Source organism: Platalea leucorodia (assembly GCF_965183815.1).
Source record: "Platalea leucorodia genome assembly, chromosome: Z".
Taxonomy (NCBI): Eukaryota; Metazoa; Chordata; class Aves; order Pelecaniformes; family Threskiornithidae; genus Platalea; species Platalea leucorodia.
In genome coordinates, this window is record NC_138858.1 from 6,801,507 (window position 1) to 6,945,685 (window position 144,179).

General features: G+C 38.8%; 1 protein-coding gene across 8 annotated transcripts; it reads right to left on the minus strand.

Moving 5' to 3' along the window:
* Positions 1-17,743: 17,743 nt before the first annotated feature.
* PIK3C3 (phosphatidylinositol 3-kinase catalytic subunit type 3) lies at positions 17,744-95,300 on the minus strand. Of its 8 annotated transcripts, none has more exons than XR_014230686.1 (27): positions 95,162-95,300; positions 93,110-93,298; positions 92,449-92,592; positions 90,095-90,224; positions 84,507-84,593; positions 82,955-83,050; positions 77,535-77,606; positions 77,015-77,104; positions 76,327-76,431; positions 75,786-75,878; positions 73,837-74,022; positions 72,382-72,536; positions 70,988-71,075; positions 69,726-69,793; positions 66,531-66,636; positions 65,568-65,684; positions 63,874-64,005; positions 60,965-61,093; positions 60,571-60,640; positions 59,846-59,910; positions 57,006-57,090; positions 55,829-55,903; positions 44,945-45,113; positions 39,711-39,801; positions 32,037-32,073; positions 25,102-25,227; positions 17,744-20,188 (listed from the first exon to the last, which is right to left on the minus strand). XR_014230686.1 is itself a non-coding variant. In XM_082336369.1 (26 exons), the coding sequence occupies exons 1-26, from the start codon at positions 95,227-95,229 to the stop codon at positions 20,174-20,176; spliced, it is 2,751 nt and encodes a 916-aa protein (XP_082192495.1). In that variant the 5' UTR covers positions 95,230-95,300; the 3' UTR covers positions 17,745-20,173. The 8 variants fall into 8 exon arrangements, 5 of the variants coding, with proteins under 5 accessions (XP_082192495.1, XP_082192494.1, XP_082192493.1 ...); XR_014230687.1 differs by lacking the exons at positions 17,744-20,188; positions 32,037-32,073 and adding exons at positions 21,273-23,814; positions 24,208-24,456; XM_082336369.1 differs by lacking the exon at positions 32,037-32,073 and having other exon boundaries at positions 17,745-20,188.
* Positions 95,301-144,179: the final 48,879 nt, after the last annotated feature.

The window sequence follows — 144,179 nt, forward strand, 5'->3', positions numbered from 1 at the left end:
GCCAAATTCCATGGGAAACTCAGATCTGACACCATTTTCACATCATTGTTATGTTACGTCAGTAACAACAAGCAGTAAAATAGCTTAATATGCACAAAGCGAACACTCAGGCTGCAAACAGCTGAAAATTATAGTAGGTAGTCCCATGGACTGCAAACAAATTCTCCAGGCAGTTGTTACAACATCCTACAGCAATAGTACCCTGATGCAGCAAAACTTTCAGGTGGCTAAATTTATTTGATTAGAAACAGATGGCACCCCTGGGTCAGGACGTATCTCACTTTAAGTTGGCAAGTCTAAAATTGAGACATCTTATCTACATTAGGGGTTTTGGTCCCCATTTGTAATCAAAAGAGAAGGAAAGAGAGCCACAGACTGCTGCTCCATGTGTCTCAAGTTGGCACCGGAGGCGGAAAGAGTCCAGCGTTTAGTGTGCCCAGCTCTCCGCATCCACCATGGACACAGGTCTGTACTCCAGCAGCACCTCAGAGCAGCCTTCAGGCTGGCTTACACATGGAGGAATGTAACCTCAAAACAGGGGCATAAGGAACACTTTAGAAACCTGCCTCTATCAGAAAGGCAGGACCATTATTACTGGCTGTCTTCTCATGAAAGATTTCAGCTGGGGGTGACGGGGATTGTAGAGCACACCTCCTTGGGCATCCCCAGTCCTTCGCGCCCCTCCCAGACTGCATGCCTGGGCGCTGCTAGAAGGAAGTTGCTTGCAAATGCTGCGACCGAGAACCTGCCATAGCAGCATCAACAGCATCAGGGAGCCTCAGTGAGGCTTTTCTGCACATCATCATGGGATTTTCATCAAATCCTAGTGACAGCCCCAAAGCCCTGCACTAAGCTACACGCTGTGCACTTTTTTCAGCGCTATTCCCCCTCCTTGCCTGTACCAAACTCCTTAATTTAATTATTCCTTTCTTTTGCTTTTTCTCCCTCCCAAGCCTCCTGCCTCCCCTGTCAAAGCCTCGTCTCGCCTTCGCTTTCTGATCTAATTAGTTCTCACAGAACACCTGGGTTCTGCGTGCTGGACTGACATCTTTTGTGGTGCACCAATCTTTTGCTTGCTTGCCTCAATTAGCTTCCATTGTACACCTGGGTACGGCATTAATGTGACATCTGTACAGTTCAGGGAACGTCTGCTCCATTATGGAGCTTTTCCATCACTTCTCAGAGAAAAAGAGATTATTGTACCCTTAACTGTATCTCTGCCTTAGCCAGAGGGATCATTCTCTGTCTCCTTGTCTCACATACAGCCACTCAGCCTCTCTGCAGATGTTGAAGCTTGGAAAAAATAGGTCCTGTGTGAGAGACGTGAAATCACAAACCATCAAGGCTTTGGAAATAGTAATTTATTGGAATGCTTGGAGCCAGAATTGCAAAGCTGGGTAGAGCTGTTATAACTGTTGCACCTTGACTGAACTCTGCTGTAATCCCAGCAAAGTGTAGCTCTTTGCCCTGTTTCGGCTATAAAGTTGAGAGTCTCCTCAAGCTGCATAGCAGGACTTTAAAACCTTCATTCGGCTCAGACTACTAGAGTTGCTTGCAATAAATTGCAGATCAGGATGTTCGGGGGATAGGTCCAGACTTTATCACAGATATTTTACATTTGCATCCATGGAACTGCTGGCCAAATTTGCCCCATGCTTTTCAAAAGGACATTGAAGGACAGTGGAAAGGGCATCCTCAGAAGGTTAAACTGCACATGATGTTGATTATTTTAAATTTAACACTAACAATAATAAAAGGTGTAACAAAATAGTTTGTTCAGTGCAGGCGAGGAGCAGTGAGGGCTAATGCTTCCCAGCAAAGATGAAGGCTTTCTCCCTGGATCCAAAATGATAAAACAGCATTTTTTAACAGGTCGCCATGTTGGGTTCATAAATTAAGTTTTTGTAACATCCAAGCTCCTAATAGGCCTTATTTTGGGGACTGGTAGGGAATAAATTAGCTAGTATAATTCTATTTGACAGATGTCAAAGGTAAGAACATTTTTGGTGCTATTGTGCTGAAGCTCGAAGGTTTAATATTATCACTTTTCATTCATCTGTTCATTCTTTACAGTATAACAACTGCTGAAGCTGATGGACAGGTTCAACTTTATGTGGTGGACCAGGGAGGTTTCAAAGAAATTATATGAATATATGTTTCATGGAAATGAATCTTTAATCAAGATGGGAGACCTTATTAATTTCTCTGCTGATTAAAACAGCTGTAGTGTGAGAGCAAGAATCATTAAACAGAGAAGCTTCACCAGAAATTTCTCTGAAATCCCTAGCTTTAGGAAAAAACAACAACAACAACAACAAAAAAACAACAAAAACCCCACTGTCAGTATTTGCACTTTAGCAAGCACAAGCAAATTCAGCTGAGTAAGAAAGCAAAGGGGTGATGGGTGGTCATTGTGTTGCATTAAACACATTTGTCCCAGACTATCCATCTACCCAGTCTATGATGAGACATCATAGAAATTGCCATGAATTGTATGTCTCAGGACCTCAGCAACAGATTGAACAAGAATCAGCAGTATACATGCTGTCACCCAGTTTCTGAATGGCGACCTGTTTTAGATGTAGCCAAATTTTGAGGTCATGTGAAATGTCCTAGGCATATTTTCTCCTATTCTTAGGAGAAAAAGATGATGATGCTAGAATAAAACTTCAGGTTTACTGTTGTTGATTATGTCTTCTTGTTGTTGCCATTTTCTTCTATTGTGGATGTTTTGTTGCCTCTAATTCACACAAAGAACACATCAAGTCTCTTCTACCACAAAGCAGAAATTGAGTTGCTTATACAAAACAGGCCTCTTGAGGCCAGAATTTAACCCAAGAGCTCTCTTTGGGTTCTTTGGGTTGCTCTTTTTCTGTCTTTTTTCTCCTTTTGTGACTGATTCTGTGGTATTTTGCTTACCTTTCTTAACATGTCCATGTCTCCTAGAAAACAGCTTTAGTTCACCAAATTCAAACTCCAGAGCAGTCTCCTATAACTTTGCTGGCACGCCTGAGGCAAATAGAGAAGCCTAATGGCTTTTAACGGCTATTAAACCCCTTCTTTCCAAGAAGTTTTATCCATCTCATTAAAGGTCTTTGAGTTATCCCACTGGATTATTTGATTATTAAAATTAAATGACTAAGTGTCAAGCTGAATGGGAGGCAATCTTCTAAACCACTTTCAGCCCATGATGAAATTTCTGCAAAGCATTTTAGCTACTGCCAGAAAGCCCTTAGAAGGCAGCAGGATAATGGAGAAAGGAATGGACCTATTTGGAAAGGGACAACTCAGCTGTCTTTAGAGAAGGGAAGCACCACATTGCTGTATTCAATTACGTCTGCACTAACGTGGAGAACTCAAGCAATGGTGCTCTTCAGGCACTGGTCACAATGGACAGCAGATGCTTGCAGGCTGCTGTATGGCAAGAGCAGACACATCCTTATTATTGCTAAGAAGCAATGTGTGACCAGGAATAGCCACATGCTTCCAAAGCAGAGAGAGATTCTCCAAGGGCTGGGGAAGGAGGAGCTTTGGGGTCTCTCTTTCCTCCCATAGTACTCCTTAGTGGGTACCTGCATTCCTTGTCACATAGGGAGCCTTCTCCACTAGTATCACAGCTTATTTGGGGCTCTAAGCAGTGCGCAGGAATTGATTTATGTGTATTTAAATGCCAACAAGGCATATCTTCCTTTCGACTGTAACTACTTTAACTATGTTCTTCGCCTCTCCTAGTTAAAATCTTCTCTCATCCCATTTCTTTATCAATTTTCCTGTCACCATTTCTTAATTTGGAAAAGTCCGGGATTTTTCTTGTGCTTTGTCTTAATTCAGATGATTTCATCACACACAATCTAACAGTGGCTTAGCTGAAGGGGCAGCACAGTATCACACACAGGCGAGAATGAGCCCTTGGGACAATGGAAAGAAAAGGCTAAACTGGTTTTCTTGCTAAAGAAAACATCACGTGGAAAGTCACTATGAGAAAGATTTGAAATAGGTTTTCTAAGCCACAACACAGGTGTCCTCTCCTCATCTTTTAGGAGGAAACAGAAATAAATAAGCCCTTTTTCTTTGGCCCCTGTGCTGAGCCAGTAAATCATTCCCCCTGGAAGTAGTGCATCATTTTTCATGTCTCTCGGACCGTGTGACCTGCAGACAGTAATTTCCTTTTGACAGGGGTCTCTTTTACATACTGAGAAACCACAGCATGTGACTATAGTGGAATCCCAGAATCTACTGTCTTCAGGGGGAAACTATTCCTTCCAAGGTAGCCTTTCATGTACCGCTGTGTCACTCTGGGTTCTTTCCTGTAGCATATAATATTTCGACATACTATAGTTAATCTGCTGAACAGGACAGCTTCACCAGTTGAAAGCATTGTTCTGAAAACAAACCTGAACTAAATATACATGTACAAATATATCTATAGTTTTGACTTCTTTTGGAAAAGGTAGAAAACCCTAAGACCCTCAATTCCATTTGTCAGCATGGCCAGGTTTGCTTTCATAGCAAGTCACTCCATGGAAGAATGATTAAAAAGAAGAAAATCACTATATGTTGAGTTTTAGAAAAGTCTTTCCAAACTGTATGAGAGGCAATTGACTCACTGGAATGTAGGCTTGACTTGACTGTTATGGACTAAAAGTGGTTTTTCAAAGCTCTTTCTTTGTGTTATGCTATCTATAACATCTTTCATGGTGCCTTTTCTGCAATGTACAATAATGCGAGCTCACACACAGTGAATAATTAGCATCCAATGGACTAAGAATAATAGATATGGAAGCAGTTTCCAAGAGGAGATTTATCCTCTTTTCTCTCTCGTCTTTTCAGGTGAGTATTTCAATAGTCAGAGACAGGAAGGATTATATGCTTAAGGTAATTAAGGTCAATCAGTCATCAAAACTAGCTGCTTTTGTGAGCTCTAATTGCCAAGGAGTCTGACAGCTTGGTGGAGCATGCCACATGGGGCCTGTCCTTGCTCTAGCCCCTGGAGTAATGGTGGACTTTCACTTAGTCATCCTGTAGAGAGTTCTCTGAGGGAAATCACAGAACAGCCTATGAAAACAAGCAGTGCTCAGGGAAAGGACTTCAGCCCCTGGCTTGCAGCCTGGAAGCCAGGAAGGACACGGCCTTTGGCCCTCCTTGCTCTTGGAAAAGTTTTATCAGTAGCAGACAACTGCTGTGATGTGGCTGGTGTGACTCTGTGTGATGTCCAAGTTTCCTGAAGGGCACATTTTGTATTTCCTTGGACTAAATCCATCAGTTTGAGCCAGTCACAAACTGAGACGGTCACCTGCTCTGAGAGTCTTGACTTAAGTTTTGGTGTTGTTTAAACTTAGAAAAACAGACATAATATTGTGCTCATCCTGAGGCACAATCTTTAAGGTCAAAGAGAGCAATTAAGAGAGTTGTCAGTGTCCTGCCTGACTCAGTGGGTGGTGTAAGCACCACAAACACTTAAAATGGGCATTAAAGCCATTTTAAGCACTCAGGTTTCTCCTTTTAAGTGTCTTTTAAGCACTCAGTTCCCCCTAACTAAGATCTCACTCTTTAAATAAAAGCATTTTTTCCTGCATCCAGCACTGCTCCTTCATGTTTCTTTTGTGTCTGATGCTTTAAATGTTCTTTAATTGTCATCACACATGATGCAAGAATATTATCAAAGCAATCAAACTATAGACAAAGGTACTTAGAACATTTACAGCTGCGTTCAGCTCTCCAGATGAAGCTCATGACAGCTTGAAGGCACAGCAAGCACCAGGCTCAGCTGCCAGCCACAGCAGGTCAGTACTCACCCAGGGCAGACGGGGGCGGGGGGGGGGAAGGGAAAAAAAAAAAAAGCTAGACTATCCTAAATGATCTTAGAGGAAGAAATAGATGTGATATTCCATGGAGCTTTTCCCACCCAAACAAAACTAACAGCCTTTCCAGGTTAGTAACCTGGAGTTCCTCCTTTTTGCCATCTCATACCAAAGGCTTGCAATGCAGGCAACAGCAAGAAAAAAGCAGTCTTAAACCAACACCGACATATAATTGATCTAGGTTCCTAATCACCGCTCCACAGGGACCGGCAGCGCTTTAAAAACAAGATGTATTTAATCACAGCGTCCCACTGACATCAGTTCAAAGGCAGCTTCAGCTGCTCTCATCTTCAAGAGAGAACTTTCTTGCCCAGGCTTCAATTAATCCACACGCTGTCTAATTTTTCAACATTTTCAACCTTGTACAGATTCTTTGCACAAAATCCTGTCACTTCCACTTGTTCTTTCTTCTCAGTTTGAATATACAGGTCTTCAGCCAAAAAGAAAATAAAAAAAATCCCTCTCTTATCCAGACTTTTCCTTCCCTGCACTGCAAGTCAAGACCATAGCTGCTTTTTGACTTACTTTATTTGTCATAATCAAAACCAAAAATAACCCCCAGGACTCAGTCTCCTCAATTTTAGTCCATTACAGGGATTGTCAGTTTTTTGGCTTGTGCAAATCAAGTTCTTCACTATTTTGCCTAAGAATTACTTATAATGAACAATTTCTTCAGCATATGCTCCACATTTTCCTAAAACTGTATAATTTGCTTTTTAGATATGGGAAAATCTTCAGTCTCCTAATTACAGCTATACTCCTGTGTTTTGCAAAAGGAATAGATTTCCTCATTCCCATTTGACTCTAAGTCATTTAAGTAATTTTATTTATACTTTTATACCTCAGAATTACACAAAGCCTCTGAAAAGCATATTAATTTTTCACTTGTTCTTGAATAGCTTTCAGTATTATATATTGATAAAAAAAAAAGTCTTAAAATACAGTATTCATCAAAAGAAGACATACGAATGGAACTTTCTTGATCAAAAAATCTGCCCTCTATGCAAATAATTTCTCTGTCCAAGGCATATTTTCTTTTTCTAAGATAGTCACCCATTTCTCTTTTATGATCTTTTCACTGAGCATTTGCAATGAAATGGATCACAAAGTGCACATGTATTATACTTCTAAACATACGACCAACTATGCAAGGATAGCTGTATTGTGTCATGTCTTCAACTGTGACCAGTAAGAAAAGTCAAAAGAGTGGGGAGAAGGGTGAGAATATATTAATATTTCTCTGTTGTATTCTCTCAGTTTCCGATGACGGTGTAGGTTCAGGAAATTCAATAACTGTGGGTAATACTGTGTTTAACTGACCCTGATGAATATTTCCTCCATGTATTTATCTAATTGCTACTTAGCATCCACAAAACACTATGATAAGGAGCTCCATAGTTCAATTATGTACTGTGTAAAAAGCACTTCCTTTTATTTGTTTCAAACCTTTCTCTTGCTAATTTCCTTTTGATACCATCTGTTTGTTAAGAAAGAGAGAAAAACAATCCTTTCTTGTTCACTTTTTTCCATATTACTCAGGATTTTCCACAGGATAGCTTAGGATAGAAGGGGACTCATGAGACCACCTAGTCCAACCCTCCTGCTCAAGCAGGGTCACCTAGAGCAGGTGTTGTCCAGTTGGGTTTTGTACATTTCCACGGATGGAGACTTTAAAGCTTCTCTTGGCAACCCGTCTCCAAATTTGACTACCTTCACAGTAAAAAAAAAGAAACAAAATGAACAAAAAAAAGTTTTCTTGTGTTCAGATTGAATTTCCTGTGTTTCAGTTTGTGCCCATTGTCTCTTGTGCTGTCATTGGGCACCACTGAGAAGAGCCTGACATCACCTTCTTCATTCCCTGACCCCAAGTATTCATACACATTGATAAGTTCCCCCCACAGCCTTCTCTTCTCCAAGCTGAACAGTCCCAGCTCTCTCAGCCTCTCCTCACAGGAAAGATGGACCAGTCATTTAATCATTTTTGTGGCCCTTTGCGGACTTGCTTCAATAAGTCTGTTTCTTTCTTGTACTGGGGAGCCCAGAATTGGACACAGTACTGCAGATTTTAAACACCTCTGTCACATCCTTCTTTAGCCATCTCTTCTCTGTACTGAAGCTTCCTGGTCCAGCTATTCATTAGGAGTAATTTTGTTCCTTTGCTTATCATTTTTACTCATCTTCATATTCTCTAGATCCAATATATCCATTTTGGGATGGGACATACACAGCTTTGCTTGCATTCAGTGTGTGGATGTACATGCACACACACAGTGGCATGAGGATGTTTTCTGTACATTCTCTATTCCTTTTCTAACAACTCCTAATGTTCAATTGGTCTTTGACTGCTACTGAGCATGAAAAGGTATTTTCCTAAACATACATATTAGAACTCTGAGATCTCTTTCCTCAATAAGCCTTTTAACAGATGGGGTTGTATAATGCCAGTTTTTCCTTATGGTATTATTGTTATTATTAGAATCACTTTCAAATGCTTCCCCCTATTCATTCCTCCTTCAGTTTTTGCTTTGCTTTCTTAAACAAAAACTGAAAAAATGAATTTATTTTGTGTTAGCTTTTTTGCCCCCTTTCAATTATTTTCCTATGGCAAAACAGAAAAGTGAATGAAAGGGGGAAAAAAAAGAGGGATAAAGAGGGTAGAAATGTATGTGTAAAGATGGAACATTGAAGTAATGTATTGATCCTACAAGTGATTTTCTTTGTGAGATGGTTACAGCACAGCTTATGGGAATGCATTCTATACTCACATGCTGGTCTATGTGGTGACAGAGGAATTCAGACACCTCTATCAACATTGTGGGCACAATTTTAGACATATCTAAAGTAAGCAGTCCAAGGGCTGAAGACTTCTGGCTTGTGAAACGGAGAAGGAATCAGAACAGTCATGCTTTCACTACCTACTTCTGCTTTGTAACTTGCTTTTCAAAGCCTGATTGGCTACCATGACCTGTGACTAGATTCTTGAAGGGGTCTGAAGTAGCTGGATCTCCTTGTACAAGACAGACATACATAGAGACCGCTTTATTGTAAATATTTGCATCATTTTCTTCTTTTCACATTTCCAATAAAGTCTTGTTTAACTTCTGACAAGGAGATTATTAGATGCAAAACCCCATGGGATTTGATCAGAAACAGCTGTTTGTTCAGGGGCAGAAGAGGTGTGTCATGCTATAAACGAGGCAGGAGTATTTGATGAGAAGCACTCAAAATGCACTCAGAGCCAGAGGCACAACTGTTTTGTGATCAGAGGGCTGGAACACCTCTCATATGAAGAAAGGCTGAAAGAGTTAGGGTTGCTCAGCCTGGAGAAGAGAATGCTGTGGGGAGACCTTTTTAGTAGGGCCTGTAGCAATACAAGGGGTAATGCTTTTAAACTAAAAGATGATTGGTTCAGGCTAGATATAAAGAAGAAATTTTTTACGGTGAGGGTGATGAAACACAGGCACAGGTTGCCCAGAGAAGTTGTGGATGCCCCATCCCTGGAAACATTCAAGGTCAGGCTGGACAGGGCTCTCAGCAACCTGATCTAGTTGAAGTTTATCTAGTTGATGTCCTTGCTCACTGCAGGGGGGTTGGACTAGATGACCTTTAAAGGTCCCTTCCAACCCAAACCATTCTATGAATCTCTGATTTTGTCACAGACAAAGCCTGGCTGTCTATTTTTTCAGTCCAACACATGGCTTCATGGTGTGGAGTCAGAAATTCACAGGGATGCATTACTGCCACCTTAACATTTTTCTGATTGAAGTTTTAGCTGAGACATTTCTTTCCAGCTCTATCCTACGTAATGGTAAGCTATCTGAATCTATTAACTGTTTTATTCTCCACCGTAACTTATTTGGCGTAGTCTAGTAGGCTGACTTGAAGGACTTCATTGTGTGCTTATACAATTTGGTTTAACAACAATGGTTGACAGTTTTTCTCACTTCGATTTAGAAAACATACCCCTCATTTTTTTCTGATATTTTCAGGTTGACTACAGTGAAAATGGTGTGAGTTGAATTATTTCTAGCAGAAGGTATATATTTCCTTCAGAGGGCTTCTCCTGTCTTCTCTGCAGCTATCTAGTGTCCCTTCTCATTTTACAGTTAATTTAACTATCAAGATCCAGCTATGTTATTTACATGTGCCTTTTCATTTGGGCTTGGATTGCTCATTTCTTCCATAATTATTTGTATTCTAGGAATGCTCAGAGATTCTAGACCTATGGTGAGAATCACTATGCAAACGTAATCATATGATCCTTGCTCAGAAGAGCTTACAAATTTAAAAGGTCAAGAGAAGACAACACAGATGGATGCAATGGATGAAATAAGAACCACTTGGATCCCTGATGACAGATATACAGAATTTAAAGGAGACTGGATAAACTGGTCATACATATGAAATGGCAAACAGCTGGCATGATATCTATGGAGCACTGGGATCAAGGCTGTCCTTTTTGTGGCAGCAGAAATTCACTGTAATGATTTCAAATTGAAGTAAAGCTCCTTTCTTAAATTATTTAGATTGAAAATAAATAAATAAATAAAAAGAAAATGAAAGTAGCCTCCTTCCCACCCTCGATCATGCTGGATTTTATGGAATTAAATAAAATAGGAGGGGAATAATCAATAAAATCCTCAAGAGACATTTGAAAACTGCAGTATCAGTACAAATTCATGTTTAACTTCAGGTAATTCATGCAAAGCTCTGCTTTACAAAAGTTAGTAATTTATGCCTCACCTGGCATCTTTCCACTACCAGGACCTGAACACATTTGTTATTTTAAGCTGCACAAAACACCTGAAAGCAGGTATAAAATAGAGATCAGAGCAAGCACATCTGAAGCCTAGCTACCATGGCAATTGGATGCTACATGAAGATTTAGAGCCCAAAGCGGGGCATAACGGAACAGCTAGTTGATTTCCTAGGGCAATGTAATTATCTACTCTGTGATTTAAGCTTGGCTGATGTGCCTAGTTATGTGAAATACATTTGACTCTGCTCCAGCTTCTGAGGAGATGGCATTTGCAGAAAGCTGGTACTCTCTGCTGCAACATCATCCACTAATAAATTTAGGTAAAAGCAATCTCTCTTCTTGGGACACCACCATCTCCTCTGCTTCTGGGCGGAGACCTCTCATTCTAGTTAAGTTTATGAGCATTTGAATGTGGGAAAAGTATCTCTCTCTTAGAGAAGGAGATGACCTAGTACCTTGAACCTCTCCTGTGCCAACTAGTAGGACCTCAGTCTCCCTTAAAATATCCAAACTTCCCATGACTGGGAGATGCAGTTAGGGATGCCCTCTGCTTCTTGCAAGGAACATGCCAGTCCTGGAAAACAGAACTGCCATATGTGTATTTCAGCTTCATATAAACAGCTGCATCTAAATTTGCAGCATGGTCCATGGAAATCTACTCAGTACAGTCAAATCTAGTAATTTCAGAGTCACCTCATCCTAAAGCAGACACATAAGCCTTGATTCAATTTGGCTAAAACTAAGCACACAGTGCCATTTGAAATGGCTTGGGGTAGCTGAGACCACCATGAAAGAAAGGCTGGCAAATATAACATGGAAAATATGGGTAACCCATGCTCTTCTAGAGCAATAGCTAGAGTCCAGGAGGGATATTGGTTAGATCTGGGACCTACCTTAAATAAACTTCCTTTAGAAATCCTAAACTGTGATCCAAATGTCACCATATAAAGCTAAGGCTAATGATCCTTACCTGCTTGCCTGGCAAGACAAATGGGAAAGAAGAGATTATTCAGTACTGATCCAAGGGCAGCAAAGAACTGAACAGGATCCTGTAGATACTGTAATCTACAGGATTAGAACATGTGTACACCTAACATCTTTAATCTAGCAGGATTAATTGCTCCTAATCTGTGTCTGTATGGCACCAGCTGCAATGGTGCCAGATTCCTTTTTCATGCTTCTGTATTACAGTACAGTACCTTGTGTAAACTGTAGTCAACTATTTGAGCAGTGATTGCATCTTCAGAGACATTCTAGTTCAAGGTCAACACTCTGCAGTCACAAAAATTAGGACAGCTGGTAACCCTGCCACCACACCTGTGCTTGCCTTTGCACTAGTACCAATACCATGGCTGAAAAATGGCAAGCTACAATAGTAATGCACTAGAACTCAATATGCAAAAAACTGAGTAACAAAAAGAACAAACTTTATGACTGAACAAAAGGCTCAACACTAAAACTGCTATTAAGGAGCAGTAGTAGGTACATGACCAGGGATATTAACAGGGGCAACAAAATAATGAAATGGTGGAAAAACATAGGCTAAGCAAGCCTTTTGTATACATACATAATGGAGATGTAAGACTGAACTGTGGGTGTCCTGATTTATGCTAATTTACAAGTCTTAAATGAGTTGGTCTTCTTCCTTGTTATATAGATCTACCTGTACATGAGAAAATAATCCTTGGAACTCGTAATTCTCAGTTGTTCTTGTACACACCCATTTACAGTCCATATGATGTTAAACTAGAAAAAATGTACAGCTTTTAGCTATCCTTCTGGCTATATCTCTTCATTGAATAAAATAATTTATCTTTTGCAGCATATTAAATTAGGATCAGGTACCCATTAAGCTGGATGACACGGATGCAGAAAACATAGACCCTGATAAAAAGGTCTGAGAAGGTGTCTTGTGGCTATTGCTTGCTTAAGCTGAAAAACTGATCTTCTTACTTTTCTGTACTTCAGTTAAGCTTTCTTTTTGTGTGTACAGAAACTTAGGATTAGTTAATGGAAGGAAAGAAACATTTTCATGCTCCCTATTTTTATTACAGCTTTCTAAGACAGAAGGATGGAGAGAACAGCCAGAACAGTGTCTGACAGGAACAGGAGTTCCAGCAAGTACATTTCTTCAGGCATCTTTCGACTCTAACGTACGGAATACAAGCCAACAAACCAAGGCTGAATGCAAAATGCAATCAAAACGCATTGCTAGTTGGCAGATTACAATGGCACTTCCCAGATCCATCTGAAATTAAAGCCCCAAGCTATGGCACTTCTTGTGTGAGACAAGTTAAAAACGGGTCCCGCGCCACTGAGTTTACAGAGCTGGGAGGAAAATGGAAGTTCAAAAACTGAAAAATATTCAAGGCCAATGGACAACGAAAGCCACAGCCAGGACTGTAATACAGAGTCTCTCAGCTACTATTTCAAAAGTAGCATCTGTCAAGTTAGAAACAGAATGGAAGTTAAGACCTGTCATCTCCTTGTTTGCAGGGTAAGATTCCACTCAGAACCTTGTTACTGGCATGTTGCTGCAATTTGTTAAAGATAAATGCAATATGGCCCAATATCCTTGAAAAGATACCACCTACAGGTTTTAGTAAATTCTGTGGCCTAACCACACAATACACCTCCGAACTACATAACCACATTTTTTCTCCCCATTCAGGGTTTCAACAAGTACAGCTCTTGTGGTAGCCAGCTCTCTACTATGTATTTCATTTTTAAAACGACCTCATTTCTTATCCCAAGGTCTGTTGCTCTGCTTTCCCTTGGAAAAGAAATTGAATTAACTTCCAGTGTAATGCTGCCTTGGCAGAACCTGGTCAGAGACCTCAGCTGAATTACTCCTTTAAAGAAAGAGCTTCCTGCCATGCATGCTGCTGTCCCCACCCCTGAGGTTGGTGAATGAATCAGATAATCATTACAACATCAACCACCTCCCCTTCACCTTTGCTGGGTCAGAAAACTTAGTATCTGAGTCAGTCACCACATGATCAGACCTGAGCATCAGAAGCGATGCAGTTATCCTCATAAGAATGGCTCCCAGCAGTGACAGCCAAAGGGAAAAAAAGCCCAAGTTTAAGCTGAAATGGAAGCTGCCTACCTCAGGGAATAGACACCGCTACTAGACCTGTTGTGCTTTCATCAGAAATCTCTCCCCATTACGTCAGCTGACGATGATACACCATTAGAAAGGTGACAGACAGCTGACTGGACTCAATGAGTACAGCTGACAACACCAGATATGGGGGGAAAAAAACAATCCAGTACTTACTGGAAGAGAAAAAAAGCTCTGTCCCTGTCCTAGGGACACAGTGCCCCTGTCACAGGGCGCTTCAACACCAGCTAGGCAAGATAAGTAGGCACCTCTCTATACCTGCAAGTAGACATGGAGCTTGTTATTCTACCTAAAGTTCAAAGGGAAGTAGTTTGAGAATGGTTTGTTAAAAGCAGATATTTTCCCCAATTACTTTCCATCTCCTCAGCTGGAAAATCGTTTAAATGTGACTGTGCCAGAAAAGAAATGTATTAAAAAAAAAAAGCCATTTTTCTTTCACAATATGGGTTCTTCAGTCTCTAATCAGCAAGAGATGTTACATTAAACAGACATGGGAGAGAAAAGCCTTTGGTTACAATTAACTTCACAATTTGATTCCCAGTGAAAGAAGACACACTGGAGCAAGGACTGCACAAAAAGACTTCCTATTTTACAGATCAAGGACAGATGAAGCAGTTTGTTCGACACTGTGGAATGTGTATTCATATGATTTACTTATTACATATTCCAATTAATGCCAAAGCACCTAGCGAGATGGGGAAAGGGCCATTATCTGACTGTCGCTGTGAGTACTACAGGCTGGAGCAAACCGAATGGCTCACCCATGGAAGAACTGACCCCAGAGCTCACCAGAGTCCCCACATTGGCTCAGCCCTCCCTTCACATAGCTTTACTTTCTGTGCAGTGTAATTTATAAATTGAACATCCTCCTCAGAGCAAGTCTGTAAAATTGCCATCTTCTGATCCCTCACCATTGATGAGGGGAATGAGGAAAAAATTAGGACAAACACATTTCTGTCAAAGGGAAGGAATTCAAAGTGGCTCTGTTAGATTTTGCACAACATCTAACTGTGGAGAGATTTTACTCAGAATTTAAGTACCTCCCTGTGGTATAGCTTAATCCACTTTGGAAAGGACCATCCTGCACACAGCTTAACTGATTAATGCCTGTGTGTAGATGAGCTACGAATTCCTCTCCAAGCAACGTTCCTGCTGTTTCAGCTTTGAACCCATGCAGGTGAACTGCTTCCCTGCTTAATACTCTAGAAGCAACCAGAGTTAGGTATTTTACCCTCCAAAGTGAAATTTCTTTCCCCCTTGCAGAGTTCCTTCTAAATCACGGATGCTTGGAAGAACAGGACACCAATACCACACTTCAAGTAGCTTCACTATTACAAAGAATCATCACATCAGCTGAAGAGGTTAAAAAAACCTATTTTAACACAATCCACCTGCAATCTGTTTTCAATGACTCCCTTAAGACTCCTTAAATGTATGCGCTTCAGATACCTCATAACAACCATGGTATTTTACCATCCACTGATGATACTGGGTCTTGTGAGTAAAACCTTTGCTGACTACAAAAGGAAGGCCATTTAGCCGTACTACCTCTCTTTGCTGCTACTCCACTCTGTGTGGAGGTGTTCAGATTACCATTCTCTGTTCCTCCTTCCCTTTTCCAGAGCCATTATTCCCCCAAAGCCTTGCAAAAAGTGCTTTTTATTTTAGATTGCACACAAGAATAAAGCCAGGTAACTGTCTATAAGAACAGGGACATTTCTTGCCAAAAGGGTATATGCCTTTGTTGTGGTTTAATTCCAGCCAGCAACTAAGCACCACCCAGTCACTCACTCACTCCTCCCTGCCCCCCCCCCCCGCCCCGTGGGATGGCGATGACAATCAGAAGAGTAAAAGGGAGAAAACTCGTGCATTGAGATGTATCCTTTGATACAATACACAGGTATCATTCCCTCAGTCTACGGACCACCCCTGTGAAATGTCTGTAAAATGTCCATAAACATCCACAAATGTCCACATAATGTATTGAGTTCATTTAGTCCATGACTTTGGGCTCCACCTGTGATGGTGGTCACTCAGGACAGGAGAGGTGGTGTGTTGCGTGGAGTTACTGGGCACCAAAGCCAGCTCAGGTCGGGTCACTGCTGTGCTTGCGCTGCTTCTTGTAAGGCTTCTCCTCCATTGGCTCAGGTGGTTCCTGCTATGGTAATTCCTATAACATGCAACTCAGATCATGGGTTACAACAACTTAAAGGTATTTCCATTACAATCTCCACCCTGGCCCCTTTGGACCAGACCATTGGGTTTAACACTGAGGTGGACTCCTCCCCTTGCCCCTGCTCCAGCCTGGACTTATCCAGAGACTGCAGTCCTTTAGGGGGGTTTACCTGCTCCAAGTGGAGCCTTATCCATGAGCCACAGTCTCTCCAGGGGTGTACCTGCTGCGGCATAGACTTATCCACAGCCGCAGTCGCTTAGAGGTGCACCTGTTCCAGCATGGCCTTCTCCATGGGCCACAATGCCTTCAGAGATAGACCTGCTCCAGCGTGGCCTTGCCAACAGCCACAACCTCTTCAGAAGTAAACTTGCTCCAACACAGCCTTACCCATGGCCACACACTTTGAGGCGCTCCAGCGTGAGCTTGTGCACAGCCGCTGATGTTTCAAGGTGTACCTGCTACAACATGGACTCATCCACAGCCACAGATGCTTCGAGGTGTACCTTCTCCAGCACGGACATATCCTTGGGCCACAACCCCTTCAGAGGTATACCTGCTGCGGCACAGACATAACCATGGCCACAGATGCTTCGAGACATACCTGCTCTGGCATGGGCTTATCCATGGCCACAGATGCTTCGGGGTGTCCTGCTCCTGCATGGACTCATCCATAGCTATATCCACAAATGTTAAAGCCAAGAGCCCATCCTTCTCTAGCCCACCCCACTTCCCCCCACCCCCAATACTATTTTGGCAATTACTGCTTCTTCCCCAAAAAAGAAAAAAAGGTGACTGTGCTATTTTCTGCTTCTGAAGCACTGGCACTTGAAAACAACCAATGAGAATGTATAGGTAAGGAAGAAAAAGAACAATTTCTTTTGCTTCCCTCATCCTCAATCCCAACAGAAAGACCTCCAGAGATTCCAGAAGAAAATAAAATCAGAATGAAACCAGGACAGATGTTGAAAGGCAAATAAAAGCACCCACAAGCTGGCTTTATAGTACTTCTTATCTCTAGTTACACAAAATATAACTACTGGGTAAAACAAGCCCAAGGCAAAATTATTTTTTTGACTGTTCTGTTTCTTTTTCTCTGCAATGCTTCCTGGAAAGACTTAACAAGATGACTTCTGACAAGTTATTCTGCAACACGACTGGTACAGCTTGGTCTCCGACCAACTACTGCATCATGCTTTGATACACGTAATGGAGCTCACAGACTCACTCCGTGTAGAATTGTGTGTGTGTATGCACCCCCTGCATACGCATACACACAAATACATGTGCAGGGTGTAACTGCTGCCTGACATTCCCTGGGCACCCTCCTCTGACTGGGGATCTACCTTTATGAAACATGTAGGAATTTCACCTTTAAGATTTGTACCCTTCAAGTCAAAACTGGTAGTAGTTATTCAAGGGATTCAGAAATTGTTAAGAGACAGACACATACTCACAGTATTGACTGCATAGAGATATCGAGCTGTGATAGATAACCTATTAAATTAAACATTCTTACTCCAGTTTGTCAAAGCTATAGACCAACATATAAAAAAGAAACCCCTTAATTCAAAACAAAATAGCTTCTTCCCACAGTTTTGTTTTGGTTTTTTGTTTTACTTTAAATAGATGATGCTGCACAAAGTGCTAAGACCCATTAGATTTTACAAAATAAAGTCAGAACTTATTTTGTATACCACAATTTAAAAAAAACCCCAAACACGTTATTGGTATGTGGACTTCTAAGAACCATTTTCAACAGTAATTTTTATTTAGAAGACAAGACTTAAAGTAATGAATTTACTGACATCTAGTATGTTGTAGCAGTCCCAGTGCTGTCCTATTCTTCACCCTGTAAGTGTTCATAGGAGCTGGCAACAGAATATGCAGATTATCCCCAAAACAGTCCCTAGGTCAATCAGAAACATATACAGGCAGTTTGTCAGCATTCAGCTGGTACGTGTTCTACAAAATTCTTTGGAAAATACACTGAAAAAATATGCAAGGTCACTCAACAAGCAGTAACACAGATGAATACACTGGTTAGATTATGTTCCACTCACTCAGGCAAGCTTTTCCTTTTCTGTGCCAGAGGTTCTCCATTTATAAAGTAGTCAGTAATTTACAGTAAAGCCAAGGTCTTCCCAAGCCTTATGTATTACACTCAGATTCCATTTGGGTTCACATGCTAACATTTAGAACTGACTTAGTGTATAGTTTTAATAGACTGTTGCATATTGCAGCATACAAACAGGTTATTATATTCATTTTAAACCACAAGACATAGTGAACAACTATGCATTCATTCGTAATGTATTTATAAAAGTTACATTTAACACTTTATAAGTCTCTTCGCAAAGTGGAATGTGCTGTAGCATGAGGTTGATGTCTTTTGGGTTTTAACAAGGAGTCATCCTTGGCTTGTCTGGTCAACTGGTGCAGAGTGGCTCATGCCCATACTCTTCATATTTAGTCCTGGGCAAGGGGAAGAGGAAGTTTTATTCAAAAGAAGAGTTTTCTTCAAAAAAATGGAGGAAAAGTCCTAGAATATATACAGTGGAAGGCACTGGGGATCAGGACTCAAGAACTCAGCCAAATTAAGCGTGGCTACATCATACAAATCAACAAGTTGTGTGAGTACGTAGGATGTCCCTTCAGAACAAATTTAAAACCACTTTTTTTTTGTAGAATTTTCTTTGAATGTCTGGAAATTCCAAGCTCTCAAAAATATCCTTGTAAGATAATGCAAAGTACTGTATGGAGAATGAGTTCATGGGAAATGGAGGCAGTAGACAAATATGTATTTTTGCCAGATGAAGCAAGACCAAAAAAAAAATCCACAAGAAAATGATAATTACTACTTCTCCAAAGAAGAGTCGACTAAAGATAAGAGGTACTACTGTAGTTCCTCTGTGGCATTGTGTTTTGTCAGCTAACACAAGCACTAAGTAACTCGGGTAACATAATTCCTCGAAATCACACATAGAGGGGAAAAAGAGGGACTGAACCAATGTTGTGCTTAACTAGCAAATTTGGGAAATACGCTGAGATAACTAAGGGCCTATCACAGCCCTAGTGGATTTTTCTCCATCAAAGCTCTTCTGGTGTTTGCTAGCAAAACAAGCACAAAGCAAGACTGACTCACAAATATCAGTCAGATTCAGATTCAAATCAGTCCTTCTTATCTTTATAATTGGGAGGGATTTCCTCCTGACTTAAGTTATTATTAAAAAAATACAATAGTATAAGAGCACCCTTTGAAGAGATCCATACACTTATGAAGAGCTAATTACATTGTTGATCATTCAAAACAGATTCATTATGAACTCAACATGTGGCACAAAAGTCATTTTATGAGTGGCCTTATTACTGCACCAAGTGAACTGAGGAGTGAAAATCCTTGCAAAAAGCCAAGAGTTATGAACATAATCCTCTAGTATGTCATGTCTCAGCAGGTAACATTAAAAAGACAAAACAGAACACCTCAAGACTGCAACAACAAAGAGTTTATTAGTGTCGAGAATATATAATCACTGTACAGAAAACATTCGGAGTTAAAGTGTGAAATACTGAACCGCTCACTGTGCATTCCAGTTGCTGAGCCTGTTAGTGATGATTTAATTGGCTGCCTACAGCTGGCTAACTTATCAGCACTTAAAAACATTTTTGTAAGCAGGAAAGAAATGATTGTCCTTTCTAAACGGTAACATCACCCAAGGTGGGAAATAAAGGATCATACGAATTACATTTAAAACTTACTCTAGGAACAAAGTTGGTGGGAAGGGAACAGAGGAGATTGCCATAGTTTTTTTCTGCACCAAGCAACTGTAGCCTCACTGCTGTAACTTTGTACATCTCGTGTTCGGTACAGCAATGATTTCTATTTTTAAATAAGAAAATATATTAACAGATACAAGAATTTACCACCAAATCCAGCCTCTTCCAGTTATCTTTGGCTTGAGAGGAAGTTACTTACTTCAACCTTTGAGGGTCAAATGTTTTCACTGGAAACACATGCCATAGCATCTGAGCCCCAAGGACAGTATAAAAAACCATTTTCCATTAAAAAAATGGTTGTTTTTAAACCTTCAGTGAACGGAGACTCATGAAGTTTCTCTACCTCCAGAGCTCTCAATTCTCCATGCTACCAAACCTGCAGCTTTTGCCTTCCAAAACTGGTTGGTGAAGTCCACAAGGGTTTGAGAAAGTCTCTTTCTTGAGCATTTGGTTGTTTCCACCACAAGTAGGCAAAAGGCTTATTTTCTCCAATACTAAAAGCAAACAAAAAACACATAGCACAGCATTTATTTAACTTGGTTTACTCTCAAAGAACAAAAGTTATGCGTAAATTGAACTCTGTGTTTAAAAACATGGTGAAATGCCTAAAGGCAAGCAATTTTCACAACCCTTCAGGAGAACAAACAGCATGGAAACCAACTCTATCTGCCCCTTGACAAATGGCTTCATCCAATCTACACAATCCTGCTGGTAGATGTTCCTTATTTTATTTTGGCATCCAATAGGAGGAAAACAGAAGCCCTGTCCTGAGGGAAAGGAACTAAAGCTGCATTCTGGGATGCAGCAGCACTGGGACCACAGCTTAGAGATATCCTAAAGCCACTTAACATATACAGCTTAAATTGAGTTCATTCCTAAACTGAGAGCAGCCAACCATTAGTACAACCCCAAATTATACACTTACATTTTAGGGGAGACAGCCCTTATCCCCCAAGCTTTCACTTTTTTAATCACTGCTTAACGTGCCCTGAATGCAGCTGACTTGACTTGTAAATTTATGAGGAAAATAAAATGTGAAATTAGTCACTTCAACTGGAGATTGTTTCCTTCCTCTACAGAAATAAATAATGCTGCTAAAATGAAAATGACTCTCCAGGGAGAAATGGCTATCCAGTCTTCATTAGTATCAACTAAAATTAGTCTGCACTTTTTCTCCTCTTGAGCACTATTGTACAACACCATTAACTTACTCTAAATGTTACATTTATTTACTTTTGAGACAAGTTTTTTGATAACTATTAAGAAGGAGACAAGTACTACATAAAAAGGTCTGTAAAGTATCTGATAATAGATTAGAGATGCATTTGAAACTAAACTGAAGGCTTCATAACACAGCTTTGAAAGGAACACAGTTTACAATATTGTTACAAAAGAACAATACCAAACTGATGCCAAAATATCTAGATTGCTTTATCCTAGAGCTTTACTTACTACAGAGTGACATATAGAACGCTGATACACAACAGTTACTATAATAACCAACCTTATTAAAATGCTCTTAACTGCTGCAGTAGACAGCACAGATTCCTTGTAGGCCTATTGTGGAGGCACTAAAAGCATAAATATGTATCGATAAACAAGAAAACATGCTGAAGGGCATTTCAAATGAAAGATTGTGTGGCATTAGGCCAAAATCTGCTGTTTAAGCATGTGTCATACCTGTGCAGTGTTTTATTTTTTTTTGGACAACTTTATTATTATTAAGAGCAAGGCCATTGGAAATTCAATGCAGCATTATACATGAACAAATTGAAAGCTTCAATTGGCCATTGTGTAAGACGACCCCTTTACAGCAAATTCAATGACGCATTAATTGTTCATTTGTTCAACGATTTACAGACTCTGTGAAGAGCAAATTCTTAAGACAGCCTCAGACAAAAAGGAAAGATAATGATTTTGACTAATGAAGTACTAAATATCACTAAAAAGTGTCCTATTTCATTTGTAATATAAAGAGAATAGACATTAACTACACTTTATTTTGATGGATTTTTTTCTAAGTTTTATTTTGAAGGATCTTTTGGTAAGTTTTTTAAAAAAATACATAAATAGAGCTCAGATTCTTAAGACTCGTCAACTGTTGGTTAATTTGTGACTATTCTTTTTGTATCCTTCTTACACTTATAAGCAGCCAGTATTCTTGCAGGGGGAAGCCTGCAAGTGTAATTCTTTATAGAACAGGAATGGAGGCAATAATCTCAACTCCAAAACTAGAAGAATAATCCTACATCACATAGAGCCAAGAGATGCCTTAAGCACTTACAAAGCAACATGATTGTTTTCATTTTAGGCACCCAATCTCAAAAGTAGAAAGGAAAGCTAAAAGCACATAGGTAGCAAACTCTGCAGCAGCACAGGAGGAGGGTTCAGGGCCTCAGGAAAAACAGCTCAAAAGTCTGCATGCTGGAACCCAGCATCAGCCAGCTGGAGAGGTAAAAACCAACTGGATCAGGCCTGCATTAGTGGCTTATTTGGTATCCAAAGGGCAATACGCACTGTGGGATTGCTTTTAACTCCCAAAATATGAATGGAAGATGCAATCGATGCTGCTGCTCTATGTATCAGCCTGTTGCTTAGACCACCATTCCTGGGAGCTGGAAGCCTGGGTTTCAAATTCTTGGGTACTTTTAAATATTCTGAACAAATCTGTCCTGTGATTTTAAAAGTGGTTCTAAGTGCTGAAGAAAGGTCAAGGAAGAACAAGTCTCAATGAAAAAAGAAAAGGTCACCTAAATCAAACCTGTAAACTCTTTCTAATACAGCTTCAGAAATACAATAGCAATTATCTGGGAGAGTCTGGCAGTGACCTAAAACCAATGAAGTAAAAAGACATGTCTTAAAAAAGTGACTGTCAGTATGTGACTAAAAAAAAGTCTACGAACATATTGGAGGCACTTAAAATTTTATCTTGAATCTTTGTAATGGCTTTTTAAAAAATTTTTTTTGAACCCCAAGGCAGATGGTAGGCATTTTTCACTTTGTCTTATGAAATTACCGTCCTCCATCCTATGATCAAAGTAATCTATAATGAATGACAACAAGTTTTGCAACATTTTCATATAATTACACTCCTTTTTCATATCATGTAACAGATCACCTTTATTAAATAAATATGCAGATGGAAAAGACATTTTTGCTTGTTAGCCTGCACTACAGTGCAATTCTTCAAAATAAAAATTAAGTTTGCAGCAACCAACAGTTTAGTTGGAAGACCTTTAGCAAAATGGATAGCCATAAGAACAGTGCTCCTCAGTTTCTAGCAGAATTTGATTGGTCTTTTGAAAAAAGAATTGGTAAAAAAACTGGGATAATGACTGGCTTTTCAGATCAGTTTTATTTTTCCTGTCAATTCCATTTCTTGTCATGAATCTAATACTTAAGGCAAACTGTAAAATCTTAAATTCCTGGTAAACACAAATTAAATATGTCAGATGGCTTTGAGGAAAAAACATTGTAAATTCAAAGAAGAAATGCTTTTGTGAATACAGTTTTATTCAACATGAGAATAAAACATTTTATTGTCTTACTGTGGCTCGTAGTAACACAGCACATATACGTGTGTTTAAACATTTCATTCTCCATACTAGAGCAAGGGTAAATTTTAATAATAAAAATAGTGGAGACAATAATCTACTGCTACCCCAGATCATGAGCAAGAACCAGCTTATGTGTGAGGGTGGGTGGGACCTCTGGAGATCATTTAGTCTCACCCCCTTGCTCAAGGATCATCTCCCTCCACCTGCCAGCAACACTCTGCCTAATGTGGTCAGCGAAAATGGCGGCCCTTCTTCGCCACAAGATCACATTGTTGCGTCATGTGCAACTTGTCCACCAGAACCTTCAGGGCTTTCTCTGAAAAGCTGCTTCCCACCTCATCACCTGCCCCCCTTGCCCATGTTTGTGCACGGGGTTAGTCCGCACCAGGTGTGGTACTTGGCACTTCCCTTTGGTGAACTTCATGAGGTTCCTGCGTGGTCACTTCTCCATCCTGACAAGGTCCCTCTGAATGGCAGCACATGCTTCTGGTGTATCACCTACTCCTCCCAGTTTTGCATTGTCTGCAAACTTGCTGAGGGTGCAGTTCATCCCATCATCCAGGCTATTAATGAAGACGTTAAACAATTTTGGCCTCAGTATCAACCCTTGGAGTACACCATTAGTTACTGGCCTCCAGATGCAGTTTGTGCCACTGATCACAACCTTCTAATCCCAGCACACCGGCCAGTTTCCAATCCATGTCCGTGTCCGTTTCTCTAGTCTATACTGCTCCACTTGGTTTATGAGGATATTATGGAAGACAGTGTCAAAGCCTTGTGAAAGTCAATATAGGGAATACCTATAGCTCTCACCCAGTCCACTCAGCTAGCAATTTTATCTTAGGTGGCTATCAGGCTGGCCAGGCATGATTTCCCTTTTGTAAATTCATGCTGACTCCCAATCACCTTGAACTTATTCTGCAGGTGCAGATCTGCAGGTAGAGCAGAAGCCATACCTCCTAATTCCAGAAGTCTCAAGGTTCCAGCTGTCACCATCCTGGGAGTCTGTATTTCCTAACTCAATGAGCACAACATGTTCATACTCCTCCTTCAATGCAGCTGGAGGTTCAGGCTCTTCTGCCTCCAAGGTCTTACGAAAGATCTGGTCAATCTTCTTCTTGTCAGCCCTGATACTGTGCAGTTTGCTGACCTCCTCCCACGGCTCCTTTACTTGGTGATGTAGACATGCCACCGCTGCACACCTTCTGCAAGCAAGTAGCCCAATTCCCACTGCCCCCAGCAAGAGGTCTCAGCCGCCCCCTATAGCCCCAAATCTGAGAAACTGCATTCCCCTCGGGAACTCCATCTGTGTTGAGGCCTTTGACATAGGGGATAGCTGCTAACGTAGCTGCTGCGGAACGTGTTCTGGGGTACACTGTCAACACTGCAGAGGATGTGGATGCTGTTATGAGCAGAGTTCCTGGCCCCTTCTGTGCACCCTGCTGTGCAAGCTGCTGTGCCTGTGACCAAAATAACCACCTGGAACTCACAGTTCGGGAAGTCTAGTAAGGGTAGGAAAAAAAGGAAGTTTATCCTCACCCACTTACTTTGGGAATGAAAGCTAAGGAAGTTCTGGATCCTTCCCTTAGAACTCCAGCTTTCCAATTTGCAGTTCTTACCCCTGGTAATACAATCAGTTACACCCCACTTAGCATGTTTGCTAAGGTGCTTTAAAGAATTTTCTAGAACCACTAAGAGCTTGCTCTCCAGTCCTGGCAGCAAGAACACCCTTCTAATGTGTTGGAAAAAGAACTAAAACATCATAAACAATGAAGTTAAATCTTGAATTTACCACTTGCAACCTCTCACCTTAGCTTTCACAGAGATCACCAACTGAAAAGATCTCTCACCTGTGCAAACTTGTGTATCTGCTCCACCACAGCTGCAAAGAGGGCATGGACACTTTCATCAATTAGACTCTGCATATAATGGACAGCTTCTTCATCAGACAGGTCCAAGCGAAACTTGTCCTGCACCTGGAATGGGGGCAGAGATCGCCAAAATTAATTCAATTCAATAGTTAAAACATATACTATTCTATCTGAACTATACTGCAGCAGACATAGTGATTTCAGTTATGGAGGTTTAGTAGAGAATCTCTCTTTCATTTCTAAGTTACAGCAGATAGTTGGAAATTTACAACATTAAGTAAAATGACTATTAACTGTTTCATAAAAAAGAATATTTAAATAAGCTAGAAACAGCCCCTTACACCTCATCCCCCCAACTAGTAATTTTAAAGTCAAGAGAAGTACCTGGACATAAGAGTTTAAACAGAACTAAAATGCTATGAGAAAAAGAGAAAATACTCAACAGTCACTAAACAAGAATGAAATGCCACTTGAGAAAACAGATGGCAACATCTCACAGGCACCGTTACCACAGACATTCCTTTGGTAATACTTAAAAAACCTCTGTACCTAGAACTGGCAAGAGCTTAAACAGATCCTTAGGGGGTAAAAAAGAAAACAAAACAAAACAAAAGATTTTGCTTTACAGGAGCCAAATAAATTTTGCAGACATGCCTTATCTCTCACAACATTTATGAGAGGCAGTTGCATCAATAAGCATTTTGGATGAGTTCAAATAATCTGATGCATGGATCTGAGGAAGTGCTACAGATATCAAAACATCATTTTCTAAGTTTTCTGAAGTGCTGGCTGTGCAGCAAGGTTTGCATACAGGAATAGCAAGTGTTCAGATTCTTTCAAAAAAAACCCCAAAAAACAACAACAAACAAACCACCACATTTTTTGGATAACAATACTATCTTCAAGTGCTCAATTTGGAAAACGATTTCTGCTGTTTAAGACCTCCTCACGAGTCCATTATCTCAGAATTAAGGAGTCTAAGATCCCAGCATCCTCTAATTAATCCTATCCCTAAAGTTTAAAACTACTAGTCACCTTGCAAAGTAGTGCTGATCACAATATGAAAATTGCCCAGCAAATTCACATTACTTACAGAAAATTAATTGCTGTCACCTAATCACATGCTTTATTCTCATGAAGATAAATTTCAAATGATGAGAGTTCCTGTGGAGACCATCATATTCATCTACTTCAGTCTCTTGCATAATGAGCTAGGTAAAATTGTATCAAACAATTTTTGCATCAAGTATGTAACTTCTAGTTTATCTGTGATAATCTATTTTATGGAGTCTTTATACTGTGACAGAATGCTTCACATCCTAGGTAAATTGTTTCAATGATTAATTGCCCTATTTAACAGTTGTGACTTATTTGCTATCTGAATTTGTCCAATTTCCATCTCAAACAGTTGAGCTCATTAAAACTTTTTACATTAATGAACTGTCCATCAGAAGTCTTTCTCATGTAGACAAATATCAAATGATTTAAGTTGCTTCTTAACCTTCTCCTGGATGTGACTAAGGAGGCTGACTGTAAGACAGAATCAAGTCTTTCCTGAACGTTTTCCATGCATTCAGATTTTTTTAAGCATTCACAAAAATGTGAGCCAAATTATTTCAACAATGTTCTTAACAAGGTCGTATTTGTGAGATGATGCTACCTTCTCTTCCCATTTTGTATTCCTTCTATGCACCAAGAATACTGCATATGCAACCACCCTCTTTATGATAACAAAATACTCTGAGATTTCAGTTTAGTATTACTCTGCATTCTTTTCAAAGGCAATATATTCCAGAATAGTGCCCTTCAGCACTACAATAAAAACCATAAGTTAGTCTGTCAACTATGGAAAGATAACACTGCTTCACTCAAAATACTGTTAGAATTCTGCTGCTGATATGTTTGAAGTAAGCATAAATTGAGGTTTTTTTTCCTCAACATACCCTCAAAAAGAAGTCTGATCAACATGAAAGAATAGATTAAGCCGAAAAAGTTCAACCTCTCAAGGAAGCAAGTACCAGGGAGAGATTTAGAAGATATTTCAGGCTAATACTACAGAACTTTTATCTTTGTAACAAATATGATGAGAAAGAAGTTTATTATTATCTCCAACAGATGTATTAGAAGTTTGACAGCCAATGAAGCACACAACAGAATCCAACTGAGTTTAATGGACTATTCACATGCTTGCAATTATGCACAAGCTTAAATACCTCCTGAAATTAGAGCACAGACTTCTATTAGATCTATTTTCACGCTCATAGAAAAGGTGATGTAATGAGAATTCAGCAAAATTGCTAACTGCAGTTTCAAAAAAAAAAAAAGTATCACTAACACTCTTCTACACAACTCTAGTAATCAAGCACTTCAGAGATCTTCTAATTTGTTCACAGAAGAACTTCTCAGAAAGTCTTGCAGTTAATGATGTTAAGATGCAGCTTCATTCTATGGAATTAATGACTATTTAAACCCACTTCCCACCTTCCCCAGGAACAGACTGGCACACGGATGTATGTGGAAAGAAATTTATCCACAGTTAGACCTTAAAATCAGTTTGCAATTAACAGCAGGATCAAATGCTGCCAAGCACTAGATCTTTGCATGAAAGTTTTTCAGCACTGCAATTAAAACTGACTGCTGCAACCTAGCTGAGAAGAAACACGGCAAGATGACAAATTACCTCTTGAGCTGCAACAGCAGCAACAAGATTAATATACCTTGACTTATGGTTCTTGTAACAAAACCAATAGTAATTCTTATTTGAAATCTCTGAGCTCCAAAGTAAACCATGTATTCTGAAAGCCAATGGTTTCTCACACAGGTGGTGAAATTAGGAAGAGATTCTGCATGGCGTAAAAAAAAGTGAATTTGGGGGGCAGGGGTCACATTATGATGAACACACTCATTCGACACACTTAAGAATAATGGCCACCATGAAGGCACCAAACACGTCCCACCTGAATTATTTACTTAAAGTTCTCACTTTGACATTTAAATTAAGTGCATCTTGTTAGTTTAATCATTAGTATTTGTCAAAGAGAAAAGAAATAAATTTGATGAATCTGGTTAAACTTCTGCTTTGTTTCCAAAAAGGAAAGTTTTAAAACCCACACCGTATACACACATTGATTTTAAACATCAGGTCTCAACAGCAGAATTTGAATGTTTAAGGATGAAAAAGTTAAAGAACTAGAGAGTCCATGAAGATACTGACATTCAACTTTAAGGTTTCAAGTTGTCCACTTCCTATCCCCCTGCACAGCAGACAGTTTAGTAATAAAGCATAAAAGAACAACAATGCATAGTTATATGAATCGGCATGACTAGAAATTTTATTATATGTCAGTTAAATTTGAAGTGTCCTGTAAGAAAGCTACTGTCAGTTATGACAGAGCTTAGTTTTCAAAGAAAAATAAAAATCAAAAGGAAACAGGGAAGAGGCCATAAAGATAAACCGCGAGGGACAGTTCAGAAGAAAATATGTGGGGGGTGGGGGGGAAGGGAGAAGCATTTAAGTATAAATTACTTGGAGCTGAACAGATGATGAGAATAGAAAATAAAGCTGATCATCACTTGCTGCAGAATCACACAGAGGATGGGAACTTAGTGAGGTAACCAGCCAAAAAAGGAAAAAAAAAAATATGTATTTTGCAGTAATACCATCAAGAAATACTACTTTGCATCACGATTATCCCATCTAAAATTACAGGTTTATCAACTACAGTTGAAACAAACTCAAGAGAAAAGCATACAAGAGGAGGAACTGGATACTTAGTAGCTCCCTCACCTTCCAGCACTGTGCAAAAACAGTATAATAACAGATACAGTGGTTTTTGGTGTTTTTTTTGTTTGTTTGTTTTCCTGTAACTGATATATATCAAAGGTCTTCACACATTCCATTACTGCTGCCCCGTGCAATGAATTTCTCAGTATCTGGAGAGACTGCAGATTAAAGCATTAAATAAAAGATCTTCCTTTATTAATGCAAAGATGAACTTATACAGCATGTATTTTTAGTATGGTCTAAAGCTGCATTTACACATTTTATTTACAATCAGGTCACAGTTTGCGGATACATTTTTATGCTTTCCAGAACAGTTTAAATATAAGGATTAATGTGGTAAGATATGGGAGGGTTGGGGTGAAATGACAAAAACATACATCAGTTTTGACTACACTTTTGCTGAAAACAAACAAAACCACCAAAACCCCCCAAAAACCCAAAACACAAACACCCTGAGAGACCCCAGTTAAAATCAGAATTAAATTCCTCTACCTGCCAAAACCGTACAAAACACCTCAACCCAAAATCAAGTGGTCACTTCATCCATCTATTGTAAAAAAACCCAGGATCCTATGATGACACAGACTGACCACAGCAAACACCAACTAGAATCCTACATCTTAAATTCTGGGGTAAGTAAAGGAAGTCCCACACCACTAATGTTGTTATGGGGAAGCAGAACATCATAAGGGATAAGACTGCAGTAGAAATTAAACTATCTCATGGAAAACACTGGTATTTCCCACAAAAAAACAAAAAACCAACAAAAACCAAAAAAAACCCAAACCTGAACACCAAACCCCCTGTTTTAAAGACACGAAATTTCAAAACCTGTAAACTTAATGTATATTTACATCTCATTAGAAAAAGGGAAGTTGTGCAGTTAACTGAGAGGGAAAGAGCATAACATCTACAAGAATCATGGGCAGTGTTAATGGCTGGTAAACTCGCACTTCATTTTCGCTTGAAGTGACTCCAAGGAGAACTAAAAATACTGTCATTTTCAAATGGTATCAAGCAAGTTGTATGAAGCTGATTTCACAGAGAACTTCCAGTCAGGCCCACAGAGCTACATACAGTATAAAAATCAGGATGGCAATAAAGAAGAGATGAAATACTCAAGAAAACCCTAATCATCATATTAAAAATTGCGGTTAAAGGTCTGAGATAACAGCAGGCCTGTGTCTTCAGTCAGTTGAATGCATCTCCAGTTTTACCCTTCTGCCTTTTGGTATTTTGTATTCTTGGAAGCGTGACAGGCTTAGGATTGAGAGATCCTACACAAACCCAGTTGGGAATACTGCTAGTGCAGGTAAGTGCACTTCATTGCAAGGTTCCAAGATTTTCACTTACGCTTTTTGCTCCTTAACCACAAGATTGCCCTTTCTCTCTCACCAAAGAGCAGATTTGTATGGATTTTTTTTTTTGTCCTCAAGTTTGACCTACCGTACAGCACAAGCCATAGTTATTGTTGTATTAAACTCAGGCATTTTCCTTTTTTACTACCAAGCATCTTCTCACTGCTAAAACATTACCTAAAATGGATTACGTACTTAAGGCTCAAGGTTAAGATAAACTTTTTAGAAATTCTTAAGAAGCTTTTATAAGCTTCAGGGCAGTATCCAAATCCACTCTTCATGAACATTTGTAGCTGTGTTTCTCATAATTACTGAGGATGGTAGCAATACATTTTGAGGTAACGTATCACATATACATATGAGAACCCTTTCTCAGTCTTACTTACTTTTCAGATTATTTGCAAGTCAGCCATTCTGAAGACTGCCGCTGCTCTAGTATTTATTCTTCCAGCAACATTAAGCAGCACTGCTTGTGTTTTCTCTGACTACTAGCTACATAATTTTATCACTCCAATATGGGATTGCTCATTGCAAAGTCAGCTACTTATATTTAAGAAAAACTTCAATGTCCTTTTTCATTGGGTCATAATATGCATTAGATGCAAGCACCCTGACTACTATTAAAAGCTCAGATAAAAATCAATTGATAGCCAAAAAAGAAAACAACAGTATTTAGTAGGGTCTTCATTATTATTTTTACTATTTTGCCTTGTAAGTGTTACCAACAGTCAGCATTCAATGTTCATGTAGCAGAAACTGGCATTAAATTCTTGGCTTAATCCTTATCACATTTCATCTTTTTCACAAAAGACTTTCTTGCTTTCCCTGTTGCTTGCAGACCAAACAACTCACTGTACAAACTATTCAGATGCTCTATTTGCATAACAATTTTATCTGAAAGACTACTCCCAACAACAGCTTCTGTTTTCAAGGCTTTGATTTGAACAAACTGCAGTTTCTAAAAAAGCCTGTGTAGCTTCTCTAATTTTTTTTTTTTTTTTTTTAAATAGAAGCCAGTAGAGATGTTGGTGAACATCTCTAACTTGAACTTCCATGAAAATGAGTGTTTCAGCTGCTGTGGTATGCTAAGATGATACTGTTCCAGCTCAGAATTTTAGCATATTTGCCAAAAACTTCTAATCAAATAGACTGCATGATATAAAGCTACAAAAGTGTTCTTACACTCTGTTCCTGTTGTGATATTTATTCCATCCTTTTTTTTATTTTGAAATGAATTAATACACATGCAAAGTCAAGAGCCTAGAAACAGAAAAGCTGGGTGTGCAGCTGCAGCATCATTACCCAAATGGACAGAAAGACAAACGTCTGCCTAGGCAAAATAAGCTCCACGTCAATGTGACACTTTTATAAAGAATAAACCTCCCCAGAGCAGTAAGCAAATATAAATACTGAAACAAACAGACTGTGAGCAAGGAAAACTGAGTTTATTTCTCCTATAAAAGTAAACTTCCTCTTGGCATTAATAGATCTCAGAAATGTTTCCTAGCTCCACCTTTTAACAAATACTTGCATTTTCAGTCAAGTGAAAAGGGGCAGATATCCACTGCCTAAAAAGGTACGTCAAGCATCAAATTAGAAGCCCTTTCCCTTTCACTAACTTGTGAACTCAGCTCTCAGTTATCCACTGACTGACTCTTGGGGAGGACAGAGGAGGGGGGAAGAGCACAGGGAATTTTACTACAAACCAGATGAAGAAACTGGCAAAATCAGCTCACTCTTAGAAAAACCTATCTCAGACTCTCTTTCAGTACCTCCAGTTGCATCGTATCTCTGCTTCGGCTTTTCTACCTGTAGAACAAGACGTTTTTACTTTAACATGTTTAATGTAAAAGGAACAAAACATGTCCGCTCCCTGTTCGTCCTAGTTTCCAAACATTTATACTTTTTCTTTTCGAGGGGGATGAGACCTAGTCAATGTTTGCACAGACTTGGAAACACGGAGGGTGCTCTAAGTGTTATACTCTGCAAGAAGAAAATTCTCCACTCTGCTGAATGGTTTGAAATCAGCCTTGTCCTGGGTATACCCAAAGGTGCTATCAAAACTGAATGGGGCTACTTTCACAAACAGCAGTTACCTACTGCTTGCTGGAAGACAGGTATTTGTGCCATCTATGTTCACAATAACCTTGCCTGTAAATGAAACAGTTGCAGCATCTTTGCAGCACCTTCTTTAATCAATGGGCATCTGAAACACAGCTCAGTCAATTAGGACACTGTCCTTTAATGCCTGCTGAGTTCTTTGTGTGACAATGAATCACTGGTCTCTGATGTTTTCTAATTTAAAGGTCAAATTTGCTACGAAGGACAGATAGAAACCATCTGGCTTTCCTGTAGAAAAATCAAAAGCTTTTTTTTGTTAGGAGGTGACAATGCTGAATACATTAGCTACATCTGAAGAGTGATGGTCTACCTCTTCCTTACACAAAACTGGCTATATAATTGACTCCAGATTTTAGTCATTACTACTTAAAATTTATAGCACTGGCTAATTTAAAAAAGTCCAACAATTAGCAATTAGTGTTACAGCTGTACTGGAAATAAAAAAGCAAGTAGCACTGGCAGAAAAAAAAAAGTGTGTGTATGGGAAATCTTCATTTTGTTATCAGTTATGCATTGACAAGTCAACATAAAGAGATTTCAGCCCAGCCCTTTTCCTGAAAACTAAGATGTGAAAAAGAATAAGTGAAGAGTGGAAAATTTAAAGACAATTACCTCAAAAGCCACAGAAAGGGAGAGGCAAACTGGGGAGAATCTTCTGCTACTTTTCAATTTAATTTCCTTTTGTGACATTTTTGAGCCAAAGCAGGTTTTCAGAAAAGCCTTAAATCAGAGGGTGGCAGTAGGAGATAGTGTCATGAACCATGAGGTGAAGCACACGAGACTGACAGTTTTCTTTATAAATAGTATGGAGAGGACAAAAGGAGATGAAAGGATCAAAAAGACAACTAATTTCAAGCCCTGCAGCTACTTTTTCTTTGTCAAAAATTGGCAAACGTTTTACTGTTAAACAAAACACCAAGAATTTGAAGTGAGTGTCTATGGTTTTGTGGATGGGGACAATTTTGTGTAGTTGGTAATAACTATTTTCTAGGTTCTTCTATGGGGAAAAGTAGTGATCAAAACCAGAGTGAGGGAAGTCAGTCACTAAAACAAGCTTTTCTTACAATTAAAAGGTACTAGCCAATTTATCTAGTAATATTGTCTAGACATGCTGAAAGTGGATAGCTGGTTGAAGAAACATTTTTCCACACACTCTCAAAGAACAGTTGTGAAACTTCAAACAGAGCTTTTTTTGTTTTCAGGCCAATGCTGACTAACTCATTTTGAGTTCAATTTTAGATGTGAGAATGCATCATTAAGGTCAGCACTGATTTAATTTCTGAAAACAAATGTTACACAAAGCAAATAAGAAGGTGCTGTCAAATTGTGCTATGCTCTAAATCCGCATTGCTCAATGAAGTCATTGGGAGTTTCTGGTTCTTCTCACACTATCAGGAAAAAAATATCCACATTGTAGTCTTTCTCCGATAAGTAAAATCAGCTTGTGTAGAGCTTGTTCTCTTTTGCACACGAAGAATGTGAAAGTACCTTCATAGATGACAGGAACAGAGCACCCAGCTCTGCTTATGCCATCCTGCACCATAAACCATGTCAAAAAAGTGTAATCCATACTTATTTTTACAGAAAGTTGTACATGACAAACTGCTGTTTCAATATTGCCTTGACTCGATCCATATTTCTCCCAAGACATGTCACAACTATTGGACAGAAATGACACCCAGACAATATGCTTTCAGTTAGATTTTAAGCTTGATTATACAATTATATTCTGCCAGTTAGCTCCTTGGGATGTAACACTGTTACTGGAAGGCAGATATATTTTGGCAAAAAAAGTCTCCAACTATAAAGATCCTGCCTTCCCTTTCATTCCTCAGGTTAGTAATAATATTCCTTAAGAGTGCTTTCTGCACTCAGATTTTTCGAAAAAGTCTCATTTAACATATCAGTCTGAAATTCTTAAACAAACAAACAAAACCCCAAAACAGCAAAAATCACAATTCAGATCATCCAATGCATCACTGAAGAGGACTTGTTCCACATAATACTTTCTTTCATGATCTTACTTTGTTTCCTGACTTGTCTGAACTTAAGAAAGTCCAAGGACAGACTGAAAAAATGGTTGGAAGTCACCAAACTAGTGAGCATCCTGATATAATACACATATATATCACAGGAAGTGACAAAAGAGAGCACAAGAAATCAAGCCATACAAAGTGACAGTAGTAGTCTTTATTTCAATTTATTTTACTCTAACCATCACTATCATACACTATGTGCAATTTTTTTTTATTTAGAGTATGTATGATTACAAAAATTAAACCCTCATTCTGGCTCTAAAAACTCAGTAGATTACTTTCTGAAAGTTTAGAAAAGGGGAACACCAATAATATTTCCAAAGGAGGCTTTACTCGCTAGCATGTTTTTACATCTTCCAGTATTTCTCACCAGCAGGAAGATATTTCCTGCAACATAAAGCACCTCCCTGGCTATCAGAAGTGAGGAGGATGCATTATGTCACTTTGTGAAGCTAAAGATTAGACTGGAACCTGAGCTATCATCGAACATTGCAATGCTTTCACTTTGAGGAATCAAAACTGTGACCATTAAGGAAAAATCTTTCTTTCGAAATAATCTTTAGAATAATTCATGCGTACTTGGTAACAGCAGTGTAGCTGCACCTACTGAAAAACTCCAGTATCAGAGATCTCTCTGCCAAACGAATTGTTTGCCAAAATAAGTATAATACTCCCTTCAGTAAGCATTCCTGTGTTTAAAAACAAGAAAATTCTTTTTTTTCCCCTACTGTATAATTATCCTCATAGTTTAATCATAAACTAGTATTCTGATTTATCACGATATTTAGATAAAGGTAACCTTACTAGTTACCTCTGTGAGACCAGAGCCTCACTGGCTCACCAGCCCCCTAAAGCAAAAATGAGGGCTCTACAGAACAGAGAGTGAGTATTACTACAGCACCGGTAAGGAAAATGCTGGCTATGAACTTCCACCTACACTATTAAGGAGGACACCTTCTCAGAGACAGAAACATTTGTGTATCTCCACCTTTGTCTTCCATGAAAGTGATATCACACTTGAAATAGCTATTGACTTGACTCACACATCAAAGGTAATTTAATTTTACAGGTCAGTCCAAAATGGATGTTTAGCTAATTTGACTCTGTTGAAATATATATGGATTTTTTGTTTAAAGCTTTAAGAAAAAAATAAAAAATCAATTGAGGTGCTGAAAGCATTTATTCAATTTTCCTACAAGGTACAGTATTATCTTGTTAAATGACTGAACAAACTTGCCACTCAGCCCAAGAGATGCAAGGCACCTTGTTCATTTTTTTATTAGTACTAACAAAGCTCATAACTCATTTGAGACAGGCTAGTGGGCATTTAATATCCAAAACAAGTTTTCTAGCACATTTACAAAAAAACAGTGACCTATTCACCATTCTATAATGGGTTAAGATGATTCTGATCCTAGTCCATTTACAGCTGATTTGCTAACTTTTTTTTAAAGCAAAAAAGTAAACCGAAAAATTCAGAACTAAAGAAAATAATTACTGTCATAGGAGCTTTGAACATGGTTGTGTGCATCCAGTAGATCATAATGTCAACAACTGCTTTATAGAAGGGTCCTCTGTTCACCCACTCTTTAGAGATCCCATTATGATGTATTATTTTTACACAAATTCCAGGAGTATATTGAAAGGACAATTTTTGAACCAAAAGGACCAAATCTGAACCGTTAACAAGAGTTAAAAACAGCTGAGCTGTCAGAAAAAAATGAAAGTTTATATAAAATAACAATACTTGGGGGACAGCTGAAACATCTATGAATTACAAAGAAAATATTTATGAACAAGCTAAACAATTCAGTTATCTTTCTAATAATACCTTACTGTGTGGGTATTGTTTTGTTTTTTAAAGGAACAAGCACACTGTGAACAAACTTACAGAACTTGGGAAAGTAAAATCTTTTCCTCTCAAAACATTTGAAAATGTGAAAGTGATTTGCATTCCTTATTAGAAATACTTGCCTTACTGGTTAATTTCTAGCTCTTTTCGCATTTTAAAGACTCTGTGAATAGACAGACTTGAACCTACCATGAAGGTAAAAGTCACAATTCAGCAGGCGACAGCATTGTCAGAGCTCAGTATCCCAAAAACTAATTGCTGCATCTGATCCAACAGTGATCTGTCACGTAACAACTAAGCTTATGTTCTTTTCATGCAAAGAAGGCACTATTATTTATACTTGGTAAGGGAATTGAGAAGTAACCACATTGATCTAATTCATAGCTCTTAGAACTTCCTTTTAGATTTTGCTTCTTTCCATGATCTCCAATTGGATACAAGACATTCATGCTCTACAAAATCTTGATTTTTAACTACTGCACATCAGTGAACTGTAACATAGCAGCTGTAGAAAAGACTTGTTGGATCTCAACTCTGTATCTTGATTTGTTATTTCAGTAAAATTACATGGGAAATTTACATAGGAGTAAGAGTTTTAGAAGTGTCAGAAATACTCAAATGTTGCTACATGAAAACAATCCTTTAAAAATATTTTATAGAATCTGACATCCTATTATCATTAATTACAGAAAGCAATATACCCTTGGACAGTGCTTCTACAGAGTTTACCAACAGAAAATACGATGCCAAGATACTAATATGAAACAAGGATACTGTATGTTAATTGGCAGTGAACACTGGGAGACTCAGTTCGATAAAAAAATGTCAGAGCTCATGAGAGAGCATTCAAGGCAAGAATGAACACTACCACATCAAGCAACAGTGAACTCTGGACAGAGATGAGTAAGACTAAAATACGCAGCAAGTCTCAAACTTTTTGTTGCAAACATGAAAGAACCAGCGCTTCTGGAATTCAAGGAAACCATCAGTTTGATCTCCTGATGACTATTTCAGTCAACAACAAACTTCTCAAAATTAGTCCCTACGCTACCTGTAGATACATACTTCAATTTCTCCCAGGATTTATTGTGCATTTATTTGTAGACTTTGGGAAACAAATACTTCTCCCCATTTTTCCAACAGGTAGCAAGAACCAAACATGTCATCTTTATAAAGATGAAATTCATAGACATGTGTTGCAATCACAGTGTTAGAACCAGAGATACATTTAGGTTGGAAAAGACCTTTAAGATCATTGAGACCAACCATAAACCTAACACTAGTCCACCACTAAACCATGCCACTTCCACTTTAAATACCTACTTTAAATTGGGAGAAGAGACCAACCCCCCACGTTGCTACAACCTCCTTTCAGGTAGTTGCAGAGAATGATAAGGTCTCCCCTCAGCCTCCTTTTCTTCAGGCTAAACCCCAGTTTCCTCAACCACTTCTCGTAAGACTTGTGCTCTAGACCCTTCACCAGCTTCGTTGCCCTTCTCTGGACAGGCTCCAGCACCTCAATGTCCTTCTTGGAGGGAGGGGCCCAAAACTGAACACAGTACTCAAGGTGCGGCCTCACCAGTGCCAAGCACAGGGGGATGACCACTTCCTTAGTCCTGCTGGCCACACTATTCCTGATACAAGCCAGGATGCTGTTGGCCTTCTTGGCCACCTGGGCACGCTGCTGGCTCATGTTCAGGCAGTGGTCAACCAACACCCCCAGGTCCTCTTCTGCCAGGCAGCTCTCCAGCCACACTTCCCCAAGCCTGCAGTGTTGTATGGTGGTGTTGTGACCCAAGCGCAGGACTTGGCACTTGGCTTTGCTGAACCTCATACAGTTGGCCTCGGCCCATCGATCCAGCCTGTCCAGACTCCTCCATAGCGCCTTCCTACCCTCCAGCAGATCAATGCTTCCACCCAACTTGGTGTCACCTTTAAACTTACACTTGATCCCACTGTCTACGTCACTGATGAATATATTATACGGTACTGGTCTCAAATGGGCCCCTGAGGGACACCACTCGTTGCTGATCTCCAGCTGGACATTGAGTTGTTGACCACTACCCTCTGGATGCAACCAATTCCTCATCCACCGAACAGTCCATCCATCAAATCCATACCTCTCCAATTTAGAGAGAAGGATGTTGTGGCAGACAGTGTAAAAGGCCTTACAGAAGTCCAGATAGATGACATCCATAGCTCTTCCCTTGTCCACTGATGTAGTTACTCCATCATAACTTGGTAGGTATTGAACTGTTTTGGTTTTCTACTTTAAGCCTCTATCTCCTATGTTCTACAGCAGTAACCTATTCAGTCTTCACAGGGCATTTAGGGACAGAGGTGAGGTTCAAATATTGATATGGAAAAAGAATTAGCTGTCAAGTTTCTCAGAAAACAACGAAGTGGAGGGAGTGCTGTCATCTTTACCACAAAATACAGCACTTCTGGCTAGCCCACCTTTCCTGGAAATGAAACTGAATAGCTACATGAACTCTTTGTATCAATTTGAAACCAAGAAACTCTAAACAGAAATGCTCGAATTCTTGCAGCAAAAGGAAAGATTTGGTTGGAGTGACAATTTAGTTTTCTTTAGGGGAATTGTATTAGAACATGAAATATTCAAGATTCTGAATTTCTGCTTTCCTAGCTTACCGAAAACACTGAAGAACAGCTTATTTTAGAGGAAATCCACTGCTCGAGTAAAAATTACATTGAACTGATTTCCATTTGACAAACAGGCTCCACAAAGTCTTTTGTGGAATTAAAACAGATAGCCCTTCACTATAAATCAGGTTACAAAAAAGCCAACATTTGCCTAAAATGTAAGCGTAATGAAATCTATATGAACATTTATCCAGTATTTTTAATGTCAACTGTTCTTGAAACATCAAACGGAAAAGAATGATTCAGACTGGTGCAAAGGGACAAAGTCAGAATTATGGGACATGGGTTTGTTTTCATAATACACAAAAATTTCTTGGTGATAAAGATATACCAGTCTACTGGTTTTAAATCTTCAACAGACTGGTGTTATATCTACCAGTAGACTGGTTTTATAAAAAACATCCATGACTTATAGGATTCTAGACTAGATGGAACAATCTCTCATGATATAGTCACTTATCAAAAGTTTCATAAGGTGGGATCACTGTTCTTAGCAGAATGCCAAAATACCACTTGGAACAGAGCACTAGAGTAGACTGTGCACTACTGCATGGACGATAAAGAGCAATTCTGTATTTATGGGCACATGTGCTAAGTGATCTCAAAAGTGTATTTTCCTATCTTTAACTTCAATGATTCTAGAAATTGCTCAAAACTTATATAATAGGAGCAAGTATTTTCAGGTCAGTTCCAATTAAGTCACCACAAGTGACCGAAAGTTTCATTACACAATGACTTGGGTTACTGAAAGAAAAGGAAAGCTTTCCAGTTACCTTTTTCACAGTCTTGTCAGGTTCAAGAGCAATATCTGGAATGTTGGCATCCACCATGAGGGAAAATAAGTTCAAGATCAAGTTGGAATACCTACGCAGAAGAGCAAATTAGGTAAAACACCTCATAAACTGTAAAAAGACATTTTGTAAACAACTTCATTTAAGAACACATCGTCACCTTTGTATGAATTGGTAATGCTTCAGAGGAGATGCATTCATAACACTTTAGTTGAACATATTTATGTTAAAAACATAAGGTACCTGACATTAGCAGTGAAAGTTTAACCCTCAGACTGTCTCAAACTGCCAAAACTGAACAGCTCTGGTTTTGTTACAATTTTCTAAAATTTGTCAGAACATTTATTCAGAGACACATCAAATATAAACTGTGATTTCATATATTGTAAGATTTAATGCCATTTTCTACCTCTAGTAGGAAAAACATATGCTAGAATATTGATTCAAAGGTTATTTTTTATTAAAAATGGTATCAGTGATACAGCAGTATTATATAAATTAGCATTCGAACAGCTGAAGTCTTCACAATTATAAGAAATGATTTTTCAAGTTGCTGCAAGGGCTTTTGACATAAGAAGTTGAATATAAGTGATTTAAGCAGATCCAAGTCTGCAGTTGCTCAGTTAAGCTGCAATAACATTGGTAGGCATGCTACACTTATGAAGTACAAGTGTCATTTATAACCATTAAAAAAGACAGGACAGAGTATAGTTTTGAGTGTTAATGTGGTGTTGGAAATACTTGCGAATCTTTTAAAGAACACTATTTTGCCCTTGCAGGAAATTAGCTGTAGTGTTGCTTTTTGAAAGGATAATTTTCAAGCTGTTCAACATAAACTGAAACTTCCCTTCTGTAAAGAGATCTAGTCCCCTTTCAGGGACAAAGTACATAACTGACTTCAAAATCTGAAATACTACTTTGCTAAGAGCACTAGGAGCTTCATAGATGACAGAAAATGAATTCTTAGCAGCAAAACTTGTTTATTAGCAAGCTGCTGAATATATATAAGCTGACAATTGCAACGAGTACGAAGTATTTTAACTACACAAAAGGACTGCTTCATAGCCATATTTTACAAAGTAAATACTGCTCAACAAAAAATGTCTCTAGAAAAGCATTATTCCATCAAATACTCTTGACCGTTCATTATTATCTGGAACTAGCACTACCTAACCATTCCCATATAAGTTTTAACTCTTTATAACACAAACATTTAAAATAAACTGTTTTTTTAGAAAACAGGGCAGAAATCTTCAGTATCTGATTTGTTTCAGCTGTTCTGCTTCCCTTTCCCAGGGCAAAGGGCTGGAATCAGGAAAATTAATTTTATCACAGATTAAAAGAAAGAAAGGTTACACTACCATTTATTTCAGATCTAGCTAAGAAATCTGGCAGTCAAGTTGCTTTGATGCCAGGAACAGACACCACAGGTTTTAAAGAAAATTTTTCTACTTGCCTGAAACAAGCAAATCTCACTTTAAACATGCTTAAATCTTACAGCTACATTCTCTCAAGTCTCTTCCTAGGTCATTGGTAGCTCTCCCTTCGAACTGACCCAGGAGTCCAGAGACTCAGAGTCCCTTTTGCTCTTGAATGACATAGAGGATAAGAGCTTATGAGCACTACATGTTACTGGGGTTATTTAAGTGATGGAGGCTTGTAAAAGATATTTCAAACGTCTAGGCATCATTGCTATATGCCAGTTAAGACCTAGTTCTGTTTCACACAATTAAGTCTTTTGGTTCTTGGTGCTTAAAGTAACAGCACCAGAAGCATAAGGTCACCTGAAGAATCTCATTTAAAAAAAAAAAAAAAAAATCAAGAAAAGGTAATGCTGGGGGGAGTATGGAGTGGGATAAGACAAAAATTAGGAAAGAGCTGCTCACTATACTATCTGCAGGTCTCTCCCCCTCACCCCAACACCTCTTTAACTCAGTAACAACTACATGGCAGTCTAAGGATGAAAAAGAGCTTAAGTAAATTTGTTAGCTGGCTCTAGGACCCTTCTCACATTTCACAGTTTTTTAGAAAATTCATTCAAAAACCAGGTCTTGACAAGAGAAGTAAGAGCTTCCCAGTTTATAGACAGTTGGCTGTCATCCTTCCCATAGGCAAAATCCTTGGCAAATAGGCCAAGATGTTCACAACTGGTCAACTGACAGCCCAAATTCATCCTAAAACTAGACATTTTGCTGAAACACCCAAGTTAGGAACCTAACCTCTAAAAAACAAACACCTTTGACAGGCAAGTCATATCACTCCTCTTTGACATCTACATTATAAAGGCCTCTGGAATGGCTGACCTCCATCCACAGCCAGAACACAGTTTTTCTAGGCTTAAGGAGCTTCAAATAAGCACCTAAACTTGACCCTGAATCCTCCTCACATAAATACATTCTTTGTTTTCCTCAAAGCCCCATACAAATTCATTTACAAAATAAATGAGCATGCAGCTGCACTGGAGGTTAGTTGATTAAACTTATAGTTTGAACATGAAGTGCTAAAAATATGGAGTTTCTGTAAAAGTTTAAGAAATCCAATAAAATAATTATTCCTACATAGAAGTGGCCTCATATATACCAAGAAACCCACATCAGGTAGAAGTTCAAATTCTTGCTGCCACCTTTTCTGAGAACAGCATCTTTTGTTTTTAAGTGCTTAATATCTCATCAAATATGTTTTTGATTCTAAGCACTTCTTGATATAGTTTTCTAACATTTACTGGCCACTGTGCATATAGATATCTTAAACCAACTGAGCAATTAGGCAGTCGACATTTCAGTACTTTATTAGAAGCCACAAACTTCCCTTACAAAGATAGGACAGGAAAGTATAGTTATCTGCAGTCCCAGACTAAAGGCCTGTTTACCTGGTCTAACTCAAAAACTCCTAAATTTAAAGTCGAATTGCCTTCTCTGCAATATAACTTGGGCTCCCCCAGGACTCATTTCTTCTCTTCAAGACATATGTATACTCCTCAATTACTATCATGTCCCGAACAGCTATAATGAACTATAGCACTTACTCTTCCAAAAGCATTTCCTCGCAGCCCAGACTGAAGCAAAACTGAACTGATCCCAACCAGTTTCATTTTTGCTCTTCCTTCTTCACCATTTACCCCCAGCTTTTAGAAGACTATCTAGGCCCTGCACTGCCTAACTACAACCATTCCAAACAACCAGCACTTCCCAAGGCCATCACAGCTTTCCACTTGTTGCCTATAGTTTTTTCATTCAGATCTATATGGTCTCCTCTGTCCACTATACCACTGAGAATAGACTGGGGAAAAAAAAAAACAAAACACTCTGGTCCAGCCAGCTGGATATCCCCATCCATACAGAGAAAGTATCTCAGCCCAAACTACAGCTTCTGTCTCCTGTTACTTCCCAATCCTTTGTCCCTACCTATGCCGACTAACTCAAACTGAACATCAAACTTCTCACATGACTAAACACAGAGGAAACCCTTACAGTCAGTCTAGAACCTCACTCTGGGAAAAGCTTTCAAGTGTTGATGCTGGATTCTACTCTGCTGGATCCTGCTGAGGACATGTAAACTGGGAATTCTCAGAGGAAGGGAAATGCTGACACATAACAGGACTTGAACATCTTTAAATAGGCTCAACATGTATAATGGTGTAAAGGGCTGCTACAGCCCAAGTGAGGATACAAGATCTGCTGTCAGCCACAATTTGCCCTGCAACACCTTCAGAATGCAGAGGCTGCTCCTTCATTACAGCACTGCTGACAAACACACACGCCTGATTACTGTTGCTCAAAAAAAGGGGAAAGCACCTCCTGCTTAAAGTAATAGTTATAGTAATACTAATATTATCCTATGCTATCTTTGTTGAAAGCCTTAAAAGATATTTATCCAGAACCATTTAAAAATACTTTCCTATTAATTTGAACAAATATTGGAGAGACTAGAATTACAACTACAATTCCACACATTAAAAATGAAACCATCTTGATTTACAGTTTAGTTTTATACCCACATTACTGCTATACTTCACACTTAATGATGATCTTTGTAGCAAATCATTACATAAATTAATGCAATGGATAATCCTTCACTGACACAACGGATCTTTCCATTGAAAAAGCTAGGTTTAAACAATAAAAACAACTCAAGTATTTCACAAATAAGAAATACAGTATTACAAAACAGTTTTAAACAAAATTTGGAATATACCTTAGCCTTCCTGATTGTTCTCTGAAGTCATGAATATTGTTTGCTGACAACATGCTGTTGTTTTTTCATGCTGTTGAATTGCTGTTAACCCAGTAATAATGTCAGTTCATAAACCAACTCCTTACTCTTTCTCCTTTTAACAAGGAGAGAACACATAGCATTTTTATTTCAGATCATTGACTGCCTACACTTTTCATACTACATGTATTTTTCACATATGCTTTTCATATTACTAATTTTTTTCCACATATTTGGAGGCTTACATTATGTGATCTTGATATCAAAGTGAAATTCTTTCATCTCCATGTAAGATGTACTAAATCAATCACTGGACAGACCAAAAATGCTTAACTGCATTCTGTTCAAACAGAACAAAGCTGAGCTACTTGGCTCCGAAAGTTGACAGTAAAGGATATAGTCACTGCAAAATAATGAAGCTGATTCCAAGTCTAAAGGAGAGATCTGATCTAAAGAGGTTTTAGCTGTCACAGTTCTGAGTATCCACAGAAACTGTTAACATACTTGATTGTCACAACAAGTAGCTGATTTTTGTCCCGCAGGACCTGAACCCAACTTATGCATGCCATCTTCAAGGCAAAAAATTTGATCATCACTAATCTAAACTGGATGAGGATAAAGCAGCAAATGAGTAATGACTCAGAGTTAAAAGGAGAGATAACTGATCATCAATAATCAGAGAAAAAGTTTCTTAAGGGCAAAAACATATCCAAAAAGCAAGATATAAATTAATATCCCACAGGATTTATGAAAAAAGCTATTTAGGTTATTAAACAAGTGAAACTGGGGACCTTAACATGAAGGACAATTACATTCAAGCCCCACATTACACTAATGCTGTGACGTTTTCATTCCATTGTTTCGTACAAGTTCTTGTGTCTATGTTCAGACTTCAAATAAGCTTTGAATTTTCAACAGAAATATTTTCTCCGATTCATTTACTCCTCTCCTCTCCTGCTTTATGGTGGCTCTAATAAATTTTAGCATCAAAATAGTGTTGTTACCTGCGGAGATGGAGAAAGGCTGTGTAGCACTGCTTACGGAACTCCTGGTACTGTTCACTCTGCGTGCCTCCCATACCTTCCACCATCTCCTTATTCAGCTTCATTGGAGGAGGTAGAGGCTTAGGGTCCCGACCCAAAATATAACCAAAGTCAATGTGAAATAGTTTACCTGTAGAAGAAAGGGGAAACATAATTACTTATTTCAACACTTCATATAGTATCAAATCTTGATGCAAAACATGGGAAAAAAAAAAATCTTGAAGTGCAATCTCCAGAAATGCTAAGCAGCTCTCAAAAAAATACACTTCACTGTTTTCTATAAGGCTTATAACCGTGTATTTTATACCTTCAGCTACTAATTTGGAAATATGGGTTTAAAAAAGTAAAGCTGATTTCAAATTTATTAGGAGTACTAACAAACATGATGAGGTTTTTTTTTTGGTTTTTTTTTTTAAACATATGGATTATATTCTCAAAGGCTGAATCAATGTTGCAACTGGTCAGTAGATATTAAGTGCACAGTTATATAACAGATAGTACTAATTTTGTGCCTTCTTTAAAATTTGTTAGCAAATTAAGATATTAATACACACATTACATCGCTTTTAGTATCCTATTTAGTTGCTGTGGCATCAGATATGTTATTTTAGTTGTATGCTAAATTTACCAAAAGGAAAATAAGACTCATGATCCTAAGAACGACCTTTTGAAGCCACTAAATACTGAAGAAGATTTCAAAGCTGTTTCAAAATTCCTGGAGTTGTTTGAGTAAGGTTAAAACTTATCAAGTTTTCAAATATACTGAAGAAACATCACCGCAATTCTGCATCTGAAATTGTATTTCAGATGTGCCAAAGTCTGTCTTTCACTTCTTCAGTACTAAAATGCAAGAGTTACATCACCTGATGACTACCTTTCCCTCCTCAGATCAACTGACTACCTTTACAATGTTTCTGCAGCATTAACTTGACAAAAACTATATACATCTTTTGCTTCAAATGCACAAGGCGACTTCCCTTCCTATCAAGAGCTTGTGCGCAGCCATGCTGGTTATAATATCGCCCAGATCTTTATTGTGGAGTATTCACTGTACTCCCTTTCAATAGTACTGAACCACGTGAGATGCACTAGATAGCAAAACGAACAACTGAAACATCGGCAACTTCAAAAAACTCTACTAAAACATTTAGGTAATCTAAAGATTAAATATTATATAGATATGCAAACAAAAATGTTGTCAACAGAAATCAAAATAGTACAATTCATAATTCTTAAAAAGCCAATTTCTAGGAACATTCTTGACACACTTAAATGGAAAATACTGATATTTGAAATGCAAAAAAAAAAGTTTTTGAAAGTGTTCTGCAAACGAATTTTCAGTTTGAAATGCGTAATTTAAACAATGACTTGGGTCATACCAGACCTGCATTACAAAAAGATGGTAAGAATTCAGATATGCCAAGAAACATTTATGTAAAAAAATAAAAATATATATAAATGAAATCTGATTAGTGATTTCCTTAGGACAAAGAGAACCATCTTCCTGAACTCTGCAGTAATGAGGAATCAGAAAGTAAATTAAGAAGTACAAAAAGGTGATGTGTGTTTGAACCGTAAGGTAAGTTTTGCATCCAAAGCAAAGCTACCCAGTGACATAAATAAAGTCTTATATGACTAATTTAGAGAAAATAATGAAATGTACATACAAGATGGAAAATCTTTTAAACAAGAAGGTAGAAAATTATTAGAATGATTGTTATCTAGACAGTCACAAATAGCACAGAACATACACAGAGTCTTGCTTCAGAATTATGGAACTGAACAGCTTTATGAACAGATCTGTTTGCCAAGGGTTATTTTAACCTGCAGCATTTGTATGCATTTTAATAATTTCATAAGCTTAGGTGCTCAGCACTCTTGAAAAAAATGGAACAGCCAGTATTTTTCAATTAGTAACCCCTCTTTGACCATTTCATTGAATAATAATGTTCTATCATCAGAGAAGGCTGCTTGAGATCTGTCATAAGCACTCTTCAACCCAAGAAACAAATCCTATCACAGTCAATTTTCTAAGGGAGATCACAAGGATGCTTAATAAGCAGGCAAAGTATTTGCTAGTTGATAAATGCCACAACCATTACATTTTGCATACCTAATTGTGCTAAAAAACCCAACTCCCATCAATAGTTTTTTCAAGCTGTTACAGGAGTTAAGTTTTAGAGCTCATTTTTGTACGGTAAGTTTTTGAAGTAGACACTCTGATATATACACCACCACCATCATTAAATTACAAAAAATGTTTAATTAAAAAGTTTGGCGGTTCTGTTTTCTGCTCACTTATTCAAACCTGTCACCTTGAAGAGTCAAGAGACAATATTTTGCATAAAACAATAACTCTTGTGGCAGTAATTAAATCTTTTTTTTAGTTTGCTCTGGATATAGGGAATAAGAAGCAATAACTAATAATTTAAATCAGTAACAAAGATGCATCTAAAACATTCAAAAACATTTACAGCTGACTGATATAAGTTCATATAAATTAGTTAGATATTGAATAGTTTACTTACTCACTTTTAGGAATGAGATATAAAAGAAAGTACATGATGAGGCCATCCTGCATTAACATTATAGCTTCCCTAGCTGTACTTCAAAATGTAGCAGATTTTTAGGCTGACTCAAAATGTATGTCAAAAGCTTTCATTTAAATACATCAAATATATTTAATATTTTTCAAATCCATGTACTAAACACAGACTTAACACATTTGCATTTGTGCAGCTCCTCCAAGATCAATTAAGCCAGCATACCGTATTACTAAACATGGACCGAAGGCTCCCCTTGGTGCCTGCCTGAAGCTGCTACACCAGTAAAGAACAACCAGCAAGCTTGAGGCAGTACTGCTGTTTTAGAGCTTTCTGCAAAGAAGCCTGACTTATGCTCTCCTCAAGGACTTAAATGCAATTGGAATAAACGAAGAACAAGTCTACTTTGGACAAATGAACTTGCTTGTATATTTAATACTGAAAATTAGGTGAAGCCCATCTTATTATGTTAATAAATAATAAATTTATCAAGTTAATAGATGTGGTGATTTGAAATCTTTTAACACTAAGAAAAAAGGTTGCAAGTATCTCAAGTGATCATCCCAAGTGTGTACCCTCTGTTAGGGTACAACACTGAACATGCCACTTTCATGATATTAATGAATGCTATCACTAGACTATCACTCAGTGTAAGGTCTATTACAAGAACAAGACCAGAGAAAGTGTCTGGTACCTATTTGAGAAGGTGTAGTGCCACAAAATACTAGATAGTAGCAGAAAAAGCAGGATAAATCCAGGAAATTGAACACTCCAGCTCTATACAAAGCAACTGTTGTAGATTATATGACTTCAAAAAACAAAATATCACTTTGATCTAGAAATTACTGAAGACTTAATCTTTATTCAACCAGAATTTTTATTCTGCAAGAATTGACTTTCACTGTGAATAGCATATTGTCTCCTAACATAGCCATCACTATCTGATTTACATCTGTAAGGACAGAGGCAAAAGTTGCCAGTAACAACTCATTAATTTTTTTTGGTCAACTTAAACATGTTTTTTCTTCAAGTGCACAGCTCCTCAAAACCCTACTCATTTGAAATTTGTGAGCCTCAGGTATGACAATACTTAAACCTTGTCTAGTAATCACAGCTGAAGAAGTCTACTAGAGAATCAGCATCTTATTTGGGAAGGTGTTAAGTGTTTTAGTTCTGGAGTGTCACAAAGTTTGTGCAGTTTGTATTTGAAAGTTCCTGAAAATTACGTGATTTTGTTGATAAGAAGCATAGCTTCTCAACTGAATTTAGACGATGACTCTTAAATCTTTATTTCACAGAATCACAGAATGGTTGAGGCAGGAAGGGACCTCTGGCAGACATCTGGTCCAACCTCCTGGTTGAGCAGGGCCACCTAGAACTGGCTGCCTTGCCCAGGACCATGTCCAGGCAGTTTCTGGATATTTCCAAGGATGGAGACTCCATGACCTCTCTGGGCAACCTGTGCCAGTGCTCTGTCACCCTTACTATGAGTAATAATTCATACTCATAGCATGGTATTTATATACAATTATTCTCTATCCTCCCAGTAAATCAGACTGCCTGTGAACTTTGTGTAACACTACTTTTTGTAAAGGCTTTGAACTTCCACATTTTGTAAAACAATTACATTTCCTTCCTTCAATATACAGTGTCAGTGCCACAATACATGCACTTCAATCTCTTAGACCATCATGTTTTTAACCTCAGCTTCTAATTCATCTTCTTCAGATTTATTATATCTTAATTTAAAGGGCTCTTAATTATTAGATCTGCTTATAAATTAAAGACAAAACTGGACTTTTCATTTTGGTTTATTACTGTTCCTGAATGACTGCTAAATCATATGGGTGAGGGTTTTTTGTTTCAGTCATGTCAAACTAAAAATGAAGTTACTGAAGACATGTGAAACATATCATCCTCTGAGCCTCTTACGTTCTTGTAAGGCTAGATATATAGGCCTTGGATTTCTAATATTTAGACAGTGAAACCTTTAGACACCTACTTAGAAATCTGACTTCCTTATAAAAACGGGGGATTTTAGGCATATGAGAAAACAAAACATAATTTAGGAAACACCTCAGGACCACAGACAAGTATACATGAACCTCTTGTCCTATTTCGAGCCTAGGAGAAGGACTATATGCAGGTACCTACATATAGTTCAAGATACACAGCTCTGGACAAACACTTCTGATGTTGAAGGTGGCTCACTCCTCAAAGTCTAAAAAATCACATTAGCCCTGTTTCAGGAAGCAGGAAAAATCTGTGCTGGGAAGACTTCAAATAGAGTCTCTGACCTTAAAAAACAGTGCCCTAATAATCACTCTCCACTCCCTATTTAAGCTATTTTACTGTAGAAAAAGCAAGACACAAAGCATTTACTGACTGAAAGAGGATGAGATGTTTCCAGGAATATGCAATAATGCAGCATGCACACACAAAATGATTTTCAAAACCTAAAAGCTAATACTGTTAGGTACTTACAAGCTTTTTTTTTTTTTTTTACATTTTATGAGGTTGACTACATTTTTCTACTGAACACTTGGTTTTCTAACATGAAATAAAGAGGACAGGCCCTTGGAGACTTCAGGGAAATGGCATCAAACATGGAAAGTTTCCCTGACTAGCAGCTAAGGCATGAGGAATTTGAAAGTCCATCTGAGTTCCTTTCAGCCTTGAGAGTGAAGTGATCTTTGATTAAGTGAAGCATGGACTTGTGGAGATCAAAAATTGGTATCTGGTGCTTGCAACGGCCAATAACATCTGACTGCAGCCAGAGAGGCTGATTTGTGTATCACTTTTACTGCTATTACCTAGATTTTAGTACAGGAGAAAGTTCCCATACAGCAGCACAGAAATTGTTTTATTGCTGCAGAGGACTGTTAGGAAAAGCTACTGAAAACCTGCACAGAACTCTGGAATCCTTAAACGAAACATGGAAGACAAAGCAAGTTAGATGCAATTACTAAAATAAGTCTGGTGGCAATTGTCTTTTAACAGGTAAGAAAACCTTACAAATTATTCTGAACTTATCTATTCCCACTTTGGGAAGAGGGGAAAAAGAAACCCAACCCATATACAAAAACTCTGAAGCTCTGAATTTCAATATATTTTCTGTAAACTGCAACTGCCACTATTATTTTAACCTGGCTCGTACAGAAAAAGTACAATTTAGTGACTATTTTAACTGAACTCCTATTTTAAATTTGAAGCAATAGGATAAAAGCTCTTCTGATGAAAGTGTGTGGATGGATAGATGGATGGGGTGGTTTCGTGGCTTTCCCAGCAACTTCTGATGCTACCATCGAAAATTTTTCCTTTGCTAACAGAGCACTGCCATGGTGAAAAAAGTCAGAATCCCTAATTTATTGTCATCATTGTCATCAGCTACATATTGTAACTTTTCTAAGACTATACAAAAATGGAACAAAGTAGTATGAATTGTTAAGGACTTACTCAGGATACAGATTTTAAACTCAGTATGCAGCAACAGCTGGAGGTAAGTTTATAATCGTCATCCATATAATGGATAAGGGCCCAGCTTGTGCTAAGCATTGTAATTTACCCCCCTCACACCTCAAGCTGTCCATTCTCAAAATACACTCCATGCAGGCATATATACAAGAAAAAGACGTCAGACATGTATTGTTAAATGAGAAATACTGTTCAAGATACCGATAAGAGAAAATGTTTTAGCAGACCAACAGCTAAAAGTTTATATTCTCTTTGGTAGGCATGACAGAAATTGGAGTTGCAGAGACAAATCTAAAGGATAACAGTATATGTTAGTTTGGGCTTTTTTTTAAAAAAAAAGGATGTTCCTCTATCAAGACATTTAAAAACATATCTAAAAATTCCACTGCATTTTACATACTATAGAAGTTTGCAACATTAATAAATGTGTTTATCAATGTACTTATCTAAGCACCAATACAGAAAGGAGGGCTTGAATCCTATAGTTTTTCCATTTTTATCATCTTCAAACCTGCTTTGGGATAGATGGTTTTAACTGAAAAGCACTGAAAGTACAAACACATGGTGTCATCTTACATAAGGAACTGTTCAGACCTTTGCTGTCTTACCCGGCAACCCTTTCCAAGGCTAAAGAATAAATCAGACTTCAATTGGTGCACTTCATACTGAAGACAGACCACAGCCCTACTTCTAAGCATTAAACGAGAAGGTAGTCCAATTCTTTCACCTCTCTACACATTATGCTAACAGCAAACGTAGTTTTAAAGTTGAGCCCTCAGGTTAGTAATATCTGAGGGCTGGTCAAAGACTAATTTTATCCACGTAGCAATTTGCTCTACTGCTACAGAGCAATTTCAGGTGTTGAGTTCAGATCAAAGTGCCTGTATTTAGGGAACCTCTAATGGGAATTTGGATTTACATGTAGGTTCCTAAAGGTTATTGAAAGATTAAGGTGGCCAGTCACTAGGGTGAGAATTAGTTGCTCAGACACACACATGCAGTGCTACTCAAGAATGCCATTTGAATGTCTCAGGATATCTATACACAGCCTGCAAATATGACAGGACATTTGTGAAACCTCTGTCTATATAGCAAGTTGATGTTCTTAAGATATCTCAAATGGGACAGGAGATTTCACTTGTCTGCCATAGCTGAAACACTATGTAAACTCTAATGATAACTGTCTTAAGACTTTAAAAGGCTTAGGAAACATGAAGACATCCATATGTAGGTGTTACATCAGTAGCTAGCTCCCAACTCTACAACCAAAAACAGAGTGTAGAACAAATCCAGAAAAAGTATGTTCAAGGGAAGGCATGACATAACTGAAACATACTAGCATAATGCACATTACATGAAGGTTAACTGAACTTGCTACATCTCGTTATCACAATCCAGATTCACAACCATCCAGCTCTTCTTTCCAAGGCAAGAAAGACCACATTAGCTGGTAAGTCAGATACTGGCATTAATATATAAAGCAGTCTGTAATCCTACAACAAGGTACTGATGTTACTTAAAGCTGGGTATTCAGCTGCAAAACGATGTCTTGTTATTTACAAATCACAGTAATATCTGCTGTTATAGATCTGGAAACAAGAAATTAAAACATACAGCAATTGATAACATATTTTAGCTCCAGGAGAAGCAGGAAGTGGAAAGTTCTCAGAGAAAATAAATATTCTTGTAACACAATACTGACTACATAATGTGACATTCAGCTTACAAGCTAAGGCACATTTGTGAAACTGATGCAAGTATTCTTGTAATTTTTAACATTACTGATAGATGAGGATGTTTTGACTGAAGGTTCCCTGTATCTCTTTCCAAACAAACTTCTACAGCTGCCCTTGAAATATAATGGTACAGCATTTAAAGATCTGAAAATCTGAATTTCTTGTTTAAGACTACTTAAAAGTCACCTATTTCTAGAATTAGAGACATAAAACTGTCATGAAAAACTGCAGAAATTATTTCACGCAGACAAGACATTCTTATCCTACAGTGCAAAAAAATACATTTCTAACACTGAGTGGGAAACGATTTTTTATGAACTTCAGTATCTATTGCTTAATATTTAAATTATATAATATCTATTATAAGTATGGATGTCTGTATGTTAGAAGATGATGTAACAGCTCTATTTGAGGGAGTCCAACACAGACATCACTACATTCATGAAACTAAGAGGTAGAGCTGAAAAAGGTAGCCATATATATTGCCATATAAATCCAAGAAAAGTAAGTGAACGCATAGCTGGTACTCAGCGCCCTTTACCCTACTGGAAAGCTTTAATTCATTAAATAAATATCATCAAGAAAGGATGACCATATATGGTCAAACAATTTTGAAGAAAGGTAGTTATAGCTTCCATTCTTCCCGAGGACAATGAAGTTAGCTTTTCCCAACTGAAGTCAGTTGGGAGCTCAGGAGTCAGCTCAGGAGGAAGAAACAAACCTTTGTAGCAAGCCTTTGTTTCATTTGGAACATAAGAATTTCTCTGGATAGCTCAAAAAACCTCTCTCAGCATGTGACAGAGCATAGGTAGCAGATAAAAACAATTTCAGACTCAGAATGTACCGTGGATGTGCACTGCCCTCTGCTGTACTGCTTGAATTCTTCCACTAAGCCAAACAGCCATTGTGCTGTTACTTTTAACCATAGACAGGTAAGATCCACTTTACTCCAAATCAAAATACTAAAATATTACTACTCTGAGCATGCAAGCAGTGCCTGCTATGAAAAGCTTTATACCCATCTCCTTAGACAAATGATAGAGACCTCTCAAAACAGATTTTTAAATGCGCATTTGTACATTTCCAAGCAGATAAGGAAAAATGCACTTGCTTTAGTTGTTCCCCCATGTGCTTAGAGCAAGACCTTTTACCCTAATCAAGGCCCAATGGTTAATTTTCTACTCTTTCATACAAAGCATGCTGATTCAAAGTAATATATACTTCAGCCTTATCTGTAAACTAACAAGCCTTCCAGATGGATGTGCCTCTTTTCCCCAAATAACATTTTTTATTTACATGTTTCTCATTCAATATAGATTTCACTTTATTATAAACACTTAACCACAACTCCTAACTCTTCAGCACTATGCAATGAAGGTATTCAAGGTATCAGAACTCCTACTGGAAACTATAGTTCAAAAGTAAGCAAGAAAAAAAATCCAAACAAACAAAATAACTCCAAAAAATTTTTTCCCCTACAAGGAATGTTTTTATTAAAACTTTGTGAAGTTCATGCAGCTACACACATACTCATTTTTCAACTAAACCACTTGAATTTCCCTCCAGCCCAAGGCATTGATTGTTATAGTTGGATCCACTTAAGTTTCAAATCTTTCATTTCCTCTAGTAGAGAAATCTTTTATTTATTTAGAATCACTAGAATTGTTCACTCTACCTGGTCTGTTATTAAACCATATAGATAGCAACAAAGAATGACATTAAAAAAGTTAAAGCAAGTTAGGGAGAATTAAAATGCATATCTGCTATTTTGAACTTTTAAGATACACAGGTTTTGCTGCAAACAAAAGGATATATTTGATTAAACAGTAACTTCTACTACTTTCCCTCCCCCAGATGTGAATTTGTAATGAGCAGGACACTACTGAGTCTATTGCCTTCTTTGTTTTTAGAGAACACTTAAAAAATATATATAATCTCAACTGGAGCTGAATGGTCCAGCCAGCTCAGTCCAGCTGATGATGAAACACTTGGATTTTTACTATACAGTGGTTTGGTTCCATCAAGAACACAAGATTCACAGGGAACAGAAAATGCTGAAGTGAATCCTGAATTCCAGACTTGGAAAGCTCACAGAACCACTTTCTTTAAAAGAAAGTAAAATCTGAGACAAGAATTTGCATGGACCTCTCAGTGAAGTCATCAAGATTATACCTAATTCCATATGACTACTGATAATACTTCTCTAAACATCTACTGTATTTGAAATAGCATACATAAAAAAAGAAGAATTACTTGACAACTATTAAAATGCAACCGGCATCCAACAAATAGGTCTTGAATTTGCTTTCTGATAGCATGTTAAAAAAGCTACTAACAGGAATGTAACAATTTAATGAAAAATTAAATGGGTTGATAACAAACAATTAGAATACTTGGGGCTGAAGTCACTTTACAAATATTTTTTAATGCATCCTTTTTTTCAGCTTTGGACCAAGAGTTCTGAACAAAACAACATAATTATGATTTTAGCCAAGTTTAAGGTAACAGTGAAATGTTTCTTGGTCTTAGGTAAAGGCAGTCAAATTTTACCATATACTGTGTCCATACTACTTTCAGAAAGGTACCATCACTCAAGAAAATTCTTGTGTTTAATAAAAAAACAACTTACAGGTCCACCTTTCAGTGTAAAAAATGTGACAGTAGAAAACAGGACTGTAAAATAAGCCAACTGAAAGCCACACAAAAACCCCAGTGTTTATAAACATGTCTGTGTTTAGGTGAAGTTAGACTTCCATTACCTACAGATGTATAGATGGCTCTTAAACTGACACCAAAACCACATACCAGATACCCATTGTATCTTGCCTGCTAATGGGTTTAAAGAGCAATTAATCTATTTACTTTCTTACTCTTCAACTGCCACTTCACACTACTAATAGTTTAAACCTAAACTTTGATTCACTGGATAAAATGTTACCTTAGATGAGACAATGTAACTCTACACTTAAAAATATATTCTAAGCTACAATACTCAGTGGGCTATACTCAAAAGGAAAACGAAGCAAAACAGTACCAACATATTAGAAATTAAACAACTGGTGTTATAAAATTATACTGCTGAAAAGAATTACCTGTTTTTGTTAGTAAAAGATTATCCAGATGTCTATCTCCAACTCCAAGGATGTATGTAATTACACAATAACCAGCTGTAACAAGTAAATTGTAAACATCAATATAAGTACCTTTCTAGGAAAGCAACAAGTTCCATGCAACAGCATATGACATCTTAGTTCTTGTTCACAAGTAATAAATATACCATAGAGACTGTGGGCAGGGGTTGTGCTGGGGAAGAATAATCACGATTATCAGCACTGTGAAGAACATTTGAAGTAATAAATTAAAACTCTAAATCAGTACTGCCTAGATTTTAATTTCTTACTACGCAATTATATGCCTAAAACTAAAGGCCTAAATTCATTCAATATTGGGATTAAGATACTTCAAAGGAAGATGAAGTATTTCAAGCACAATGAATGTATAGATTTTGAACTTAAGATATTTTAGGACAACTGTAAACAAGCATTAGACATTGATATGAATCTGAATGTATACATCAGCAGTATTTACAAGCTAAGCAGTAAGCCAGGCAGTGATAATAAATTAGAACTAACACAAATTGTTTTAATTCTTACTTTCACCCCCTAACCAGCCTGAAGCAGTTCTAAATACTGCGCTATCACAAAGAGAAGGGAAAGATACTGTGGAGTAACAACTAAATTCCTCTTTTTTTTTTGTAGAATGAAGTTGCTTTTAATTTAATGGACAACAAATGTGGTATTTTAACACTGCTATCAGTTTATTGAACAAGTGTTTACTGAACTATCACTTTTTCTTGTCATCCAAATGGCACAAGAAGTTGAATGTAGCCTCACCCCCAAAAAACCCTGATGTTTTAAAAATAAATTGAAATTTTCTACCTCAAATACAGATGATTTATTATTATATAAATGCTTTACATCTCCCTGAATTATAAAGACCCCAACTCATGATGCGGTGGGGGCAGAGGTAAGATTATTGCTAGAAAGCAAAGAGTATTTAACTTCTAGTCTCCTTTAAGGAGAGCAAAAAGAGGGCTGAGGAGAGGAATTGTGTGACATGTCAGGCTCAAAACTATTCTTTTCACAGGGATGTGAAGTACATGCATAGTGCCCTATCCACAGTCATCTAAACTGAAATGTCTTAATATCTCGTCTACCCTGTCCTTCATACTTCAGATATGAAGTTATCAGCTATAAGACTGTAACTTACCACAGCTCTTAACATATGTGTCCATCACCTCTGCACTTATTCCATGAGGGCCAGTCTCACTAGGTGCATGTTTTCTGAAGAAGTTCTGGAGGGGAAGTCATCAACATATTTAGTTATTCCACATGATCTGAAACAAGATCTTTAGAACTAGTAGAAAAAAAGATTTAAATCAAGGCCACAAATGGCCATTATTACGATCTGCTAAAATAACAATCACTGCCAAAAAACGTAGTAAGATCTAATTTAATTTTGTATCGCTTTATTTTGTCTTAATCATCATATTTTTATACTCAATAGAAAGAGATGTGAAGTTCAAATTGAAAAGCAGCTTTCTTCATTAACGGCTTCAGAAAATTAACAATACATTGAAAAGTTACTAATTAATAACTATGAGTGCAAAATACTTCCACAGGAAGCTGTTTATGCCAGATCAGCAAAAACTAGAACAGGACTAACAGTTCAGATTTGTAACTACATTTGGCACACACACTCTTACAAGGTTTATTATTATGTGTCTCCATATTCCTCGATACATCCAACTGCTACTGAGTTTAAAAGAAAAATCTAATTCATCAAATGGAAATTTCACATTCCCTGTGAAACACGGACTGGGCCAAAATAGTCCTTCCCACTACTCAGAAGAAAACTGGGGTTTTCTTGACTGGGACAAAAGAGGGGTAAATTATATCCAAGCCCAAGTACAAGTTTCTTCCAGTAAGCAAAGGTAAGCAAGCACTGGAAGAGAAGCTTCGTAGGCATCTGGATGATGTAAGTGACTAAAATACTAATGAAAAAATGAAGGGAATCTTACAAAAGGAAAAGACGTACCGAAGGAAAGTACCTGAAGGCTATTTAAGAAAGTTTTGCTTGAAAAGCAGTCCTGTTACAACATGTAGCAGAGTTTTAAGGACTCTGCTGACAGAGGAACATGCCCTTCTGAGGTACGTTAAAAAAGCTTACAATATAAAGAGTCTGTTAAATGAAATCCCTAAGCAAAATGTGGAAGGAAATTTTTAACGGTTAACAGGGTACTAGAGAGATCCACTTTCAGTGCTCCAAAATTTTACATATGTATGTAAAAAACAAACAAAACCCACAAAAAAAACACAACCAAAAACCAAAATAACAAACGCAAACAGGCTTCAGATCATCCAAAAGCTAAACTCTAGAGTGTAGAACAGAAATATCTCCAAAACATGAACTGTAATTTCACAGTTGTTGATAGAAGGTAAGTAACATTCAAACATCAAAACATCTTTTCTTTCCTGCAGATTTGCATTGCCAGCCAGTATTAGATTACTTGCTTTAAATCTTTTCAGAAGTTAAACATTTTTTAATATTTAGATACAGTGCCCATCTTTATTAAAATAGCTGTGACACCCAAAATGAACATTTACAAAAAGAATAAATCAAACTCTCACAACAGCTAAAAATGTTTCTTTAGTTTTTATTTCCTTGGCCTACAATGCTCAGCTATTTTATCATGCTTTGGCACAGGAAATCTGGGCTCTATTATGTATTTTGCCATTGATCTGTGAAGTAATATTAGATTACATTCTTTTGGCATCTTGTCTATTTAGATTAGCAATTCTTCACAGGAAGAATTGCTTCTTACGTCTGCACAGCAACTAAAACAGCGGAGCACCTATTTTAGATTGGAATATGATGTTACGAGTAATTGCAAAATGACATTTCACAAGCATTTCTAAATATATTATTTTATAAAAACATATAATGGACTAGAATATGAATAGTACAATTCCAAGATTACAAAGGATTGCCAAAAACCCACTTTATAAACTGCATGATTATTGAATGCGTAGATGTAGCTTATCACAATCTTTACGAAACAGAAAGCTCAAAAAAAACATATGCCATTTGATGCAGGTAATTGTCTGATTAATGATAAGCATTTTTTTATAAACGGTAAGCATTCGATACCTTTATTTGTTAAGGAAATGGTAATGACAAATGATAAGCATTGTTCAATCTCTGTGTTTTTAATATATGTAGTTTATAGGAGCTGGGAACTATTTGCTTTAGCTCCCAGTTACTGAGCTATGAACAAAAGCAAACTTCTGTATCAGCTACAAAAAAAGGGAAAAAAGGTACTGTGACAAATTGAATCCAACATAAACATGCTGTGTTTTCATTAAAAAACTTATTAGCTATATATCTCATATGGCAATTTGGCATGTTTTTAACTGTATTTATCTCAACCAGCTGAGCTCTGCTACCTAGATTGTGTGCTGTGCTTGAAATTAGCATGTAGTTTGAGAGCCACTATTCAATTGTGCTCCTACTCAATTCCACCACAGTTACAGAAAGCTTAAAAGCCAAAAAAAAAAAAAAAAAAATCACACAGTATCTATACATGCACCATGGCAGGGAAACAGACTTCAGAAATTACATGGACAAACTATTTAGTTGTTCCAAAGAAGAAAAAAAAAAGGAATTATTAAAACATACTTTGACAATGTGTCAAGCCAGAACTACTACATGAATGACAGAAACACTTTAAAACAAAACAGTACAGAAAAGTGTCATGCATCTTCAATTCATCATTACAGCAAAGCCAGAATTTCAATATCACAATTAAATTACACTTCAGTTATTTAAATGGTATTACTTTAGGACATAAGATATTCACGTGGTGATTTAAGTATTTTTTTTTAAAGCAAAACATCTGCTGTAAATACCCTTATGTTTCAACCTTTAATTTGTCTTCTAACAACAGGTATAAAAATCAGTTGAGAGACTAAAAACTTGTGCATGAGATCAAAGCCTGCAATTTATACAGTTTTATCAGAAGATGACTTAAAAATTCCCCCATCACGTACCTGTATACTTTCCTCAGTAGCAAGAACTTCTGCAACTGGTACTGACTGAATAAACTGCATAAAGCCTGTGACAGAAAAGCAAAAAAAAAAGTCTCCAATGCATGGAACTTTCAAGCTCCACTATAACGCATGTTTATTAAAGGGCATCGCTAATACACACTTTGATTCAACTGCTTCTCATTGGGAACAAAACATGTTTTGTTCCCATTTTCTGCCTTTTAAAACAACTAGTTGTTAACAGCAAATTAGCTTTCAAAAGGTCTGTTGTTCCAAGTTTTCCTGAGAAGAGAAGGATAAATCAATGGCTTTCTAAATATTTATCCAGAATGTATCTAAAAGCATAGCCAAGTTTGATTTGTTTTGTCTTGTTCTTTTTCCTCCACTTCATGCAAAGATCTATAAATAGGATTGTTAAAAATGATTTGTCCAAGATCACACAGCAAGCCAGTACCAAAGATAACACTACTGATTGTCACATACTCCAAAATCCAGACCAGGCTTCTTTTATGAAGATATTTGAGTCACCTATGGAATACTGGGGTCACTCAGGTTGTTTACTTCCTTGACTTACATTGCAACAAGATTTTCTTAACACATTTGAACTCCCTTTTAGAATGCTGTACTAAACAAAACATCTCATGAAAATAGTGTGTCACAACAGCCTATGAACAGAGGGAGAAGATTCCTCCCAATACTGTATTTTTAGGAAATAAAAGTATTCATACCATGTTTTGTACTAGTTGCCAGTACTTTATAGGGTGTCAGTTTCAAATCCAGATTCTCTTTTCTTAACAGCTGGAAAAAGTCAACACAAAAAAAGCAAAGATGAATACAACAGAAAGCAGCTTCTATTTCTAAAAGGAATGTGCATTGGACATTGATCTCCACTGTTCTTCACTGAAATTAGTAATAAGTGAAAACCTGTTTGCTAATTTTTTTTTTCCCCCCAAATCTACACAGGATCCTTCCCCATCTACAAAGAAAAAAAAGCCACCTAAGATCTGAAAACCCTGGAATGTATTGGTAACATACGCTGCATTAACAGTTTTCAACACTCTTGCTCTCGACAAGTGGAATAAAGAACATAGAAGGACAAGGATGCGGATTAATAATTCTCACCTTATCCATGAGCGAAATAATCTGAAGAATAAGTTGATCTTGACGTAAATCATCACCATGCTTAAAAATTACAGGATATTTGCCTCCGTCTTCTGTCTTGAAGAATAACTGAGCAGGCATTAATGCACTCTGGAAAAGAAAACTTATTCTACTAAGCTGGTACACAGTGATGTTCATGTTAACATGTTGCTGCAGTGGAGTTCTAAAATATAAATCCTTGTTTACCACACTGTAAATCGGAAGTGAATTAAGCAAGTATCAGGTCATAGGATTCAAGTATCAAATTCAGTTAGAAAAAGGTTTAGAATAGTCCCATTTGAATACCAACAGCATGGCAGTGAGCACCAGAAGTCTCTTCACGTTCCTCAAGTTTGGTAGAAAAGAAGAAATTCTAAAGCTTCTAAAAGTTCACTCTGTCTAGGACTCAACAGTTAGAACATACCATTTCCACTTACCAAAAATGGGATATAGGCATGTTTTTTAAAAAAAATATCTTAAGGCTATCCTTCTTTTTTAGCAAGGAACGTGAAGGATACATTCCTCCCCTGTGTGTCCCCCACCAGAAGAGGAAAGGACAGAAGGATTAAAATTTTGTTTGTAAGCATGTAATGCCAATCAACATAGAAACACCATGCAAAAGGTCGCAACAAAACAAATTTAAACTGACCAGATCAAAAGAAGACACATTTATAGGAAAACATGAAAGAAATGCTAGGGGCAAGACATCTTAAACAGTTAATTGCTTCCTTAATCTATTTAGTAAAAGCGAAAATGCCTTTTTACATTGTTGTTTGAGAAAACCAATTTAATTGTTTGCAATTTCTCTGCTATGAGGAAAGGCTGAAAGAGCTGGAGTTGTTCAGCTTCGAGAAGAGAAGGCTGTGGGGAAACCTTATTGCAGCCTTTCAATACTTAAACAGGGCTTGTAAGAAAGATGGGGACAGACTTTTTAGTAGGGCTTGTAGCAATACAACAAGGGGTAATGGTGTTAAACAGAAAGAGGGGAGATTCAGACTAGATATAAGGAAGAAATTTTTTACAGTGAGGGTGGTGAAACACTGGCACGGGTTGCCCAGAGAGGTGGTAGATGCCCCATCCTTGGAAACATTCAAGGCCAGGCTGGATGGGGCTCTGAGCAACCTGATCTGGTTGTAGATGTCCCTGCCCATTGCAGGGGGGATGGACTAGATGACTTTTAAAGGTCCCTTCCATCCCAAAGCATTCTATGATTCTCTGCATAAAATGGGTTGAAGGCGATCAATTACCCACATGAATGATTTCATCTATTGCAACTGACCAAGTCACTTCCCTCAAAAACAAAAAAAAAATAAAAAAGATAGAGTTAAATATTTGAGCAGTGACATTAGATTTGCACATGCAATGAACGTTTCAGAATTATTAAGCTCCATAAATGAAGGAAAAATGATTCTTTAAATAGTCCTACAAAATCTGCCATGTGATGTCCAAGAGCACCAAAAATTAGTCATTCTTTCCTGTTCGGATTTGTTTGGGTTTTATCCCACAGTACAGAATGAGAGATTAAATGGAAATCTGTAACCTTTCAGAATCAGGAGGATCAAAACCATCTCTGATTTTGAAACAAATTACATCTCATATTTTTGGTCCTAACTTTTCTACATTGCTACAGAAGACCAATATGTAAGAAGGCTATCTAGCTTGAGTTTGTCCTGATCAAGTTAAGCTATTATTCTTGATAGGAAATATTTAGTTGCTGTTCCAGCAGGCTTTTTGTCCACATTCTTCCCCCGCCTCTTAAATCATGTTCACACTACAAGCTGACTGAAGTTTGCAAAACCTTGTTTTCATGAACAGATCTTTCCAGTGTTGCCTCCAACCTGAGGTGCAAGAGCATGGAACTGGAGAAGCGTACTCTTCAAGGAGACTAACTGCTATATAAAGAAGCAAGCCAAAGCTGGGAAACTGAGAGATGGTATGGTAGAAAACTATGCAAAATGTTCATCTCCGATTTTAAGTATAGACAAATTATATCACAGTTAACAAGCAGCCTGTCAAAGTTTGAAACTACTGGGTATAACAAATTTGTGACCTGGTAGAGATGATGGATCAACACGAGTTGCCACAGCAGCTTGAACACTTTTTTAATTGGCAGAGAATGCCTCCTGGACATAGGTCTGACTGGTAAAGCTCATTTTGATCATCTTAAAATTAGATCACAGTCACCTATGAGTTGAAAGTGAATTTATAAAGAGGTTCTACATCTGTGGACAGGTTATAGCTTACATTCCAGGCAATAACTTACATTCCAAGTAGTACAGGAAGGAAAATAACCCCAGCCATTTCAACAGCACATTGACTGTTTATTATTAACTAGATAAGGGCTGGCCATATGATGACAAGCAACTGCTACGGATTGGTTTAAGGACTTACCAACCACAGGGATACAGGATCTACCTGTCAGTCTACTGCAACTGCATGAAATGTACCACCTTATTCCTTTCCAGTCTCTACCAATTTAAGTTTTATTTTGCAATGGGATAGACACATAGATCTAGCTGAGATGCAGCACACCTGACTTGATTATGATTTTGATCATAAGTGGTATTCCTGTTGAACACAGTCTAACTAAAGTTCAGAGAAATTCTGAACTAGGAAGCATGCCTTCAGCTTGGGGACTTATGAACTTTATAAACTGTATCAGTATCATAAAAGCTGCTTTGAAGTTTGCACATTACCCCCCCCCCCCCCCCAAATAATTTCATCAAGAAAATTGAGAAAACAAAAAAGAGTTGTTTAACCACATTAAGAGTACATTACAGTTACATTTTGCCTTGACTATGCCAGCCCCTTTAAATCTTTCAACTGATGTTTCTAAGCGTAGTGCTCCTAAGATTTGTTTGTATTTCAGCTATTCAGAAGATTTCATTTACCTTGAAAAGTGTGGCTTTTTCAGGGATTATCCCTTTAATTTTCACCTGAGGTTCCAGAGGAAGTGGAATAAGTTCCATATCTGCTAAATTCATCTTTTCGTTATCTCCTAACAATGCTTGAAGCCTCTCATTCTAAAACAATAAAAGAATAAAAACTTGTTTTAAAAAAACAATCATAAAACACATACTAGGTATACAGGAACAGTAAAAAAGTCTTTTAACAAAGGATATATTATTAGTAAATATCCAATTTATTAAATTCTGTACTCTTCCAAAGAATCATGGTTTCACTCTTAAAACCCAGTCAAATAAAATAAGAAAGCAGATATTCCATCTAGTCTGAGTATAGTCAAGCAATTTTATAAGTGCCAGGTATAATAGTCTTACAAAAATTTATTTCTAAATTGCCTATACAAGTAGCAGGATGATTTATTTTCTATACCAGTATCGCATGTTAGTTCTGTTTCAGAAACTTGATTCAGGTCTTCAGCTCTAATCCATTAAATCCCTGAACCGAAGGAGATTCTCTACCACCAATGAACCGAATATCCAACAGCTTGCACAGATCTTATTTCAGAGCTTGGTCTACATTCCTACATCTGTAGTTATCAGAAATACAACACTAGTCAGTTTTCAAGTTCTTTACGCTTGGTGTATAATATAATAAAGGTTGAATATATAAAAGTCTCTAGTCTTTTCCCGTATCAAATATAACAGGCATAAACACAGACACACCGCAAGGCAGCCCACTACTGTCGGGAATGCTTCTATTGGTTAATTGCTGCTAGCTAGATTTTAATCCAAAAAAGCCATGCATTTCTTAGTTTTACAGAAATATCATGGCAATTATTGAAGAACATTTGCCAGAACGCTATCAGTGTATTGCAGAAGCAGGAAATACATTCTTATGAACTGAAAAATCCTCCTTCTCTTTTAGCGATTACACCTTTATTACTGATACATAGCATATTCACAAAATTTCATAAAAATGATGCAACACCTGTTTCATTTTCCCAAATACACACCACAGATTTAAAGAAAGAAGGCAAAAAAATATTACTACATACTTAAAAATACTGATGTGTGTCAGAGGAAAAGAAAATACATAAATAGAAATTCCTTTGGCATTCCTGCTTCCTCCTCATACCTATCTGTCAAGTTCACTTGAAATATTTTAACTAAGAAGGACAAGGCTTCTTAAAATGCACCTATGATAGAAATTCTTCTCGTCAAGATGCAACAGATAACTTTCAGAGAAGGGAAAGTTCTGCTAAACACACATATTATATAAGAATAGTTTTGTTGCTCTTGGAATAAATGAAACCGTGCTGCTAGTCAAATTTCATTACCTATCCCAGCGTAATTCTCACACCACAATAACCTCTGCTCCCCTCCCACGTCTCCACAACTTGTTCACTGTTATATCATCAACTATTCAATTATTCCCATATCTTCCTTTTACCAAAATATCCCGAGATTTTTCTCAAGGGCTTCTTTTTCATCCACAAACTTTCAGAACACTTTTGAACCTTGACTCATCTAAACCTCTCCTAAGCTTGTTTAAAGTTTGCTAAAATTACTACAGGACAGGCAGACATCTGTTACAAATCTCAGTGCTAAGCATTTTTAGTGAAAAGCTAACATTCCTGCTGTCAAATTCTAGCCAGAGATAAGTTTTGCAATCCTTTACTTACCTTTTTTTTACGATTCCCACTTTCACGCTGCACTGCTTTCATTACATGAACCAGCCGATCTACAAACGTCTGCTGGGCTGCCAACAACGAACGCATAACTCTGACAGACTTATCACCCTAAGTGAATTAAAAGAAACAAAAATTAGTTCTTTGTTCTATAATTATTTTGTCTAGAAATTATTCCTTTATTCTTAGACCTTTGGGCTTTTAAGGGGTAAGTGAATAAAGATCAACTTCCTGTCAATTCGAAAGGTATTTTCTGTAAAACACAATCAGAATCACTGTAGCTGGCAATCAATTATCTGACCTACCAGTGCACTTCAATTTCATTAACAATTTCAGTGGTGAACAGTCATGCATGACAAACCTATTCACACAGCCAAAATAAGTTAGTAAGGATAAGCTCAGAGAACATCCTTATGAAGCGTAAGAATCAGATTTGAATAACATCTCCAAAATGGGAACTAATATGAAGTGAGATACACTAAAATCAGGAAAGACTGCACATCTGCTATAAATTAGAGACTGCAATTCACAAAACTGTTTTTTTGTTTATGTTTTTTTTCCCCACTGGTCCAGCACCCTCTGCTGCTGATACACAGAACACCACCATGAATTCAAAAGACAGGTCTCTTGTCTCAATTTGCACTGCAAGGACAAGTGCTTCCAATAAAGAAACAGTAAATAAAATAGACTGATTACGCAAGGCAGAGGATTTTAGAACCAGCATGTTACTAACAGGAACAAGCAATAAAACAGAGGAAAAAGTTCTCAATACTTGTTCTTTTGTTTTTAAGTAGTTTCTTTGGTTTACCACAAACTCAAAATCTGAGCAAAAGTGGAAGCTTTTTTTAAAATTTCGATACATATGACATGAAAAACTGTCCTCCTTCTAGACACCTGTGCCTTTTTAAAGAATGGCTATCCCAAAACACTATGTATTTCCTTTCACAGAGGCATTACCTTCAGCAAAGCCTGACTAAATCTTCTCATCACATTTAAGTACATTTCGTGAGTCTTTGGGTCCCTCTGCTGAGTGTCTTGGTCTTCACACTCCACTATTACATACCTGCAGCATAAAAACAACTCAAGTTATGCTGTACTCCGGTGTTAAACGATTTGAGTGAAATACAGCAGCCGTGTATTACAGGCCTGGAACTCAAAGTTGATCTTTGAGTGAGTTATCAACCAATAGGTGAACTCTTCAAAACTTCATAGTCAAATTTCCACTTGGATCAAGAGAGTCTGTCAAAGTTTCTGAGGTCTTTCACTTACAGTGAAGTGGCATCACTCAAACAGGACAAGTCAGAAGTCCAAATCATATGAACACTCCAACCGAGCAGTACACAAGGGAAGAGTGGGCATTCAACTGTGCTACTACCCTCTACATAATGTAGTGGCTGCAAACTTGCTATTCAAGTATACCTGAAAAAACAAGAAGAATCTCACCCTACCTTTTCCCTATTTTAGTTAGTAATGGTGGAAGAGACAGTATCGGTCCTGAAGCAGCTCTTCAAAATCTACATTCCAAAATGAGTTTTCATTTTGAAAATTATGGTTCGAGTACAAGATTTAAACAGTACAATTTGGAATAGTTATACTGAAAACAATTTGTTATGGTAAACAGTTGTTTGGAAAGCTTTTGTGCTTATTTCTATTCACAGCACTGACAAGTAAAAAGTAGCTATGCACAGAAGGTATTCTTTCTGTTGACCAATATATCTCCTAGTATTACCCAGTAAAAAACATATAACCCCACTATTAAAAAAGAAATTAGCAAGTCACTTGATTTTCAAACTCTGCATTTGAATTCAAAAGTGACTCTACACATTCAACAAACACGCTTGAACTTTACGTTTACAGCTAGAATTACGCATTCCTTATGCACTTGTACAGAATCTCTTTGCAACTGAATGATTATGGGACAAGATTAGAGGTCTGTCATTTGCAGCTGACCAGATTTGACTAGTCTTATTTATAAATACACAACATATTATATAAATTAAAATAAAGCATATGTAACTTATTCCATGAATATTACCTCAATGAAACCAATAACTAGAGATTACTCCTAGAGCTTTGCAAATATATTGTTCTACACTGCTCCCTCACTGAAATGACAAAATGAGATTGCAGTAATATGTGTATAAAAATAAGCCCATGTTTATAAAGTCTGTGCACCAAAATTTCAAGGAAAACAGGAAGTAAAGAACTGAAACTGCCATTTTCATCTTCATTTGAAAAGTCCTAGACAGTTTCTCAAAGCTATCTTGAAACAAGGAGTAAGAGTAATGCTTCATACTTGGATAGCTGTCTCATACGTCCGAAGAAGAGACAGAAAAAAGCAGTAGCACTGACTTCTGTAGCTGCTGTTGAAGTATAAGGATAGGATAGCTTTACAATGACAAGTGACTGAACAGGGAGGTTTGATTTTCAAGGGTTATTGTAGTTTTTCCATTGATTATTTTAGGTGCATGCTGTGTCTGGATAGTTGAAACAAGCAATTGATCAGCAGCCAAGAGGATTTATGGCTATGTCAGCTCAAACAGTGGCTGCAACATTTGTATTTTGTCACTGAGAAATTGAGATGCCTGGAAAGAAAACAAAAGACTAAATTGACTAGGTTTTTTTTTTGTTGTTTGGTGTTTCGGTTTTTGTTTTGTTTTGTTTTTTGTTTTGTTTTTTGGTTTTTTTTTTTTTAGTTTTAAGACAAACTTCAGAGTGCTGGATGCTTTGAACTTTCTGTAGACTGAACCTCTGAGATATTGCTGAAATTTAAGTGCAGAGTTTCTATCAATGTGATAGAAACAAGCTAATCTACTAACACTTATCTTAAATGAAGAATATTTGACTAGGTCAAGCATTTGGCTTCTACCCACATCAATTAGGCCTGCAATTATTTTAATTATTTAAATTCAATAGCACCTTTTTCTGAAGCCAAACATTATCTTTGGCCACTGCAATAGAAGTATGTACACTAAGGAACTGCAGTTAAGTTACGCACTTATATATCTTAAATTCAAGCTACTGAAAAAGCAATGGAATAATAAAACTTAAAAAGACATTTACAAATGGAGTCATTCTCAGGGTAGATTAGGATTCTTGTAAGAATTTTATACGAACAGTTTACAAGGTTTACATCACATATCACACTGTTCCTAATTCCTGGCTTATCTGTGGTTGAATATTCATAGCACATTAACATATGATAATATGTATTAGTATTTTTAATTATTAGATACCTCTACAAAGGATATAAATAAGAATCCTTTGACTTCAGTTTACCCATGTAAAAGGCATCTAAGCTCTCTATTTTAAAGTACGTGTGTATATACAACTAAATAGCTGTATGTGTTGTGTATATGCATATACATATATATACATTACTATATACACATATACTTTCACAGAGCACAGCTCTATTCACCTCAGCTTTCTTCAAATGAGATAATTCTATCTGCAAATGCTTACTCGGAAGGCATGCAGATGACTAGTTTAGGCATCTAATTTAATTCTTAAACCACTGAAGTGAGACAAGATCCTCAGGTGAGTAATCTTACCTCTCACTATCTAGATAATCTATTCAAAACTAAAATTCTCTCTTAATAGAGCACACACCTGCAATGACATCTTGTTTGTGCTCATAGCATAACCACAAATGGAATCTAAAAAATAAGTCACGTTAGCACAGAAAAATTAGTGCTTTATGAACCTTCATAAAGTACACTCCTGATTAATACTAAAGTGGATAACCTTAATATTCTAGCTAACACTGTCAAAAGCTATAAACACAGACCAAACAGAAAAGCAGAGCAGAAGATGAACTTTATCTCCCTCCCACCACCATAAACAAATGGAATGACAACTTATAAACTATAGTTAGGCTTTTTTTTTTTTAAACACTGTACTTAATGCCCTACAAACACCTTCCTTTGTCTAACAGTAAAGCACATTTGGGTATTTTAAAACCAGCACCCTCCTTTTACTAATTAATCTGTTCAAGTGCATATTGTTTTAAATCTACTACTTCATCCTGACAGAAACTGAGATTCTCAAGTTCTCAAGACAGGTCATCTTTTGCTGTGCATACTTCTGGGCATTGGAGCTTTGATTCCAATTAGACATTGATACAGTATGAATAAATAGTTTCTAACATACCAGTATAAGTAGTTTGCCAACGTAGAATTTTTGCATGCTCGTGAAATCAAGAAAGTGCAAAGGTCTTGCTGGAAGGGATTTAAGAAAAATAAAATTAAGTTATAAAGAAGTCTAAGCACTTTAGAGGGAGAAGATGTTAAGAAAAAACCCCAAATAATTACAGGGAGTTTTGAGAGATACATTCCCTTCTAAAATCTCAATCCAATCCAACCTAATATTTAAATCGCATTAGTTTTAATATTACTGCAAATCCAGGAACAACACTACAAGTAAAAATAAATCTGTTACTACAGTAATGTATTTACCAACATGTCAAAAGTACATGATGTTCTCCAACAACAAACCTTTAATGTAAAGTTTCTATTTACAATATATTACACTTTACTCCTATGCAATTATCTCTTGCTGTAAAATTCAACCCTGAAAGGGATTTGCTACCCTGTCTTGCATGCAGATCTAAATACCATTAAGACGTTGTACATTTTAACATAAAGAAAAAAAATCTGTAGAGGATACACAGCATTTAGGTGCTTTTTCAAGGTTTAATATTCCAACTAATAGGAAATCCATGTATCTTTACTGATATGCTCAATTTGAGGCTTATTTTCTCTGCAGTACTGAGACCCAAAAAGGAAGATTTGCAACAGGGAATGGCTCTAGTTCAAAGATCAATTAACTGCACATCAGGTTAAAATCAGGCTCCCTCAAACTGCCTTTACCTTTTATCTTTCCCTCCCTCCAATCCCATTTTTATTACTGTTCTACTTGTGGTATAAATTGAGTATAATCCTTGGTAGATGTAAATCAACACAGTGCCTCACTTAGGGCCAAAAAGATGACACCCATGGCAAAGAACACAGCTACAGAAAGAACAGACTGCAGAGATTAAAACATTTGGATAACTGTTTTCCATTAAAAAACTTGCTTTAAAACACCTCAAACACATGCAATTGTCAGTATCTAATCAGCATGTGATAGCCTTTGCAGTAATTTTCTCCTTTAAACAGAGTACTTTCGTTTTATGAAGAATTCAATGCCCAGTCCCCCAGTTTTGGACAGTGTGACCATGTACGTAAATAGATGGCCTGTAAAAAAAAAATATTCAGTTAAGCTATTGCTATTTTCTTAGCATTTAGCTGTTTGAGCACTTTAAGTATTCAGCAACATACAGCAGAAAGATTCAAATATTCACAAACAAAAACTAAACACAGCACTAGGTCACTAAAAAGCCTCAAAAATACAAGGTAAAGTATTTGACTTACATCAAGGTTTTCATTGTCTGCAAGCTCCTTTGTCTTAGAAGTAAGAGGTGGTGAGGAAACAGGTGGAATAGGACTCATGATCTGGGAACTACATAAAGGAAAGCATGTAACTGGCATGATTCAAAGTTCGCCCTTGGGGGGCAGGGGGCATGAATGGAAATAGCAATGCATTTCACTTCCACGGCATAATCAATTCAGAAAACTGGAAAAGAAGTATCTTTTGAAGATAGTATCTCAACCTGGTTTCAGAACAAACTGCACGAACAGCAACTTTGACAGCTACAGTTCCTGAAATGGCAAAAATCTATGCCTGGATAGCTACACAGTTTATGGCTGTGAAGGACATTAACTTACATCAAACTTAGCATTTTGTTTCATCTTACATAAAAAATAAGCATAGATAGGAATTTAGCATAGCCACATTTTCAGGATAAGCTTTTTTTTAAATGTTCTTAAGATGAAATTGCTAATACACAACACCTGCAAGCACTTGTCTCTGGAATGTAATTACACATAATAGAGCAGACAAACCCAATGCTTGCAAAGCAAAATTATCAGACAGTAAATTTACCTGAAAGGAAGTAATCAAACAGCTCTACTAATGTCTAAGTGTCACCGCAGCCTCAAAATACGCCATACATCCCAGGATACCCACTCTACAGCTTAGCAGCAAGATCAATGAAAAGCAGTATTCTTGTAATATGAAAAGTATACCCTAGTGACACAAGTGATTAGACATTGAAGCTTCAGACTAAAAATCCTCAAAATTTGTATTAAATAGTCACAGAAGACTTCAGTTAACCAAGTTTGTTTGCACCTTGCTTAATACCATATTAATTAGGTATTTCAGCCTTTCTTTTAGATTCCTGCAAGAGTAAGAAGTGTGCTCCTCCAGCTCCTTTACATTCACAGGATTCTCCCTATACCCTCTTTTGCAGGAGCAGGAAGAAATTTCTCTCCATTTCAGACTGATTAGACTTTTAGATCTATATTCTTTGATGAAAGTGGCAAGCAGAGCCTCACACCACATTGAAGACATCCTAACTTTTGCAAGTACAAAAGGAAGCAATGCCAGTGTTTTTCCTGCTCTCCAGAAGTTGTCTTTTCATGCAGTAAGGTCAAAGCCCACAACTTCAATATCAAGAATGTTTGCTCTGTAAAATATCTGTAGTCAGGAAATACATTCTGTGAAACCTCAGGGTTTTGTTGGGTTTTTTCTGTTTGTTTGTTTTTTTTGGATGGTTTGTTTGTTTGTTTGTTTGTTTTTTAACATCACTGCTTCAGATTGTAGAATAGGATGTTGAATAAGCAATGGTCCCTAAAAAGGAGAAAGAATTTCAGGACTTACAATGTTATGCGTTTCTGCTTTTCTACTGGAAATCTAAGCTTCTTACCTGTCTATTTCTGCACCATTGCTTCCAGATGTTGTCATGTTTTCTGACATTGAACCTTGACTGTCCCTCTTGCTAGGTTCCAGTCCATTCTTTATGTCATCGAAGTTTTCATATTTCAATGCCTGGACTAACTGTAGCAGGTACATCAGTAAGTCCTGATGGAGGAAAACATGCAAATGAATTGAGAGGGTCAGTGAAAAGCTGACTAGGACTCTATGTGTTTTCAAAATTCTAATTTGTAGAAAAACTTAGTCAGGATATAGTGACCTATAAAGAAATGGAAATTGGGGTCTCCCTAGCAAGCAATGTACAGCAGAAAAACTGGTGCAGGATGGAATTTGACTCCCAAAAGATACTGAGTTATAACACTACTAATTTTTTGTTACCAAAAGGTAGTAAGTGCTAATTAAGTATATACTAAAGTTCTCTTCAGTTAAGCTGCCCTACTTGCTTCCAGCATCCACAAAATAAACCTTGCAGTTTGTGGCTTCCAAGAAGAAAATTCAAGCATAAAATCTGGACCACGGTACCAGGAATTCAGATTCTTTCCTCTCTTATGCACTATTTTTTTTTATCCTTTGTGTAGCTGGGAATCAAAAAAAAAAAAAAACCTCACACATCTGATCTACTTTAGATTGAAGAATAGAATTTTAATTACTTGCTGTTTATAATGAATTTGTTCCCTCTGCTATTCAACTTGCTCTATTTAGCTGCCTTCAAATGTTTCGAAAAATGTACATTTTTAAAGTCAAAGCAGTATGACCTTGGTTATTGAAGTGGGCTTGTGAAAATTTGATATATTTATGCTCCCTATTTTAAACTCTATTGATTCCCAAGGATTCAAGAGTTATGGTAATACATTCAAAGTATTTTTTTTACTGTCAAAATAAAATAAAATATATAAGTTATTTAAATTTAAATTACCTAACAGATTAGCATCTATTAAGTGGGCTCTACTCACAAATCGCAGCTTATCATATTCTAATCAGTATCCAATTAGAAACACCGCATTTCCACAGATGCTTTTCTACTCACTTTCTTTAGCAAAGGAGTATGACAATATATGGCTTCAATTTACCAGGTGGATTTGTTGGAAATCTTTTAGTAGACTATTTTAACTTCAGAGCATTTCTATGCAGGTTAACACTCACAATTTATCACTGGTTTCTGGGGAGAACACATGGTTATTGCACCTTGTTTGACAAAAACAGCTATCACTGGCTGTTCATACTGAGACAATTATCAGCGAGTGCTGCTTAATAACGTACAGACCTTGCTCCATAAAGAGCTTAAAGTAAATAGCATCACAGGGAATTTCTTTTTTTTTTTTTTTAGTTTTCCATCACTATTATTCACTTAAATGCCTTAAAAAGTAGCAAACATTTCAAGTACTTAATCACACTAAAAATCCTGAGACAAGATGACTTTCACATGTACCCACAGACCAATGAATACCTCATCATCAGCCTGCTGAAGCCTGGCGACAGCATAGCGCCGAACTGTTGGGTTGGTGAAGTGAGATGACAGAAGTTCTAGAGAGTCTTCCACATCCATGGGCTTCCACTTGCCCAGTAGCTCCAGTGCTTGCTTTGCCTCTTGTGGAAGGTCCCAGTTGACACATTTTAAGAATTTTGTCAAGGCCTAAATAGAAAGAGATTGGACAATTCATAAGTGAAAACCCAGGCTAAACAAATTATTTAGAATACAATAGAACATAGACTATTTCAGTTGGAAGGGACCTACAATGATCATCTAGTCCAAATGCCTGACCAATTCAGGGCTGATCGCTAAGTTAAAGCACACTGTTAAGGACATTCTCCAAATGCCTCTTAAACAGTGACAGGCTTGGGGCATCAACTACCTCTCTAGGAAGCCTGCTCCAGCATTTGACCACCCTCTCAGTAAAGAGATGCTTCCTAATGTGCAGTCTAAACCTCCCTCAGCTTTGAATCATCCCCACGAGTCCTATCACTGGGTACCAGGGAGAAGAGATCAGCACCTCCCTGTCCACTTCCCTTCCTCAGGAAGCTGTAGAGAGCAATGGGGTCACCCCTCAGACTCCTTTTCTCCCAACCTGACTAACCCAAAGTCCTTAGCCGCTCCTCATAGGACATGCCTTCCAGCCCTTTCACCAGTTTTGTTGCCCTCCTCTGGACACATTCAAGGACCTTCACATCTTTCTCGAATTGTGGGGCCCAGAACTGCACACAGTATTCAAGGTGAGGTCACACCAACGCTGAATACAGTGGGATAATCACCTCTTTTGACCGGCTGGCTATGCTGTGTTTGATGCACCCCAGGATGCGGTTTGCCCTCTTGGCTGCCAGGGCACACTGCTGACTCCTATTGAGCCTGCTGTCGACCAGCACCCCCAGATCGCTTTCTGCAGGGCTGCTCCCCAGCCACTCCTCTCCCAATTTATAGTCTGGCATTACTCCATCCTAGGTGCAGAATGTGGCATTCAGACTTGTTAAATTTCATCCCATTAATCATTGTCTAATGCTCCAATCCATCTAGATCCCCCTGCAAGGCCTCTTGTCCCTCAAAAGAGTCAACAGCACCTCCCAGTTTGGTATCATCAGCAAACTTGCTAATGGTGCATTCAACTCCTGCATCCAAGGTTGCCGAAAAATACATTGAACAGAACAGGCCCTAGAATTGAACCCTGAAGAACACCACTGGCAATCAGTCACCAGACAGATGTAACCTCATTTACTACAACACTTTAAGCTCCACCCTTCAGCCAGTTCTTCACCCAGCACACCATGAACCCACTCATCTCACAGTTGGACAACTTGTCCAGAAGGATGCTGTGAAATTAATGTTTCACATTAAGGTAGAAATAGATTCAGACTATATTTATATAAGCACAGACCTGAAGAACCTTACTGATATAAGTGAAAATATAATATTGGATTGTTTTAATATGTCCCAAAAAACTGCAGCTGGGTTATCTTCTAAGTGTAAAGTCAATGGTTACTGCTTTACCACAATTACCACTACATAAAAATTATTCACTGCTGGGAGATTTAGTTATTTAATTTACTCTGGGTTTTTGGTGTGCTACTACTTATTCTGGTAATGCTAACCCTTGTCTAAAATGCATGAAGAAGCTCCTCTTTAATAATTTTTCCTTGTTGAAGACAAAATAGGCAACACTGGTATTTTAAGCTGACAGTCAGTGTAGAAAGACTGCTGTAGTAATAGTCAGTTCATATGACTTAAGAGGGAAAATTACAGTCACCAATTTTTAAATCAGTAACATTGTAGAAAAAGTTAAAATAATCTTGACTAGCTTCTAAGACACTGAAGCTCTCCATCTCTGCAAGAACAGAACATTGTAGAATGAGTGCCAGATGAAGCACCTCTTACATTAATAAGTCCTCTCAAATCATTCAACTTACCTTCTCCTGATTGGTAAGGTAGTATCTGAATTTCCAAACTAGATCCTGTTCCTCGTACGTTAGCTGCTTTGTCGGTGGATAACTCACTATGATCTATTAGATACATAGGCAGAACATGAGTTTAAAAACACGAACAGGCACAATCAACAAGTTAACAGACTAACACTGTGACAAAGCATAACCCTGACAACACACAAAAATAGCTCAGAAAAAAAGCTTTCAACAACACAAAGTTCTCATGCTATCATGGTGATGCTCCTCAGTTATATGGTTGACTGAACTGGCAGCACAGGCAAACATCCACAGTTACTTTAAGACTACCATTAACACCCACGATATGTGCACAATATGCATTCTTATCCCCCCTAAACTTCTGCTGCTTTCTGAGTTGGACTCATCTAACTAACCACTTGTAAGAAACACTTAACATTTCTTCGTTACTTTCTTTACACTGAAGTGAACTGTATTTTCCTTAAATTGTCATCACATCAATCCAAACTACCTAATAAAATTGAATTTAGCCATCATATGACTGACTTACATTAAGCTGATCTCGTGTAGCTGCATTAGGCTTCAGATCATGATCAGAAGGTCCGCTTCTTAAACTTCGAGCAAGCTTGTGATGTTTGCTTTCTACTAAGTTCTCCTAAATGCAGAACATGTCAGTATTTACAAATATTTAAACTCCAAAGAAAACTACTGCTGAAATGAAACCATCTAGCAAAGACTCACCAGTATCTTGAATAAGGCATGACAATTAAAATTCACATCTAAAACTACAGTGTCTTCTGGATTTTTTTTTTTTGGTTGTTGTTGTTGTTTTAGAAGAAACTCCTTCAATAATATGTGAAGGGCTGTTGGGGATTTTGAGGTTTTGGTTTGGGTGTTTTTACTTCACACAATTTACAAACCCTATCTTGCCTTTTGGTGAATTGCTGCAAAATGCAAATGCTTCAGTCAACACATCTGTGATTCAGACAGCACTCAAACGTGCTAGCCACTTTATAAACATTTTTAGGATGCTTGCAGTATAAAGCTTTGTATGCAAGAAAAACTTCTCAAAAAGTTTTCCCACTGTTAATACCATGTTAGCAACAGTAGGAGCCACAATAGGAGCCACAGTGTCAATGAGATTTCAGCAGCCAAGGCAGTTTTCAGCATTGTCAGACTTGCTCTTGCAGTGTTAGATTACAGTGCTCAAACAGTGTTGCCAGTAGAAGCCCACTTACATTAAGGTTCCCAAAGCTGCCAATACCAGTCCCACTGAATTGGCATCCACAATAATGGAAATCTTTTCTAGAACTGTACTTAGGCACTGTCTACATGAAAGACAACATACAAGAGAGTGTAGGGAGAAAATATTTTAACAAAGTGACCAAGAGTTAATGCACCTTCCGCTAAACTTCTATTCTTCAGCTCCCTCTTACCTTATATTCCCACCCTCTGACCTCTTTTGCCAACAATCCCCCTTCTCTACCTTCCTACACCTCAGAAGCAAGCACATTAGGTACGGAAAGGAGGAGATAAACATAAGCATTAAACCAATTCTTGTATTTTAATCTAGCAGCAGCAAAAAAAAAAAATTACAAAAAGTCAAATCCACCGATATTTCTCAGCTGGTCAAATACATCTTTCCGCTGCAATTTTAAAATACTGAAGACAGCAATATATGCAAGCTTTCATCTCCATTTATGAAAACTTCAACAAATATACTATAATACAGATTGTATTATACGGAGCATTGCTTACCATAGACATCTGGGGATCTGGAATCTTGACAATTTCAGAACTTGTTAAAATTGGAGACGACTCATCACCATCCTGAATGACAAGAAGTTAAAAGCACATTTAACATCTCAATTTTTAGGAAAAAAACAACATCTCATATTAACGTATTGTGAATTATACTACAGTGAAAGAATGATGCAAATGCATCTTGCTGACTTTTGATAGTCATAAAGGGGAAAACAGAAAATAAGAAATAGATCCTTTTTCTTGTTCGTTTTTGCTAGATGATAAACAAGGGGGCAAGAGAGATGAATGTTCATCTGAGGAGACACAGCTTGGCAACTCACTACCATGCTGGCACACAGGTGAGTGGAGAAACTTGCATTATCACTACATGTGTCCTCTGGAAGCACAAAACCAAATGAAATCAGGGTCCATATTTCCACTGAAAACAAATAATTTCCAAGAAATAACAGCCATGTTGCAGAAAATATCTCCTAACTGTTCAACATACAGGCTCCCTGAAAAACAGACAAATTTAGGAAGATATAGGTGTGTCTGTCTATCACAGGTTCCACATGCAGCATGATAGTCTCTTCTAGAAGATCGTGCTGTGGAGCAGTATGAGAGGAGCCTGTTAGTTTTCCTTAGGGGAGTCTAACCTGTTGCTGTATAAATAAGGGAGAACCGAACTGAGTCAGAGCCACACTGGCAGATCAGAATCCACATTGTACTAAAACCTTTCTCATCTCAGGCAGAACTTTCAGATCATGTTATATTAGTTTTACAAAGTCAAATTACATAAAAAACAATGAAATTTTTTGGGGGGGAAATCATTCTGAAAACAAACACATCTGATGACGAGAGATAACAAATAGATTTCTATCTACTGATTGGTTATCTTCCTAACCAAAACCATAATAAGGCTGCAATCTGACTTGACCTTTATAAAACAACAAAGGATTATCAATGCCCCAGAAAACAAGTTTCCACTCTGTTTAGACTCTTCACATGAAAGTGCTGTAGGAAAAACCTGACACAGGAGTGGATTCACTAGCAACTAACAGATGTTCAGACTCCTACTGAAGCATTTATAACATCCATATCCCATGTGGATTCTCTAAGGATAAGCAGTAATAACACCCATGCTACTACATCTTTCTCTCAGTGAAAACATTCAGATAAAATAGCTGTAAAAGAAAAGTCAGATAAAGCTTTTAGGCTGTTAAAAATGGAGCACACACCCCACAATCAAAAGGCTATGACAGCTATTACCAACTCAGAACTTACTGGGATGAGAGTGACAAAAGCACAACTGCCTAAAATTGCTTACTTACAGAACTAAATTAAAAAAATGCACAAAGCCTTCCAGTGACTAATGCCAAAATGTTTAGAACACAATTTAAAACCAAGATTGGGGATTTTTTCCAAAACTAGTGTTAAAAGAATGATTTCTAAACTAATTGCTGACATGTGTCTTTTTATAACCTTTTGAATTAATATTATAATGACTGGTCTTCAAACTCCTCTTCTCAAATGCAGCTAGATTATGCTGAAGAGCCAAGCTGAAAAGCTCTGGTTACTCATCCAAAGCACTAAGAAAACTTTGTTCCCATTGCATTTTAGAACAAAACCTTAAGCTTCAACAACACTTGCTATGAAACCAAGTTTTGCCAAAGCATTCATGGGACAAGTTACTGTGACAGGACTTTACATTTTCAGAACAAACTATTTTATGAAATCCTCAAGAAGGCACAATGCCATTAGTTTGTCTGTGAAAGATGTCAGGTGCTTAACTTTGCCTTCCAATTAGATTAACACACAGCTCTAATTCTCTCTCATATTTGGAGAGCATCACATGGGTCACTGTGACCCTGACCATACAAACTTACTGAACTGTACCAATGCCTGAGGCTCAACTCTAAATCAGCATTTGAACTTGGTCAGGTGCATGCTTTTGAAATGTCTCTCCTGATCACCCCCACGTGGCAAACTTTGGTTCATATCATGTAGGTTTTAGAAATAGGTGATATCCTCCAACTGCCAACAGTCATTCAGCCCACAGGACCTGATTAAAACCGGTCCCAAGCATAAGCACACAGTGCAGACACTGGGCCTTCAGCAACCTCTTCACTCTGTAAATCTGCTCCTCTTGGCTGCATTACTTGCTAGGGCAGCCAGAACCTAAGATGACCTGCTATTTTGCCACTGCGAAACAAAAGCAACATCAATACTAAACAGCATTAACTTGCTTTAAACTACTACGTTACAGAGCTTTAGAGGTACTTTACTACATTAAGGTCTGTGTGTGACCTTATATAAATATTAGAGTCTATTTAAGAGAGTCATCAAAATTTGCAGAATTTTCTAAACCAGCAAGGCTCTTCTGCTCTTCCCTGAAAATGAGTTTTACAACATCAGTAAATGAGGAGGTTCTATTTATCTTATTCTTTAGTGAAAAAATCATTTTGAGTAACACTAACGGGATTCAACTTCTCCCAAACAAAAGGTAAACGGACACCCAATGCTATAGACACTACTTCTTTCTTTCAAGCCATGAAAAAGGCTCTGATCATCAGACTACTTTTTAAAATAAACTGGATGCAGCAGTGCAATCAATTTATTTATTCAAACAAAGGTTTCACTTGAAACCTGCACAAAAATACATTAATGATAAATGCTAGTGTTATTTGCACTTGGAAGTCACACTGAATTTTTGCTTAAATGGAGAATCAGAAGCGATGCTCTCGTTACTAGCAAACTGCCATCCTTCACGCCTTGAATGCTGTATTAAGTTAACGGAGAACATGGAAAGAGCCACTGCCACTTCACTTCATTGTAATTGAATATTGAGTCAAAGAATCTCAAATTCTATCAGCCACTGCTTAACAGGCTAGTTCTTCATAAACACTTGAAAACAAATTTATCAACAAAACTGTGACAAGTAATCTCCACTTTGACTATCGGTCACAGGCAGGTGACAACAGAACCTACTTTCATTAGACTCAATATACTGAATTGGTGATGCTGGATATGTATACTGTACACTGTAATTGGAAGCATGACAAAACTGAGAAGATAGGCACTAATTTATATACTATTTCCTACTGCTGCCAGAAAAGGGTCAAGAACTTGTTGAAAAGCTACGTCATAACAACAAATCCCTCATACTTCAGTTACTTATAGCTTTAGTATGAACTATTTCACATTCAATTACTTCATTTCCACAGGAGCAGTCAGTTCATAGTTATTGTATTCCATGCACTTTTAATATGCTTCAGAAACATCTGTTAAAAGAAAGATGCATGCTTGAACTCCGAATCTTCTTTCCCACACCTTGCACATCTGTAAAACCATAATGATGACAAAAAAGTTGTGTGTGTAAATCAGGAATAATTAATCTATAATGGTAGGTTTCTAAAGGTGAGGGAGAGAAATCACTTTTAGGAATGTCACATTCAACTATAAAAATAAAAGAGCCAAGAGGACACAAAGCCACACAGTAGCCATGCTCATCAGTTTGCACCTGTGAAAAGTACAGCACATTCTAATGTAAAAAGCTAACGGTTAGAATATGATCAAAATATTGAAACATTTTATTATGCTCTCCATAAAAATATTTCCTTGATTTCCACAGAGGTAAATAACTTTATTTTGTTTCATGAAGGAATCTGACATATGGTAGGTTTCATTCTGATTTGTAACACAAGGGAATTTTGTAATAGTAAGGTCGTCTACAATAGCTGGTTCTAGGGTAAGTGTATAGAAGCACTATGAAACAAGCTATTCTAAAGGCAAAAAGACCTGGAAAGGTGGGGAGGGGTCCCATTGTCAACTACAGTCCACAAAAAGAAATGCTAAAGACCTAACGTAGACATCTGTCTAAGGCACAGTTTCACCAAAATTACCAAAATTCAGCAAAAAGAAAAAAAAACACAAACAAAAAAACAATGAAACAACAAAAAAAAACAAAACCACACAAAACCAACACCATCAAAAGAACCCCACCAAACTAAAAAAAACCAAACCCATACCCCGAACCCCCCCACCACCAACCCCCTCCCAAATAAAAAAAAAACAACAAAAAACCCCAAACACAAACAAACAAAAAACCCAAAAAACAACACACCAAAAAAACCCACTAAACATCCCCCTCCCCCCAACACACCCCACATATTTGCCTCAGACTGTGGGAGGAGACACTAAGTGACAAGTGGAACCACTATTTCCTCCAGAAGCATTACAAAGGCAGCTACCACCACACAGAGTATGTGGACAGAGCACGGACATCCACATGCATTATTTTTATATGTCTGCAAGACACAGCTCTTGCAAGGGCTTCGAAAATTTCTTAACAGCCAGTCATTTTTGTTATGACTACAGCAATTTGAGAAACAACCTTAGGAGCTTCTTCTACAGTGGCACCTCTGTTAAAATAAGTTCTAAGACTACTGTTAATAGTTTCAGGTATTCAGTAACACCTTAATTCAAAGGGCTAGATTAATAACATTTAAACAGTTCTTTTTTCAAACATTCACAAGCTTTAACTTGCAACAGATCATACAGTTGAGGCAGATTCTGATGTGTGCCTTCTCAGACTTTTTTTTTGTGGAATCCTGGATTTTGCAACTTATTACTGTATTTTTCACTACCTTCTTCAAGAATCTTAAGTTAGATCACAGTTCTTCTGTCCATATCAACTGGTAATATTGTCACATACGTAGAAATACTTGTAATCTATTTTCCATTGTATTAACATTTTGTGTACCGAATTACAGATTTTTTTAAATTCTCAGAATAGATGCTGCTTAAAGTTAGTGCCTCTGATCTCAACAGGACTCCAGTCTCTTTTTTTACATTCTTTCTCCTTCCTATAAAGCTGCATAAACGCATAAAAAAACACTGAAGGCACTGCTTTAGAGGTCTGTTTTGTAAACAGAAAGAAAAGATGCAAGACATTCCAATCTAGATGTCTTTTACTTGATTGACTTCAAAAGCATTTTCAGCATGAAAGACTAAACTTTTATATGTTTATTTTAGCGAAAATGTTCACCAGTAGAGCTCCTGTGCAAAGTTTTAGTAAGTTATCTTTTATAAAATTACAATCAATACAGGTACATGTCTTCCTGATACAAGACATAATTTTACATAGAGCTACTCTGAAAGTACTGCTGGATGAGTGAAGGAACCATAAATGAAAAAGTTTTTAATCACTCACACTTATTAAATTCTGTAATCTTGAACTGTATTACATGAATGATTGACTTCTGCAATCTTGTTGCATCTATACTATTTGATTTGTATGTACATAAACATTTGCCACTGACAGCTGTCTGCCACTATCCTGCATCAGAATATTTCACCTCAGGAGAAAAACCTATCCATTTTTAGGTGCATATGTTGTTTTTTAAAGACAACCATAAAGCCTGCAAGGCACATACCTTTTCGTAGTAAACTATTCCATATTCTTTATCATCACACTTGACGCAACGGAATTCAATCATCAGGTACATAAAATTGGAACTTCGTTTTTCCCTCTGAGAAGAGAACCACCACAGATGTCTATCATATATTAAAGTGCATCAGTCTTCAGCATTCTCAGTACAGCAATTACCTACCCTACTTCCTTTGTGCTGTAACTGATTAATTAGATTATCAGTTGTTGCAGCAATTATTCAGTTAATCATTTCATAGCACTACTTGAGACCATATCACCTACTTCTTGACATTCTTACTTCCTTACATTCCCACTTCATGATAAACATCCACATGTAACAGATAAAATCTCACTGTTTTCATCAATGGCTTGCAACTGTGGACTAAAGGTCTGCAAAAAGGCAATGAAGAATAATCAGCTGACAGTTGGATTTTTCATGTGGGGTTTTTTTTTAAACCATTACACACAATAGTCATGCATGTCAGAGTCAAAAAAGACATGAAAAAAGAAATCACTGTTTCACATAAAACCATGAAAGAGACAAATTAAACTTGGACTACAAAATTAGATTTGCAGCTCATTCACTTTCAGAGGAAGATTTCCTCATGTATGCATTTTTTAAATGCTTTACCTAGAAAAAGTGCTTAGAATTTTAAAATCTACGTGGGAAGCAAGAAAAGTTATATATAACCACCACCAGGAACATATATTTAATAAAAAAATAAGCATCCTCTTTAATAATGAGCAACTAAATTTTGTTTCATGCATTAATAATGGATTGACTTTCCAGCACAGGCAAAGTGGTTCTGCATTTAAGGCACAGCTCTAGGAATCAGGAATTTTTAGTTTGCTGTATTTTTACAGAAAAGGAAGAAGGGAAAAAAAAGGGATAGGCTGGGTTCTCAAAAAAAAAAAAATTCGTAAGGGTTTATAAAAGCAAAAATTTAAGTTCAAAAAGAATCTGATTCCCTGAGGTCTCATTATAAATAGGACAACAAAAAATCTCTGAGCGCAAAGCCCAAAACAAAGGAGTTCTGCTGTGCAAGATGAATATAATCAGTTAACAGTTTTGGGGTTATTTTGCTCAATGAGGGTTAACACCTCATTCAAGTATTTAACTACCAGATTTTTTTTTTTTTTAAATATTCAACTCTTACAAGTGTTTTTCCTCAGCACCCAAAATCAAAACCAGTAAAGCTGAACAAGTCTAAAACCAAGCCTATATGTCTGAAAAGCTTCCCATCACAATCTAAATCTTAGAGTTAAGTTAGTCATACATAGCAGCATTTGTTGCAAGCTATTCCAAATTATTAATAAATTTTCTCTGCTGGGATCAAGTTCATTTGAAGCTGACAACTGATAAGACAGCTGTCTATTCTCATCATTGCCAAAGTAAAATCAACTTTGGAAACACAGAATTATTTTTCCTTTTATCATATACACTTGTGGTTGAAGAAAAATAGGATAAGTACTTTGAGTTATTCTCCTAAGCAAGCAAAGTTCCCATATTAGCAAGATCCCAAAAAACATTACAAATCTGATGTACAATGGCCTACCTCGTTGATCATTTCTATTTCTCTAAAGGTCAGTCTGTCCAGCCAGTCCACTTTCACCATATGACCTTGCCGATGAGACTTGGTGAGCTGCATGAAAACACAATAAATTGCTGGGAGCAAGAAAATCAAAGTCACAATTTTACACAGACACTAACATAAAATAAGGGGAAAAAAGCAAAGGAACTGAAAAAATGCTTGTACAAAACCCAAAACCATTTTGCAAGCACATAGTCGTTGAATTTTTAACACATTAAAAACAGGAACCTATTTTTTAAATAAAGTCACATGACAAAAATATTTCTTTTTTTTGTGTTACTTACCAAGTCAAACAAAAAGCAGATATTTTTAAAAATATCCAAATCAAATAATTCTGCCCTTTTTAGCCTTACCAAAACAAGTTCTTAGATTGGGACTTAATACATCGCAAAAGGTCAAAGACTTACTCACAGCAAGTCATAGACAGCTTGTTCTCCCTTTCTTTTTAGTCATCTGAAAAGTAGTCCAAGTTTCACTCCTAGATCTACATATTGCTGTAAAAACAGCAAGGAAGTTGAGTTGTTTAAAGGACTACCTAGCAGTAGAAGAGTGGAAGAGAAGGTAAGAAAGATATGAGCCACACTACCTGTAGTTTCAGATGCACTGACACAGAATAGTTTATGAAAAATTCAGCAGAAGACCATACAAATATGAACGAGAATCCTCTTTTTTGGCTGCTAAGAAATCACAAGAAATCCTCAAAAAAATAGTAACTCTTGCAGTATTCAAGAAGAGATGCAAAGGGACTAGAAGACATCAAGTTCTTTCATATTTCAAAGAAATCAGTATCTGTCTAGAAAACAGCTAGTAAAGAGACCCTCACAATTACCCTATTAAGGGAACGGTTACAACTACTACTTCATCAGCTTTGTTCTGTGGTCAATCAGCTTACCCATGAGCATTTAAATTTGAACAGGACATACAATCACACCAACTGCCATTTCTTGCTCAGCTGACAGCTAGGGGACAGGCAATACACGAGTACTAGGACAGCATATGAACGGAATATATTGTATGCAGGAGAACACAGGATACACAACAACAGCCTACTTCTTCCATATAGAAGTGGAGATGAGGTTACTACAAAAAAAAAAGACACAGAAGACTAAGACTTGCTATATGCTGCGAGTTGTCTAGGTTGCAGACACATGCACTAGACTTTCAGTAGCTCACCACCACAGATAAAAAAACAACACTGTGAAGAAAAAAAGCTTAAGAGTTTGCACCAGTAGTATCGTTTCATTATTCTTGCTCAAATCCCCAGTAAACTGATGTGTTAGCAGTACGGGCACAAGTATTATCGCACACCAAGGATGACCTGGGCTAAATACAAACCCCATCATGATGTACTCTGAAAAGAGCATCAGCTTCACGTCCAGGTACAGATTCTGACTGATGAGGAGAGTACATACATGATAAACTCACAGTAAACCAGGCTTCAGAAATCATGCAGAATCAAGTATCTTTTTACATCTCTTAGAAGCAATGCTGACATAGCAGGCAAATAATTGTCTAGTCTCCAAAAGACTGTAAATAGCCATTAAAACCATCGATGAAATGAAATTTCAGCATTCTGCAGTCTCCCTGCAGGTGTTCTTGTATCAGTGGAACTGATCTGTCAAAGATCAGCTGGTAAGCATTTATCCTTGTCTTTTAACACCCTGATCAACTGCCCCTTCATATCCAACAACAGAGCATCTTGCTTGTTCACTTTCCACAAAGTGACTTCTTCCTGTTTAAGAACTGTTTAAGTTCATTTTTTTGTTTGTTTTTTGTTTGTTTGTTTGTTAGTCCCCCCCCCTTATTCACCTACCCCGAGTTTAATTTGGTGTTATGGTCTAACACCACTTTGGATACTGGTTCCTACCCCTAAGCAGGAAACAAAACTCTCAAATTATTTTTCTTAGAAACAGCTTATGTTAGAAAGAACTAGAATACACTACAGCCCACACCATGGCCTGTGCGCCCTCTCAAGATCTGAACTAAATTTTAAGGTAGATTACTTATGCAAGAAAGCATAACATTTAGCTCTGAATGCCAATAACTGCTCATTTCACAAATATGTTATCTAATTCAGCTTTTCTGATTCTTGGTTACTCTTAAGAGATGAGGTTTAAAATTCTCCACTGAATATTAATCCTCAACTATAGTTATTGGCTCTACTAAAGTAAAGGACTAATCAAAAGCAGTCACAATTTAAAAAGCAGTCAAAAAGCTATTCAGTTGGGAAGAAAATCCTACCTTTTTTTTTTAAAAAAAACTTACTTCCAGATTTGCTAGGAACCAGCCATTTTGAGAAACACTAAATAGTAAATTATCCATGAGCATCTGACACCCTTTGTTCTGAACTCATTACATGAAACACAAAAACATAATCCCATAACAACTGTGAGATTGTTTACTTAAAGCAGTTCATTCCCGTAACATTTCTTTAAGCTCTAGACCACAGCATAGCTTCACAGAAGTAATAAGATTTTGAGGCAAACTTTGGAAGACCACTGCAACTTTTAAGAATTAACTCCATTCAGTATATAGTAGGAGCCTTTTTTCTTTTCTTTTGTCTCCAGTAAACTCTGGGACAGCTGATCTTCAGATAAGCTTCAAAAAACTTCAGAAAATTAACAGTACAAAGCGGGGGGGTGGGGGGGTGGGGGTGGGCAAAGTATAATCCTTAATAACATTTCAGGACACTGGATGTAACCAAAACACAGAAACCCAGTCTTTGGGTTCTTTCAACTTATCAACAGGATAGTAAACAGGAGCACAATATAGTAATAATTTTTTGCTGTCTTATGTTATATTCTGCAGCCAGTTCACCAAATTCTATCTCAGCAACATTAGAGACAGAATGTGCCAGGACTGTACTAAAAGGATAATACCAGACTTGGCCTTTGTCTCATGTGTGACTTCATGATATATTTCAAAGGTAGAGAACCAGCAGCATGCAGATGAGTTATAGCTCAAAATGCTCTTTCAGGCAGGCTGGACATCATTACTTAATGCATTCACAAATGCCCTACCTCGTCCACAGAAAAGGTCTTCTCATTCTCAGCCACGACAAAATTCCTTACAGCAACTAGTTAGGCCTGCATACAAGACCCAGAAGATGTGTAGGCATATATATATACACACAAAGAACTGTTCTCTTGGATTAATACTTAAAGCTGAAAATAAGAGAGAAGCTAGTGCATTCCCTTCAGGGAAAGAAGGGTTCATCATCTGCTACTAAATAAGACACATCCCTTTAGATACTATCTCACCATTGTTATTATCTAATTTCATTCAGCCAGCAGAAGGTGTGAGGGAAATGAATGGATCAAAAAGAACTTAAGAGTACTTTTTGTTTAAGTAGAATAAATTAACACACCACTCATGGGAGAAACATCTTAATGTCATTCGTATTTGAGCGTGCTAACCCATTCCACACTCTTCCCATTAATATTCCTTACTACAGGAAAAATATGCATTCACAATGACCCCCAGGATGCAAAGCCATGTCTTTTTCATCAGTAGCAATTTTACAAGAAACATTCATGTGGTTTGTAAGAGCACAACCATATGGCACCTCAACATGAAATCAGACTTGCCCTAGTATCAATTATTTAAGGTAAAAGTATGCAACTCTTCCAGCAGTCAGTCATTGATTTTATACAAATGCCCTATAATAATAAATACCACACACATACACACACACGAACTCAGAAGCATGTCAAGAAAATAAAGTTTCCTTTAGATGGAGAAAAGGTCCTTCAGCAAGCTCTTCTCAGAAGTTACTTATTATCTGGAGGACTCTAATTTGGTCTCTGGTATCAGACATCAATCAATAGCACGACACTTATAAATGATAAGTTTGTACAATAAACAGGAAAAAACCAAACCAAACCAAGAATAACAAAGCCCACACAACTCATCTTGTATCTAATTAGTCCTACTTCTCTTACCTATATTTAAATACACCTTCACATACCGTAGCATCAAGAGGCATTCAGGAACTGACAAGTCAGTCACAGAAAAACTGAGTCTGACTGCGCTCAAACAATGTCTATTTAGGAAAGATACATGACAAGAACCTCATCTGCTGTGTAAACAGCTGTGCAAATGAAAGTTCTCATAGACACACTATCCGGAAACCCTATTCACTTCGCTAGCATCTGATGGTAAAATGTTTTTATAAAAGAACGCAACAAAGTATCAGTGAAAACACTCTCATCGTTCAGAACATAGTATCTCCCAAAACAGCTTTCAAAAGAGAAGAATGGTGGCAGTGATGTTACTAGCTTTTTATTAGCCATTAATTAGAACTCTCAATTGGGATGTGAAAGGAGAATTCCCTCCTCTTCCTCAGAGGCTTTGAGCCCTCATCTCCCATATGTCAAAAAAACAGGCTACAACAGACCCAAGTATTTTAAGACTGAAATACTTTATATCTTGAGCTAGGGAGCACAAGGGAGTGAAGGGAAGAGAAGAAACAACACTAGTAGGACATGGCATAACAGAACTAACATGAAACGGAAGGCCTACACTCTAAAACTCTTTCTCAGATGCCCACTGCCTACATCATGTAACCATCTGATGAACTATAAGCGAGCCTTGATATTTAGCATCTGTCTACAGAGCTTCCTTAGGCTAGAGGGAATTTATGCTACTATGATAAAGAAATGGGGCACCACCACTGGCAGAAAATTTTAATGACTTTTCTATTATAAATTCAAGGTGAAATAGACTAATAAAAGAGACACCCTAAATGAAAGTTAGTTTATTGCTGTGATAAATCTCTAGATGAGAAAATGGACATATTTATGGCACTGGACCTATCTTTCACTGGGAGTTGCACAAAGGTGAGGCTGAAAACTAGGATACCAGGATTAAGAAGAAAGTACACTAAGTAAGTGGGTTGAGTGATTTGGTCAGCTTACCTGAAGAATGAGAGAGATCAGCTAGCAAAACAGTTCAAGAACTAACATCTTACTGATCAACTCCAGAAGTAGTTTTGATGGCAAAAACACACTCTGCCATCAAGCTGAGAGAAGAAAATACTAATATACACACATATTCATGAGCTTAAATGAATGAAACTTTGGTTAATTTTTGCAGTTCCACTCAAATTCTTTCTAATGTAGAGGTATGTCATACATATCTGAACACTACACCACACAGCCTTAAATCTAAAGGATAGCTACTAAAATAAACTAGACTGTCCTCACAAGTTACTGCTAACAGATGCTCTTACTGCACCTGATGGAATTTTGGCTTCAAGCATCTTCAAGGCATATTCACATTTTCATTCTTTATAAAGAATTAGGATGTTAAGTTGTTACAACAGAATGCGATGTATATTGAAGTTATTTATATGTCCCCATTTAAAAAATACTTCAGAAGCAAATGAGTATGATCTAGTTTACTCATTTGCATAAATCCTGTGAACTATCTAAACAATCAAAGGAAAATAGCTTTCACATGAGAAAACAACATGAGAAGCCTGTCTTCATTTCACTCCAGTGAAAGTGCAAGCTGTTCACATCCGTCTTAAAGGTTACTTGCTATTCCATCACCTTTGCCAAGCGGCTCATTTGGTCTTCAGATACTGTGCTGCTGGTTCTCCCAGGAGTTTTGGTGGGCTCTGAGCCATCAGCTTCTACGTTGGGCCAGACTTTCAAATCATGCATGCCTTGACGAAACATACTGCAGGGAAAAACACAGAATTGCTTCAGTAAATTCAAAACAATACAGCTGTCCGGAATCAAAGTACAGCAGCAGCTGAAAGAAAAGGAAGTAGCTTCCTTTGCCAAACCTACAAACATGCACTGCCATGCATAATTTAACTGAACTGCAGAAGTGCCTTGCACCTCGTGCCCTCTATGGCCTTCATTTTTATTGGCACACAGAGTTTAGAAGAAAATGAGTAAGTCTGAGATAACTTTTTTGGCAAGTGGAAGAAAAATGGGTAATTCCCAAAATCAGTGGGGTGATACAAATGCAAACTGAGGACAGAGCTTGACCTTCATATTTTTATTATTTGTAATGAAGCAGAAAGTATTCCTCTTGACTTGCAAATCATAATACTGACTTTAAGTCTGCCAGTCTGAAAAAATTCAACTAAAAAACTACCTAAGTTTCATTTGAAGGTCAACTGATAAAAAGCAGCCTTCTGAGCTGCCAAATAATAAAAAAAAAATACCCCACAATCCTCAACACACCATTTTCTCCATCTATGCTTGAAATTGAATTGGTAATTGAAACTGTGCAGTGAACAGAACTTTGCAGGGTAACTGACCACACCTTTTCTCTGCAAAACCCTGCTTTCCTTGCATATTTGTGCTGATCCACCTATGAAAGATGCCCCAAGAAATCAAGTGCATTAGTTTTGCCAATAAGAGATCACTTAACTCTAACAACTTCAGGTAAATACAACTGGAAGGAATGCTTTAAAAAGGCAACGATTAAAAATGAGAAATATCAACTAGAAGGACCATCTGACCTTGAATTTACACATCACTTTGTGGAATGCTGCTGGGGTTTCCATTTACAAGTAAATACAAAATTTTGAAACTATTTGTTGCTTTCTGTCCATCTAGTTCCCCCAGGCCCCACATGCTGGAAAGAAAAGTAAATTTCATTTATAAAGTGTATCTTTTTCCAGGAACTATGCTCTAATGCTTTAAAAACTACCAGCAGTCTTTGGGGCACAGTCCAAATGATCCAGTTCAATTTTTTGCCCTAAGACAATGTCCATCTTTTTGTAAAAGCAGTACCTTCAACAACAGGTACAACCTCTCTCTACAGTAATTTTCTGCATTCAAGTGTCACTAGAACAGGTTTCCTAATGCTAACCTAAACTTTTTCTGCACTTCAGTTTAGTCTTATTACTTCTTATCCACTGACAAGGAAAAAAGGCTATTTTTCCCCATTTTCCAACTCTACCTACATACTAGAAAAGTGTTCCTATGGTCTTTTCTTCAGCCTCACTAGTCTTTACTCCTCCTCCATCACAGCCATTTGCTAGACATCCAATGACGAACTCCCTTAGACTCCCAGTAGCCACCAACTTGCTTAAAGTCAGTTATGTAGAACTGAACATGTTCCAGCCGAGTGGACGAGTATGGAGATGGAGGATACAACATTGTCCCTGACGCACATACTTGTAGACTGTTCACCTATTCAATGTTGTTTGCACATTTCACAACAGCATCACCATGCTAAATCATGAAAAACTTAAGATTCACTCTAAACCCCAAATCTTTTCCTCTGTTTTCCTGGGCAGTTGCTCCCCATTCTGTATTTGACTACAATCAATTGCAAAAAATACCAGCACCTCATGCTTTTCCTTAAACTGCATCCTATTTTTTTTTTTCAGTCCCCTTTGCACATAGTCAAGGTATTTTTGATATATTGTTACCTTCCAGCACACTTGTAATTCTTCCTATCTTAGTGTTATCATCTACAAATTTACTAAACCTGCCCTCTATGACAGAGTGTTAATTTTCAAAGTTTCTTACTTACTGAGTTACATTTTATTCCCTATAAATAATACTGCTTTAACAGTCCAGTTGTAAGCCAATTAAGTCAATTATCTTAAGTAATCAGTACTGGCATCTATGCATTACAAAAGTATAAATATGAAGTGATTTCATCATTTCCTACCTTAAAATCCAAGCTTACAGATCTAAAAAAAAAAAAAGCCTAAACTTTGGTGTTATACAAGAGAAGAGGTTTTTTACGACACTGTAGCATGTATGAAGTAACACTCAGGAAGAAATAGAGTAAATTATCCAGGTATCTGATTTTTTAGACATGGAACTGTTAACCTGGTTTAAAAAAAAATTTAAAGAAGTGTCTTGTAACCACTGCTACCTTACTATTCACAAGTGAGCTTCAAATCTGTACCATAGAAGAAAAAGCAGTATACCCATATTTCCCAAAGAGCGAGACCGTTGTTCCTCCCACAGGAACTGCTTTACCAGGTCCATATACATCCCAGATGGTCAGAGCCACCTGCGCATTGCGAGGCAAGTCTGGATACTTCACAGGCAGTTTCAGCCATTCATTCCAGCTGCAAAGAAATGCTTTTTATTAGTCATAAAGCTTTAGAATTCAAGTTACTCTGTATTAGTTTATACAACCCAGATTCTCCTTAGAATATGAATTTCTAAGGGCAGATGGACTATTTTCCTCTGGGCTTTAACCATGCAAATACTTGTCTTGATCATGATTAAAAGGCTAGAGACCAAAGCAAAAACACTCTAGCTTGATGACAAAGTACCAAAGATCAGTCTGTCCAGTAAATGGTATGAAAGTATGCCAGTCCAGGCTCCAGAAGTTATTTAAGTAGTAAGCCATGCCCAAACACACAAGTAACAATTTTATTACTTACCCATTACACAAAAAGGTCAGTTTTGTGCTGTCAGGGCAAAACTTAACAACCATACAGAGGCTTGAGGAAACATAAGTTATTTGAAGAAGACAAAAGAAAACAAATCTTTTTGACACAAATAAAACCCATAGATTTATTTATATAACTTGATGCCCCAGTAACTAAGAGGAACATGAAATAAAAGGCAGTCACTTACTTCCACCTAGTGCTAAAAGCTTTGTAGGAAGTTCTAACTGGAAGAGCAAGTGGCTTCCCTTCTGCAAACACTTGACAAGTTACATACAAGTCAGAGCAAGTTTCTTGATACAGTCCTGAGAACTTCAGCATCGGATCTTCTAAGAGAGCTTTGTAACTCTTCTGTTCTCTTTTCCCTTCCAGACTGCCTCTATGTGGGGAAGGAAGAAAGAGAAAAAAAAAAAGGAAGGGGGTGGAAGGGGGAGAAAAATAAACCAAAATTTATTTTATCCACAGGAAAAATCCTATTCTATTTCCATAGCTTATATCTAGATTACCCAGTACTGTGGCTATCCTCACTTTGCATTACTAGCCAGTAGTGAAATCCAAATATCAGAGAGGAACTCAAGATGTCAAGTGATGAACAAATACAGAATTTATTGCTATACTGACTTGGGGGGGGGGGGGGGGGGGGAAGCAGGGAAGGGAAGAATTCCCTGTTTATCCTTTCAATGGAGATAACATCTTCCACAACCTGTAAATTCTCAGACAGAATCAAATGAGGTATCCTAAGCAGGGCAACAATGAGATGACATGCTGCTAGTATTAAAAACCCAAAACAAACATCAGATTACATGTGCTCCAGATACTATTTGGGGAGAGAGAAGAAAAAAAAAAAAAAACATGACAAGAAAAGCCTTATTTTTGAGCTGTATGAAATGTGAAACATATGACTGGCTTTGGATGCCAGTCATCTCTCAAATCAACAACAAATCCAAGCTCAACTACAACCATTCAAATCAAACTTGATTAAATCCCTGCAACAATTTGCAGAATGGCAGTGTTAGAGTAAATCGATGGAATTTCTCAGGCCTCAGCTATACCACAATGAAAACAATCATGCATATTAAATATCTGACTGTGGATGCCCATGTGAAAACAAAAAAGGAATTGTGGTGGTGATGGGAAAACATGCAAGATCAATCTTCCAGCAGACAAAAATTTATCAGTACCACAAAACCACTTCAGAGTAGATGAACAAGTTTCTTGCAATAAACTAGCATAGCACATTCCAGAATGACGTACACTCTAATGCACAAAAAAATCCTAGTTATATTTTTGTTGGGCAGAATGAATCAGCAAAGAGGACACATACATGTGACTGCAGATGTCATCTTCCACTCAGAAGTTAAACAACCCCCCAATAAGCTTCACCAAGTTATTTTTCCAAAAAAGTGCAATATAACTTAATGTCAAAACATTAACTATAGTATACTTTACAGCCTGTCACGTCCCTTCCACACAAATGTAAACATCTCATTGCTGTGATGCAGAAAAATCGAACTTAAAAATTAGAACATTAAAAAATGAACCAGCAAGTACATCAGCGTATGATAATACCAGCTTCAACACGAGTGCTGGCAGATACCCAGTTAGGAATATACTCACATGTTGCAGCACCTAGATCGGCCTACAACAAACAACCCGACTCAGAGCAACTTGCTTTCAAAGGAGCATGCAAGGTAGAAAAAAAGAGTGTCGCCAGTTTATCTCCTTCCCCTCCCACTGAGGGGTGAGCTGTGACACCAGCGGGTGAAAGGTTATCAGAGACATTAGCGCTGAACTGACAATCAATCTTTGCCTTGAAGCACCGCCTGGCACTACAGGACCTAAGGCCATGAACGTCTGTAACGCGCTGAGAGCAAAGCTTACACCCCAGGCCCCGCTGCCGCCGCGGCCCCTCGCCCGTCCCCTCCCCACGGCACCGCTCGGCGGCGGGGGAGGCCGACAGGGACGCGGCCGAGCTGCCTCCGGCCGGCAGCCCCGAGGGAAACAGGCGGCGGCGGCGGCATCCAGGGGCTCCTGGTGTTGGTGAGGGGAGACAGAGCCAGCACCGCCGCCTAACCGGGCTCCCGCGGGGAAGCCAGGCTTCGGGACCCAGCGCGGCTCCGGTGAGCGGGCGGGCGGCCCAGCCTCCCCCGCGCCGAGGGGGACCGGGCCGCTTCCCGCACAGCCCCGGCCGCCCGCGGCGGAGCAGGGGGACGCTGCAAACCCCGCCCCCCCCCTCACTCACATCTTCAGCTGCACGTTGATGTCTAGGTCGCAGCTATAAACATAATAAAGCTTCTCGGTCTCCCCCATGGCTGCCGCCGGTCCCCGCCCGCCGCCTCAGCAGCGCCCCGGCCCTCCACCACAACAGCCCGCGGGCATGACCGCCGCCGGCCTCTGAGCATGCGCCGCCGCCATTTTGTTTAAGGGAGGAAGGAGCAGGGATGCCACAGCCCTGCGCTATAACGGCCCTTTAACAAGATGGCGGCCAGTTAAAGCAGCCGACTAGGCGGCCCCCAAGATGGCTGCGCCCACATCTCTCTCACCACCATGGCTGCCGCCGATTGCACCTCACGCAAGATGGCTGCTTCCGTGAGAGGCATGGCAAGATGGTTGCTGCCGCCGGTGGCTGCGAGATGGCTGCCTGTCTCATCCGAGGGCAGTGAGGGCAGGCCGGCCCGGTAGCGGCCCCCAGGGTGATGTGTCAAGGCTCTGACTCCTGCTCAGTTTTGCAGCAGTTTAACTAGATTTCACACGATCTCCTCAGGCTGCAATTCCCCACGCTGTAGACAAATCCCTCATCTCTAAACCCCTTCTGTGCCCTGGAAGGCGGGTGCTACTTCTGTGAGGCTTAAGGACTGTACGCCTTATGTTTTTCCAGGGGTAGTCACACACGGGCTAATTTTAGAATTAATGATACTTGCTTTATGTTACTGACAGCTCTGAAGAAGGCCAAGTAGAAATGGCAATTGTCTTCCACCACCATGCAGCAAACACTGTGCAGGACATGGACATTACAGGTTGATCACTGAATTCATCATGGTGATTTTATCATGAATATTGCCATGCTTACTTTAGGAGTATTTTTTGCTCATTTATTATGTTTTTGCTAAAGCCTCAGCTGTCAGCAGCACTAGGTGATCAGCGATCATCACCTAACAGAAAACAAAATTGTAAAATGTATGTGCAGAATGACTCTACATCTGACACAGGCAAACGAAAATCACCCACAACTTACACATCGTAAATAATTGTATTACTTTAACCAATTCTTAGTGTTTTGAGGCTTAATAAGGATTGCAGGCACTAAGTGACAAAAATACACACGTCATTACTATCCTACACTTATTCAGTCCATGTAGGCAAAGCAGCTGGGGCTGACTAAAGAGGAGGTTTGTGTTTTATGACCCACCACAGCTGCTGAACTTCTCAGCACTACTCAACAAAAGTATAAAAAGTGCTGTTTTGGTGTAGCTCGCTGTACATACAGCAGCACTAGTCCTGAGGAAGCATCAAGACAGAGGTGCTCTTACCCAGCATGTGCTGCTCATATTAAAAAACCATAACTGTCCATTGGAATGAGCACATTCTCCTCCATTTTCATGGCAAGAACCGGTAACAGGTGGATGTGGAAGGACATGTCGTCAGCTAGTCCTCTTCTCTTGCAAGTCAGCAGCAATGAAGGAAGAGGCCAAAGCAGGGGAGAAACCCTTCTTTAAAGAAAGAAGGACTATTTCACTGCAACACTATTTTTTTTCCCCTCAGGTGCTGTGACTAGGAGGTTTTTTTTTCCCTTTTTCTCCAAAACAACCAGGAAATTAGACAAGACCATGACCCAGAACCATATATCATTACAATGAAGCCTTTGCTTTCCAGCAGTGCCAAGCTGGCATGTATCATGAGTGCAAAATGTAATTTAAACATAATTAAATTAACAAATTCCCTTGCACAGATGATGTTAAAATGAGTTTAAAAAAAAAAAAAAAAAAGTGATCCTTTATCCGTCTTTTTCTGTCTTAATTTGTCACTTTTTGATCACATTTACAGTTTCTACAGCTCTGGCAGCTACCATTCATTTATTGCCTGCCTCATAATTTTTGATGGCTTCAGTTTGTTTGTTTGTTTGGTTCCAGCCCAGTTTTTTTACATAAAATCTCTGCTTTCCATAACAAAGATAAACAAACGTATTGCTCTTCTTGGCTGTGGAAAAAAAGTAAAACATAAAACTAAAAATTTAAAAGGCAAATAAATCTCACAATTTTAAAGCTAAGCAATGTATATCTCTGTGCGTACACAAACGGCAAGTACATTCATATGTCTGTACCTGTTTTGGTATTATTTTGTCTCAGGATAAACTGAATCTCTTTTCAATTAATGGAATTTGTAGTATCAGTTAAATAATATCCCTACAGATTTCACCATTACAGAGACATTTTTAGGTCATTATTCAAGTTTTGTTTGTTTATCAGAAAAAAAGCTGAGGGAAAAATTACAGAAGACCTCTGAAGTTGGCATTAAAAAAAAGTTTTTAAAGTGGTATATTTCCCGACTTTCTCAGATTCCAGTGTGTCTAACTAAGTAAATTAGGTCTGTGGGAGGCAAAAGAGGAGAAAAATGTTTAGGAAAGACATTTTTGACAATAAAATTGTAGAAAGATGCAATTTCAATCAAAAATGTCACTTTGTACTACTTTCTCGTATTAATAACCTTACATTTGTAAGCTCTCAAATACTGCCATAGAGGCAGATAGAAAGAGTATTTTTCACCTTGAAGGATCCTAAAGTACTTCGAAAAGGCAGGGATGAACACACCATGCGTGTCTGGGAATCATTACCTACACTGCTGACACAGATCTTGCCGGAGGTGACAGATGTCTAAGTGGGTGCAGTGTCTGTACGACATGCCACACTGCCACATCTGAGGTAGCATAGTAAAGCTGAACAGGGCCATTTGGTACGGAGCAGATGCAGAGCTAGATAAGGGCATTATCGCATTTACTCTCTGCTGCCACTTCTGTGGATCCTTCAGGGCACTCAGCATTCATGGCAACATCTATGCTGCTAAAAACAGCTGCCATAGGCTGTTGCCCCTGAATCAAGTAGTACGTGTGGTTCACATCTACCCTGCCTTGACTTGGCCCCTGCAGACTGGTCCATCTGTGTCCCAACTGCAATAATATTTGATCCGTCTCTTCTCTAAGCTTCAGTGACCACTCTTGTGGCCAAAAGACACGATTATTTCTCTGTGTGTTTTCCAGCGCAAAGTGCCTGATATAATGTAAGTGTTGTTTTGCAGCCTGCAGGAAGGTTGTTTTTATAGTGTGACATCTCGGGCACGGCATGAAAGCGCGTTGTGGTAGTTGAGTGCTCGTGGCCTACTGAAGTATGGCAGGATTATTGCAAGCACCGGCTGTCAAACAAGAGATGTCTGTTCTTGTATTGTTGATCTGCAGCACACCCTGCCGCAAACTATCCTGGCAACTCTACTTGGGTTTCTTCTTTAAGGAGACTAATAAGTCTATTCCAGAAGGGGGTCCAGGAGTGAACTTGGCACACACGCTGTATAGGCAACTGCATATATGTGATAGCAGGATTAAGTTCTGGAAGCGAACCAGAGTGTCAAGGTTGCTGATGCTCCAAATACGTCAAGAAGTAAACTCTGACCTTCATCGTGCCAACAGAAGAAGGGCATCTGTCCCTTCCCTTGGGAAACTGAGAGGGACCTGAGGGACTAATAGGCCTTAATGGTCACCAGTCTCCCCTGCGCATGGCCCAGGACCCCATTTTGGGGTGATCCATGCCCCAACAACACAATAGGTATCAGTCTCCTGCTCCACCACAGCCCTGCCTGGCCCAGCCACGGGCTCCACTGAGCTGACTCCCTCTCTTAGGCTGATGTCCTGGCCTGGCATCTGCCCACCCCCACGGGGGTGCTTGATGCCCAGGGCTGGGGCTACCCTGGCTGCCCCCCAGCCTGCCTGGCTCTCTGGTTGGGGCAGTGGGACAGGCCGTGGCTTTCTGCCACAGTGCTGCCCAACCACATGTTCGTGTAATGCCTAACATTTATCTGAGTGTTTGGTCTTGAAATATCAATTTAACTCAACACATGGCAGCATTTACAAACTTTTCGAATCCATGTACACGAAGAGAAATCTATTTTTTTCTTGTGAAGAGTATAAGGAACTGGCTAGCTAAATCTAGATTTAGTTAGTCACTGATATTTTGCCTTTCTTGTAAGTGGAAAACCTATAGCAAGCACGGGATTGACACTCTTCATTGCTTTGCTCATGCATTGAAACCTCCCTCATCCCTTTTCTGTTTTTCAGTCTGGTAGTTTGTCAGGTCTGAGAAGCCTGATGAGGTGAACCATCAAGAAAGCAGCGGGAGCAGTAGAGAGTTCTGCTACTGTCATGATTCTCTTTGGAGGCAATGGAGCAATTTTTCTTGCTTTGAAGCAAAAGTATCACTCACAGTCCGTATTCAATTGATAGCCACAGAGAAATATGTAACCTCTCAATCCTACCAAGAAATATGTATGCCATCTTCCAGAGGATGGCATTGCTTCCTCACATACCGTCTATTTTCTGCTAGTGGCACTACCACAATAGGTAAGAGGACAGATCAGTTCATATGTTCAGCCATGTCCCACATTCTTGACAAAGACTTTCAGCAAAGTTGCTGTAGGTAGCTGTGTTGTCAAACTTACCTTGTTTCATCTTTTCTGAATGTGGACGTCTGTCCAATAGAAACCGGACTGAGACAACTAAAAACTATACGTAACTCCTAGTACATCTGTCAGATGGTAATGACTTTAAATCACTAATGAACTGGAACAAAACTGAATTGGCAACCGGCTTTTTCCCTTTAGTAATATCCCAAGAAAGACTTCACGTGGTGGACAGACAGAAGAGAGAGTTTCTGCTATTTCGATACCACAGTGATGGGCAGGTCTTCAGAACCACAATGGGCACGTGATTAACACAGTGGTTATCTTATTTCCTTCAAAAATGGGTAGAAATGGGGTTTAAGAAAAGTATACAACTTTCCTTTCCCCAAATGTATGTTTTACATTTATTTATAGATGCATTAAAAGGTCACTGATTCATATACTGTCGATACTGAATAATAAAGGTCATCTAGTCCAACCCCCCTGCAATGGGCAGGGACATCTTCAACTAGATCAGCTTGCTCAGAGCCCTGTCCAACCTGACCTTGAATGTTTCCAGGGATGGAGCATCTACCACCTCTCTGGGCAGCCTGTGCCAGTGTTTCACTGCCCTCATGATAAAAAATGTCTTCCTTATATTTAGTCTGAATCTCCCCTCTTTTAGTTTAAAACCATTACCCCTTGTTGTATCGCTACAGGCCCTACTAAAAAGTTTGTCCCCACCTTTCTTATAAGCCTCCTTGTGGAACAGTAGTTAGGTATAAAAAAACCCACATTAATTTGGAGTTAAATTCAAACCTAGTTTAAATTGAATTCAAACAGAATTTCAAACCTAGTCATTTTCGTCCAAAACCTGATCCTTCTCACAATTCTAGCCTTGGAACAAAGCCGTACGTGTAATGTGCTCAGAAAACATTCAGATCTAGACCATATGGGGCAGAGAACAAATGTCCAAAGTCTAACAGAGAGTGTTCGCCCAGCAGCATATACCCCTGTAGAGAGCTGAGGCTCTCACAAGGGTGGCACTCTGGATGCTCATCCAGATAACACAAAGCCATGTGTAAAGCACAATTTGAAAACTCAGAGCACCAATAACTTTGGTTTGTAGAATGAGGTTTTATCTAACAAGATTCACTTTCCAGCTGATTTTATATTTTTCTGTAATTAACAACTCTTAGATTTAGAGTAGAGTGCTTTGGGGAAGAAGTCATCTAGTCTTCTACGTTTCTACTGTGCTTTGCTAGCTCCTGAACACTACAGTACAATATTTTCTGTCTAGCGTGTGTCAGGCCTTTTCTCAGTAAGTGACACTGCCACTGAACAGGCTTTCCAGGTTCTTGTTTCCCTAACCTTCTGTCCAAGCACAACAGCATCATTCTTTGTGCTCAAAGAAACCCAGGACTTGCAGGCATCTCTTCACGTGTTCAGTCCCATCTTTTACTATTACCAGCACCAACTGTTTCAGTCTCTCTCATAGAGTTCCACTTTACAAACAAAAAGGGTTTCAGCTCCACTAAGACCACAAGAAGGCTGTCCCAAAACACTCCTGGTTAGGAACTACCTTTTTTATTTTGTCCCATCCGTCTGTTTTCACTGAGCCTGATCCAGACTGGTGCTGCATTTCTGCTCTAAGGAGTCTAATTGTCACGGTGTCACCTTGCTCCTAGGACAGATATCATACCAGTCAGTAAGCCCCTCCCTCAGTTGCCATTGATAGAGATATGGTGGAGGAGATGGCCATTGTGGTTGTCCATACAACTCAGAGTGCTCCAAGGAATAGGTAGACATGAACAGGAGTGTTATTAAATGCTTTCTTGATAATATTAATGGATTTGTTCTAATCCATTAAAACAAGGTATAATTTTACCTTTTTGTGCTTAGTACCCTCAGGTTTCATCGCGTCAGCTGAAGATGAAAGCACTGGGCTTCTTGCAACATTTAATTTCCATTGAAATGACAACAAAGCTGTGGACTTCCCTTTTATTATAGAATCAGCCTCTGCAATAACCCTCTGTGGAGGAGTCCCTGAACTCATTCATCCCTATATAACTTGAACTCAATGAAGTTGCACTAGGGTAGAGTTTGGCCCATTAACTTTAGTTTTCTTATGCTGTTTAGTCAATAAGCCATATAATTCCCTAAACAAAGAAGGGGAAGGAATAATAATAATAGCAAACATGAAATGTCAACACAGCCTGTTCAGAAGGGAAAAAAAAAAAACTAAAGCAAAACAAAAATACTGAGTCAGGTCATCAGCTAGAGAAAATCAGTGTAACTCCAGTGAAATCAATTAAATGATATTGGATTACACCAGATGAAGATCTGGTATGTAATTTTCAGGTTTTTCCACTTCCTCCTCCCCCTCCCCCCATCATAAAATTTGTTTAAAAAAACCCCAGTCTACCTGATTTTGCAAGTTCAGTAGTCTGTTAACTGAGTAAGTAAAGATATAATGAAAGCAATAAGTGCTGAAACATCACACATGCAGTACATATCTCCAGCCAGTCCAATTTTATGCCTAAGGAGACTGGCAGAGTTCCTGCTGCGATTCAAATCTTATGTCAAATTTATAAACTTGTTTTCTTCATTCTCCTCTGCTATCCCTGTGCCCCATCAATCAGAGCTTATACCTGCACAAAAGGCTGATCCATCATTAAGAAGGCAGGTTGCAGCCAAATGTAAATTTGCACTTTAAAAAAAAAAAAGGGAATAATACTCATGCTGCAGGGCAGGGTCACCCTCTGACCCTAGGCAATCTGCCTCTCAATCTGCAGAACACAGGCTAAAATAATGTGTCCACCGAACAAGCAGTAAACTTTTCTGCTTCTGCCTTTTTGAAGATTCTTAGAGTAGCTGCGTCTGCCGGCTGACACTGTCTGTCTTTTAAAATATGAAAATCTCCTCCATATGCATGGAGCTCAGTTTTCTACTTAGCATTTCAAGAGCCCTAAGGACCTTCAGGGGAAAAAAAAAAAACATATTCTGAATTTTCAATTTTGATGACAATTTGCTTTCCCTACAGGATGTGCAGAAACACCTTGAAAACCTTGTCAGCTGCACTAAAGGAAATGTTCCTTGCCATGGGAATGAGGGCATATCACTTTCAACTAACTTAGGGAAAACAAGTTTGACTCTTTTTTAAGAGTGTGTCACATGTTCACCTGCACCCCGTGCTTCCCCAAAGTAGCTGTACATCTATTTTAGGCTGTTCTAAATAAGAAGCAATGATAATAGCAACTTCAGAATAAAACCCCAAAAACATGAGTTTTGGCCATGCATGTAAAGACAAAATTTAGCCCATCCATCCATCCATCCATCCATCCATCCATCCATCCATCCATCCTCTTACAGAGGCATCCATTTTCAGAGCATCCAAATACAAATAAGGCTTCAGGCCATAAGCAAAAGATTGTTAATTTCTTTAAAACTGGATTGTTATGGTAGGATACGTAATTTTACCTTGTCTAGGCTATCCTCACCTTGCTTTAGAGTCAAGGGAAGGAGACAGTAACATTTAAGAGCAATATAATCACATTTATCTTCAATAATTGTGTAAGGCTGGGATGTACCACTATTTGTAAACCCATTTTTCTCCAAAAATTGTAAAAGGAACCTAGATGACCTACTTGTTATAAACACTGTTTTTACGAGCTAATATTAAATGAGGTAGATCCCACCACCAATTTGAGATTTATGTGTCTTCTCTGTAACCACCAGCTCACTAAAGGGCACATTGCAAGTGTTAGTTCTGTAAGCACCAGATACATCCAAAATGTTCAGGGTGCGCTGAGTTTTGTTGTTTGCATGACAAAAATGGGAGATGCTGAGGTACAGGGAATATAAAGTTTGGTGTTTTCTTCTCCAATTGAAGTTAATGACAGAACCATAAATGACCCTAAAGGGCTCAGGAACAACTTGTATGGGCTGACTGCTCAGAAAACCCAAGGTTACAGAATTCCAGATGAAATCACTGGATTTCAGTATTCTGGATGCTCACTATTCAGCCTTCATTAGCTCCTGACAGATGAACCATGAGCTGAGTTAAGAACAAGGGAGATAAGCCTTGATTTCTGGGCTTGTTTTCCAGCCATTAGACAGCACTTATCTTTAATGTGAAATTCCTAGTTTTAGAGATTGGACTGATGACATTGTTTGTTTTGAGTTTTTTTTTTTTTTTTTATATATATATATATTACCAGTATCTCCGTGTTTTACATGGGCTAGAAAGGACTACATGAATTCTAACATCATTTAGTATTTCTGCTGCTAATCCTGGTTTAGCCTTGACACAGACAAATCCGGTATTAAGCAAAGGAAGGTGTTGCATAAACACGGTAAATGCTGCATCTCTTCCTTTCAGTGGACTCAGAAATTCACACCAGGGAAGTCAGTTAGAATATGCAATTTACAGTACAGACTATTTAAATGTTTTAAAATGGAAGGGTTCATTACAGATGCCTTCACTAGCCTTTTGTCCAGGGTGAGATGCAAATACAGCAGTGACTGATAAAGACAGACATGTAAATGAATACGGATGTTTGCATGAACTGTATTTCTCTGCTGTTGTGGAACGAATTCTGCTCTTAGTTACATTTAAGCATCTGATGTTGATTTCAGTGTAGTTACGAGTATGCAGCTGAGGACAGGATAAAGCCATCCATCCACCGATTGACTGATCACACCACATTTTTCATTATGGATCACATTTCCATATAGAAGTGAAGCAGGCCTTGATCTCAAGGGCAGGCTATGCGGCATCATTGCTGCAGCCCCATGACATGATATGGGTATATGCCTCACTCTAGTTGGTGCTCATGTTGGGTACAAAGGGGCTGAAGTCCCCATGCCTCTCTGCAAAATACTGAGTGCCAGATGGACACCAGCAATTAGAATTTTGTTATTTTCTTTACAAATATATTTAATAAATAGTCTAAGTTCAAAAACCAAGGTGAAGACTCATAATCAATTTTGTCATTCTTGCTTTTCTTTCTTATTTGTAGGAAAAAATTAATCACTTTTCTCCCACCCTCTGATAAGACTAGGCTTTTGCACTCTATTAACCCCAGGGGCTAAGAGATAGACTGTTTTCTAACAGGTGAATTAGTGCTAGATAGCATTACCACAAATGCCAAGTCATTAAACATGTAATTGGAATTTTTTTTTTTTTTTGCTATCTTAACTTTTCTACATTATAAAGGATCTTTACAAATTAATGACAGAATATGAAGCTGCCCTTAGAGCCATTTGCCCATTAAAAATAGGCATGAAAAACTCCCATCCCCATCACATGAAGAACTATCCCACCAATTTCCAATTACTTCTGCCACTGACAGTTCACTGGACTGTTAAGTTATATTCTGCACCATGCTGCTTAATGTGGTTAAGTCAGGCAGGTATTTGTTACTCTTCTTTTTTCCTTTCTTCTTCTTATTTCTAATTTTTTTTTTTCCCTGATTGTGAAGCAATTAAGCTATGTCACTAATGAAAAAGCAGAATTTTAGTACTATAAAGGCACAGTTAATTTAAAGATAAATCCCTGGCAATAACTAAATAAATCCTCCTAGCACCCTGGTCCAAAATGTTTCTGCAAGTTTATTCAGGACCTCCAATAAAAGCTTTTCCTATGGCACTCACAGATATTCTGAGGCAAAAAGCCCTAGTAAAAAGAGCTAAAGAACTTACATCTGTGTCGGGTAATGACAATGATAATATTAGTTATAATGGTAATAAGGGGAGAAGCATTTGCTGTGGAATTTTTTTTTCTTCCATTTGATTAAAACCTTCAATTGAAAATTCAAAAAAAGATTGACAAATCCAATCACTTATGTCAAGAACTGAAAACAAAAAAATTTAACGCTTTAGAAGCGTAAGCAAAACACTACTGATTCAGAGTTCTTTGAAGCTCTGTGATGGGGAAATCTAAGTGGTGCTGTGCGCTAGCTGTATTATTAGATGATGGGGCCTTTATACAGGGTTATTAACGGTATCACTGGAAATTGAATAAGGCAATGAAGCATCCTAAATTCATGGATGCTCCCATCTGATTTAGAGTTACTGGCGTGTTGCGTTCTGTGTGTCTTGTGTGGTTTTACTTCCCCTGTACAAACTCCTTGAGGTGCTTGAGACTTATCTAATAGGGCATCTGCTCTCTGTAGATTGGTGATTAACACACAATTCAGCAAATTGTTATATTCAATCTCTATGATTTACGTGGGAATATTTATTAAATAAAAAGTAGTCCATCTCAGCATAGACAAGGGTAAGATAACCAAAATGTTAATAGACTTTGTCAAAACATTGTGTCGGATGTGAATCTTTCCTTCAGCTTGCTGACAGGATCCCTTTTGAACCAGTTCTGTGATATCATTCATAAGGTTTGGAGGAATTTTAACCTAGCCATTTCTGATTTGAATAGAGAGATCATCAGTTACTACTGAGAAAGGGGAAAGGCCTGGACTTTCTAGAAGTTGTATGGTGTGTGTGATTAAGGTGATGAAACTAAAAGAAAGGTGAGTACAAAAAATTTCTAACAGGAGCTTGGAGGCACTAATAGCCACAAAAGGACAAGTCCAAAATGGAGTGGGTACAGAGAAGGACTATTAAAATGAACAGAGGAATAGAGAAACTATTTATTCCTACTTTTATCCTGCCTGACCAGCCTAGTTGGCCTTCTATGATGGAGTGACTGCATCAGTGGACAAGGGAAGAGCTATGGATGCATCTATCTGGACTTCTGAAAGGCCTTTGACACGGTCCCCCACAACATCATCCTCTCTAAATTGGAAGGATATGGATTTGAGGGGCGGACTGTTCGGTGTGTTCGCATCCAGCGGGTAGTGCTCAATGGCTCGATGTCCAGATGGAGATCAGTGATGAGTGGTGTCCCTCAGGGGTCCGTACTGGGGCCAGTGCTGTTCAATATCTTCATCAATGACATAGACAGCGGGATCTAGTGCACCCTCAGCAAGTTTGCAGATGACACCAGGCTGAGTGTTGCAGTTGACATGCCTGAGGGACAGGATCCCTAACCGTATCCTGGGCTGCATCAAAAGAAGCATGGCCAGCAGGTCGAGGGAGGGGATTCTGCCCCTCTACTCTGCTCTGGTGAGACCCCACCTGCAGTACTGCATCCAGCTCTGGGGTCTTCAGTACAAGAAGGATATGGACCTGTTGGAGCGGGTCCAGAGGAGGGCCACAAAAATGATCAGAGGGCTGGAACATCTCTGCTATGAGGAAAGGCTGAAAGAGCTGGGGTTGCTCAGCCTGGAGAAGAGAAGGCTGCGGGGAGACCTTATTGCGGCCTTTTGATACTTAAAGGGGGCCTACAAGAAAGATGGGTATAGTCTTTTTAGCAAGGTCTGCTGTGACAGGACAAGGGGTAATGGTTTTAAACTAAAGGAGGGTAGATTTAGGCTAAACACAAGGAAAAATTTTTTTACGATGAGTATGGTGAAACACTGGCACGGGTTGCCCAGAGAGGTGGTAGATGCTGCATCCTTGGAAACATTCAAGCCCAGGCTGGATGGGGCTCTGAGCAACCTGATCTAGTTGTAGATGTCCCTGCCCATTGCAGGGGCCTTGGACTAAGTGACCTTTAAAGGTCCCTTCCATCCCAAAGCATTCTATGATTCTATGTGGAGAAATTAAAAGAGTCTGGGCTTTTAAACCAAAGGATGGGGGTTGTTACAGGTTGTTCTTACTGTTTAATTATCTTTCCTCACGAGGGAAATCCATGGAAAGAGGAAAAGATACTCAAGTTAAAGAGAAACAATGAAAAATGCAGATAAGTGCAGATAAATTGCATAGCTGGGTACAGCTGTCCTCTGGATGGAGAGTGCTAGAAGTATCCACATGTCACTTTGAAGCATTCTCTTTGAACATCGCTATATATTCTGGAATATCTCTTTATCACATGCATACACTCCACATATATGCTTTAGTGTGTCCTGATAAGTATCTTCTTTAGAAGTCCAAGCTCCAATAAGTCTCTCCAGCAGATTAATGCTGGATATGGTGACATTTGTACTGGAAACAGCAACTCATTCCACACTGGCCAAAAAGCAGATTTACAGGCCTGATGCTTTTCTCTGGAACTGCTACATCTGCAGCCTGTTTCATTGGCCAGACTTTTCCTTTCTCCTTCTTCAACTCTTTCACTGAAGTTCACTTTGATATTTTTGAAATTTACCTTGGGTCTTTGATTCTGAGGATTTAGTTTGGCTTACCCAACTAAACAGAAAAAATAACTGACACATTAATATGGTAAAATGCATTTTCTCCTCTTGTTGTTTTTCCTTTCTTTATATGTTGTTCTGACTCCTTTGGCTTCTAAGATCTAAAGACAGAGGTTTGAGATCACATATTCCTTCATTTTTTAACCATGTGCTCATTTACACTGGTGTGATTACAAGGTGGAATATATTGCTAAACCAAGGGGACATGATTTAACAGCCATTTTCAGTGTTTGGAATGATTTACCAAGGCTAACCATTTCAGAGATGAAGTGAAGAATTACTGTTTTAAATGCCCATGTTCAGTTCAAGCACCCCATTGCTGCTCTACAGACCTGTATACAAATAGTATAATTTAATAATGAGTGGAAAACCTCCTGCTTCAACCTGTAAATTAATAGTTGAAATTTACTCTTGTGCAGACCGCCGGTGTCTGGGCCAGTGCACACCTGGCATCACATCAGGGCTTCTGTGAAATTCAGGCAGGCCACAGGCTTTGTGCTGGGTTTTTGAGCAAGGCTGTTTTCATTCTGCAATGAGCAAGTGCGATCATATGTTTCAATAAGGGACTTATCCGTTAGCATGTGAAAATGTTACTGCTAATTTTACACCTTGAAAACAAATCAGAGTTTCACAGTTTGAAAGCAGAAACCAACCAGCTATAAACCGTCAGATTGACTGTGATATCAGAATTGAATAGGTCTATTTGTTCTAACAAACAGTTAGGCCATTAAATTGCAAAGCCTTTCAGTGTTTGTCCAGGTAAATAAGGACACATCCAAATTGATTATCTGTTGTTCGGAGGTAATGATACGTAATAAACTATCCACTCTGGGTAACAAAACAGAAATGTGCTTTAGCGCGCAGATGTGCAATATCTTCCAGTGTAAGAGCAGGATCTCCCCACTAGTTTAGCTTCAGTCCAGGACTCCATCACACCCTCCTGCCCCACACCCCTGCGGGCAAAATGCATTTGCCTGATAAAACAAACATGTACGTTTTTCTTGTTCGATAACCTTATATGATGCTGCTGCTTCTGCTGATGGGGATTCCTCAGAAATCTGCATGTGGGTACATCTGCAACTCACAGAAAAGACTTCAGGAACATTAAGGTTGATCCTGTTCTTTTTGGTGTCATTATACTCATTTGAAGAAAGAATATCTGTCATCACAGACATCAGATTCACTAGCTGCCCAGCAATAAATCTTGTGCTCATGTCAAAATGTCTCCAGCAGAATTTCTTGGATGAAACTTCACAGCTCAACATTAGGCAGCAATTTATGATATATGATACAAGCAGCGTGAGCAGTATTCTAACAGGAAAATGGATAATCTCTAAATTTTGTCAAATGGGAAGTAGTTAAATGTTTCATGCTTTTCTCAGTTAGGAACTTAACTGACTTTTTTAAACTGTCATGTAAGAATTCCTCCCACGCACACGTTCTTGGTATCTCCAGAATTAGACTATGGCTGTGTGCAGATCTGGCTGGAAATCTCCAGTTTGGGGAAAGGTAGTAAGCAGCTGGGACAAAGAACCAGAGACAGAAACATTTTCCGGCAGCAGCAGGACCTTCTTTATGGGATCCTGCTCCATCACTTGTGACAAGCACCAAATTGAATGTTTGTGGGGACAAACTCTGAGAGGGTAATAACCCATGCTGAGGCAGTGTGAGAATGATAAATGTTTTATTGTCTTTATTTTTCTCACATCACTTGCCAGTTAGACTTACAAGGTGAAATTAGTAACCTGCCTTGGTGGAATTTGTCTTGCCAAATTTTAGCTGACTTAAGTATTCAGTGGGATAGTGTGCATAAGTAAAACACTCGAATTTAGACACCTAGGGATGTTTATGCCCAAGTTGGTGTTTAAGCTGTCCGTATAGCCAGTAAGGAGCTAGTCAGCACTGCCATTGCCTCCTAGGGAACCATTGGAGTAGTCCTGGTGCCCGCTGTTGGGTGAGCAGCGTTGTGCCGTGGCTCTACGGGCTGCACTGACAGGTCTCCCCTGCACGTAAGGAGAGCGCGGGAACGCAAGGACTCAACTCAAACTATCTGATTTCAGGCCCTTTGAGCTGTTGTTAATACCCTCCAGCCCTAGGCTGCCGGTCAGGGAGAGGGCAGGTCTCCTGATGGCTCTTTCATGCCTGGGGGAGCTTGACCAACGCTGGAGGTCGACAGCAAGGAACTGAATCGTAGTCCAGGGGCCTCACCTGACCTGCACTGATGAGCTCCCTCTGTAATCAGGGGAGAAGACAGGTGCGTTAAGCAACATTTTCATTTAATCTATCATAAATGCCTATTTTAGGATGATACAAAATCTAATTTCTCCTGATGATTTAAAGGTAACTGGCTACGACTTACATAACTAACATTTGGAGCCTTAAGCTAGAAAAGAATCACATAGATTTGGTGGAAAGGAGGAGGTCACCTCTACCTGTTTATGGTGTAACTTTGCTGATATCAGGCGAGCAACACTGTGGGTACATTTAACTAATGTCCACTGAAACAGAAAGCAAGATAACTAATCAAACAAGCGAACCAGGCATTATCTCTCAGTGATCGTATAACAGATGGCAGACAATATGGAAAAGGGAACACACAAAGAGAGATATTAATTTAAGACAGACAGATAGATGGAGCCATACTTTCAACAGTAATAAATGGCTCAAATTGAAGGCCAATTCTCAAATGCATATTCAGAGACGTATGGGTTGAGCTCTTAATGAAAAAACCTTTTTTTTTTTTTTTTTTTTAAGTATAAGGAAATGAAGGATCATGCATTGACATTTATTTTCTATCTGTAAAGGAAAAAAAAAGCACAGCTACATTTTTCTTGAGCCCTTTTTTCTCTGAAGTTGCTAAATATTGCAGTGCTCCCAGTGGAACTGAGACAAGGTGGGTAAAAAGACATGAAGATTTAATTTTCTTTAAAAAAGGGGGAAGACTAACAAATGGAAGAGTGTTTCTTTTTATTTCATTTCAGAAAATTATGAGACTAGTTCATCTCTAAAAGATACAGAAATCTGAATCCAAAGATCCTCCAATAGCAGAAATGCAAATATATTTCTAACCACTAGATGGTACTTAAAGCACAGGGTATAGCCAGGGTGCCTGTGTCAGAGGCTTTGCGAAGTCGAGGCTGGTTTTATTTTCCCCGTATCCAGGAGGAAAAAAAAAAAAAAAAAACACAGAAAAGAAAAAGAAAGACTAAATCTCTTCTGTGCCTTTTTTGACTTAAAAAGAAAAATGGACATGGCAAAAGTGTTCCTGATTAGATTGGTACAAAAAGATGATGCATTCTTTCTGGATGAATCAGGAGATATGAGGTTCTGTCACTCTTTAGATATAGACCTGAAATACTAAGCTTAAATTTATAGCCTCTTGAATGAGCCACAGGACTCTGTTTACTCATAGAGTAGAATTGGGTGCAGTTCCAGCAGTTCTTCTGTGTGATCAGTTACTTTATCACCTTGATCAGTTTGGAAGATACAATAACTCTCTTTTTTAATACATCCTACTACAGTAGATCCTTTATCAGCCTTCTTTGGATTTAATCACACTTCTGGGGCAGGAATCCTCTCCCCATCTCTCTCTTTCACATGCATGCAAACACGTACCCTCACACCCATAAATGCCTGTGTGTTACTTTTCGATGTTTTGCAATTTTTATATTTTCTGGGGGAAATTCTGGAAGAGATAGGGAGCAGGATCTAGAGAAAAGATAGCTCAATTGCATCTGCTTCTTTTTTCCAGCTCTAGTTTCCAGAAAGAACAATCTATTTCCCAAAGTGACTAGGGGAGAAATTTCCATCTATAGGAATGATATTGTAGTGGATACCTGGAAATTTGAAAATGTACCTTGGCTGCAGGTTTTGGACTTTCAGTCCAACTTTGAAGCATTATGACTCAAAACTGTTATTCAGTCTGTGCTGGGTGACCTCTCCTATTCCATCCTAGGCTCAATAGTTTAATCTGGTGCTTTGGTTTGTGTTCATTCCCCACGTAAATTTTTACAGCAAGGAGGAGCACTGGAGAGGTCAGCGAGATTTTCCAGGAAATTGTGAATAACAAATATCTCCCTGTAGTTCCTCCCATTGAACATCTTGCTGTGTAACTGGGAGCATTTCTTCCTGACTCTTCTGCCTACAAACTGTTCCCGGAGCTATGCAGATCAATACTGTTGCTTAATGTACATGAAAAGGTTAGTCTGATTCATAATCTTTAAAAAAAATATCACTAGATCTTTTCTAAAAGTATCTCAGATGATTTGTCTCTGAGGTATTCTGTGTCATTGAGCTCTAAAACCTCCAAATATTTGTTTGGTATCTCTGATTATCCAACAAAAAAAAAGAACAAACAAACCTGCTGTATCTTTATACAAACAACCATGAATGACATTAAGGTTGGAAAGGTTCATCTAAAAATGTTATAAAGTGTTAGATCATCCAGAGAGTTAGCAGGGAATGGCTTTGTTACAAAGGCCTAACTTTTCTTTAGGAAAAGGTGAGTCTCTGTCTGCTTCTTCATAATTCTTTGCTTGTCTATGGCAAAACCAACAGTTTTGGGCCTGATACAAAGCTCCTTGAGCACAGGACAAGTTTTCCCTGAGGACAACGTCCATTCATTAGCTCCATGGCAGGCCCTGTGAGCAGGAACTTTTTTGATAAAAACAAAGTTTCAGGAATAGCTGTATCATTGATCTCATCAGTGAGATTTGCTCTTGCATAATGGCTTTGCACCAAAGGATTTGGCTTTGGTGCTAAGTCCATATGCAAAACCTTTGAATGTGAGTTTTACCCTGCAGTTCCTGAGTTTCACTAGCTGCTGGCTGAGAGTTACTTATTTTCTAGAATCAAGGTTGTTCAGAAGTAAACTTCTGGGCAGTTTTTATTTTGTTCTGTGGTGTTTTAAAATAGCATCTTCAGAAGTCACACGCTGGTTGTATGTATTGGGCAGATGTGTCCTATAACATCAAGGGGATTAAGGCATAGAACCTGATGTAAGCATGCCTGAAAACACTTTGCTCTTCCTTCCAGTTTGCAACTTCTATTTCGTTAGTTGCAACTTGCCTCCAAGTCCCTGAAATTCCTTTCCAAAATTTTTTCCAGAACTGCATAGCTCCTGGCTCAGCCATGAAAGCATTTACCATTTCTTCTTCTCAGAGCAAATCCTATCTGTTCCTGTCTGTCTGTTGCTCCATCTGTCTGTCTGATCTGCTGCTTCACAGTCTGGATGGGAATACCTTTTGGGTTGTTTCATATACCTCTTGTAACCACTGCAGAGCTTTGCTTGAAGGGGCTAAACTCATCCGTGATGGTGAAACTTCACTGACTTCAAGCAAGACATAGAAGGGATGAATTTGGTCCACGATCTTCCCCGGGGACCACTCTGGATACAAAATGTGTATCTGTGCATATGAACAGTCGGAGGTGGGAAGGGGAATCAAAGGGAAGTTTTTGCAGAGATTGTTCCAGGACAATAGTAAATCATACACTCATTGCTGCACTGCACAGAATACGCTAAAGGAGAGCAAGAAAAATGAAGGAACATGCAATTCTGCCCACTTCAGCAGTTAAGCTTTTGTTAGAATACTCTTAAGCAATTACAAAGCTGCCAGGACTGTATTTAATTAAATATATAAATATCCATACAAAAATAAAACCCAAGCAACACTTACATCATGCCTACAAGGTGTTATTGTTCTGTTTATTTTTTACAGATGGACATTTTGTCAGGCAGAAACTTGCCAAGTGCTGTGAGAGAGAGGGGGAAAGAGAGAGAGAAGGAGGTAGAGGGACATAGTAAAAAGAAATGTTGATGCTACAGGAAAAATGGCAGCTCTTACATTTCAGAGAGGCAAACACACTACAGTGCACGTGATAAGGAAGTGTGACTTGAGTTCCCTACTTAAGGCTTCACTGAAATTGTCCAGTACTTACAGGAAAACAGATGACAGAGTAATTAGAGATGGTGCATATAATTTATCATCTATGGTCTTGAACTTCCTATCGCTGATTTGAATGACCAGATGAATTTTACAAGTAGGCTAAATATTTGGGGGGGAAGGATGGGGGGAACAGAACTGAATACAAAAAATAACTCTTATTTGCCTAGAATCCTGCATCTTTAACCTCCCAACAGACAAAAAGCATGCCTACAGATGTTTAGGTGAGGGGAAATACAGCCAGCCAGCACCTATTGCTCTGCTGCTCTGAGTCAGGTTTTGCACACCAAGAAGCACTTATGTGCACAGGGCACACCCAGGAAAGTATGGGGCTGCTTTTGCTCCTAATGGAAGAAGAATCCAGCTGTCTATGATTTCATGAGCACAGTAAGGCTTTGCCTACAGGCCAGGCATGTTCCTGAAGGGCTGTGTCTTATGGGGTGCTGAATCCTGCCTAATGGAAAAGCTGACACAAGGTCTGATCCTGGGCTTTTTTGGCATTAGAGACACTAGTTAGAAACTTGCATATCGTCAGTATTTTAAACTGCAGCTAGTGTGGGGGCAGGATAACTCAGGGGCAAAGTGATACAGTATATAGTTTATATCCACTTGGTTAAATTATCTCAGAAATATGAATGCATTCACACTGAGTGATATTTTCTGAAATGTCAGCGTGCTACATGGAGGCAGCCAAGGCATGTTTCCTCTCAGCTACCAGTAATGCAAAGTAACATACCTGTCCACTCGGCAAAATGATTTTTAATGGCACTAAAATCCATCAGGTACTGTCTGGAAATCACATATCCTGCCTCAGCATCTCCTCAACTGTGCCAGTGTTGTGGTGGTTTTCTTCTGTCCTAAGAGGGGGACCAAGTCTGTTACTGCAACTCACTATTCACAGTCTTGAGAGATGCACCTGCAGGTGCCATGAGGCTGTGATGACTCCCAAGGCACAGGATTTAGTCCTTAGCTTCAGCAAGAGAGGTGTGTTGGTCTAAATGCTGGAGTCCTGGCCTGGGTGCTATTGCAAAGGAAGATGATGACCGCAAACTGATATGGCCTGTACGTGAGGCTTTCCCATCATTTTATGTGTGCTTCATGTCCCCTCATGACCTACAAGAGTGTGAACCTACAAAGGAAGGGGTTTTTTTTAGAGCAGGGGAAGAAGTCCACGTTGTTACCTGGAGATGTGCCTTTCTCAGTCCCCAGAAGGGGGAAGAAAAGAGTAGTTAAGATGAAATAACAGCTGGATTTTTCTTTCACTACCTAAAAGCTGTGGCTATAGTTTTCAGAAAGGCTAAAGGAATTAAGTGTCCATTTCTTTTTCAAGTGAAAAGTCCAAATCTCTGACCTAAGCCTAGAAGGCAAATGTTTTGCTTGCTGTATTTTAGCCTCAGAACTGATCATGTGTTGGGTTTATCCATGCTCCTTTATTACCTGAACCATCCCATAGTATTCATTATCCTGGTAACAGGCTCTTATGTTAATTTACAAAGAGAAAAACTCAGGGATATCCATAAGCTCCCACACAGAAGCACTGATGAGGAAACAACTTGGCATTGGGTGCACTTTCTGTATTTTCCTCAGACTATCTCAGGTGGCAAATGAAAATGCTCCACTGATAAACACTTGTGAATGGTAGGTGAAAGAATCTCTCATTTCAGGTGCAAATCCAATAGCTTCCCCTGCGGTTCGAGGGAGAGGATTAGTTCCCTTCACCACGCACTTCTTGTACCTCCACCCACCCCCCCACCTTCAGGATCTATATCCGAACCTTCCATCTGAACCAAAAAGCTATATCTCTCCCTTAGTAAAACATCTTTTATTTGCCAACTTGTTTTTCCCACAGACTCCTGCTCCCTTTTGTGTTTGTGCTAATGTTCCGAATGTCTACACCGCGTAGCCGATGATTATTTGTGAGACAGAGTGAGTTAATGCAGATTTGCAAGCTGTTCCCATTTGTTAAATGTCAGAAAAACACATGCAAGTCACTGGCTTTAGCACTTAGCTGCCAGCTGGCTCTTCTGAAAGGAGGGGACAAATGACAGTCTATCAAACAGCATGCTTTCAAAGAAAGAGGAGACCTGTTCCAGAACTGCAGCTTCAGAGGCTCTTTTAACAACATAAGCAAAACTGGGAGCCAACCTCATTTTTTCCCCCTGGCTGTAATGAACACATAGCTTAGCTACAGCATTCCCGCACCCCCAGTAAAAACGAACTGGCATTACAAAGCTTATGAAAAAAACAAGTGTCATTTTTTTTTCTTTCTCTCTCTTTTCCCCCTTCCTTTTTTATTTATTTATTTTTTAATTTCTTTTTGGCTCAAAAGTAAGACCAAAAATGTCAAAAGGGAAAGGAGTTGGGTTCTGAGATCAATCTCAAATCTCAGAAGAAGGTTGCAGGAAATTGTGCCAAATGGAAGTGTTTATCCATGGGTAAGTGCCCAGTGTAGATTAACATATTTTAATTATGGTCTCCGGGTTTGCTGCGCTCCCTGAAGAATACATGGTTTAGGCCTCACTGGTGAGCCAAAGTTGTCGGGGGGGGGGATTATTTTTTGTTATGCATGCTGATGGGGAGCTCTGTCCTCGCTGCGCCCAGAGAGCCGAGACGTGCCTTTCTCCTCAAGCAGATGCCGCAAGAGTTGTGGTGGTGCCGGTTTCTTTATTCCACCCGACATGCTCTGACCCTGACCTGGAGGCCACTGCTCCTCTGCTGGGGCTGCCAGCACGGAGGCCCAGGCGTAGCACTGCTTTCCTGGGTGATGTCCACCAGGACCTCCAACATCACCCGCTCATTAGGATGTCTCTGAACAGCTGTCATGTGGTGCTGACTTTTTGTCACAGCTGACAGCAGTGAGATTAAAGCAGGTAGCCGGAGGCTGAAAAACTCTGTTTTGTTATGAAGCCCTGAGTCATCTAGTCCCCTGTTATAAATATTAGGTGTCAGATTTGGATTCACACTGAGTCACTCGTAGCCTTGGGTAGATCCCATTGCACAAATGGTCCAATTTATTCCAGCAGGACTATTTGTATACAAGATTGCCATCATTGTCAAGATGTCAAAATCTGGCCTCATATGTTTAATGCTTCATAATTAACAAGCTGTATTGCTCTAGTGAACATCTTCCAATTATACAGTAAGATTTTGAAATGAGTGGTCAGTTCCCAAAGTTTTCTCTGGTTTAAACTCAGTGCCAGTAAGTACAGGGCTTTGGGAAGAAAGAGTGTTGTGTCAAGCAAGATTCATCTTTTCTGCCTTCCCTTATCTTAGTCTGAGCTGAACATCCAGGTTCCTTCTTATGGGGTAAAAAGAGAGACGAAACTGATGAAAAAGGTAATTCATGCTGCATAGGTTGCAGAAGAAGGGTCCCTACTCCTTACCTCTGTCACTGGAGGGAACCCCGGTGACTCCAGGTTCAGTGCTACCCAGTGAAATGGTAAAAACTAGGTGAGATGAAACCTTTTCTAATTGCAAACACTGCCTGCAAAGCTCATTGGTCTGTTGCTCACAAATGAATCTCAGGAGCAGTCCAAAAGAAGGACTTTGGTGCGAAACGTAGTCTCAAATTGTCATCCAAACCATACCTACTTTCAATTGTTTAATCCATTGGAATCATAAACTCTCTGGGTGTCCATGCTTTTACCCTGAAAACATACCCTGGGTACTCTTAAATTTGAACAGTGGGGTGGGTGGCTAACTCCTGCCTAAATCCTGGTGAGATTCAGGAATTAGATAAAGTTAAGCCTCTGAATCTGCTAGGTACGACTTGAACCATCCCTAATGCCTTCAAGTTCAGCACAAGGCCTTACTTCAGTCAAGGCCCCTTTCATAGATAAAACAGGTCTAGCTATTTAACCAAACAGTGAGATATGCCAGGTTCCAGACTGTCCTCATTCAGATGAATATGACATAAAAGACTTCAACGGCTCTAAACTTCTCATTATAGTCTCAAACTCTAGACTTTGAGACTGTCTGGGGAAAAGGGCTATAAAAGTTATTGTTCTGCAGCTGTAGGAATCTAACCCCATTTTGAATTTTGAGTGCTAAAGGTCTTCAGAGCTAGGTCCATAGAGATATTCAGAGATATTTAGGCACCCAACTGCTATTTGGCTCAGTGCCTTCATCAAGAGAGATCACAGTCAGCTTGGATGTAAAAAGTATCAGAAAATGAAAGCACCAAGCAATATCAGCCTGTAGAGAGAGAGAAGACAGTTGTTATCTGAAAATTTCCTCCACATTAGATTTGTATTATCTTTCCTTTTGCACCATAAACTGTTCCATGAAATTGTGTTTGGGATCGTTCAACTGAAAAGAAGGGCTCCTCTGTCCATCTGCCTGGCAGGCCTGTCCAAAGGTACCTCCTTTTCTCGTTGCCTTCCTCGGATCTGGCTGGTGAAGCTTATCAAAAAGAGCGTTACGATATAGTAGCCTCTCCAAACCTCCACAATCTGACTCTGAATACTGAGATCACTTGATTTGTTGCAGGTTAGCATATGGCACTCCTGTATTTTTTAGTGGCTTGAGAATATTGTTAGGGAAAGTCTGAATTTGGCAGGCCAGCAGAGCTGAGACCACCACAGATCCGTGTCACAGGTCCAACCAGTAGAGAGAGAAACTGAGCATGTTTTCCCTGTAGGCACACACAGACACACAACCACACATATACAGCATACATATATATAGAAAGAGATGTATTCAGATCTGTACAGATCACAGGCACACAGAGCACTCACACAAACACAGTCAGCACCAACAGCCTCATCATGTCCCCTCTCTGGCTGATCAGGGTGAAAGTCTGTCAGTGTAAAATATACGCATATGTATAAAATATGGATCCCCTTGTAGCTGGGCTCAGACACTCAGTCTGCCTGTGGATCCCAGTCTCCCCCATGTTTCTGGCACCTGGACATAGGAAGCTCTGAGGCTGCAGCCCCACTCCATGGGGGTAGAGGGGCACAGGCACCTTCCACACACCATCAAGTTCACACACACACACACACACACATGCACTGGCCAGTCCTTTTTACACACAGCTGGCCAGTTTATTGCCTTTTCTCTGTTTTCCCATGTTTGGCTCTCCCAAACGACTTTGATCCCTCTCCCACCTTTTTTTCTTCTCTCCTAAACATCCCATAATAAATACCATTCAATCCCAAAACACTCTTCCTGTTCACCCTATAATGTGTCCCTAGGCAGTGACCCCTCTCTGTCCCTGAGGTGTTCCAGAGAGCAGCTCCATTGGCTCACGATGGTGGGGTGATGCTCTCCTGGGGCAGCCCTGGGAAGGGCCATGGCAGAGGCACGTTCCTCCCCTAAAGTTATTTCGGTCCCCCCCTCCCTGTTCTTATGCTCTGTGCTCCTCTGTGTGTGTGGAGATGGGCCTTTTATCTCACAACCTGACAAATACCTGCTTCTGTGAGATTTTTTGTTACCTAGGTAGATCCTTCTTTGTCTCCAAGGCATATAAGCTCTGTCATACTCATTACATGAAGAACATTGGGGTGAGTAAGCTCTTTCCCTTCGTTTTCTTGAAGAATGTCAGGCTTGGACTTAAGCAGTAAATGCCAGTAACAGCAAAGATGTTGTTCATGTGGGAAGATGGTGAGACAAGACCAGTCTAGTAAATAGAGTAGGATGTATCTGGAGGGGCTCTGGGAGTCCGCTCATCAGCTTATGAACTTTTAACCATGTGAAAATCATCATCCCCACTTGGCAAAAGGGGATATTAGTGCTAGCTTTCTCTTAGGGCATCATAGGCTGCAAGTAATGCTAGCAAAATAATTTGACAGTTCAGGGTGTCAGACATGCACAATGGGATCTCCTTTTTAAGTGCACATAAGATTCAGGTTTTCAAGGATGCTTAGATGAAAGATCAGCAGATGCAAAGGAAGATTTTCAAAAGTTTTTATGTGTTTCATTCCTGTAACTTCAGCAGAAGATAAGCATCTTTTCTTAACTTTAGTTACCACTTACTAGTATCTTTAAGTATCTATATGTTTTTAAAAACTTTTAAAAATGAACACTAAAAAATATTTCTGCCAGAGCATTTAGGCATTATACTCTTGGTATCATAAAGCAATGCTTATCCTTTTTCTGGGGGATGGTTAGTCACATAATTACTGGACGTACTGGATTTTTAGAAATGAGCAAAGACACACTACACACGGCAGAAGACTTGAGAAGAGAGAAAATCGAAAGCTACACCTTGCTTTGGGATTCATCCTGAACCCTGTTTTATCAGCATGGCAGACATGCTTTAAGACTGGACAGTGGTAAAGTAGGGTTTGTGAATAGAAGCGTTATTCTCATTTTACTGCTTCTTGGGTGAATTGAGGAAGGTTATCCTGGGCATTTGTGGTCACAGTTGGTTGATACACCCTGGAGCACTGTACATTGAGCCAGCTCTGAATGAGGAGGCTGCAGGACCTCAGTTTACCAGCACCAAGCTGGGATGGCCAGTCTGCTCCCGCAGCCAGAACTAGCATCTCTTCAGGCGCTGATGCTGCAGTGCAGACACTCAGCTATTTTGGAGCCAATTTAAATCTCTATCTCACAGTGATGTGTTATGCAGAGCAGGCTTATGCTTAGAGACTGATCTGGAGCCCACATAAATGGATAGGATGCTTTTGACTGTGCTTCAGCAAACTCCATCTAAATCATGAAACTCTCCCCACCTCACTTTCTTGAAACAGGCATAACAACCTTTTCTTAACACAGTACCCATCTTACTCAACACAATAGATCCCTAATCATGCAAGGAAGAAGAGAGGAGAGGTGAGGGAAGGGCAGATGGTATCATACTAATGCAAATAATAAATAATCAGATTAATACCTGCATCATGACAAGAGTTTCATTAGGTGCAGAACTAGGGAAAAACACTGCTGCATTCCCCAGGAGCAAGTCAGAGAGGGACGTGATATAAAGTGCTCCCAAGCTTTTTTTTTTTTTTTCTTTCTTTCTTTTTTTTTTTCCTTTTCTCATTTGTATTTGTGTTATACTGAGGATAGAGCAATGTGGGAGGGCAAAGGCAGAAAATTATAGTGCTGGAAACCAACTTCTGTGTTTAAAAGATTTTTGTCAGCATCTCACGAGCAGGGTGACCAAATGCTCACATTGTAGGGGTCTTGTTTTCGTGATCTGCATCCATATGTCACACACTTAATCACAGAGGCACAATCATGGACCAAAGCAGGCAGATCTGAAATGTCAGTGCTCAGGTAGGAGGAAAGCCCTCTTTCCCCTGACTTCTTTAGCTGAAATGTTGAGCACTTTGCACTGCTATTGCTACTTCTTGGTTGGACTGTTTCTATTTCCGCAGTGTCCTCATGCCTGTCATTGCCTGGACCTGGTTCAATAAACACATTAGCCACATCCGAGAGTACAAATATTTCTTCAGAGGCTTAAATGTCTATTTGAACATGTGATTGCAGTAACTGCACGTGCAGTCAGAGTCAGCCCTGTATACAGCATCAGTACTGACATGTCCAAATTTAGGAAGATCACACATAAGAGGAGGAACTACACTGATGTCAAATGATAGGGAATACAGGCTGGCTTCACTGACGGGTCTGCCAGAGGTGATCCCGTAAGTAACATCAGAAGCTGGGTGGAACTGCCAGTCTCCTGAAAACCCTCCATGCGGAGGATGCACATCACTGTTCAGCATGTGGCTGTGCTTCTCCTGAGCATGACTTTCCTCCTGCTTGTTCCCAACCACAGGCTGGAGGTGTCACCTCTCGCCCTGTTGATGCAGCAGTGGCACCAGGTGCTGTGCAGCAAAAGGCCCATGGTGGCATTTGTTGGCATATTGCAACCCAATAAGTCAGTGCGGAAAACTTCCACAGTGCCATTCTGCTGATGTTGACCCAGGGACGAGGCATCAGGTTATTCCAAAGAAGGGAGTGTTGTTCAGAGGATTCCCCATTAACGAACACCGATATGAGTGGAAATTCAGCTGCACTCCTGAAAAACGGAGTTTCTTCTACTGCAATGGCTGCTAGCCAATACACGCTTTCACGAACAACATGAATTGAGGAAAGTGGGTATTTAATATGTGACGGATGATTTATAATGTGCTTTACAGAAAAGTTTTCAGCAAGTCTGAATTCTCTATTAAAAGCTGCTTGCTTCATTACAGAGTTACCAAAATAGGCAAAGAAAATATTCCTTGCTTATCCCAAGACTCCTTAACTCCTGACAATTTTAATAAATCAAGGAACATTTGTAAGTACTAAATGTTAAATGTGTATTCACAGTTAATTTTTAATCAACTAACAACGGTGATGTGTTAATTGAATGCCATTAAGAAACCATAACTTGATGCATTAGCTATTTTCCTATGCAGAGAAACTTTTCCCAAGGCTTTCAGTTGTTGCCCAGGCTCCTTTTGAAAAAAAGTATTTTAAATGTGTTTAGACCTGGACTATTCCAACCCTAAAATTGAGCCAAGTTCACAGGGTTCACTGAGGTTTGTAATTTTATGAACATGAGCTGAATTTTAAACAAGCCTGGGCTAAGTTTCAAGTTATTTTTGTGCCTTAAGGTATGACTTACAACCTACAAACTGATCGTGTAGGCTCAACATGTAGACTCCTGGTTTCAGTATGAATTGCTTAATTTTGGGGATGTCAACCAAAAGATCAAAGAGAAACTCAGAAAGGTGACATTCACCCGTCTCTGAGGCTTGTGAAGCTTGCTATGTTTGCATCCACCTTATCAGCTGGCTCCTCATCAGAGTGAAGTCAATAGAGCTATGCCACTTTTATTCCAAATGAGGACTTGCACTAAGGCCTTGATCACACATCTCTGTGGCTGTAGTGCAACTAGCTAAAGAAGTTGCTGTTCCTTGTTCAACCCCAGCTATTACTCCTGCTCTTGCTAGCCTGCTGGGTGCACTGTTTGTGTCATCTGTTTCTCTCTCTCTGTAGCAAGAATGAACAGGGTTAGCTTAACTGGTCTAATTAGGAAGTCTTTGCTAACCTGGCCGAATCTCTATGATGATAGGCAGTGTTCACATAAGCAGCTGCAAGAGCAAGTCTCATGGGATGACAACCGCTGGCCGAGCAAGGGGAATGGACTGAGGCTACTCCTTTGGCCAGCTACAGTACAGATAGAAAAGAAGGTGGTGAAGCCCCCAGATTCCCCCCCTCCCCACACATAGTCCTTGCATGGGTGCTTCACATATTTAACCAGGGTCTGAAATAAGTCTGATCAGAAATGCAAGGAGGAAAGGGGGAGGAGAGATGTGAGACAAAAACAGCCAAGTTATAAATATCTCTATTTTTAGATACTGAGATGAAATTTGCTATGGGGGTTTTTAGTGATGGTAATCAGGAGAAGAATGAAGGGCACCAGTAAAGATGATTGAAACCTATCCAACAAAAATAATCTACTGCAGTTGGCTCATTTTCTTTCTGATGTTGTGCTCAATGAAATGAATTTAAACTGTTTATTTTACAATTAACATGCAATGTGCATTTCTGAAGTAATTTATGAGAAACAATTTTCTTTTTATGTGGGGCTGCAGCAGACAGAGAGCAGAGCTTCAGTTCACAACAGCAAGGTGAAGTTCCAGGGAGGGGGAAGGTGCTTTCTCATGTATGAAATTTGCCACTTTCCATAAAAGTTGTGTTGCCACAATAACCTGAGGGTGCCAGGAACGGAAGCTGGAGGAGGAGGAGGGATGTTGAGTTCATGGCCACCTGGTTCTTGCAATGTTGCAGATAGCATCATCTGGTCTGTTAAAGTCAGAGGACGATCAAGGCAGACATTTGCTATTACACTAGCAACAGGTTGAAGCAGATATGTAGGAAACAGTCTGCCTCATGAGAGTCCAGAGCCATACAGAGCTGAATTTCTGTCCTTTGTCCTGAGCAATTTCTGTCCTTTAAAGCCAGGCCTCTTCTGTTGTCCCCCAGCTGCAACGCAGTGGTCTGTGTGTGACTGGAAGAGGTAGAGGTAACACTGTCCTTTCTCACAGTGTCACCTGTAAAACCCTTTCTGAATGCTGCATTAATAACCATTATCCATCCCCATTCTCCAAAGCGCTGTCAACAGCACAGATGAGCTGATGATCTGGGCATTATCCTGAGATTTCGGGAGTCTAAGATTTGGTTCCTTGCTCTGTTATATATTTCCTTTGTGACCATGTGCAAGTTGCCTCCTAAGGGAAATATGCTGGGTTGTAAAAGGATCTTGAATCTTGAAGATAAAGTCTTAACAAGAGTCAGTGGCTGGAATCCAGGCAAATTCAAATGGGGAAAAAGGTGCACATTTATAGTGGAGAAGGGAATTAACTCTCAGAACAAAAAACAGAGATGAGGGGAATTCTCTTGCTTTTGATGTCTTCAGTTCAAGACCGAAAAGTAAATGTAGCCAAATAGATATTATGTTTAAGGAAAACCAAGTGCCTGTGTTTAGTACAGTTAGAGTTATGTGGCAGTAAATAGCTGATGATATTGAAGTGGCTAGACTAGGTGAGCTAATACTCTTTTTCTAGGCCTTATATTCCCTGAGCCTATAAAGTGGATGAATTTTTGAAGGAATGTGGCCAGTTCCTGACTCAATAGTTAAATTAAGCAGATACGACTCTGCAAGAAATATCTGGTATGGAATTCATCTCACCTCACTTAAGTTGACTAAAAGTAAGGCGTCTAGTAATGAGTTATCGAGGTTTTTACTAAAGTTGATGGCACACACTGGCACATGCCATGGGTGTTTCAGCCTGCTAATAGTGGATAGCAGGTAGATAGACCCTCGGGTCTTTCCATCTCTTTCCATCAACTGGAAAGGAGCCTAGATAATTAACTTGGACCTGATGATGATCTTTTAAGTGGATGAAGTCAGATGAGATGAATTCCAGCCTGGACACTCCTAGCTCAGATGTTTAGCAGCTGTACTGTTATCTTCACTCTTCTTGTCTCATAACACCTCTCCTTATATTTATCACTGTTGCGAGACAGTCCTACATTTCATATCCACTCCAAAATGACTTTCACTTTACCAAAAGCAAGACTGAGCCTGCAGATTAATTGCCCTCTGAAGATGTTTACCTCTTTCTATTATCTATGATGGAGACTAGGTGTCCAGCTCAGACTTAAATCGTTTTCTGTCCTGCACTGTACAGTGTTGTTAGCAATTGATAAAAACCTGCTGTGTGTCATCCTAGCTGTGCTTGAATTTTAAGAGATGATTTTGCAAGGAAATCTGAGATTCACCCAGATGAGTGAAAACAGGCATATAATGAAAAGAGGAGGGAGAGGAGCATCTCATGTAATCTCTTCCCACGTTGAGTACTGCCTCCAGTCCTCAGCACAGGAAAGATTGAAATGTTGGAGTGGGTCCAAAGGAGACCACAAAAATGATCAGAGGGATAGAACACCTCTGCTGTGAGGAAAGGCTGTGAGAGTTGTGGTTGTTTAGCCTGGAGAAGAGAAGGCTGCGGGGAGACCTTATTGCGGCCTTTCAATACTTAAAGGGGGCTTATAAGAAAGATGGGGACAGACTTTTTAGTAGGGCCTGTAGCAATACACCAAGGGGTAATGGTTTTAAACTAAAAGAGGGTAGATTTAAACTAGATATAAGGAAGGAATGTTTTACAATGAGGGTGGTGAAACACTGGAACGGGTTGCCCAGAGAGGTAGTAGATGCCCCATCCTTAGAAACATTCAAGGTCAGGCTGGATGGGGCTCTGAGCAACCTGATCTAGCTGAAGATGTCAGTGTTCATTGCAGAGGGGTTGGACTAGATGACCTTTAAAGGTCCCTTCCAGCCCAAACTATTTATGATTCTATGATTCTATGTAACTTCAGGTGTCAAAACGTTATAACATTAACATCTGACGGTAGTCATGGTAGGCTGACACCTCTAGAATTGATGTCAGCAGCCTCAGACGCCTGTCTCAAGATGAGGTCAACTATTATGCAAATCAGACTAAATTCACTGGCTTCAAACACCTTTCTACTGATCTGCACCAGATAAGGAGAGGCATTGTTTTATTTGGCTGATCAAGGAATTTGGAACTAGGGACCAAATACAACTTATAGCTTTTTAGCCAGCTTGCTAAATAAGATGTAATCTTACATTGGCTGCTTAGGCAGGGGATAAAATAGGCACCTCCAGAGGGTGATTCAACCCAAGAAAGATCAGAGTCACCTTCTCAAAGTGTATCTTCCTGTCTTTCTCTCTCTCAACTGTAGAGAAATTCAAGGGTCACCAAGTCCTAACTTACAGCTATTAACTAAATATGTAAAATTAGAGGACGAATCTGTGCCGACAAATCTTAAAAACCAAATCAACTGGAATTTTGTTCTGGATCCTACATATAATTTTGTTGACATTGCTGGAACCAAGATGTATTTTAATGTTTATTCAAAGCTCTCTGTGTAAAGATATTTATATATTCATCTGTAGATATTTATATGTTTATTTATATGAATATTTATATGCTCATATAGATAGTCATATAGATCTCTCCGCCAAAGCAATTCTCTAATTAGGTGCTGTCAAAGAAAAGCAGTATTTCAAAAAGAATAATTTGGGATTTGGGGAAAGTTTGCATGAGGTAGCAGTTTAGGCCCCAATCCTGCAAACACTTTCTGTATATTAATAGCATTACAGGGCAATTCATGGTAGCAATTATGTAATTAACTTTATCTATATAACACTAGACCCCATCATGCTAGCTAAGGTACATATATATCTTATTCAGCTATAAGTCAACTGTAAGTCATATTGAGGAAAATCGTAAAAATATACCACCAGATGGACTCCTCTCTTGGTGTGGAAATTTCCAGTAGCATTTTGATGTGGTTGAGCATGATATTTTTGTTGTATTTATTGGCTGGTCATCCTTTTGCTATCTGAGGTGGCAAATGATAATCCAACATATCTGCTGACAGAGACATTTAAACGTTGTCTGTTTATGAGCCTCTGTGACGTTTTCTGTTTCAGAATTTTAATTGATGTTCTTTCCTCCAGGCAATTATCTCTGCAAAACTTTCCACAGCTTCAGCCTTAAGTTCACAGACTGACCCTAGGAATGGACATGTTTCTCTGCCTGGGTGAGGAGTTCTTCTCCTTCTACGAGAAGGAACAAAACAGACTTACAAACAAATGCTCTCATCTTATCTGCCACCTGACTTCAGCTCCGCTATGGTCTACAAAGGAAGGGCAAAACTCCTTCTTCCGGTCCCTGAGATGCAGTTTCTTTTCCTCCAGCATTTCTCTGCTCCTCAGCATCAGATCTCTTCTCATTGTAGAGCATGCTTTCATGGCACTCATATACACCTAGAGTTCATGCAGCTATTTCGACAGAATGGTCTGCTTTGATTTCCTCACTCAACAGGAGGAGGCATCTGGCTCTACAATGAGGGAAAAAAAGTCAAACAACCACTTGTTGCAACATCAAGAAAGGATGTGATTTCAGCAGTTTGCATTTCATCCCCAAACTCGCCATTTTGGCCCCAGATATAATCCTCACTGACTCTATCATGCTTGTGTTGATGTAAATGCAAACCACAATGCATTTGGAAAGGGGGATATTTTCCATCCCCCAAATGAACAGAGGAAGTGCAGCTTGCTAGATGTCAGAGGGGATATAGGAGCACTTGAGCCAAAGATTCAGGATCAGAGAGTATCTGGCTATATGTAGTGGGTAGGATATAATTTGATCTGTACAATCACTTCACTGTAACACAGCTTGGATTGCATTTTTTCCACCTACAAAAGCAAGATTTAATACTGCTAGGTCCCGGTATGCCTGAGTGTTTCAAAACACATGTTAAGGGTCCATAAGATTTAAGCAGATGCCCAGCTACAGGACAGGTATTTTCCACAAAGCTCAAGGTCTTTCATTTGTGGAATAGTATAAGTATGCTGATGCAAACTTTGATTATACTTAATCCTCTTTTGTCTGCAGGGGAATAAATCAGGAGGAACATGAAGCAAACAGCAAAGGAATATCTTTTTCTCTGAGGAACATTGTGCTGTATATTCCTTACCTCAGAAAAGTCAGGGATAAGCAGATTTTACCTTAGTTTGCGTCTGCACCCGGAAAGCTGTGGATAAACAACCAGATCTCACTGCCCCTGATAGGAAGAAGGAAAAATGTCTCTTCCTTGTATTAGATTTTCTAATATTGCTTGTCTGACAAAAGTTATTTTATCCTGGCTTCATTCCAGTGAGATGAAGCTTGGGTTCATTATGAACTCTTTTCCTGTGTCCCTTATTCTTTGGCAGTGGCATTAACAGATACAAAACACTGTGGTTTGGATTTAAAAATAACTTTCTGTTTTCATCCACCTTTCATGCTTGAAAGGAAATTTGTAAATTGTCAAGTTGACTTAATTTTTCCTCTGGACTTGCACCTATTTGCTGTAATAAGAATTTTCCCCTTGGGTTTCACTCATCTCCAGTGTGTGGCAGGAAAAAGGGATTAGGATTGTATTTGTCTTCCTTCTGAAGCCAATACGCTTCCAGCAAGTCTGCTATCAGTTCTGGCTGCCAAAACAGCATCTTAATGCCTTACCTGAGGGTCAAGTATTTTATATTAAGTTAACTTTTGCCTCTGCTGACTTTCAGTGTTCTATTTACTTTGGAATCCTCACTCTTTATGGAGCTTACTATTGTTTTATGTGCACTCAAACCTGTATTATGCTCTTTGGTTCCTCCTGCTAACCCGGCAAAGAAATGGGGAAGGAGTCTTGGGGCTTCTTCTTCCTCCAGTATGGCCCATTTTAATGAGTTTATCCTCTGATTTGGAGAGACTTTTAACCCTTTGGCACCAAGAGATGGAATTTCTTGACACTAAGTGCTCTGCAAATGCATTTTTGTCAGAGCTACAAACCATTGGTACCTGGGGCGATTTACACAGTACTTAGCAGTCCCATTTATTTGCAATACAAAATAATGTTTTGTTTACAGCATCCTCCTTACAGGGCATTAATCATAAGGTACCTCATTCCAGCTGCAAATTGTCAATAATCCAGGCGTTTTTTTTGCTCATTTTTTTGTCACGGTATAGATGATCTCTTATGTCTTCTGTTAAGAAGAAGGATGTGCCTGTGTGAAGTTCTATGTGGAGTTTTTTCCAAGGTAACTTGCAGTTTCAGGAGGTTTGTAAGTTCTAGTTTACAGACTGCTAGGTGTACATAAACTGGATGGGCACTGTTACCCATCTCTAACCATATAGTACTGTCATAGGTTGTCAATGAAATGTCTGTCACAGTAATTCAGAACTTGACCATCAAAAGGGCAAAAATTTCTAGCAGCAAACTACTGACATCTATTGTTTTACCTGAAAAATCAACTATAAACTATTACCTACTATAGTAGTTATCTATTGTGCTAAAGGACAGGAGACACAGTTGAGCAGTCATGATTTCTTCCAGGGGAAGGCTGAGTTTTACTTTCCTTCTGGCCAGTCAATTGGAATATTTTCCTGGTATATAACATCACTTCATCTACTGATCTGAAATATAATACATTAGATATAGATAAGTCAATGTATTTTAATATTTTGTGTCTATAATTTTGTCAATGGATTAAATAGAATTTTCCAGATGATGCACAAGAGATATTAGTATTCTTTTTTTGAAGGTGAATGAACTGATACAAGGAAAATCAATGTAATTTTACCTAAGGGGATACAGTCCGAGTAGTATCCAATGGGGCCATTCAGGTACCTAAATGCCGGTATCATTTTATACTGTCTTTTGCACTGAAACATCCACATATGTGACACCACCAGACTCAACCGGGCACCTGAACCACTCACTGGGAGCCCTCATCTGTCATATTTTCTCCTCAGCAGCACATGTACTATGGACTTATCTGTACTTAGATCCTTATTTAGCTTTTCCTCCTGACCCCTTTGACCAGACTGGTGGTGGTCTGGTGCAGGCTCCAGAAGAGGTAAAGCCCTGAGCTGTAGCCAGGCCGTGAATTCCTCTAGTTTCAATCTGTTCTCTGAAAACCCACAAAGGAGCAGAGTGACTCATTTATCAAGAACAAAGAAAGTTGTGGGTACAAGGAGTCTCCTGCAGAGCTTTTCTGTCACATGTAGTTTGACTACAAGCCAATCACTTTATCCTATAAATATGACAGCCTAAGTGAGCCTTCTTGGAGCTCTCCCTGTGAGGCAGCGTGGCTGCATGGCGGTGATCTCCCCTTGAGCTGGGACACCTCTCAAGTTTGCTCCTTGAGGCAGAGTGACCTTTTACCAACAACAGATCTTTGGTAAGTGACTGTTATTGTGCATAATCTTGTAGAATGGTAACTTTGATTGCATGCTGAATTGATGCTAATGAAACATTATATAAACTTTGCATGTACAATCCATTAGACATAAACCGTTGTCCAAGTCTGAGACTGAGATTGGACCTAGCCACACCTCAGCTCCATCAGGAGTTTAGAAAGCAAGGGGGTCTACTCTGGACTTCGTGACTCAGCGAGAGGGTCCTCCTTACTCTTTGTATCTCCGATCTCTCTGTGAATCATTCTAACTTGAGTGTAACTCAATTTTCCTTTGTATGATTCTTCCATGCAGTAATTAATAGAGTGAACCTTGCCATCGAACTTTGTTAAGTCACACCTTTACAACATCATATTACAACTACTTTTGCTTTGTCAGTGATTCCTTAAGCATTGTAAATCACCCATTCGTGACACCTCCCAACACATAATCAAGTTGGCATGTGGGCATACAGGAAAACAAGCTTTAAAAAACAGCCAACAGCCAAACAAAACCACCCATCTTTCTTTTCTTTTAGGACAAAAAAATAAATTAACTTGTTACTGGATATGGGAGTTTTCCAGTAAATCGACTAAAGAAAGAAAATATTTTATTTTCATTAAAATTTCTGACTTTCCAAATCAGAATGTTTTTTGTTTATTTGAGATTTTTGTCATAGAAGTTTTACTAAAAGTGTTCAGCTGTAATTTCATTTTCCTAATTTTATTTCTCCTTTCTCCTATGGAAAAATGGGGCAGATAGATAGAGAGAAAGGGATATAAAAAAATTATGGAGGGAGAAAATGTCAACTTAAAAAGGGAAATTTTAGAGGAGAGACAAATCATTATGGGGGAAAAGAGTTTTCTCTAAAGCCATTCCCTAGTTTTGAAAAGGAGGCATTTTTACTAAAATCATCCTTTTTAAAAAAAACGTTCTCTCTTATTTTACTTTTCTTTCACCGTTGATTTCAGCTACATCTCAAAACCTTCCTATTGTGTTACCTGTTGATCCAGTCCTGCTGTACTGTTGAAGCAAGCTGGGCTTGAATAGACACTGACTGCTCTTGCTCATCATGTTGTCTGCTGTGTTTTTACTAAGTAGGTCCTTATATAGCCCCAAGTCCAGACTGCTCTTGCAGACTGCTCTTTACTACAGGATGATCAGTGAATTAGGCTGATAGTGTACCAAAGTGTCTAAATTGTAGCATGCCACACTGAAAAATAACAAAAGTAGTGATTATCATTGTCCAAACCAGTAGTGCTTTTAAGCGATAGGCTGAGATATCTAACTTTGGAGAACTTTTTTGCCTGGGTTTAACAGCTACTCCTTGTGGGTTTGGAAAGACCAATGGCTTCCAGTTTTGGGACTTGCTGCTTTATGCAACATCCCCAAGCAGGATCAATCCTTGCGTGCCAGTGTTTCCACAGCCTGACAGTAATCAATATACATTTTAATTGGATCAAATAGTAGTCTTTTTTTCAATTTATGAGTGACAATTTCTCTTTCTACGAGACCAAGTTTTACATTCACCTGTTTGGGAAGCATGATGTGTGCTACCTGGCATGTCATACAGCATCAGGATTGTCTACTGTCTTGCATGGGGTTATTATGACAGGTTCCTCTGTTTTTGTGGCCTGGCTCCATGAAGCATGTCACATTTGATGAATGTCTGACAAATGTGAGTTGCTATTTGTAGGCTTGATTTAGATGGGAAGGAAGTTTTGCTGGGAGAGCTGTTCCCTCTGGATGTGATCTGATTCCAACCCATTCAGTTCAGGACAGTCCGTCTGCAACTCTGACTGAATGACGGGTCGATATCCAATAACTCATGATCAAAAGCTGAAGTCTTCTTAGTCAGCAGAGCTTGGGTTTCCTTCAGGGGGAGAGAACACTGTGCAGCCACTCTGACAGAGATGCTATTTCCATTTTCCTTTAATCTGAGGACACTACAGGCAAAGCTAACTTGGCATGAAGCATTTCTTACATTAATTACCACAGCAAGATAAAAAATAATAGAATATATGTTTTGGTGCCCAGCCAGTTAAGATCAAACCTGATTCATTTGAGGTCAAAGCTGTGTAAGTAGGGTTAGGTGTTCTTTAGGATGTGTGTTTTCCACCTAATTGAGCTATACTATCTGCAAGTTAACTTTTTCCCTCCAACTATGTGCAGGAATATTAATAAGACATCACAGAGTTTTTATTTTTTCATTACTAGATTGCTAAGTGTCACGTTCCTTTAACGCAGTGACTAGTGGAGAAATGACAGATGGATCTAATCTATCGCCATTCAACATGGTATCCAGGTACAGAGCATGAAAATTTATGATGGTCAAAAGATTTCGCCATAAAAAACCTGCTGTCTGCTGCCTAGTTGAGCCAGGATTGGAGATTTCTCCGTCTTCCCTGTTGGTATGAGTCAGGCATCAGACATGACTTCAGCTTTGCTTTGGGGACAGGATCTTTCAAAGGTGTATGACACACAGAGTATCTTCACGTTTGGCCAACATCTTCCTGAACTGTTCAGACCATATTAATCTTAAATTGCAGATTTGCCTTCTCCTTTCACGGTTTATTTATTTTACAGAAGACATCTTCTATTGTTTAATGATCAAGTGATTTTTCAGGCATATCATTTGCAGTATTCAGCATTATTTATAGAAATTTGTCGTTTCTCTGATACTGCTTTGTTAAGCTTGTCTTGGAGAATTAGTCCATGTGTCTGCCAGTGGAGGATAGGAGAAAAGGATTTTGCAAAACTTTTGTCCTTCTCAGTCCTAGGCCCTAAAAAGGAAAACAGCACCATGCAGAACTTACATGTGGCAACGTGGTGATGAGGCAAAAAGCCCTACAGGTCTGAAAACAAAAGGCAGACAGCGCTAGTCAGAGCTAAACACAATGTGGGGAAATATTTAATGACCAGTATTTCTGCTAACGTGGAGGAAAGTGCCAAATCACATCCTTAGTTAGCCAAACATTGAACCTACAATTTAAATGTCCCTGTTGACCAAAGCCATTCCCTCTTTTTAACAGATGGAAAGGGACTAAATAACAGTAAAATTTTTGATCACCAAGTTTCCAGGGTACGTTTGGGATAAAGGCAGTTCTCCCACGAGAAGAAGAGTTCATTTTGTTTGCGCCTGTAAACAGACCACGGTCTGACATTGTTGAACAGCTAATGCCAAAAGCCATCTAGCTTTGCACCTTGTCCTTTACATTTCTTCCTGTTTTTAACTGTTACTCATTTTTACAGCACCTCAGGTGTGTAAGGTTTTCTGAGCTATCATAAAAGCCAAGCGGTCCCAGTCCATTAGTGACGCGTAAAAGCTGTTTGCAGTTTTATGTCTGCTAGTTTAATCGACTTTTCTGCAGACTACCACATGGCGTTCCTTCCATTATATCACACCGAGGTATAGCAAGAGAGCATTCAGCGTCAATAGGATCAAAGCACAATGAGCAAGAGCCATATGAAAACTGAAGAGCTGCTATATGAAAAGCGTTTCCCTTTTAAGCTGGTTTTAAGAGGTTTAAGACCCTCTCCTGCCTCTTGTTGTTAGAGGTGGATCCAAGCAGGACACTGCAGTCTTGCATAAAAATCAGAAAACCTCCCAAAGAACAACAGGATCATATTAGAAAGAAACCTACAGTTTGCTCCATGGCCATTCTGGCAGCAAAAAAGTGGCACTGGATAACTAAAAGAGATGTGTTATATCTAAAGCCAATAGTAGAAAATTGGGCCACTGATGACATTGTTTCAAATCAGAGCCATCTCCCTGGCTGAGAAGAGTGGAGTAAACAGATGACTCTCGAATGCTGAGAGGAGGATGACTTTGCAGCTTAGTGACTGCAGCACAAGACTGTAGGTCCTCCAGTTGTCTTTTGCTTAGAGAAAACTGAAGTCAATCCTGTTAATAATAAGCATTAAATCATCAGTCTTGGAGTACCTAATGTGTCTGAGAAGTTGCAGAGACCATATCTGGGTCTGTGGCAGTATATGGTCACCCTATAATTAGAGGGGTGCAAGCTGTCTACTAAATAAGGAAAAAAATATATTCTTATAGTAGTTATAAAGATCTTTAAGGAAAAAATCATGATGGCAGTCTTCAAATCATTTTAGATAGCTCTCTGAAAGCATCAGCTCAACGCTCAGCAGTGGTTGAAATGGTTAATAGCATGTTAGTAATGAATAGGAAAGGAAATGGTAACTGAATGGAAAAATCCTGTGCTTGCAGGATGTTAATAGATCTCCCTGATAAGTTCTGGGCAGGAGGGGAAATTGTAGGCTACAAGTCTAAAATGCTGCATGCTGTTATGCTGTTTTACTTAATGCACTTAGCTGAGAGCACACTCTACCATTCTAATTCAGCAGCACAGTCTTGGGATTAAAAATTTGCCTGATCAAACTCAGTTCACTGACAGCCTTGGACATAAAGACTGCCTACAAATATCATCAAAGTAGTAAAAAAAAATCAAGAGAGAGGAATCATTTGGATCAAGTTTTGCATAACTGAATTAGCAGAATGGGAGTCAGCTGTGGAAAATGTAAGATGAATATTTTGCATTTCAGCGCTGCTAAAACAGGCAGAGTAGGCATTTGAAAGAGAAATATAAGGAAATATGCCTTGATACAGAGATGACAAAGATTTTTCCTATCATGTAGGTAGATGATAGGAGCTCTGAGTCTGGTTCTCAGTCTGTTATGACAGTTTCCAACACTGTTGCTCCATTTACTCCAGATTTACGCTTCAGTTAGCCTAGGCAAGCATGAGGATTCCCAAAGTCCTATCTGTGTTACTAAATGTTCTCAGAGTTTCTGCATTCACCCATGTGTGTCTGGTGCGTATCCTGTGGTTCTGTGGGCTGGGATGCTTTACTGTTATTTCCCATCAAGTTGTTTCATTATTTATCTGTCCCTGGAGGAGGATTTGTGGAAATGGCATTGGAGAACTGTCAGGACTTATATGTTCTTGTTTGCATCCTCTTGGCAAAGTGAGTTCCAGATCAAGCAAAGCACAGCTCAGACTTGAATTCATATGCCAGGTAAGCATTTTACCAAGAGCAAAGAGTACACACTTCAGGGTTTTACACTCATTTGGGGGCTGGGAGGGAGAGAAGAGGAGTGTGTAGGCTGCAGGTTCATTTTGGTTAAGAGCATAGTGCAAAACTGTGATGTAGCCTTCCCTGGGGAAAATCAGCAGGTGACACATATGTTTCCTGTGAACATCTCTGCAGTAAGGGTAAAGCAAATGGATTTTCCTTCTCCTGGTTCATTTTGTTTTGCAACTCATTCTGACTTCTGAAAGTTCAGAAGAAACCTCAAGAACTTTAAAACTGTATAATTAGTCTGGGCAAAGGGTAGGAGAATCTCATCTAGTGATAGGTACTGAAATAGAAAGGCTAGATGAACAAGTCCTTTTCATATTTCACCTTGTGGCAAGAACACAGTACAAGCTGAGAGATTTGTGATCTGTGTTTCATTCTCCCTTTGACCTATCCTATAACTTTGGCCAAATGCCTCTGTGGACATTTCCTGTCTCATCTTTTGTCTTGCTTGCCCATTTAGCGCTCCAGGGATGCTCTGACTCATGGCATGTACAGCTCTTACCACAACGGCTATACTGGAGTTTGGGGAACCAGTCTCTCACATCCCTCAACACCATTCAAACTCCCTTAATATCCTCACCACATAGGATGTATCTTTCAAGCTCCAAACTGATGAAACAAGTAAAGCAACAGACATTTTGCATACACTGCAAATTTGACATTTATCAGGAAATTTACTTTGTAACAAGGGTGAACAAAGACTGACCTTCATAATGGTTATGAAGCAAAACAAAAATTGGAAATTTCCTCCCGAGTACTGTCTGAACCTATGTATTACTTAATGTCCAGGTATTTGGGAAATGGCTTATTAATTTATTTCTAGGGGAATATAGCATATCTGTAATCTCCTAAGGCTTTGTAACCATCTACATGTAGTATTAAAAAGAGAGAAAGCATCAAAGTTGAAAGATAAGCATGCCGCAGTATGACATGACTTCCTTGAGCCAGTGGCAGTGTCACAGTTGAGCTGAGTGATTTTCAAATGGAGAAGACCAGAGAGAGATTTCAAAGGAGACTTTCTCTGGAAAATAAGCTAACTCTGATGGAAAACATGTCTTCCACAGGAGAAGGAGCTTTGCCTAGTGATTTGAGGGCAGAAGATGCAGGAGATTTGGGTTCTGTTTCTGTGTTCATGACCTCGAGTAACCAGCTGAGCCTCCCCTATGCCCTTTTTTCCAGGAAACTTTGTAAAAAATGCTGTTAATAAAGCAAAAGCAGGAGACAAAAAGTCACACAGACTATAAGCACACAGGACAAGACTCAGATGGCTAACTTTGGCATTGCAGTATCTGAAATAATAGAAGCCTAACAAGGGGGAGTGCAATCCAGGGTGGAATTCAGCTCTGGATTCAGACCCCTAGATGTAAACATTTCCATATGCGCTGTGGGTCTGTATGTCTGTTGCAGTCAGTACAGTACAGTCAATGGAGTCTTAGGAGCTGTTCTTTGAACTACTTTATACCGTTGGTGTTGAGCTACAGCTACGGAAAAGCCAGTATCCACTTTAGGGTGGGTTGAATAGTGCTCCATATGCTACTGACTGGATCACCACTGAATATAATGAAAAATCAGGCTGCTAAGCTCAGTTGTAGGCATTTCCAGCTAGATACCAAGCATGAAAACTTAAATCTGTCCTGACATGTATGCCAGGCCATAGTAGCTACTCAGTGACTAGAGGGAGATAATTAGCTCTGGTCTATGATTCAGAGGTCAGCTAAGCGGGAATCATGAAGAACTAGCCAAAAGGAAAATGGAGATGCAGATCGTGTATCCAAGGTTTCATCCTGCTGGGCCTGGGTTTGTCAGTTGCCCCTCTTCACTCAAGATGTCCCCATTGACAGGGGCTTGAGGGTGACTTCCCACTTCCAATTTGTGGTGAAGCTCTCCCAAGAGCCAAATGTACTTTTTTCTAGGCAGTGGAAGACCCCAAACTCCATCAATGAGTCCCTGGCTTGAGAGAAGCTGGTGATATATACTTTTGATTTCTGTGGGACAATCTCTCCACCCTATGAATTAGCTTAATGGCAATACTAACAACAATCAGTTGATCAGTGTTAGGAGCCTAATCTATCCAGTATTGCTGTCAGCATGTTATATATCACGTAATCTATCTTGGCTCAGATCAATCAATACATTGCTCCAGAATTTGCTTAAAACTGTTGAGTTGAACCAGTCATAGCAAGAGTGGAGAACATTTGCAAAACTTCCCCTTAAGGTATACAAACCTAAGATACTTTCCCCCACCCCGCCCCCCTTCATAGAAGGCAATGAAGACAATGGCTAGTTTCCTGTCTCACAGGTGTTTAATGAGGTTAATGGCCCCTTTATAACCAGTTTGAGATCTCTGGAAAATGTTACTACAGACCTAGGCATTGCGTTATTATTCTTTCTCTCTCTTTTTGAAAAGGGAACGTACCCTTCAGAGTGTTCTGTTTTGCAACTGCATTGTTATGGTTGTTGGTGTATAAAATTGGTGCTTGGTGTGTATAATTTATAGCCTCTAAAAATGATAAATAGCCTGAGAAAGAGGGGTGATTTGTGTGTTCAAGTCCTAGGAGTTTCAAGAGGAAAGTGAATTTGTTTGGGAAATTGTCTATAACTTCCCATAAACTATTATTTAACCTGCTTCTTAGCAGTGATGTTTCTACTTACACTGATGGAATTTAATTTTGAAGGCATCCTAGCTCTGATCTGGCTGGTGGAGTCTGTCCAGGCCTGCTGCAGTCAGTAGCAATGGAGGATCTCGAACATCTTCCAGAAGTCTAAAACTCTGTGGGTTCAAGTGTCATAGGCATTACTGGTATCACCAAGATTTTTTTGATAGGTGTAAACTAGAAATAAATATATTTAGCCTGGAAAAGGTGATAAGGATTTTATCTATTAGAGGAATATGGCTCTGGAACTTGTCTCTTGTTGGAGACACCTAGACTCAACAAGGCTTTAAACAGTGGCTAGTACATTTATATGTGGGACTAAATTATAAGCTTTCCTAAGAAAACAGGGAACTAGACTGGATTCTTTCCAGGCTAGATTTCTGATCTGATTCATCTACATTGGATACTGGCCCTTACATTCATGTTTAATGGGCTGGCTGTGTTATGTTGTACTTAATAAAAACTGGAGCTGCCCGAGTAATTATTAGCACATAATATATTTGGTGATTGTTGAGGAACAGTGTCAAAAATGTATTAAGTCATGAATCAGATTAACTTTACTACGTTCTCTAAGAGGTATTCCAGACTAACGAGGAGGAAGGAAGGCAAGGCAAGGCAAGGCAAGACAAAGCAAGGCAAGGCAAGGATTTAACTAGAAACTGTCATCAGTAATGAGTAAATATGCCATGGGTTTTGTTTCTTCTATTTTGGAAATGTCTTCAAATTCCTGTGCACTTTCATTGTTATTACTGTAACTAAAACATTATCTTAAGATTTTAGATTTCATTGATATTGATCTCATAAAATGCTGAGTGTGTCTATAATATTAATGGAAGTTGAGACTATTCAGCAGCTCACAAGTTCAGGCCCAAAATGATTGCATTCAGTTATATAAAATGCATCAACCTCCTAACCTTATTTTACAAAAGTTTCACATTGTTATGGAATCAGCTTAAATGATTCTGTCTTAATGGAGCTCTTGAGTAGTGGTACCAGAAGCTCTTTCACAGGTCAGCAAAACACTATTATGTTGATGGCTCCTGCTGACAGACACTAGCAAGAAACAAGTCTTCATAGAAGATAAAATGCATATTTCATCATTGGAGCACGTAGAAATGTTATTCTGTATTTCAACTTGCTCAGACCTACACTGCAACATTTAACCTTATGGTAACTCTGTTCTTCCCTCTATAAAAGCATGAAGTATTCACACAAAAAGCACTTGTTTTGTCATGAAAATGGGATGAATATATGAATCCAAAAGAAGTTTTCTAAACTTGCCAGCATCATTATTTGCAGAACTCAGACAATTTCGATTATAAGAAAAAAGTATAAGGGCAGCTGCATTGGCTTGTCAGCTGCAATTGGTATAAAAAGAGCTTCCTACATTATCCTGTTAGACTTGTACATCCAAATCATGTATAAAACCAAATACTGATGTCAAAGCCTGTCAGGAATTTTTTGATAAAAAGTTCTGCTTCATCTAAAGTAAGAGTTTTTCAGGAACCTCCAGGTTTATGTGGCTGGTGGATCAAGGGATGAGAATGAGCAGATGTCCCTAGTCTGTGAGGTCTGTGGGTGGAAGGAGATTGCATGATGTACCTCATCTAAAAGACATACAAGTGCTGATGGAGTTGAGGGTATATTCATCCATGAGACTTTACGGGTTCACAGGGTAACTACTTTCCATCTCACAGACACCTCAGGGCATAAACAGCTTCTAGCACCCTTCCAAAATGACTACTTGCATCTCAACATCCAAAGGCCATGAAAACTCTTTTGTTGCCTCAGCATTTGGTAGTGTCCAAAGAAGACTGAGGCTCTGTTAACAGTGGCATAGAGTAATTCAGCCTTGCAGGCAGCAGTTTAAATAAACCAGACTCATAAAATGCCAAATGAAAACAAAGGTGGGTAACGGATTGTCCAGATTTACTCAGCTGGTCAGGAGCAGCCCCCAGATTGCAGAGCAATGTTATGAACTCTAGACAGAGGTACCCCAGGGAAAAGGATCCTACAGTCAGCTCCATAGAAGCATTTAGGTGCCAAATGTCATTTGTAGCCCACAGAAGTCAATAGTCAATGAGATGCCTGGCCCAGAAGCATGTTTTGGAAGGTTTAGTTTTTCAAGTTCATTCTAGTTTCTTTCCTGTGGATGTTTTGAATAATCTGGAACAATCTTGGGTGTTTAAGAGATCCTCACCACAGTGTCAGAAATGGTCAAGGATTTATGGGGCCCAGCAGTTTTCTGAGATGGCAGTAAGAGGCCAGGGGCATGTCCTGGGGCACTTCAAATGGACTCAGATTTCTACACGTAAGCAAATGAGTTTAGTTAAGAAAGAGTGCCCTTGCTTTGCTCTCTTCTCTACCATTAATAAAGTACAATGAGTGTGTTTCATTGCTTTAATAAGGACTGTATTTCAAATATTACACTCTCTCTTTTTTTTTTTTTTTTTTTTTTTTTTTTTTTCTCCTGGAGGTTTAAAAGGTAAAATGGAGCTTTCCTATTCAATTGCTTGGGTTCAATATTTGCTTGCAAACAGGATGTGATTCTTTTCTCTCTGACCACAGGCTCACTCACACCAGTGTGCAAGCTCTAACTTAGCTGTTCATATTGTTGTCTACTTATATATATAAAAGGGAAAAAAAGCTGGCCTTCTGTTTCTGGTCTTGTTTCCATTCATTACTTGTTCTCTTCTCCCTTTGTAGGAATCACTAAACAACAGTAACTCATTTGTTCTTAAACTTGAGATGACCATGAGCAGAGTAATAAAAGGGAACTTTTATAAAATGACTGTATTCAAGAACCTGCAGGGGAGAGGGAATTAACACTCTTATGCCACTGACCCATTTATATTAATGGTTGTAGGTAACATCAAAAAGTCAACAAAGGCTCAGGAAACAAAAAGGGGTAAAAAACCAATTTGTTCCTCATTAAGGTATTAGAAAACTCCAAGATAAACCTGTTTAAAATTGATCTGATAAGCTGGGGAGCTCTGATTCACTGATGTGTTTTTCTCTGCTAATGGTCCTTTGCTAATATTTATCCATTGCTTTGAGTAACTATTAATCTCCTAAGTCGAGAAACTCTACAAATGCAATTTCTAGAACATTTAACCTTTCGTGTTTGCTACCTCCAGAGTTTGGGTGACTTGGATACCAAGCACTACATTTTACTTAGTTTCTGTGAACTCTAAATTGCTAAAATAATGGCACAAAAACTATTTAAAACTAGCTTTTCTTCTTTTTCTGTCCTCCACAAAAATATCATATTTTTCCAAAGTGTAATGAGGTTGAATTCACTTTTGCTTTCCCACTTGCTCACTTCTGTCCGTTACTGAAGCTCCTTCGATTGCCATGTGCTTGCAAGTGTCATTTTTTTCCCATAATTTGACATCAGAAATGGCCACAGAGGTAACAGCTCAGCAGCATGAATGTCTTTCTAATGATGTCTTGGAGAAAAAAGGAAAAAAAAAATCTCACTACAAGCCTAATAATTCTAATATCTGACAATAAATCTTGATTTAAAAAAAATGAAAAATTTCCATAAACTTTCTCATATATGCAGCCACTCAAGTTTATCTTTTCACATTAGAGCTTTTGATCCTTCTCTTTTTTTCTCTTCCTTTTTTTTCCTTTTTCGTTTTTTTTTTTGTTTGTTTGTTTGTTTTTTGTTTGGTTTTTTTTTTTTTTTCCTGTACTATTCTGGCCATGACAACTAAAGGCTTTTGAAAAAATGGCCAGAGCTCTGAACAAAGCCTGTTGTTGCAGGTAATTGTTGAAATATCAAGGGTATTCTGTCCTCCATTACTTAAGCTTTCATTTGTGGCTTTCATGGTTTTGAGGAATGTTTATGGCTGACAATCCTTTCTTTACGGCTCTATCCTTCAAGCTCCGGCTGATACCGCTGAGAATGACCGCATGAGTGACTGATAAAATGTCAAGATGCCATTATTTCCAGGAGAGTGTTTGGGAGCAATAAGATCCGTTTCAATTTATCTCATCCACCTGACTTTAAAGCTCCAGGTTTTACTTCTTGGACTGCTACAAGGGAAAACAAAACAAACCTCCCCCCCGCCACAAACAAAAAACTTACAGCTTTTAAGCGCTCCAATCTAATATTATGCAGATGGGTTATAATGGCAGCAGTGCTGTGACGTTTGAGCCATATTTCACAAAGCACGTCGGTACAATATTTTGGACTTAATTAATAATCTCTGTGAAAGCCGGTTTATGGATTGTAATAACCATATTTTAAAACTTGTGAAATACTGCAACAAAAATGCAATTCGCAAGGCAGATGGTGAAGCGGGGTCTGTAGAGCAACAGAACGGAGAGATTTACAGTGAGTTTCAGAGAGTCTTCTGCTAGGATTTAGCCTTGCCAAAACTGTACCACTTCTCAAATGGTCTTTGAGGGTCGCCAGACTACTGATAAATCTGGGTGAAGAGAAGGCAGCAAAATAAACTGCCAAATGAAATAAATAAAAATATGAATTAATATTTTGCATAGATCGTTTTCTGGTGTAATTACTCTAAAGCCATTGCACTCATTTCAAATTAAATAGCAATCACTTGATGTAATTCAACTGTAAACTTTCTTAAGTTGCAGTTTTCTAGGATGTGGATTGGAGTTTACCTAGGGATTAAGACAATTTGGGTTTTCTTCCTGTTTGGTATTTGTGGGAAGAACTGGCACAATCATAATAATAGTAAAAAAAACCACCTGTTTAATGTGATAATGCTACTTTAGCAACTTTTTGGGGTCCACTCCTATGTGTCCTGAGACAGTTCTTGTTCCCTTCCCCGGGAAGAAAATGACCCGCCTAGCTGAGCCACCTCCTGTGGCTGAGGATGGTTCTGGAGAGCTGATGGGTCCTCAGATTTGCCCTTTGTAGGACAGAAAGGTGGTTTCACATTGAAGAGAAAACCTGCTGCTCTGACTCAGCTTTTCCAGAGACATTTCAGATACATCCTGTCCAATGTGTAAGGTACTCATATGCTACAACGATTAATCTGAGCTACAAGAATGTAATTAACTGTCATTTAACTAACAACTGCAGTTAAACTAGCATTTAAATTTGCTGAGGCATAGATTTGATAAAAGGTCCTGAGGTGTGGCAGAACTGCTGAGGCTGACAAAAAGCTGGTCCCAGTCTAGTTTAAATTAACCAATCTGGTTTTAAAACCTCAATCTGGTTTAAAAAAACCTTATTCTAGCTAGACTCCCTGGGAGGCTGTGCTTCAGAGCAGCTTCTAACTCAGCCCATTTTATTAATAAGTTTAAAAACTGGGCTGAAGTCTGAGCACTGGGAATATTTTCCAGTAAATTTTAAAGAAGGACTGTTTTCCTGCAGTGTCTGTACAAAGATACTCCGGGCTGCTTTTTGTTTGAAAACAGAAGTAAAATCGGAAATGGAACGGGGAAGGACAGAAGTTCCTACAATCTCCTTTTGACAAAAATTACTTAGTTTTCATGAAGCTGTTAAGCTTCTTTATGAACAAGATGCTTTATAACAGGAGGACTGCTGGCCACCAAGCCCAAGATTAACAAGCGTCAGTCTTTCTTAGGAGTATACTTTAAGCCATACAAATCAGCCAAGCTGATTTGGTATTGCCCTACACAGTGAAAAGGAGGTACAAAACACAGCTAATAAAATTATTTACACCCACTGTGAATTCCCTGCACCAAGTAAATGTCAGCAGCAATGGAACAGCAGGGCAATGGAAAGTCAACACTAACTAACCTATCCCAACACTTTGCTTTTACCTTTATAAAGACAATGCGAGCAGAACCGAATTGAATATTTCAAGCGAGGGTACAGGATTGCCTTAAACATTAAAACAATTCTGCTTTTTTCTATCTACTTATTTATGCATACTTATATGTTGTAAGGACAACCATGCAAGTAGCCGCATCTTTTTCTTGAGTGTTGTGGTGGGAACTGATCAGAGCTTCACAGATGCAGGCAGCCCAGATGGGAATCAAGACCAGCCCAGCACAGATGTGCAGGGACAGGGACAGCAAGAATAGCTGAGCATCTGCTGACTTTGGTGACGGTGGAGGACATTTATGGCAGGTCTGACGGAAGAGTTTGACAATTAGTTCTGCTGAGAGGGACTAGCTCCTTAGAGTGATAACTGCTGACCCATACTACTCTTGCTCCTGCATCAGCTAGACCCGGTTTTCAAAGATTCAGGAATAAAACAACATGACTTTGGCTATTTTCCTGGATCCCCAGTGATCTGCTGCCTTGCTTAATTGTCACCCACTCAGGACTGGCCTTGTTTACAGGTAATTTGATAGATGAGATTGTGGAAGAATCATGAAGTAACTCAAACTCTTCTTTTCTTCCAGAGAGCATCATTCTTTGCCAGGTCTGAATTTCATCTGCTCTCGTCACCCAGGCTGCTTAGTGTCTCTGAAGACCCTC

Bases quoted from the DNA above. Each gene is read 5' to 3' on its own strand.
- PIK3C3 (XM_082336367.1), bottom strand. From the start codon at position 95,229: ATGGGGGAGACCGAGAAGCTTTATTATGTTTATAGCTGCGACCTAGAC. The intron at 55,904-57,005 runs GTAAGTTACAGT...TACTTGTTACAG, and splicing joins CACATATGTTAAGAGCTGTG to CTGGTTATTGTGTAATTACA. The intron at 25,228-39,710 runs GTAACTGGAAAG...CCCCCATTCCAG, and splicing joins CTGACAAGACTGTGAAAAAG to GTGCAGGACAAGTTTCGCTT.